Source organism: Peromyscus maniculatus, chromosome 10 (assembly GCF_049852395.1).
Source record: "Peromyscus maniculatus bairdii isolate BWxNUB_F1_BW_parent chromosome 10, HU_Pman_BW_mat_3.1, whole genome shotgun sequence".
Lineage (NCBI taxonomy): Eukaryota > Metazoa > Chordata > Mammalia > Rodentia > Cricetidae > Peromyscus > Peromyscus maniculatus.
Window position 1 is genome coordinate 66740938 of NC_134861.1, and position 116372 is coordinate 66857309.

Genomic DNA, 116372 nt, shown 5'->3' on the forward strand with positions numbered 1-116372 from the left:
TAAACAAGTGTAAAAGCCATCCTGAAAATCAGATAATGAAAAACAAACAGGCTAAGGAACTAAAAGAGAGAAAGTGAGGCCAAAACACAGGTAGCAGGGGTTTTTTGTTTGTTTTCTTGAGATGGGGTCTCTCTGTGTAGTCCTGGCTATCCTAGAACTCACTATGTAGACCAGACTCACCTCAAACTCTGAGATCCACCTGCCTCTGCCTCCTGAGTGCTTGGATTAAAGATGTTGCCACCACCACCCATCGAGTAGCAATATTTAACAGATCTATTCTGAAAACATGACGTGTATAGTGATATTGTGTTCCCCAATATATTGTGCACCTTAATAAACTTATCTGGGGTCAGAGAACAGAACAGCCACTAGATACGGAGGCCACAAAACGGCGGCACACACACCTTTAATCCTAGCATTCCAAACAAAGGCAATGATGCATCCAGATCTCTGAGTTCAAAGCCACACTGGAAACAGCCAGGCAAGATGACTCATGCCTTTAATCCCAGGAAGTGATGGCAGAAAGAAAGGTATATAAAACATGAGGACAAGGAACTAGAGCTTGGTTTAGGTTTTTGAGCAACAAACAGTTCAGCTGAGATTCATTCTGGATGAGGATTCAGCGGCTTCCAGTATGAGGAAACAGGTTTAGCTCAGGAACTGGCAAGGTGAGGTGGCTGTGGCTTGTTCTGCTTCTCCAATATTCCAGCATTCACCCCAATACCTGGCTCCAGGTTTGTTTCTATTAAATAAGACCTTTTAAGATTCGTGCCACACATGTGAGCAAAACCATGAAGTTATGAGGAAGTGATTCATAGAGCATCAAAAGTGTATCCCATGCACAAGAAAGAAACAAAAGCATCTAGATGCAGGTTGTAAAATGCCATGGCAGCTTGGACTTCAGAGACAAATGAGTTCCTGGCTTTACAAGATGAGAGTGACATCCTGACAGTTTTAAGACGATCTTGAGTGCTGAACTGAAAAATGCATCATGGTGAAGGAGGGGTCAGGGTGATGAGCTGAAAAGCAAGGAGACTAATGAGAAAGTTTTGATATCAATGCCAGTGAAAGTACGGTGGTACAGACCAGGGTGGGAATGAGGAAGGACAGGTGAAATTAGCCAGCTTCTGACAAAAGAATATTATCTGGTTTCAACTAAATAAATTTCTATGGTGTGTATTTATGAATGCCTACTGAAGACAGGTACCTAGAATAAGTCAGTAAATCAGAAGAACTTGTGCTTCTAAAATCTTACTTTTCAAATATATGGTATCCACACTCCCCAGTATCTATATCCACCGCTAGTGCATTACTTCCAGGAACTAAATGATAGTTTTTGATGACTTGTTAGTACTTTTGAATGAATTTTATTTCTTTTGTTATGCTATTTTTAATTAACAGAACATTTCCATGACAAGTTTGTTTTGAGACAATTCTGCATTATGATATCTGAGATAATTACTTATCCTTCCACTCTTTTGGGGTAACTCTGCCAACAGGAGACAGGTTCCATTCTACGCCCATCTGTGTCATATAAATCATATATCCAAGTAAACAGAAAGTGGCTCCACTAATTAGCATCATATTGCCATATTTGTCATGAAAATCCGATGAGGGCTTTTGGTGGCCCTGTCTTGCCACAACTTGTCGAATGCTTTGAGTCTTGAGACGGTTTAGTGCGTATCGGGCCAAGGGAAACATCACCACGTGTGAAACGATTACTTCTGATCGCAGCAATGGTCTATTTCCAGAGACCTGGAAGACAAAACATAACATGGCAATGACATTTGATCCGTATTCAGTTCCTCCTTCATTTCAATGCTTCATCTGGGCCCCTAGATCCCTTAAACAGCCGTCAAGGACTGTGAAGGTTCCAAATTTCCAGTGCAACCCTCTACCTTTTTCCAATTAATTTTTGAGACAAAGGTTTCTCACTGCATCTTCTCATGGGTTCAGGATCTCCCGACTTTTTCCCATTGCTGGGATTAGATATGTACACAGCCACATACGGTATTTCCATAACTGCTAGGGATATGAACTCAGGTCCTCATGGTTATGCAGTGAACATTCTACCCAACAAGCTGTCTCTCCAAACCCAAGAATGTGACTTTCATGTTATGATGTCTGGATTCTAATTTCAGCTAAGCGGTTGGATGACTGCATAAATTTGAGCAGTTACTAAAAATCCCTGTGCTTCATCATCAGTGTCAAGCTGAGATAACAATATTGTGAAGACTGCATATAATATAACCCAAAGACCAACAAAGTAGAGAGTGTTAGATTTTTTCTTACTCATCAAAAGCGAGCAAAGGTGTCTTCTCCACAGGCAGAATCCAGACTTATCAACATGTCCAAGACAGCTACACAGGATCATTCCCCACACATCACACTAGTTGAATATCCTATCTAAAATCTACTATACATTCTAGGTTTCCATCAGAATTACAGACAATCACAGCATCATCTCTTCCTCCTGTTCTTTTGTTTTTTCCTCTTTGGCCATTAGGAAAGAGCAGAATCAGAGTAACTTAAGATAACTAGGTCTTTGTCTCATGCCTTCTGCTTTATAACAGACTTCATTATTCCCCACATTGAGAAGCTGCAACCCACAAACTTTGCTCCATGACACTGGTTGCACACATTATATTATATATCATCCTTTAGTTATTCTTATATCTATGAAGCTCTTTCATCTACCTTGAGTTTTCTTATAATTAAGTTGGCTTCTGTGGTTAAGTATTTCCATTTAGAAATTCCTCTTTAGTTACATCCTATAAAAATAATGCCGTAATATTTGAATATAAGACATCCTTCATGGTCTCATATATTTGATCCCATGATCCCTAGTCTATTGGGACAGTTTGGAAAGTTGTGGAACCTTTAAGAGGTGGAGCCTAGCTGGAAAAAGTAAATTTCTAGAGTATAGACTTTGAAATTTATAGCAAAATTTGGCTTTCTAGCTCATGTTCTTGTCTTATCTTCTGGACATTCTTATGTCCCATATCAAATGTAAGACAGTAGCTGGGGAACTGCTTAGGACTCTGCATTTCTGAAGTAAGTTCCATAAGCATGTACCATTAGACAAACACAAAGTAACATCAGCTCTAGAGTGCATCCAGCTCTAGATGCTCTTGGACTTTCCAAGGAGAGAATCATTTTAAGAAGAGTTCTGCAGTAACTAAGCCCAGCATTGTGGTGAACTAATCTGAGTGCCCTACAAGTTATACACACATCTTGGTATGAAGTTAGCCCACAGAAACAGTTGGCAGTATTTAAAGTCATTAAGAGTACTACCAATGCTGATGTTCTGCTGTATAATAAGTGCCATATTTTTTAAAGCTGAACTCTTGGACAACATTATTCAACTGTAGCGCCTTCATTTCCACCTGCTTTTATTTCTAGTGTTCTTTTCCACAGCTTCAGAATATGAATGCAAAATAAGAAACAATAAAAAGGCAATCTTCTTTAAATGAAAATGTACATAACCTGTGGTGTCTTTAGTTCGTTTATATATGTCAGAGGATGCAAGGAGGGATTAAGTGTACACTGTGCAAAGTGTCTCCCATCATTACTACTTAAGCTTTCAGGCTTTTCATAACAAGAAATACGAGAACCCTGCAAAAAGAAAAGGTACTGGTACAAATGTTGAAAAATGGCTATATTTTACAAGTAATGGCATCATATCCTGACTCACTGAATTGATGCATTTGCTTAAGGCTAAATTTTATGTCACTTTATTATGTCTAAAATGTTACATAAATGAATGCTACCTGAATAAAGAGAAAGGCAGATTATCACACTAAATTGATATTCCAGGAAGAAAGGACAACAGCCAGCACAAAGAACTTCTGATTTGATGTTCTCTGAGGCAAATGTTGCCTAATGGTGATGGTTATTAAGATATGCCAACTCCTGCATGTTTTCTCTCCCACCACCCCCTTCTTTTATTTTATATTGAATGTCAATCAGGTCTAGTATTTCCTCAAAGAGCATACTATTTGTTTGTTTGATACCATGTTCTAAAGATTCTAAATGGGTGATCCTGTTGTTAAGTAACTGAAGCCACTCATAGAACATAAAATTTCCAGTAAGAAAGAGCAAGGGCATGAATATACAGTCTATCAACAGAGGTCTCAAATGTGCTAGTCCCTTATTGCAGCTAGCCATCTTGTTTCTTCGTCCAGTCCTCAGCTTTGCATAGCAAGGCCAGAGTTCTCTTGCATACATGTGAAAATTACAATCATCTCAGGATCCACTTCTTGCCGAGGAAACTCTCAAAATTTAAGTAACTAGATGGAACGCAGTGGTGATTACACTAACTTTTAACTACATTCTAGTAACTGGAATGAATAATCAAACTCTAGTTTTACTAATTTGACACTGATTAGAATCAGAAAGCATCCTTTTTTCAGTACTTTTCCATAGCATATACCTATTTCACTTTTCTGTTAGATATGGGTAAGGAGAGCTACTTGAAAATAGGACTACAAGGTCATCCACATTTGGGAAAATATAAAGGCACCAGACAGTTTGAAAGACTTCTATGGTCCTTAATGTACTGCAATGATTCCTTAACAAGGATGGCATGTGGCACTTTCTAAACTTAGCTGAGGATACCATGCTTTTTCTGCCTAGAGTATATCTATATTAAGATTTTTCTAGAATAGCTCAGGGGAACACCAAAAGATGGCTCTACTTTCCCAATCCTATTACATCACTGTATCCTTTCCTATGGCTTAATAGGCACTTCATGAACCACATAGTTTAACACATGACTCAAGGGGTACAGGTGGCATGGTAAATCAAGTGTCTTAACATCCATAGAAGAGAATATGTGTAGTATTCATTATATGATTGAGATTCATAAAGTTTGAGTACTTGTGCAGATGTTTATCTTGTCTCCATATCCACTTTTAAAAAATAAATATCTTGTGAATAAACTGAAAACATGACACTGAAGAGGCCAGTGGAATTATATTAATAACCTCTTTGAAATGAAATTTAGAATTTCCATATTTATATCAGTGATATACTTAGCTAAAAGTGAGCATTAAAACATTGAACTACTAAAAAACAACAGCATTTTAATTTTAAAAGAGCACTTACTAGTCTCCATTTTAAATTATAATTATTTTAATTGCTAACTAGAACTCAGGGCAGTAAGGGTGCAATCTAAATATCAATTTTAATGAAATGTCAAATTCAGATTATGACTACTGTTTTCTAAAATTTCCAGAATTTTTTCAGCTTACAGTATCTTTGCTCTCCCAAATTTACTTCAGATTTCCTTATAAATTATATCTCTTTGCATAAGACTCTTCATGTTGCTGACATCACCTGACCAAGTGAGAGGGCATTTGCAGAGAAATTTCCCTTGACAAAATGAGCTCGTCATGAGCCTGAGGCAGCAGTGAACAGAGCTATGCAGGGGCTTTACCAGGCCATGCTTTCCCAATTCCTTTACCCGAATTCCCTTCCCTCCTTCAACTCTCCTAACAGTCGGTCAGTGAACTTCTAGAAAACTCTTCACAGATGTAAGCAATTGACCTTTTTTCCCTTCTCCCACTTTGGATTCATTACTTGAGAACAAGGAAGATTAGCTGGAGGGTCCAACTTGGGCAGACACTTCCGGAGAAACAGTTCAACAGGATGAATTCTTGTGGCGGGATGTTCACTTTTGTGAACTGATACGTCTAAGTTTATATTTTAAGTTCCCGAGGGAGAGATGCTGAAGGAAAGAGCAAGCCTTAAAGAGTCTAGATGCATGAAACAAAAATACAGAGCACAGACTCTTATTTTAAAATAAAAATTCATAAGAGAATTCTAGTTTGAGAAAGATTTCTAGGCTTCGGGGTTCCCTTTCATTAATCCAACAGATGTCAGAATTTCATTGGCCCAAAGGGTATTAGATTAACATTGTTTTTAGTAAGTAATCCCAGCACTTGGTAGAAGAGCTAGGTAGATCTCTGTGTGTTCAGGGATACAGCCAGCATTGGAGACATATGCCTTTAAGACTTGGGGGGCTGTACATACAGACAGTGACGAGGCAGTCACGTGTTTGGGTTTACAACCAATGAGAAGGCAGAACAAGTAAGTCTGCTATGTAAATAGGTTATAATTTTATCATAATCAAAGATGATATAGCTTAAACCACTTGATGCTGATAGAGTATTGGCTTCTTGCATACAAAATCTATTGTAGTATGTTCAGGTCATTCAAACTGTCAGATTTGAAAAAATCTAGAAATTACTTTAAATTGCCCTTTGCCGCACTTATCTTTGGGGGGTGTTACTGACTAATCATAGCTTGATGAAATAAATACTCATTGAGAAACAAAGTAGATAAAGGAGGCTGGATTTTATACAGACCTATTCCTTTTTCCTTTCTTTTTCTTTTTTTTTTTGTGTGTGTGTTTCTGTTTTTAGATATAGGGTGTGTGTGTGTCTGTTTTAAGATATGGTCTCACTATATAGACTAATCTAGCTTCAAAGTCATGATACTCCCATTTGTGTCAGCATGCTTGGCTCAGGTCTGACATTTCACTAACAAGAGAATCAGAGAGCTTAACTTACATACCTAAGAAAAAAAGAGGAACAAATATGAAAGTAGAGAACAAGTAAGGCACATTAATACCCTGACCAGCTCTCAAACAACAACACAACACTGAATGGAAGATGGGAGAATTCTTTTCTCAATGGAATTTTTTTATTCATTTTACATATCAATCACAGACCTCCCTCTCCTCCTTCTTCCTGCCTTCCCTCCAAACTACCCCCTAATCCCTCTTCCAACAAGGCCAAGTCTCCCATGGGGAGTTTGCAGAGCCTGGTTCATTTGGTAGAGGCAGACAAATGTGTAGCCTGAACTGCTTAAGGGGCCCCCTGGCAGTAGGATCAGGATCTATCCCTGGTGCATGAGCTGGCTTTTTGAGAGAATTCTTAAGAATTAAGGACGTTAATCTCTGACACAGATAAAATGGATAATGAATGCCATCCCCCAAATAAACAACTATGTAAATAATATATCTATAGGTAGTTTGAGAGGAAGTATAAAACCTCTTTAGGTAACAAGGACCAATGAACTAAATTCTTCCGTCTATAATATTCCATTTCTAAAGTTTCAAGTAAATATCTTTTATCATTAAAGAGAGAGAAACATGTTAGGGGTAATGGTAACTATGTAGGGATGAATACATGCTCACCTCTGTGGTGGTATTCTAATTGTACTGAAATGTGATTTTGATTGTATGTTAATAAATAAAGTTGCCCAGGGGTCAGAGCTATTAGAGCCATAGCAAGTATGGCAGTGGTGGCACACGCCTTTAATCCCAGCACTTGGTAGAAGAGCTAGGTAGATCTCTGTGTGTTCAGGGATACAGCCAGCATTGGAGACATATGCCTTTAAGACTTGGGGGGCTGTACATACAGACAGTGACGAGGCAGTCACGTGTTTGGGTTTACAACCAATGAGAAGGCAGAACAAAAAGACTATGAAAAGACGTACACACAGGAAGTAGCTTTTTTTCGGAGAGCTAGGACCACCGCAGAAGGAAGGGTGAGATTTTAGCTCTGAGCTCTGACCTCTCGGCTTTCTCTTTTATATTGGTTCTGTGTTTCTTATTTAATAAGATGGTTGGTTACATCTACACACCTCTTTTGTACATTTAAACTTTTCATGTGTGTATGCATGTGTAAGAGTTTGCATGTAGTTTATGAGCATGTATGTGTGTGCAGGTGCACAAGTATAACATGGGACACCTAAGGATAATGCCTGGTGTTGGTTCTATTGCTTTCTACTTTATTCCCTTGAGACAGGGTCCCTCACTGAATCTGGAGCTAGGCTGGTGGACAGCAAGCTTTAACAATCTCCTGTGTACATCTCCTATAAGATGGGGTTACAGGCATGTCCCTGGACTATATGTGGCTTTTAATGTGAGTCTTGGGGATCTGAACTAAGGTCATCATGCTTCCCAGCATGTTTTTACCTGTTAAGCCATCTCACTAGTCCTTAACTCCACCCCTTTCCTGCAACTGCATTTTTCTAGAACTAAAAGTTTCTCTTCAAGGCTTCACTATGAAAATATTAGAAACCCCTAGCTAACTAGCATTGTGATTATGTAGTTGCTTAAACATAAAAATATGCCCCTGCCACATAATAGAGCCTACTAAATAAATACCAGTGTCAAGAAAACTGAGAAAAAAATCACTCTTTCCAGGAATCCTCAATTAGAAGAAAAGATGGACAGGTAACCATAAAGTATCTGAATATGGTCAGGATGTTAGATCATCAAAAATAAAAGGCTTCACACCAGCCCAAAGATCCCAGGAAAAAGGAACTTTTGCCTAAACTACATTCTAGAGTAGATTCAGTCAGACTAAAATAAAAATGGAAAATAGAAGCTTGTTATTCAAGGCTTTTTCACAATTATCAAGGGTAAAACTTGGCTTTCAAATACTTTCTCTTTAAAAATGACCTTCAAATTCCATCATATGTAAACTGGGATCATCACCTTTACTGTCACATTCATAGCAAGAGCACATGTAATGAAACTACACAAGCACCAAAGTGAAGTACAAATTCCGTAGCTTTTTGTCAATTATATAATAATACATTTAATTTTTTTACATTTATTAATCTGTATATGTATGTAGGAAGGTATGTACAGGACCCAGCATATGTGTAGAGGTCTGAGTACAACTTGTAACAGTCAGTTCTCTCCTACCTTTCAGTAGGTCTTGGGTGATCAAACTCAGACCATTAGGATCGGTGGCAAAAATCTTTACTCACTGAACCATCTAGCCAGCCCTACAACTAGTCCTTGACTGGAGGTAAGGTTCTTTCTTCCTCTTTCCTGTTCTCCATTCCAATCTTTCCAGATGTAACCCTAGTTCTGCTGCAGCCTGCTATCTGAACCCCTGCTCCCTGCCCACCTTAATTCCCTTAGGACTGGGTCTCTTGGAATTGAGAGACAGAGGGTTAACCAAGGAATAAATAATACAGAACAGATAGCTACAGGGGCAGGGGGAAGAAACCATACCACCACAACAAAAGATAATAAGAATTCAGCCCTCATCAAAACCTCCAAATATTAATGGTCTAAATTCCCCCATTAAAAGGACAGGGTCTAAAAAATAGAAAACAAGATCCATCTTTCTGAAGCTTCTAAGAAATATACCTCACCACCATCAACAAACATCATTTTAGAGGAAAAGATATTCTAAGCAAATACAACCAAGAAGTAAGCAAATATAGCTATTATAACACTTGACAGAACACAGATCAAATCAAAACTAATCAGAAGAGAAGACACTACATACTCATTAAAGGAAAAATCCATCAAGAGGGCATTACAATTCTCAATATTTATGCACCAAAAACAAGGACATCAAAGTTCATAAAAGAAACACTACTACAGAAAAAATTATATATCAACTGTAACACAGTGATACTGGATGACTTCAAGACCTCACTCTCTCCAGCAGACAGGTCATCCAGACAAAAGTAAACAGAAAATACTGGCGTTAAATGGAGTCATAAATCAAACGGACTACAGACATCTACAAAGTATGCCACCTAAAGACTAGAGAATATACTTTCTTCTAAGTAGCTTCCACCAAAAGCTGAAAATTGATTTATCAGCTATATAATTCTTTTATAGATTCTCAAAGGACTATTTGTAAACTTTTTTCACCGGTATGTGGCAGTGATTGTGAGGCATATCTTACTACAGAGAAACTTAATCATCAATGTTCATTGCTGCTCTACTCATAGCAAGAAACTAGGAAAGGCCTAGATATCCTCATGAATGAATAATGAAAATGTCACAAATTTATACAATGAAATTTTATTCAGCTGTTAATAATTATCTTTAGTAAGGTAACCCACACATAAAAAAGACAAATATATGCATATTTTCTTTTATAGGTAAATGTTAGACATTTGTGTTTCAATCTGAACAAAGAAGTTAGATGGTTAGTAAGGTAGTAAGTAAGAGGAAGGAATCTTCCAAGAAAAAAAGGAATAGAATATAGTGTCATAAAGACATAAAGGTTAACGACAATAGCAGGATTAAAGGGGGGGGGGCTGGGAGGCCAGGGTAAAAGAGGGAATGCAGGGAAGGAAAACTAATCCTAAGGGTTTTTATAAAGCTGAATGGAAATCAATTACTGAAAAAACTCCCTAAAATATATACATATATGTAAAGTATTTAAATGGCATCAGCATATACCGGGAAAGATAATGCTCCAACTAGACATCTTATTTGGCCAAGTAAAACCTCTACCAGGAATGGGCTACAATTTCTTTAACTGTTGCCACAAAGCATCCATGCAAACCCCCTAAACATCAAGAGGAGATTGTCAAGGCATTAGTTATTTGCCATAATCTGATGGTAAAGCCCTATCGTTGATCACACAATTTACTTATGCCTTCAGGCATGAAGAAATTAGGCAGGTACCCAACTAGAAGTTTCACTCCTACTGACTACTATTCAGAATGCTGGATGGTACTTTGTATGGCACAAGGGGAGAAAAATTAATGCACAATAAATATAGTGTCACCAAGCTACAGACTTTGCAACCTACGAAAGAAAAGAGGTTTGCTTGCAAGATATCCTGGTGCAATAGTGCCACAAATATTACAGGAGTAACCAACTATTTTCTGATTGGATTTAAGGCCCATTGCATGAGATGCTAATCTATACCTGAAACTGCTAAAGTGGCCACATACCAAGGAATAGACAGGTCGTGAGCCTAGGGAAAATCTTACTACTATTACTCTACTAAAGGAGCATGGAAATAAAATGACTCCAAATGACATACACTTACAGCCACAGAGCAGAGCACCATTCACCCTTCACCAGAAAAGCGATTGGTCATTAACAAAAACATCCACACTGGACAACATACAGAGACTGAGAGACTTTGGAGCATTCAGCACTAAATGAATTATTTTTAATCAAACCTCTCCCTTCGAGAATTGGAGATCTACATTAAAAAGCCAGGTGTGGTGGAAGGAAACAGTTTCTTCCAGATATAACAAAACTGACTCAGATATGAACTCCCAGAGACTGTGGTAGCATGCACAAGACCTTCATGATTTCAAACCAGATAAAATGCTAGCACTGAAAAGACGAAATAGACACAGTTTCAGAACTAACCAAGGAGCTATTTGCAATTGATACCTGCTGGGAAAGGAAATAATCAGTTTTCTCCAATGGAATGTCACTGGGTATATAAACAACACTCCAGGGCAGCCCTACTCCCACCCTCCAGGAATAGTTGGTCAACACAAGTGACTCCATGAAATGTTTTAGTATGTGTGCACAGTTTTTGTTTTCATTTGTTTTATTGCTTTTTTTTTCTAGTTTGTTTTTATTTTCATTTTTCCTTTGTTTTTTCTGTTTTTTTTTTTTTTTTTTTTTTTTTTTTTTAATGAAACAGAGATCATGAAATTGTTTGGGTATAGAGAACGGGAGGACCTAGAAGTTGAAGGAGGGGAATGAATAAGTTCAAAATATATTGCATAAAATATTTTAAATTGCAAAACTGAAAAAGTTCTAGAATGAACCTCAAATTTTAATTAGCATTATTGTTTTTAATATTATAAAATTATGGGAGATAAGCTTCAGAGACTTCTTTAAGAAGAAATAAAATTGATAAAACTGACTAGACAAAGAATAGTAAGCAGAGTTAAGATCATTTGAATTTAATTGTATTTAGAATTAACATTATCCACCGTGGGGCCATTTGCTTTCGATTTCATGATGCTGGAGGATCATTTGTAATTTTATACACCAGAAAAAATACATTTAAAAACTTGGACAATGATAGACATTATATATGATTATTACAAATTAATACATATATCTTAATAACAGAAACAATACTGAAAAAATCACTTTAAGCCATGATTCACATATTTGATCAAGATTTGGAATTAAACTAGTTAATTAAAATCTTCTTTAATATGCCTCACAATCACTGCCAAATACCGGTGATAAAAGTTTACAAATAGTATCTTCCAAAATATTGGCAATACAAAAAATATTGATGGAGGCATATACCCATATGCTAAGTTGAAGAAACCCTAAATAAAATATCCATTTATTCAACTTTAGGAAATATTTGCAGAACAAAACAACACTTAAGTCAAATAGTGATTTTATATAGTACAAACATATACAATGGGATACCATTACAGAATGGTAAAGGGCAAGGTGGAAGAAGCTTGCTCCGTGGGCATCTATTTAGCTTTAGATAAGTAGTCAAGGAACTCTGCCCATTTCTTATGTACCATCCAGATTCCTGTCAATCATTCTCTATAAAGTGTTAGTGCAAAGAATACTGACATCTCTTGACTACCAAAATGATCACTTAGATCACTTTTTTTTTGCATTTGATTGCAATAATAGTAACTATGCTCCCCTCCTCTGAAAAACCTATTAGCTTCTGTGATCCTCTCTGAGTTTTATTCCCATCTCTATGGCAATTTAAAGATTCACAATCCTTGCTGAGGGTGTGGCATGGTTAGTAAAGTACTTTTTACAAGCATGAGGGTCTGAGTTTGTCTCTCTAGCATCCACACTCTGCTGTGGAGGCAGAGAAAAGTGGACTCCTGGAGCTTGTTGGCTAGTTAGTCTTGCCTAATTGATGACACTTCCAGGTTCACTCAGAGCTCAGAGACTTTGTTTCAAAAAATATGCTTAAGTGATTTAAGAAAATAAACTCAATAAATGCTGGACATGCAAAGCACAGTACACAAACACATACACACTTGCATTCACGTGTGAGAACATTATTTTCTATTAGCTCTTGAACTATAAAAGCTTATCACAAATCTTGCATGTTTACTTCTGGCTGCATAGAATGGCTTATGCTTATAATCCCTGCACCCGGGAGGCTGATTCAGGACTGATCTGAGTTCAAGACCATCTTCAGCTACATAGTGAGTTCAAGGTCATCCTTTGATACTAAGTGAAGCCATATTTTAAAAATGGTTTCTTCGAGCCCGGGCGGTGGTGGCACACACCTTTAATCCCAGCATTCGGAAGGCAGAGGCAGGCGGATCTCTGTGAGTTTGAGGCCAGTCTGGTCTACAAAGCCAGTTCCAGGAAAGGCACAAAGCTACACAGGGAAACCCTGTCTCAAAAAATAAAAAATAAAAATTAAAATAAATAAAAATAAATGGTTTCTTCTATTTAACTTTCTATACTTCTCTTTTTCTAGATACTAACAATCATTATGGTAGATGATTACCAAACTATATCTCCAGATATGAATCTTCAATTCCAGAGAAATACATTAAAATCCCTTTTAAAATCACCCCAACAGCACTCAGGACAGGGAAGAAGGCAGGCTAACTAGCTACCTTCACCTCTTCTGCCTCTCCTTCCAATCCCCCTGACTCACCAGCAGCTCCACAGCCAACCACCTGCTATGGCCTCTCCTTCATCTCTGCCCCATCTACAGCACATCACATAGATCTTATCCTCCAATCTTCCTCTTACTCATCTTTGTCTCAGCCCCCAAATGGAGCAGGCATTGGCTGGGAAAAAACCAGCCAAGGTGGTCAGTGAAGCAAATAGGCCAAATAAGCAGCTAGGCAGGCTAAGTGCAGATCTTCATCTTTCCCTCCATTCCTCAAAATGTAATACTCCATTCTTATCCCCAACTCTGTAACAGATGACCTCTCTTCACTGTGGCCTCTCCTCACTCTCTGCTCCGATTCACTGGAGACTAAACATTGTTCCTAGCAGAACATTCCACTTCTCTCTCTCTTGTGGACAGCCTCACCAAATGGACTCTTGCCAAGAGACATCATCCAGACCAAAAAAAAAAAAAAAAAAAAAAAAGAATAAACAGAGAAATTCTGGGGCTAACTGATGTCATAAACTAAATGGACCTAATGGATACTTACAAACACACAAAAATATATATACCTTCTTCTCAGCAGCTCCTGGAACTTTCTCAAAAAATTGGCTACATACTTGCACACAAATCAAGTCTCAACAGATGTAAGCAACTGAATGACACCCTATGTCCTATCTGACCATCATGGATTACAGCAGATTAAAGCTGGATATCAACAATAACAGAAAACAACAGAAAGCTTACAAACTCATGGAAACTGAAGAAGTCACTAGGAATGAAAAATGGGTCAAGACAGATGGAAATTATGAGAGAAATAAGACTTTCCTAGATTTCAATGAAAATGAATACACAACATACCCAAACTTGTGTGAAACAGTGAAGATAGCAGACTTTAAGGTTCTATAACAAAAAGAAATCACATGCAAAGGAGATGGAAAGAAATAAACTCCAGGCTGAAATCAATAGAATACAAGCAAAAAAAACAACAATGGGAAAAAAATCCTACAATCAATGAAACAAAGAACTGGTTCTTTGAGAAAATCATTCAGACTGACAAACCTTTAGCCAAAGTAAGTGAAAAGTGCAGAGAGCAGCTCCCAATTAACAAAATTCAAGATGAAGAGGGAGGGCCTAACAACAAACACCAAGGAAATTCCGAGAAGCATAAGGACATACATTAAAAAGCTATACTCAACAAAAGTTGGAAAACCTAAAAGAAATGAATAAGATTTTCCAATAAATACCACAGTTAAATCAAAATCTGATAACCAATTTGAACAGACTTATATATTCATATATATTGGTTTTCTATAGGTGAAATAGAAGCAGTAATCAAAAAGTCTACCAACAAAAAACAGCCCAGGGCTAGATAGTTATAGTGTAAAATGCTACTAGACTTTTAAAGAAGAGTTAATGCCCAAACTCTAAAAATTCCACAAAACAGAAACAAAATATTGCCCAACTCATTTTGTGAGGCCATGGTTACCCTGACAGCTAAACCAAAGACCCAATAAAGAAAAAGAATTATGGACCAATTTCCCATATGAATACAGATGCGAAATATTCCAATAAAATATCTGAAAACACATCAAAAAGATTATTAAATATGATCAAGTAAGTAGTCTTCATCCCAGAGTTTCAGGGATAGTTCAATATATGAAAATCAATAAATATAATCCACCATATAAACAAACTGTAAGACAAGAGCCACATGATAATCTCATTAGATGCCTGCTGGAAAGGCTTTTGACAAAATCCAAGATCTCATCATGATAAAAGTCCTGGAGAGCTTAGGGACACAAAGGATATTATCTCAAAATAATAAAGGCAGTTTACAGAAACCCCATACCAAACATTAACTTAAATGGAGAGAAACTCAAAGCAATTCCACTAAAATCAGGAACAAGACAAGGCTTTCTATTCTTGCCACCCTACTCAATATAGTACTTTTAAGTCTTAACTAAAGCAATTGAACAACTAGAGGAGAACAGAAGATACATTTTGTAAAAGAAGTCAAAATATCTTTATCTGCAGATGTTGATAGTATACACAAGTGACTCTAAAAATTCCACCAAGGAACTCCTACAGCTGATGAACACTTTCAGCAAAGTAGCTTGGTACAAAATTACCTCACACAAGTCAGTAGCCTTCCTATAGTAGAAATTAGTGAAACAACACCCTTCATGAAATAGCACTTAAATAAATATCTTCTCTCCCTCCCTCCCTCCCTCCCTCCCTATTCTGATGTTTGTTTTTGTTCAATCTTATTATAGTTTATTTCATTATCACCCCTTAAATGCCTGTCGTTTTCTAAGGAGAAACAGAAAAGGCAGTGGATCTGTTAATGAGGGAAGGTGGGGAGAAACTTGAAAGAGTAGAAGAAAGGGAAATCATAATCAGAATATAGTGCGTGAATTTTGTTTCCTTTTTTATTGAAAATAGATTCTTCTCCCATACATCCTGATCACAGTTTCCCCTCCCTCCACTCCTCCCATTCCCCATGTCCCCTCTCCCCCAGATCCACTCCCCCTCCATTTCATCTAAGAGAGGACAGTTAACCAGAACAAAACAAGATACAACAAGACAAGGCAACCCAAAAGGAGGAAAAGAGTCTCAAGAGCAGGCAAAGGAGTCAGAGATATCCCCACTCCCACTGTTAGGAGTGCAACAACACCACCAAACTAACAACTATATGAAACATATATGCAAAGGACCTGATGCAGACCCATGCAGGCCCCTTGCTTGCTGCTACGATCTCTGTGAGCCCTGCTTTGTGGATTTGGTGAGCCATATTCTCCTGGTGTCCTCTATCCCCTCTGACTCCTATAATCTTTCTTTCCTCTCTTCTGTGGGATTCCCCATCTCCAAGGGGAGGGACCCAATGGAGACCTCCAAATTAGATTCTCTGCATATGTCTGGCTATGGGTCTCTGCACCTGCTTCCATATGTAGCTAGAGAAAGTTTCTCTGACAATGACTGGAGAAGGCAACAATCTATAGGTATAGCAGAATATCATTAGGCATCAATTCATTGATTTTGTGGTTTCTGGGCTATTCATTCTCCAGTTCCTGGATATCCAGGCAGTGTGGGGCATGGCTCCCTCTCATGGTGTGGGCCTCAAATAAACCAAACATTGGTTTGGCTATTCTCACAAATTCCATGCCACCATTGCCCCCGCACATCTTGCATGGGGGGTGGGAGGGAGGAGAAAGAAAATAAAACACCCTAACAAAGCTCAAATGTATCATCAAAATCAACAGACTTAAATTTACAGTCATGCTTTTCTCAAATTGATCCTAAAGATATTCCTTTATCTCAGTAATATTACTTCTGCCCATATAGTTTGAACAATTTAAGAAACTATTCTTGACATTTCAATTCCTTTACCTTGTCAATTACACTATTAGATTCTTTTAATTCTGAATCTTTACAAAAGCTCAGATCTGCTCAATTCCTATATCTGTTGCTATGACAGATGAAATTTTCTTCATTTACTCTCCTCAACCACCCCATAATATTTCTCTTCAGCTGCTGGTAGCAAAGAGATCTCTTGAGAGCACAAGTAAAACTGTACCATAACAGAATACTCTCAGTTACATTACGTTTGCTGGTTCACAGGTTCTCATGTAAATAGTGTGGCACACAGGTGGATATTTACCAGAGTCAGGATTGGCTATAGCTGCAACTATAATCCCATTACTCAAGTTCTAAGAAGAAGGCTCTAAATTTCTAAGGTAGAAATTTAACAATAATCCAGTGTGACCAGGCCATCCAGAGCTAGAAAGGGGCTGATATCCGATAGGACAGGAAATTTCAGCAGGAGCCAGTAGTGTAAAAACTAACAGACCTCAAACGGTATTTATATTTACTTGTTAACAAAAGGCTTTATTAAAACCATTTAATCTACAAACATTTCTTATAATGCTGTTTTGTTAAAAGTGGGGTGATATTTATTGAACCAGGACTCATTGAACATTTATTCATGGCTACTACACTAATGTATTTCATACAACTGTTTTCTAATGTTCTACTGAGAGGTATGGAAAAGAAAGCCAGTAGGGCATGGTGGCTATGACCTCTGGTGAGAAACTTTATAGAATATTTAATAGGAACTAACAATTTCAAAAACCTTAATTAAAATAAAAAATAACAAAGACTAGTTTAATGGTCAATTAACTGAAGCTAAAGAAAAAATAAGTGAATAAGAAAGTAAGTTTAAGGAAAATAGAATTCAGCAAAGAAACAAAAAACATTTAAAAGGCCATCTATATGAACAAATGCCTAGATAGAAACTCAGACACATTATTGACTTTGCATGAAGCCAAATTATAGTAAAATCATGACTTCCAAATTGGTTTCTTGAAGACTTCTCCATTTCTTTTTTTTCTTTCTTTTCTTTTTCCTGTTTTCTTTTCTTTTTTTTTGGGGGGGTGGGGGGTGCTGATATAAATCTCATGGCCTTTTAACTGTTCAGTCACTTGAGCTCTCTGCAAATGAAACAAACAAACAAACAAAAAACAAACTTGGAAGGTGGATGAGTTATTTATTTGGTAAGCCAAATGCTCTCTCTAGCAGTGCCTCAGCTCTTCCTTAATCAGAACATTTTTAAGAAAGTAGAAAACCCTTTTAGAAAATTCTTATGCCTGTAAAAGCCAGGCCTCCCCTCCTTGAAAAATAATCCCTGTTCTCTCTGCACAACCCGCTTGTCAGCAAAACCAATAGCAGGGTCCACATAAATGTAGCATCTCAAGTGCAATATAGTCTCCTGCTGTTTTCTTGCAGCCAAGGTATCCATTAAAGAGCTGGCACAGCTTCCCAGGGCACATTAGAAATGGCCGTTACTAAATACACAGCCTCTTCTTCCTTCCTCATACAGATGATATTGCTTTAATTGATCAATCACCCCTACTGTGTTCTGCTGGTGCCAGGGCAACTGGAAGGGATGAACTACTGCTGTACAAGTTATTGTAGTCTCTCTTGATGAGGAAATACAACATAGACTTTGAGGCTGAAAATGCATTTTCCAGGTTATTACTTCCTTTCACTATTTTATGCCTAAAGTGGGAAAGTTTGGACTCAATACCCCAAGCTGTCTGAAACTCAAAGGTTCACTGCTTTGCTCTAGGGAAATATAGATCTCGGCTGGCCAACATGATGAATTGCTTTTGTTATGCCCTTCTCAGACCTTTGAAAGTACTGTAGATTAAAATCAAGAGAGCCCAGGAGAAATCAGAAATTCTAACAACAGGTCAGAAGTTGTTGAGTTGAGTGAATTATAAAAGATATGAAGGTTCCACTACCAATTTAGTTGCCTCACTAATTTCTATCACAATCCCCCTCTATGTATCTTACTGCCTTTTTAATTTTGATCATGTGGTAAGACTGCAAATAAACATATGGATGATATGATCCTGAGTGCAAGACCTAGAAAATTATATTCAAAGTTGTGTAACTTAAATAACTACTTGATCTTGGACAGAGTAGAACTTTTTCTTGCCTTATTTTCTTCATATGCATACAAATAACATATCATCTATTTTAATTTGAAAACAAATGGCTCATGAAACACTTAATGAACAGGTATAGGCAACAATGGGATGTAGTGCCCAGTAGAGAGAAGAGGGGTTCTTAGCTATCTTATATCACAAACCACACTCTAATTGATAAAACTTATCATATTTTTCTTTTTAATAAGCAATTAAATGAGAATAAAGACTTTTTCTCATATTGGTATTCTCAAGTTCTCAATGCATGTTTGAGAGAACAAATGATGGTTATGTCAAACATAGTCAAGGTCAGCTGGACTGTAATTTGATGAAGATTATATGGGATTATATAAAGACTATGCCAGGGAGTCTGAATTGAACGGGATGAAATGAATGAAGGCTCTAATGGATAGTTCAAAATGCAAAGTAACACAGAAAGCCCTAATTCAACTCTGGTGTATCTAACATAAAACCAAAGTCATAAATATAGAAAAGAGATCTTTACAGAAGAAAGAAGGTGAGCAAGGCTTGGAAGAAATAATGAAAGTCAGAGACTAGTAAACAGAATGCATTATGTACGGGTATGAAGTTGTCATAGAACAAAATTAATAGACAACAAAAATATATAAGTTAATATCTCGAACATCGATAGAAATATCTTCATCAAAATACTAGCAACTAAATTCATCAGCATGTTAAAAGGTTTATGTACCATGATTAAGAGAGTTTACCACCTAAAAGCAAATATGACTTAACATATGCAAATCAATAATATATAATGCATCACATTAAAAGTAAAGGTTTAGGGGCTGGAGAGATGGCTCAGAGGTTAAGAGCACTGACTGCTCTTTCCAGAGGTCCTGAGTTCAATTCCCAGCAACCACATGGTGGCTCACAACCATCTGTAATGAGATCTGGTGCCCTCTTCTGGTCGGCAGTCACATATGCTGTATACATAATAAATAAATAAATCTTTAAAAAAAAAAAAAAAAAAAAAAAAAAAAAAAAAAAAGTAAAGGTTTAGAATCATATGATAATCTGAACTCACAGAGGCTTCCAGAGTACTGGAATTAAAGGCATGTGCCACCATCACCACCAGGTGATCATCTTAATAAAAGAAAAACAAATAGACAAAATTCAATGTCCTGTTGCAATAACACTTTTGGATTAAATTAGGCATGACAGGATTGTTGCTGTTCAACAATATAAAGTTCTCATAAGAGTAAATTCATGGGTAACCACTCAATGATAAAGAGTTATAAGCCTTCCCCTAAGAACAAGAAGAAGAAAAGTGGACCAACAATTCCAATCACACACTAAAATTAGTACTGAAAGCTGTGGCCAGACAATTAGGCATGATAAAGGAATTAAACACATACAGATCAAAAAGAGATAAATCTTTTGGCTTGAAGATGACACAATTTATTACACACAAAAACATATGGAAAAAATAAATTCATCAAAGTTGCAAGATAAAAAATTAATACATAAAGAAAAATCAGTTGTTTCTACCTATTGTAAGAATGAACTGTGAAGAAAAACTATTTAAATATACCATCATTTTTAACAGTATCAAAAAAAAAACCCACAGCACTCGGGAGGCAGAGGCAGGCGGATCTTTGTGAGTTCGAGGCCAGCCTGGGCTACCAAGTGAGCTCCAGGAAAGGCGCAAAGCTACACAGAGAAACCCTGTCTCGAAAAAACCAAAAAAAAAAAAAAAAAAAAAAAACCCACTTAGAAATACACTTGAGCAAGTAGGTGAAAGATTTGTATAATATCAATAAAGCATCAATGAAAGGTAGTTATGAGTACAAACATGTATGGAAAATATAGAAACATCTTGTGTTTACGAAGATACATGCTGTACACTTAAAAGTAACAAGTAGACCCAGTGCTAAGATTCAAATGGTGGGTTTTATAGCAACAGAAAGTGGTAAAAGGATTTACATAAAACTAAAAGGGATCCAGGATTTTCACATCAATTTTGGATAAAAATGAAGCTGGAGTCATACTAGTTTACCTGATACTAAATATACCATAAAAACTTAGGGATTCAAACAGCATGGCATTTATATAAAACCACCTTACAGACTAGGAGAACACAAAACAGAATCCAGAAATAAATCTACCTATTTACAGTGAATTACCTTTAACAAGCAATGAGGGGGAAAAAAAAAAAGCTGTGCATGATGCTATGAACATTCAATCCCAGCACTTAGCCCAAAGCAGGAAGATGTTCCCAAGTTCGAGACCACACTGGCCTACATAGATCCTGGAAAGCCAGGGTCACATAGAGAGACCTTGTCTTCAATAAAATGCCCAAATCACAAAACATGGAAAGAATGGGATATTATCTACAATAAATTGTGCTAGGAAAATTGATTATCTTACCGAGAATAATGAAATTTGAGGTCTCCCTTAATTAATATACAAAGTCAATTTAAAATGGATTAAAGACTTTAATATGAAACTTGAGACTACAAGTTGTAGAAGAAAAGTAGTATACAATTCTTAACATTAATCTGGACAATGTTTGTGCATTATCTCAAATGCACAAACTAAAAGAAAAACAGAAGTATACAAAAGACAGACAAAAGAAACTGCATCAAAATAAGAAACCACTTTATAACAAAAAGAAAATTAATTATATGGACAAGCTAATGATAGGAGAAAATATCTCCAAACTATGTATGATATGTATGTGTATAAGGATCTGATACGTAAGCAATAATAATTAATGATGACAATAAATAATAACTACCCAATTAAAGATTAGAAAAGACCTGAAAAATCATGTTTTTTCCCCTAAAGAAGTCAAATAAATAGCCACATTAAATCAGTTTTTCTTCACTGTGACAAAGCACTTGAGAAAGTCAACTTTACAAAGGAAGAAAGGCTTATCGTTTTTGGTGTTAAGTCACCTGTTTCAGTGGTTTAGGCCATGACCAACTGGCTCCATTCTTTTGGGGCATACTGAAATATTATAAAGGGAAGTCTATGATGTAGCAAAGTCACTCACTGATGGCCTATGGAAGAATACGAAATAAGAGGCAGGGCTTTGGTCCCTAAACTCCCCTTTAAGTCCTCCCCTAATAACCTGCCCTCTCTGTTAGAACTCATCTCCTTAAAAATGTTCTAGTATCTTCCAACAGCAGGACAAGCTGACAGCCAAGCATACATGGCACATCCTTTGTACATTCTTCAGATCTACACAATAAATGTCCAAGAAATATATTTTGAAAATGCTCAAAAGCAATAATCATCAGGGGAAATTCCACTCAAAATCACAGCGAGATATTACCACATTCCCATTAGGATGACTATTATCAAAAGGACAAGAGAAAAGGACACATTTGCATACTGTTGGTACAAACGTAAATTGGTGTAGAAAACATTATGAGAGGTTCTGAAATCATTAAGAACAGAACTACCATATGAAACAGCAATTGTACCTCAGCATGGGTATAAAGAAAGTGAAATAAATAACTTGGAGACATGTCTAAACATCTGTAGTCCAACTGCAGCATTTTTCACAATGTCCAGAGTATAACTAACTTATCTGTTTTCAAATTAATACACAAGCATAAAGAATACAGAGTATGCACACATACTACTACTACTACTACTACTACTACTACTACTACTACTACAACTACCACCACCACTACCACCACAATGAAGCATGTTTCTGCCATAAAATATCAAAAATTTGTAACATAAAACTGAAGGGTACTGTAAGGTCAAAAAGCCAAAAACAGGACAAATGAATTTTATAATCTTACTTAAATATGGTATCTAAAATTATAAAAGCTATAGAAACAGAAACTATAACAGTATTTTCCCAGGCCTTAATGTGTGGAAAGGGAACAATGTTGATTTAAGAATACAGTTTTAGTCATAAAGGCTAAGTTCCAGAGTGCAAATGTACAGCATAAGAACTGAGTAATAGGCCTGTACTGTATACAAAGATTTTCTAATTATAGACCTTAAATTTTGTCATCACATGCAAATGAGAATGGTAAAGGCTCTCATGGATATGCTAATTATCTCGACAATGGTAATTATTTTATAATGTGTCTACGTATATACATCAAAACATGATACAGACTTTATGTATAAGTAATTTATATTTGTTAATTATATTTCAATACAGGTGAGAAGGATAAAAAACTGGTTGGGGCACTGAACAGAACAATGAACTGCTCTTGGATTCTTTAGGGTTAAGCTCAAGGTGACCACTCATCTCCAAACCCAGTGGTAAGCCACAAAACAGTCAATTGCTAGTTCCTCCTTCAGTTAGTATTGAAAGCACTCATGTCTTGTAAGAAAACATCTGTAAATCAAATTACAGACTGAATACAGTGAGTTTTTTTTGTTGTTGTTGCTGCTGCTGTGTTTTAAATTTAGAACATAGAATGCAGTCTTAAATGTCAGGAAATAATTAAGTTTAACTAATTACTTCAGTCACAGACATTTTAGGTACTACAGGATGATGCTTTAACATAAATAGCAAGTGTAGATATTTTTCTAGTCACAATCTTTAATATTGCAAACAGAAAAGTATGAATATCACCTCTAGTACATTATAAAAATCATATATTTGAAGTAGTCACACACTGCAAACAGAATCATCTCAGTGCAGTTCAAGCTTCTAGTGCAGATGCAGAGCATCATTTTGCCTCAGGAAGATTCTAAGTCTTTCTCAGTGGAAAAGAGAATGCCTAGTTTTTATTACTTTACATCTCCCTGAAGTATACTGTGCACTACTTCTATTAGCATAATCTTTTACAAATTGGTGATAAATATGCTGTTTAGATGCTTGCATCTAAGTGGGTCATCGTGCAATGAGCAAACCCCAGCACGATGTATAGATGTACGATGTGAAATTTCTGAATAACCTCTTTCCTCTACTTCTTAAGTAAAATATGTAACAACAGCAGGCTATGCTCCAATTCTTTCATTATTTATTGTTTCTCAAAGGACACTAAATGAAGTTCAACCAAGACCAAGTTCAACAGATCTGATCATTTCTCCTTGTTTTAATGATTTATTTAGGTCTGTATTGTGTGCCTTAGGGGGTAAAAAAGAGATTACAGGGATTAAAGGTATCCTATAAAGAAACAGCCTTCCCTGGGAGCTAGTGACATTTCTGTGACCTGTGATCTTCAAAGAAGCCTCAAACTAGAAAACAAATACAAACACTAAGTCCCTGTCAAAAGGTGAGAAACCAATACTTAGGAGAGTCTGTAAACAGAATATTTAACTGATCATTTGTCTAAACATAACACTTAACTTGTACTAGGATCTCTCTGGTAATGTGGAGATGCATGAGGGGACATGACCTACTTCTTGATCCCAAGGAACTTACAGTCCACTGCTAACAACAAACATTAGAGACATGTTGAAACGTCTGTGTCATTGGTTCTAGAAAGCATGAGGCAAAGGGGGTTAGGTAGCAAATAGTAAAAGGCTATTCTTATAGTACCAGCAAGGCAGGAAACTCCCTGCCCACAAAAATCTACCATTAATGAAATTTTCATGTGATATTTCACATAGCAAAATACTTAAGATAAGAAATTCATACTTTTTCAACCTACATTTCATCATAGAGCAATTATAATTGATTCTGATATTTATGAGTGTTCAGTAAAAAATCTTTTAAATATAAAACCATGGTCTTGGTTTGCATACATACACACATATGCAAATAAATATATACACATATACACATGTACATTTATGAATGTACACATACAAACATACATACACTCATTAGGTATACATATATACATATGCGCACACTTGTGCACAAACAGACACACACACACAAATTATATTTGTAAAGAAAATTCTAGGTCTGGGTAACCTCATTCAATATAATCCTTTCTAAAAACATTGATTTATCTGAAAATTTCATGATTTCATTTTTCTTTACAGCAATAGTATTCCATTGTGTATGTGTACCACATGTTCATTATCCATTCATCTGCCGAAGGACATTTAGGTTGTTTCCATTTCCTGGCTATTGTAAATACAGCACCAATGAACATTACTGAAAAAAAAATCTGTGTATTAGTATGACAAATTCTTTGGGCATATACCAAAGAGTGATACAGCTGAATCATCTGCTAGAATTATTTTTAGTTTTTGAGTTTTCTCCAATACTGGTTTCCAGAGGAGGAGGAGGTGTATCAATTTACATTTCCACCAACAGTGAATGAGAGTCCTTCTTTCAGCACAACCTCACCAGCATTTGTTGTCAATTGGTTTATTGATCTTAGACATTATTACCAGAGTAAGATGAAATCTCAAAATTATTTTAATTTGCATTTCCCTATTGGTTAAAGATGGTAAACACTTTTTGAGATGTGTTTTTGCAATTTTTCATTCTTCTATTAAGAATTCTGTTCCCTAGACTATTTTTTTATTACCAAAATAACTCCTATAACAAAATCAGTAAATGCTATAAACACAAACAAAGGTGAATGGGCATGAAGATATTAAGAAGTCTGTATAGTTTGGAATACAGTGTTTAAGAAACACCTCTCTGGGATGTGGAGCAAGGAGAACACTCCTCTACTGTGGGTGGGAGTGCAAACTTGTACAGCCACTTTGGAAATCAGTATGGAGGTTTTTCAGAAAACTGGGCATCAATCTACCTCAAAACCCAATGATACCACTCTTGGGCATAAACCCAAGGAATACTCAATCATACCACAAGGACACATATTCAACTATGTTTATAGCAGCATTATTTTTAATAGCCAGAACCTAGATGCCCCTCAACTGAAGAATAAATAAAGAAAATGTGGTACATATACACAATGGAGTACTACTCAGCAGTTAAAAAAAAAAGACATCATGAAATTTGCAGGCAAATATGAGGTAACCCAAACTCAGATAAACATGGTATGTACTCACTCATAAGTGGATACTAAGTGTAAAGCAAAGGATAACCAGTCTACAACCCACAGTTCCAGAGAAGCTAGCTAACAAGGAGGATCCTATGAGGGACACATGGATTGCCCTGGAAAAGGGATATAGATGAGATCTTCATGAGTAAACAGGGGGTGAGGGAGGGCAATAGAGGGTAGGGGATGGGGGATGAGAACATAAAGGAATGGGATGGTCGAGCTAGAACAAGGATGGAGTGGAGAGCAATAAAGAAATACCATGATAGAGGGAGACATCATGGGGATAGGGAGAAACCAGGTGCTAGGAAAGTTCCCAGGAATCCACAAGGATGACCCCAGCTTAGACTACTAGCAATAGTGGAGAGGGTACCTGAGCTGGCTTACACTGGTAATCAGATTGTAAACTCCCTAACTGTCATAGAGCCTTTGTCCAGTGACTGATGGGGGCAGATGCGGCACCAGGCCAAACTTGGGGAGTCCAGTCCAGGAGAGGGAAGAGAGATTCTACGAACAAGAGGCATCAAGATTATGATGGAGAAACCTACGGAGATAGCTGGGCCAAGCTGGTGAGAACTTATTAACTTTAGATCAACAGTTTGCAGTCTCCATGGGACTGGACTAGGACCTCTGCATAAGCGAGACAGTTGTGTAGCTTAATCTGCTTGAGGGGCCCCCTGACAGTGGGATTAGGATCCATCCCTGGTGCATGAGCTGCCTTTTTGAAGCCGATTATCTATGATGGGATGCCTTGCACAGCCTTGATGCAGGGGGAAGAGCTTGGGCCTGCCTCAACTAAATATATCAGGCTTTGCTGACTCCCCATGGGAGGCCTTGTCTTTTCAGAGGAGTGGATGGGGGTGTGTTGGGGGAGGAAGGCTGAGGGGGCAAGAGGAGGGAGGAGAGGAGGATCTGTGATTGGTGTGTAAAAATGAATAAAAAATTCTTAATGAAAAAAAGTTAAAAAAAAAAGAAAAAGAAAAACCTCTCTGAAAATATGGAATGTATAGGGCATGAGAGAGTCGACCACTTGGCTGTCTGGAGAAAAGGGTTCAAGCAGAATACAAAATGTTTAGAGCAGAGTAGGCTCTATGTATTCCAAAAACAGAGTCCAGTGCAGTTGGAAGAACAGTGAACAAAATATGTAGGTAGAATTTAGAGAAGATAAAGATGAGGTATAAAAGAGAATTAATTGTAATAGAATGATTTTGTTCTAGGTGCCGAAGATGGAATGTGTATGTCCCTCCTCTCAAAAGCTAAGTTGAAACCTCAGCACCCAATATGCTTCTGGGAAAAAAGTGAACAAGGGGCATTATACAAATAAGATTGGTACTCTTACAAAAGGAATCCTACAAGACCTTGGTCCTTCCCTATGTAAAAATAGGGCAAAGAGAGCATATTTTGTTAAAACAGCCAAAATAGACTCTGATGCCCAGTAAGAAATCATTGTTAAGTAATGAGTGGAGATATTGATGACAATTAGAATCTACATTCCACACTGACTGACTGCTCAGTGAAAAAAAGATAAATGTAAAAGCAGAAGGAACTGGGATAAAGACACTGGAACTTGACACTTTATTAGCCAAATCTAGTAAATTCTATGCTCAAACCAGAAACAGAGCAAGAATGCTAGGCATACTACAAGGAAAAGAACTCACAATGCTGTTTCAGGGATACAGTGAGAAAAATAATACAATTTACTTATTTGTATTTAAATTCCCAGGACCAGATGGGTCCATCAAACAAGTCAGTACAGAAAGCAAAATGAAAAAAAAAATTACTGTATCATTCAGTTACTAAAATGATGAGTAAATGAGAACCTGCTGCCAGAGGGATCAGAAGAGGCTATCAGTGAAACAGAAAAATGCATGAAAAAAATCATTGGGGAGACAAAGAAGGGATTGGAAGGAAAAGATAGTCAATAACCAGTTAAGTTGGCCGAAGAACCCACTCCAGTAACAGTAGTACAGAAACCTTTAGAGCTGGACAAGGGACATTTTGCCTGAAGCAGAAGGAGTACAAAAGTTTGAACAGTTTCATAAAAACAAATGGTATGACAGGAGGGAAGAAATGGTGGGAAGAGGGAAAAATAAAGGAGAGGAGAGAAGAGCATGGGAAGTGGGGAGAATGAATCAGAACAAATATGAACCAATCAGTAAAGAGGAATGAGGTCATGTATATTCTCTATGATTTTGGGATTATCCAGTAGGAAAAAAAAATTACCAGTATGAGGCCATTAACTTAACAAAAGTTAAAGTAATCCTAGAAACAAATGTAGGCACTAGTCTCCCAGAGGAATAGGGACTAAACCCAGAAATGCATAAACTTTTACAACCGAAAAGCAGAATACCATGGTAGAGCTACACATTACAAGGTGTAAATAGCCATGTGACTTCAGGCAAATATTAAATTTCTCCATGTTAACATTTCTTCCTTAACAGAGGGACATGACGCCAGAATTTACTTTATAAGGTTGAAAGAAATTAAATGATGTATCTATTTTTGTCCCTCAAATATGTGAGTTCTATGAAAGCATTTCCAGTTTTTTTCTTTTTCCTATACTTATGTTTTGTCTGATATATAATAAGAATTCAGCAAATGTGGAGCTAGAGAGTTGGCTCAGTGATTAAGAGCTCTTGCTGCTCTCCAGAGGACCCAGGTTTGATTCCTAGAGCCAACAGTGTTCACAACCATCTGGAGCTTGAATTCCAGGAGAATCCAATGTCCTCTGGTCTCTGTAAGAGCAAGCACACTTGTGTTCCAATAGTCACACAGGCAGGCAAAGCATGTATACATATAAAATAAAAATAATGAAATTCAAAACAAATAACTTAGTAATTGTGATCTTTTACTACCACCACCCGCTCATTTTTAACACAGCTGTCATTATGGTATAAAATGATCTCTTCCTCCATAAGAACACAGGGGATTTCTCTGTAACTAGGATTGGTAGAGGAGTGAGGGGTATAAAAAAGTACAATATTAAAGTTAAATTTTGTAAGTTACTTCAAAAATGTCAGGATTCCTTCTAAAGGCTATATGATCACAGCAGTAATATTTCACACCAACGTTTCAGTTCACATTTCTTCTAAAAGGAGAAATACTATACAAATATCTCACTACAGTCATTAATTTGCCTTTCTCAAAATACAGTAATAATATGCACTGTAAAAACCAGTTTATGTTGCAAATTTTTGTTATCAGTATTTTCTCCCAGCAATGATGCATTGCACATAAATTTATGCAGATTTTCAATTTCATTATTTTTTACAACCATTCAACCAAGATGTTCCTAGAACAAGAAAAATAAACACTGTATATCAAATTCAATTATGAGTGACCTACTTAAATGTTTTCTCCATGTTACTCTCAAATTAAAAAATAAGCATTTAATGCTAATGCATGAGATGAAGCATATAGAAGCAGTAGACATTTTTAAATATAGCTTATGCCTTGCATATTTAATCACATCAGCTGATGATCCACTGAATAATTTGATATATCAATTAGTGCTATCAGCATTAAAGTATCTGCTAGTATTTTTAGCATCTGTTATTGCACCTAATAGAATAACCAATGAGGCAAAATCTTCACCTTAGGAATTCAGTGGAGGACTCTTGTCAGAAGACAGCCTTCTACTCTGTAAGCACTGTTCAGATACAATAAGGAAGCTTTCAGAATTCCATAAAAACAAAATTTCTTTATCTCTTCATCCAGACACTTAGATGGTTTCCTTATCCTGGTTATTGCAAAGAATGCTGTGATGCATAGGGAAGGGGGCAGATATTTTTAGTAAGGTGGTGATTTTTGTTTCCCTTGAGTAGATGGCCAGAAAAGAAATTGCTGGGTCATATGGAAATTCTATTTTTAAATTCTCTAGGTACCCCCATGCTGTTTTCTACAACTGTTGTATCAATCTACAGTTCGCCATCAGTATACCAGAGTTCCTCTTTTTCTGTACTCCCACCAACAACTTTTACCAATTCTTCCTTTTGATAATAGCAATTTCAAGAGAAATGATGTGTGAAATGTAAATAACACTCAAATACACGGAGTAGGGAGCAGACAGTTCAGTTATCACAGGACGGGGTGGGAGAGCTGTTACTACAGCTTCAGAGCACTTCAAAGTCTCACTCTGTCACCTAAGGAAGGAGTGGGAAAGTAATGAGGAATTTCTTGGCATCACTGGAGAATGCGGTTTAATAGCTCCAACTGGATTCACTTAGAGTATGACTAATAGTGTTTTCATACTTCATTTGTATACTTGAAGACATTAACTGTAACTCAACATGTCATAAGGACATCTATTATATGCTTTATCTATAAGTATATTTCTAGGTTAAGTAAAATACTTGGCTTATGGTGAACACTTAGCATTGGCTGAATTTAATTTGAAATTAAAAGTGCAATTTAAGTACTGCAAACAAAAACGTACTGAAAAACACTGTATGTAGGTTGTGGGATGCAGGAGAGACTTTACTGGGGAGAAAATATTTGAGATGGGAATTCCAAAAGGTGAGTCTGACAGTGTCTTGATACACAAACATCTCAGCACCTGCTCAACCTGACCTTATAAAACTCTAGGCCAACTGGATATGTATTCCCCCTACAATGATCATACTTTACATGTTTTTGGCTATTTCCTCTAATCTATGCAAACTTTCAAGGCTTTTATTTATCTACTTCCTGATCATCTATGTTATTCCACCATCTAAAGTGTGTATTTTCTCCCTCATTCAGTTTCTTTCAGATGACTGGTTCCCATCCCTGCTTACTCTGGAAATAATTGTCTCTTTTGTATAATTTTTGTATACACACACACACACACACACACACACACACACGCACACACACACACACACACACACACACCTCTAGGAATGCTGAGAGTAGAAGTACTTTTCCCAAGGATCAGCCTGAATACTCTGAAAGCATATATATATATATATATATATATATATATATATATATATATATGCAATACTAAGTGGACTAAGTAGGCTGTATTTATATAACTTATTATATATATGTGTGTGTATACATATATAACGAGTATATATTTTCTTTATGTATTATATATATTTATTTGTATATTATACATGAAATATTTTCTTCTAAAATGTTACAAAACTAATTACGATTAAAACAAATGTAATGATAAACTAACATAATTTTCAGTTTAAAATGCTATAGAAAAGTAATACTAAATCATGAATAACAATATTATCATCTCACTGATACAACCAGATCATCAACGATCCATAAAACAAAATTACTTAGAGTCATGAATACAGTGAAACTTGGATGTGGAGACTACGATTTCACATAAGCACTATGCTGACACAGCTGAATTTTCTCCAAGTACCTGCCTGTTCTATTTCCTGATATAACTCCTAAGCTATCGCTGGTATGTTCTTAGTACTTCTTTTTGATTCTTCATAAACTGAGGCCAATTCTTTTATAGCATAACAAAGTGAAGCTGAAGATGTAGAAGAAAAACTTTGTAAGAGTTCATTTCATGATCAGTGAATCCAGTCGGCACTTAAACATTGGGAGGTTTATCAGCTCATGTAAGAATTATCAGTGCTATTTTCTTTTCTCTCTTTTTTTTCTTCTTTGACTACTTAATTGCCTGTAATTCCAACAAATGAAATCAAAATACAGGAAAGCTCAAGATAAAGAAGTAAACAAGATTCGAAATCCCACGAGAACAGATCAATACTGGGCCTCCTTGCCCCTATGCTACTGAAAAATTAAAACAGCCATCAAGAAAGAAAAGAAAGAAAGAGAGAGAGAGAGAGAGAGAGAGAGAGAGAGAGAGAGAGAGAGAGAGAGAGAGAAAGAAAGACAGAAAGAAAGAAAGAAAGAAAGAAAGAAAGAAAGAAAGAAAGAAAGGAGAGAAAGAAAGAAAGAAAGAGTGAGTGAGTGAGTGAGGAAGGGAGGAAGGAAGGAAGAAAGAAAAAAGAAAGAAAGAAAGAAAGAAAGAAAGAAAGAAAGAAAGAAAGAAAGAAAGAAAGAAAGAAAGAAAGAGAGAGAGAGAAAGGGAGAAATAAAGAATTCCAAAGCAAAAGCCACATGTTAAGAAATCCTGTCTACTAATGTTAAAGATATTTGTTTAGTGAATTATTTAGTGAACTCAGAAGTTCTTTTCTGAGTTTTCAAATTCACTGACCTATGACTTCTAGCTACCACAGAACCCTAAAATTTCTGATAGGTCACCACCATTTGTGATATTAGCCATGCCCTGAATCACTGAGGGGGGGGGGGGTGAAATAAGAGGAAACAAGATTATATATTTCAACTGATCCAAAGGGAAAAGAAATGGATTTTTATCCAAATAAACCACTGACGTTTCATTTTTAAGTCTTTAAACTTTGGAATTCAAGCTACCTGAGCAAAGAAGAATGTTCAGGATTGGGGGCTTTTTAAAAAATATTTTATCTTGCCGGGCGGTGGTAGCGCACGCCTTTAATCCCAGCACTCGGGAGGCAGAGCCAGGCGGATCTTTGTGAGTTCGAGGCCAGCCTGGGCTACCAAGTGAGCTCCAGGAAAGGCGCAAAGCTACACAGAGAAACCCTGTCTTGAAAAAAAATATATATATATTTTATCTCTTTCATTTCTAGAAAGCCTAGACCTACTGCTATAAAGTATCAGAGTTATACTTTTAAGGAGAATTGGTTTTATAGATACAATTAAAAGTTTATTCTGCTAGCATTAAGAAATTTCAATGTAGGTGGCACATCTCAGAATTTTAAAATATAATCATGATCTAATATAAATAATGTTTTTAGAAAAAAAATGTATTACTGAAGAGTTAAATCCTAGGCTTATTGCCACATTTCCTACTTCCTCTTTACCCAGTAAATAAATTCCATTGTGAACTTCATCTCATAAAAGTTTTTATGCCTAATTTACGCCTGCAATTGTAATTCTTTGTACCATTTACACAGATTTTTTTTTAACTGGAAGTAGTATCAGAAAAGGCACATGACATGCTATAATTGTAATATAAGTAAATAATGTTATTTTGAAGAAAAATGATTGACTTTATGTAAGTTTTTAGGTGAATCTATACTGGGTTTGGCATTTCTATCTATCTCATTAACATTATATTACAACCAACTTTCTGATAAATAACTTTAGAATTTCCTTGGATCTGCTTTGCATTTACTGAGTTGTGATCCCAAACAAAAGTTGCAGGGAGAACTATAGGATTCCATGACCAAGGGTGGAGAACAGCTAAGTTTTCTGACACTAAGTTCAATATAGCTAGCAGCTAAACCCATACTGTCTTTTTCCGGGCAATACTACTCTTACCTTTGTTCTATTAAGAAAGTAGTATATGCTTAAGGCTTTCTCTGGGAAAACAAACCCATACAGCAAATAGCTGTACTCCCATCCAAACATTTCTTCCCACATAAACCGAAGGAGCAGGAGATTCTGTCACTGCTAGGCCTCTTGCCCAAGTATCCTGGTTTGGATTCAGTGCATCTTTGGCATTTTCTCAAGTCTGCACTTCATGCTACAGGGAAAGATGGAATTTTCTTTTTTATTATATTTATTTATGCACACATGCATGCATTGACACTGCATTGCAGGTGTGTGGAGGTCAGAGGAAAATTTGAAAGAGATAGTTCTCTCCTTCAATCATGTGGATTCTATGGCTGAACTCAGACATCAGGCTTGGGAGACAAGCAACTTGTACTTGCTGACCCAACCCACCAGCCTTCTTTCACTAATTTTTAAATTCTGGTTTAACATATACAACTGAAACAAAGTATAGCTCAAATACATATAGAGCCAAAGAGGATGCTTCATTTTATGTTGATAAGAGATTTGCCCACAAGTATGTGTGTGCACCACATATATTCCTGGTGCCTTCAGAGGTCTTAGGTGGGTAATAGATCCTGTAGAGTTGTAGTTACAGATGGTTGTGAGCTGTTATGTGGGTGCTAGGAATCAAACCCAGGTTTTCTGGAAAAGTAACCAGTGCTCTCAACTGCTGGGTTCATGAACTAACTCTCTCTCTCTCTCTCTCTCTCTCTCTCTCTCTCTCTCTCTCTCTCTCTCTGCGTGTGTGTATGTGTGTGTGTGTGTGTGTATCTGTCTGTCTGCCTGTCTGTCTCTCACTGTGCTGCTACACAGACTCCATTGTTACCAAGTGGGTATCCGCTGACCCACCAAACATAAAACTGGCAGTCACAGAACATTCTGTCATCAAAGTAGTATGCAGGTGATCACAGCTAAAGTAAGCCTTAAAGGCAAAAGTAAGCTCCAGGAAGTAGTGGTCCACACGACTATGGCCTCACCTAATCCACTGCCATCTCTCTCCTGGCCTGCAGAAGACTATGGTTTCATGAGAGATTTGATACAATAAAACTGTCATAAAAGTTTAGGCCTGGAAGTACTAAAAAGTGTCCAAACTTAGTACCTTTTTTTTATTGCCTCTGATCTCCCATACAGCTTTTTAACAGAGTATGGAATATTTTGACAGTGACCAAGAGGCTGATACAAACTTTAACATGTTCTGAATGTGGTCTAAGCATGGTGACGCACACCGGAAATTTCAACAGTTTTGAGGTGGATGTTCAATTAGAAGTTCAAGGCTAGCTTTGGCTACATAAGACCTCATCTCACTTTCTAAAGCAGAAATAACAGTAAGTTCCAGGTACAGTGTTAATAGGGCAAAGACCATCTCTCAATTGACAGATGCCATCCAACCTAACAGTGCCTCTAAAATGCATTTAGATGGGTGGTTTGCATTCTAATCACATTTACACAGGGGGTATAGCTACAAGATTCCAAAAGACTCTCTTGTGAGCTATGTTGTGGTTTAGGATGAATGCATTGGAGGGAGGGAATTTGCAAGACAAAACAAGGAAATCAGGTCAGGTAGGTTCTTGTAACATCTCTTTCAGCACTTTGGGAAGTCTCTCTCAGCTTGGCAAGAACTTTCATGTAGGCAGGTCTATGGTGCCTTTCAGGTAATGTCAATTGAATGTTGGGTAAATTGTGTATGACAAAGAATTTCATGGTATTCTTAACACTGCTCTTCCTGTAGCACACATTTCTAATGTGAAGTCAGATAACCATCCATCAGCTGCACCGTGCTTATTCACTTGACAAAGTAAAAGTGGCAGGTATGTTGCTGAAGTCTATTGAAGGAATTCCTGTTTTGGATTAGTTTTCCAAAGTTTCTGAATACAGCAGAAGCACAAAATCAGGTTCACACATGTGTCCAAGTGTTTTGTGCTTGGGTTATTTACTAAAAAATGTCTGAGGAGGCCATAAGCCACAGCCCCAGATAGTATAACCAGGCTACAATCCACAGCCCTAGAGAAACTAGGTAACAAGGAGGACCCTACAAAGGATATGCATGGACAGTCCTGGGAAAGGGGAATAGATAAGATCTACAGGGTAAAGTGGGGGAAGTGGTTTGGGTAGAGAGGAGGGGATGAGGGATGGGAACATGAGGGATTGGGTTGGTCAAGTTGGGGGAGGGACATAGAGGGAGAGTAATGAAAGAGATACTTTGAAAGAGGGGGGCATTATGGGGTTAGGGCGAAACCTGGCGCCAGGGAAACTCCCAGGAATCCACAAAGATGACCCCAGCTATGATTCCTAGCAATAGTAGAGAGGGTACCTAAACAGGGCCTCCCCTATGATCAAATTGGTGACTACCCTAATTGTCATCATAGAAACTTCATCCAGTGAATAATGGAAGCAGATGCAGAGAGCCACAGCCAAGCACTGGGCTGAGCTCTGGGAGGCCAGTTGAAGAGAAGGAGGAGGGATTATATAAGCAAGGAGGGGTCAAGATCATGACCAGAAAACTCACAGAGCCAGGTGACCCAAGCAAGCTCATGGGAGCTCACAGACTCTAGACTAACAGCTAGGGAGCCTGCATGGAGTTGATCCAGGCCCTCTGCATGGGGGTGACAGTTGTGTAGTTTGGTCTATTTATGAGGCCCTAACAGTGGGACTAGGATCTGTCCCTAGCACATGAGCTGGCTTTTTGGAACCTATTCGCTATAGTGGGATGCCTTGCTCAGCCTTGATGCGGGGGTGGGGGTGGGGGGTGGGGGTGGGGGGGTTGGTCCTGTCTCAACTTAGTAAGCCATGCTTTGTTGTCTCCCATGGGAGGCCTTACTCTTTCTGAGGAGTGGATGAGGAGAGGGTAGAAAAGAGGTGGGGGGAAGGAAAAAGAGGAGAGGAGAGAGGGGAAACTGGTTGGTATGTAAAATAAATAAAAAAAATTAATAAGAAAAAAACAGAAAACAAAAAGTCTGATGAAAGGACAGTGGAAGAGTGTAAGACTTGCTTAAATCATCCCCACAACTCCCCACAGTGATGCTACTGGAAGGCCAGAAATGGATGAGTTGAAGAGCTTCTGCTATGAAACTGTGAGGAAAATTCACTGGCAGACTCCTCACTAAGCTTTTAGGACATGCTTTTTTGAGTTAAAAGGTACCTGACTAAGCCCCACCTTCTCTTCCCACAGGCATAGGATGAATATAATGCAGATGATCTACAGGATATTCCACAAAGTTCCTTAGCAACCAGTATCTATGGCAAACAACTTCATTTTTGCTCTACAGAAGATAAATCCTCGTTTTACTCTTAGAGGAATTTTCCAATAGCCATACAGAAGCTTACATTTGATGGATTCTGATATTCTAACAGTCTTGGCAAAGCTTCTAAATTAAAGTCTCAATAATTTGAAGCTTTTTTTTATTTAATTTCTTCATTCTCTATCCCTTACCAGCACAAGGTAGAAAAACGTAATTACACTTTAGAAAACACGAAAAATATAATCATGTTACATTCTAGAGCATGGTTGCCAGTAAAAATAGTTACATTTACAGTAAAAACTGTATTCATTATTGTTGAAATGCTGGCTTCTTTTCACTAGCCCAGTTACTATGCTACGGTTGCCATGCTACACACTTTCTCACCAAATAGCCCAATTCATTTTTCAAAGATTCTCATCAGTCCAAAGCAATCATATCTTTATATTGTCTCCTATTTTCTCTCTAAAATTGTTTACTACTTATCAAAGTTTAGCACATAAATCTCATTTAGTCACTTTCATAATTGTTTCTGCTTACTGGCCACAATTACTCCTGATTTTTTCCACTTGTTTTTTCTACCTTCCAAATGATACTGTTTTTCACAGAGAAAGGTAAGGATAAAATTAAGTCTTACCCTAGTGCCATTGTCATTGCTAAATCATGCCCTTGTGCTATTTATGAGCTTTGGGCTAATAAAACATCAGCAATCTACCCTAATCAAGGACTAGGATCTACATAGTAAGTGAATGTATGTGTAAATACATAAGAATACTGAAGAATATCACATATCAAAGAATCTAGGATACAGTTTAGTGCAAACTTTTTCATATCTATTATTCATCTGCATTACAATCCTACTAGGTATCTCTATCTACCATTCATATTTAATTTTGCTGATGGGACTGCTAATGTTAACATTGGAGGAAGACAAAGACATAAGAAATTGCAAATACAAGAGCTATACCCATTTGAAAAAAATGTTGCTTAGCTGATATTTTGATATAACTTTTGTTTTCCTCTTCTTTATATTGTTAGGGTCTACATTCAGCTTCACATAATGCCCCGTTGGCCACAACACTTCACTGATTTTTACCAAGTCTGTACATTCTATGATCCCTAATCTACTAATACACCTTTGTACTTCTATTAGATGGTGCTTTAAAAACTCAACAAAATAAAAGAAATATGCTTAGATATTTCAAGTAAAGACTAAATATTTAAAGAGATTGGAAGGCACAAACTATCTGTCATAAAACATCTTGAATGCTCTTATAACATGATCATCTCATCTTGGGTCTAACCCTCTTTGTTTATATCTTACTCCTTATTTACAGTCAAGATCTCCACATTTCTCTTGTATTTACCCTTTTGATTTTTTTATTTTTTTTATCATTTTGTCATTTTGTTTGAAATGTAGCTGACTATTGTTTATTGTTTTGTGGGTCAGCATGTCATTGACGTGATCACTTTGTCACACATTGAATTTACTGTTTATAACCACTCCTGTTGTAACAAATAACTGGCAAATGCACACTCAAGAAGAAAATAAAATAAAAACATTTAGTAAGCAAACAGTAATCTATATAACATTATTAGCTAAATCTTAATATTGAGGTCAATATTGATTGACCTGCAAATAATGGAGAAGTGTTCCATAACATACCTCTTTAAGTGTATCTTTAATGTAATTATTTTCTACTAAAAAATATTATATGTACATTGAATCAACAGCACTTAGTCATATCTGGTATTATGCCCCTTAATGTAACAATTAATAATCCTACTTGTTAATAATTACATTGTCTTTTCTATTTTTAATTATTTTTATTTAGCTTATGTGGGTAAGTGTTTTGCCTGCATGTATATTTAGGAACTACTTGCATGCCTGGTGCCCACAGATGGCAGAAAATAGTGATGGATCCTATGGAACTGGATTTATAGTTGATTGGGAGCCTCCATGGGAATCAAACACAGATAACCAGTGTTATTAACCATTGAGTCATCTTTGCAGGATGGTATTGTTTGAGTAGAGGGTTCTTAACAGGGCTGCAGAAAATGCTGTAATGCACTGTGAACATCTGGTGTCTTTAATGTCTAAAGAGTATATAATAGAGTAGTTGTTTTAGCAGGTAACACATTGCTTGGCTAGTAAAAATATCATTGTATTTATATTTCTATTTTGGAAAGGTATAAAACAAATACTTTAAGAGATTTATCAAACCAGAAGAGGATATTCCTTTTCTCGTTTATTCATAGACAGAAAGTGAGATTTGTTGCTGTTGAGACTTTCTATGTGAATTCAGACTCTGAGTCTACCTTACTGAAAATAACTTACTGACAATGAGTGAAGTGATTTTGTCTATGTCCTCCACCCATCTTCATCCAATCCATCACAGTAAAATAAATATACAAATACATATACCAAGTGTATGATTTAATTACCTAATACAAACATGATATCCTGAAAATGTTATAATCCTGAATATATATGAATAAAATAAAATATATTATGGCATCCAGTATCTATAATGGTATTATCCCCATTGGCTTACCAAGTTGGACTTTAGTGGACAGTTACTTTGCTCTGTCTTCAGTGACTTTTCTGGATTGAACAGGCATGTGTTCACATATCCCCCATTAAAGGTCTCATGATAAAATAACATGTTACTGATTGTAACCTGGGCTGTAATTGGACTAGAACTTGTCCTATATAATTAGATAGTGAAGTTCTAAGTAGGAACTGTAGTGCCATGATAATTAACTGAAATTCTACTTTTGAGCCCAGAAAATGATTTGTGGGTATTCATGTAAGATATTTTTTGGAGGAAGGGGTATATAAAATTCCCCCATCATGCACTTTAATTTTAGCATATGAGGAGAAAGTACTGTTCAGGCCTCTCTCAATGCTTTGATTAGGCTGCTCAGCCTAGAGTGTGCTGTGGGATGTTAATGTATGTCCTGTGGGAGCCCTTCTTGGGTTCCTTGTGGCGTTACCCAGCAGGTTTGCATTTAGGATGATTAGGACCATGGGCCTGAGTGCAGGTGTCTGAGATGGTCTGCACTTGGCTGTATTGGGGGATGGTCTGTATGTCAACTTGCTCTGATTGGTCAATAAATAAAACCTGATTGGTCGTGGCTAGGCAGGAGGTATGGGCGGGACTAACAGAGAGGAGAGATAAAAGAGCAGGAAGGCAGAAGGAGATGCTGCCAGCCGCCGCCAGCCAGCGGCCAGCCACCGCCAGGACAAGCAGTGTGTGAAGATGCTGGTAAGCCACGAGCCGCGTGGCAAGGTATAGATTTGTAGAAATGCGTTACTTTAAGATATAGGAACAGTTAACAGGAGGCCTGCCACGGCCATACAGTTTGTAAGCAATATAAGTCTCTGTGTTTGCTTGGTTGGGTCTGAGCGGCTGTGGGACTGGCGGGTGACAGAGATTTGTCCTGACTGTGGGCAAGGCAGGAAAACTCTAGCTACAAGAGTGGGAAACTTACATGGAAGATAAAGAAAAAGAAAAGCAACAGAAATATAATGGAAGAGAAGAAAGTAAAATTCACACTTCAATTATGTAAATTCAGTGCCTTATTGATGATGTTACTGCTCTTCATGAGAGCCTGCCTCATGTGACCTGTGCATGGATGGAAAATGAGAATTAGAAAGAAGTTACACTCACTAAATATTCACCAACAGTCTGTTCTAATCTTGAATAAGGTATCTGCATAATTAATTGTATTCTGTTTTGACAATAATTTTCAAAGTAGAAACATTTATTAACATCACTGTTAATAAGGAAGTGAAATTTGGACATCTGTGTGCAGTTAATAGTCAACGGCCATACCAGGGATCACATGCCAGCCTACCAGTCCTCCATGACCTCCCCATTGGAACACTAGAAGCAAACTCAAGTGTGCACTCAGTATTATTGTATTTCATCTTTCCCCCTTTTCTACTTGAACTCTGACTTTGTTTAGGAAACTTTAATTCATTATCTAACTATGGACTCCAAAAAACACACAGTAAATAGACTGTGCCAAAAAAAAAAAAAAATTATGCTCTTGGAACCCTGCAGAAGGGAAGGCAGAAAGAATATCCTTTGCATATACATTGTGGCTTCCAGATTAGTATTTTCACAAGATTCCAGAGGGTGCAAATGACTGGGTGTAGCACGAATCTTAACAGAGTCTTAATAATAAAATCAAACCCGGGGCCAGTTATTGGGGTGAAATGCTGGATGGTCAGAGAGACAGAACAAGCCACAGCTAACCTCACCTGGCCAACTTCTCAGCTGATCTTGTTTCCTCAGACTGGAAGCCTCTGTGTCCTCATATCCGAATGGTTCTCAGCTGAACTGTGCTGCTCAAAACCTAAAAGCTTAACCAGCCAAATGCTTCTTGTTTCTGGTCTTCATGCCTTATATATCTTTCCTTTCTACCATCACTCCCTGGGATTAAAGGCTCGCTTTCTGGGATTAAAGGCGTGAGTCACCATGCTTGGCTGTATCCTTGAACACATGGATTTCTGCCTCTGGACTGCTAGGATTAAAGGTGTGTGCTACCACTGCCTAACTTCTATGTTTAATATTGTGGCTGTTCTGTCTCTGACCCCAGATAAGTTTATTAGGGTGCACAATATTTTGAGAAATACAATACCAGGGCCTCTAATTCTTGTGCCTTCTCTTGGGCTCTTTTCCTTCTATTTGTTTTGTCCTTCTTCCACTGTATTAATTTTTGTTTTATCCTATTATATTTTATTATTATTCCACAGAAGCCTGTTTGCCTTCTAATGAGAGACAGAGTGGGGTGAAACCGGACGGGAGGTGAGGAGGAGAGTAGAGGTAGGGAAAACTGTAATCAGGATGTATTATGGGGGACAGAGAATCTACTTTCTGTAAAAAGAAAACTTTATCCTCTTGAAGAAATATAATAAAATAACAATAAATACAGGTCAAAGAAGCTTACTCTGACTGTGGAGACAGACATAGAAATCTGAAGAAAACCTGGAGATGGGGTTGAAAACTCAACTTGGGGATGCTAGAAGGACAGATTCTTGCATGTCACTGTAGAGCACAGTCTTTCACTGAGAACAGTAAGCAGTTATGCTACTCAGACCCTTTTCAAGCATAAGTATTGCACAGTTTCAGAACATGCTTTATATATTTAATACTTGAACATTTTTTGAACCGTGACTTTTCTCTGAATAATACAGAAAAGAAACTGATTAGATTAGCAATTTAAATTTCAGAAATATGCAATCTTGCAAAAAAGATTTATTCTCAAAATACTATGCTGGGGCCTCTATTGTGTTCTAGGATGGATGACAAAGGTCAAGTCACTGCATGTGCACTACAGTACAGGGACTGAAAACAACTGAACAAGTTAGAGAAGTAAGTACCATGTGTCAACTTTTTGATTATTCAATATTTCTCTATGCATTCAGTGACCTTTACCCAATCTGCTGTCGTACTTGTCTTTTACACATTTAGTAGAAGGTGGAATGGGTCATTCTACCAAGGTTGTTTATAGGAGGCCACTATTAGAGTTTTGCTGTGAATTCTGTGAAGAATACATGAGCATGGCAGCTCTTCTCCTAGACCCAAAGTATCTTTCAATGTAATAGAATAACAATTAAGTACATAGGAATGTGCTCACTCCTGATCAGTGTCCGTTGGTATGACATACACATAATCATGTGTATGAAATATACCACAAAAAGCACATCAGTCTTTGGTTCCCAACACACAGCTAACACATCAGGCATGGCAGTGCTAGAAACAGCATGCTCTTTGTTTTAATAACTCTTTAGGTGTCTCTTCTTTTCCATGAAGAGTAATAAATTTAATAGGCAATCACAGGGCCAACTGCAGAACACCTAGAAAGATACACAAAAAAGAATTCATTCTCATTAACTACGTGTGTGTGTGTGTGTGTGTGTGTGTGTGTGTGTGTGTGTGTGTACACATTGTTGGACAGCACAGACCATTCCTTTAGACTGAATTCACTATCCCATAAGAGCATGGAACTAAACTTGGCAGAGTAATTTTCAAAGCTTTCTGTGAATCCCCCACACCCAAAAAAAGAAAACGTTAACTATTTTGAATCTGTTTACAATCTAGTCTTAAAGTTATGGTACTGGCACACAATTCAATATTCAATAGAGGGTTTATAAGCAATGAGTTCAGTGACATAAGAACGAAGTTTAGAATATGGTAGAATGTACCATATTCTTTTATGTTAAACAACTCATTGTATTTCTTTGGGCATCACATTTCTTAACATTCAGTACTGTGATTGTAGGAAAGAATCTAAAATAGAACAGAGTGTCAACAATATGATTCTGAAGTGTTACTCAAGTTCACAATAATAATCACTATAACACACACATTGTCAATGTCAAGGACTAAATATTATGATGGACTGTTAACTATATTGTGAAAAAAAAATTCTAGGAGGCCATGCCATGTTAAATACCGCTTACATTTCCAAAAGAACTGCCAAGAGTTTAGTTGTATTTGGGATAGTCAAAACGGAGAGAACACAATGGAAAGAAATTAGAAAACTGCAAAAAGACACAAGAAAACCCCAGGGACAAAAAAAAAAAAGACAAAAAAAAGACAATACAAAAAGTTAAATTGGGGAAATAATGGAACATGAAGCAGAAGGGAGATTTTCATCTGTATATTTTCTCCTTCCTCTATCCTACATGAATATTTGCCCATCACCAGCACAAAAATAACAGTCCAAGTGACAGAGAAACGAAAGGACAGGCTGGATTTTTAGAAGATTGTGACTCCTTAATTAAAATTTTATTTTAAAAAATCTTTAGTCAGGTGGCAGTGGCACAGGCCTTTAATCCCAGCACTTGGGAGGCAGAGCCAGGTGCATCGAGCCCAGCCTGGTCTATAGAATGAGATCCAGGACAGGCACCAAAACTAACTAAACAGAGAAACCCTGTCTCAGAAAAAAAAAAAAAAAAAAAAAAAAAAAAACAAAAAAAAAAAAAAAAAAAACTTTAAAAGATGTACGTGTTTCCCAAGTCTGAAAATTTACAAAGACAATTACCTTACATTAATTTTTACAGAAAAATAACTGATAGCACCCCATTTATTTGGAGGTTCTGTAACCCAAACTTTAAAACATAAGGAAAATATTCGTGGATACAGACCTACATACATTATTACATTACTGAATATATCAATATGTTTAAAAAAAATTCAGAGATGGAAAGACCTAGAAAGAGCCCTTACTTCTATTCTCCATCTAAATAAATGCAGAGGTCTATGAAATTCTGGTAACACTAAAGTGCTTCAGTGATAATGACTGGCAAGTAAGTCCTTGGGCTCCACCTGTCTCCACCCCTGCACAGTGAGGTACAAGTATGTATAACCCACCACACCCGGTTTATATATGGGTGCTGAAGATCTGAACTCAGGGCTTCTTGCTTACACAAAGCACACTTTACCCACTGAGCAACCTCCCTAGTCCAAGATTCAATTCTTTCTGTGAAAAAAAAGTAAATTACCTTATTACCTGTTTGCTTTTATCTTTAGAAAATGGTAAAACGGTATGTATGCCAAGTAAATTGTCTGAAAATAAATTTCTTTATGATTCTACACAGTGTGAACTTGACTGGATTTGAAGTCACACAGAAGACATAGACATGTCTGAGGTTGAACTGAGGTAGGTTTAACACCATTCTATCCCAGACTCAATAAAAAGAAGAGAGCTCTCAGAACACTAGCATTCATCTCACTCTGCTTCCAAATGATAAAATGTCACCATGAGGTCCCAGGCAGTATGGACAATATTCTCAAATTATGAGCTGAAATAAGTCCTTTCTTCTTAAGTTGCTTTTTTGAAAATCAGGTATTCTATCATTGCAACAAAGTATCATTTACTATTAATAAATATTTGATTTGGTTTTCTATACATCCAGGGTTGTATAAAAAACTTTTCGGGCAAAAACAGGTTATAAGTGGAATAAGTTTAAGAAGACCTACTTTACACACATAACAAAAACAAAAACACGTACAAATAAACAGAAAATTAACTATTTAAATAAATCCATCAGAGAATTAAGGTCTGAATACAAACAGAAGTCTAAATCTAGAAAGAAAAAGATGTCTGAAGAGAGAAACTGGACCAAATGTCTTTATCTACTATACATAAAACACTGTATTTCATATAAACTAGAATAAGGCACTATCAGAAATATTTAATAAATTCCTAATGGCTATTGGTGAGTGTGGAAGTGTGATGATGTTTCTGAGGGCCTACCAATAGAGACAGGTAGATTCTACACTTTCATAGCTTTGACTACATGCAAGCTACCAAGTTTCTGATAAAGACAAGAAAAATTTGGAAAGAGCTTCCTCCCTGTTGGTAGCTGGATAAATAACGTCAGGTTAGAAAATTCTTACAGGTCTTATTACCACCACTCTCCCTAGTTCCTCCTATAAAATGGGACTCTGGACTTCCAGAAGGAATGTTAAGCAGTTTCACAGCAGCAAACAAATTATACAGTGAGTGAACTGGAAGAAGCCACCACAGTCAGAGTAAAGATATTTCAACCAAATGCAATCTTCATAAAAAAAAAAAAAAGTATCATGTACTCTCTAAGTAAGTCTGCATTGTAGAGATAAAGTTGACAAAAATCAAAGATCTGGGAATTGAAAAATGGACAAGGATGCTAGGAAAAAGGAACAGAAAAAGAAAACAAACAACTAAAACCTACCTCCATCTCTCTCAAGTGAGGCAAGAACATTTGATATTGCCTGGAGCATCTCTGGATGAAGAAGCAAGTAAGGTTACAAAGGCAACAGCGTGGAAGAACTAAGTTCATTATGCTACTCTAAGACAGGCTTAACCGAAACCTCAGAAAACCTCCAGTTCTCTTAACAATAACCATAATGCTAACAAGGACAAAGTAACCCCAGACTATAGCACAAGTCTGCACCACAAATTTAGAAAAATCAGAGAGTGATGATTTTCAAGCATTTAAAAATCAAAAATTTCAGGTTTTTAATAGTAACGAATTCATGACATGTTCATAACAAACTCATAACACGACAAAGAAAAGAAAAACAAAATCAGAACCAGATTTAGATATGATATAGATGTTGATATTATCAAGTAAGAATGGTATCATAACTGTGGTAAGTAAAAGGTTGTCATAAAAAAATAATGTAAGATCATATGGATATTTGAGTACAAAAATGGAAATCCTAAGTATAAATAAAAAAAGATGATTAACCGCTGAAAGACATCAGGTTCACAGGTCCAAAATAGGGGAGGAAATAATTTTCAGGCAAGAATAGTACATGAAATAACTCCTTCAGAAATAAAGTTGGTGGCACTGGGAAGACAGCTCATTGGGTAAAATACTTACTGTATGATCTTGAAGACTTAAGTTCAGGTTCCTAGAATCCATGTAATAAAAAAATAGCCAAGCGTGGCAAGCAGCATGTGTCTATCTATAATCCTAGTGCCAAGGATGTAGAGACAAGTAACCCCAGGGGCAGGGCTTATTGACCAACCAATATAGTTGGAACTTCAGGGTCAAGAAAAGACCCTCTTTTTATAAGACAGAGCAATAGAGGAAAAAACTATAAATAGGACTCCAGCCTCCACAAGCGCACAAACAGGTTAAGTGTATCACCCCACGTACATGCACAATACACATACACACACACACACACACCCCAAAAAAAAAACTATGGTTTGCTTTACAAAATATTTATTTGTAGTTCATTTACACTACATGAAATGCTAATAGAAGGACTGGGGCACTAATGAAAAATGACACCAAACAGTAGTCTGGATAACCGCAAGAAGGAAGAGTATCAGAAAATGATGGCACAGAACACATTTAATGAACACATAGGTGAGTATTTGTGTGTATATATGCATTTTCCTTTATTTCCTTTATTAGGTTAAGGAAGCCAAGCACGAAGTGATGACTCCATTTATCTGATATTCAAGAAGAAGCAGAAATAATCTTTAGTGACACAAAACAAGCACTAGTCACCCAGGGGTAGTGAGCAAAGGAATAATCAACTGTAAAAGGTCAGAAAGAAAAATTTAGGGGACAAAAAACATTTGTTTTGATTGCATGTATGAGTACACAGTTACATGTATCTGTCAAAATTCATCAAAATATACTTAACATGCTTATATTTAATAAAAAATATTAAATTTATCTCAGAAAAAAATTAAGCAAAAAATTACAAACTTAAAATAAGAAGAAGAGTTTCTTTTCAAGGATCAGTACTCTAAGTTCAGAGAGAGATCAAAAGCAAGAAGGTAGATCTGAAATGTCTCAAACTAACAAGACACTAATCTAGACTAAAGTAAACGTTCCTTAAAACATAAGCAGACAGGAAACTCAACAGAAGACTGCACAAAAGCTGCATATGTGAAAAGGAGTCCCACTCTCACTATTAATGCAAGAAGACTTTGAAATTACTGTTTTTTAAACTGAAAGTCAGAACGTTAGATGAAACTTGTGTTAAAAAATATAATGGTAAAATTAAGCTGAGACTGCTAGAAAATGGATTCAACAATCCTGCAAAACGTACAAAAAGTGCTTAGTAAAACTTTATGTGCATATGGCCTACAAAAGTCTGATAGTACGAGGTGTCAATCATAGGGGATAAGAGGATGTAATAGATGCAGAATATACAATTCATTGCAGGAGTCAAAAGATTAAAATTAAATCCATGTAAGGCAACACTAACAAATCATAAAAATGTTGAACCAGATACTGATTTAAGAGTGACAACTAAATGTGATTTTTATAAAATACAAAAGTTTGAACACACACTAATATACAAAGTAATACTATGTAGTTTTCAAAGATATACTTAACTGTAAGTCTCATCTCTGAGTACTGATAGAGAGGAATAATAGAGATGAGGAATTAATTTGAAAAAAATACAGAAAAGATTAAAGGGGGAGTAGTGTTGCAAAGAGAAACATGATTAGCTCAGCATATAAAATGTAAAAGCATGTGCACTACTATTAACACATGGATAAGCTTGTCAATATCCTATCCATGAGATAGCACTCATTGGAGCCAAGGCCAGAGCAGCAGAATCTCAGCATATGCTTCAGATTGCCATCTCTTGCATATCAAATTAGATTCAGCTTTCCTTGTGGAACTTCAAGTCTCATTGCATCATTTTTCCCCTCCAAAGAGAATTTATTTTTCATGGTAAGTGTCATACTGTCAAGATCCATCTTGTTTTAAATAGAAAAGTGTGTTAAGAATCATGGTTCAGTTCAGCTGAATATAATGAAGAAATAATCTTTCTTATTTCATAACTGTCAGTTGTTGACCATGATGTAATTACAGCATATGCTGGCTCAGAACAGTCTACTTACAAAACTGCTGGAATTCTAATTTCTACTTCAGTTTGCACCCACTTTGACAAAACAAAACTGATAAACTTCTTCCCATGTTCCATTTTTCCATGAAAATACTGACAATACTAATTGTATTTAAAGAGTATCACCATAAAACTATTTGTCTGGCACAAAGATAATACAGTAATGGCTCTACAATGAAGCTAGAAAAGACTATGATGAGAACTAGAGAAGATGAGGCAACCCAGAAAGAAAAACATCAAGAGTTCTCTTCCATTAGAGGCTTGTAGCTCCGTATCTTTAGATGAGCACAGTGTATATGCTGAAATAACTGCGCAAACCAGGAAAGTAAAAAGAGATCATGGCTGGGGGCCTGGAGGCACAAGAAATGGAAACAGCAGGACACACGAGATCTGATGGGGCCGTGGGGTAAATGGGTGTAGGGACTCGAATAAGTGAGGAGGAGAGATAAAGAGGAAAGGGGATAAATAACTGTAAGGATATCTAAAAAGGCCATAAGATATCAAATTATTAACTATTTATCTAAAGTTACCTATAATACACATAAGTCAGTTGTGGTTTGAAAGAAAATGGTCCCTACAGGCCCACTGGGAGTAGCACTATTAGGAGGCATGGCCTTGTTGGAGTAGGTGTAGCCTTGATAGTGTGTCACTGAGGATGGGTTTTGAGGTTATAGAAGCTCAAGCCAGTCCCAGTGGCTCACTTGTGCTGTGGATATTGCTCTATATAAATAAAAAACTGATGGCCAGTGACCAAACAGTAAGGATAGGCTGGACATGGAGAGAGGAGAATTGGGGAAACAGGAAGAAGGCGGGGGAGAGACACTGCAGCCACCGCCAGGACAAGCAGCATGTAAAGATGCCGGTAAGCCACCAGCTATGTGGCAAGGTATAGATTTATAGAAATGGGTTAATTTAAGATATAAGAACAGTTAGTAAGAAGCCTGCCACGGCCATACAGTTTATAAGTAATATAAGTGTCTGAGTGATTATTTTATACGTGGATTGCGGGACTGCGGGGCTTGGTGGAACCTGGAGAGAAGCTCTCCAGCAACACACTTGGCCTTCCTCTTCCCTGCCAATCCAGATGTAGAACTTTCAGCTCCTTCTCCAGCACCATGTCTGCCTGCATTATCACCATGCTTCCCACCATGACAATAATAGACTAAACCTCTAAACCTGTAAGCCAGAACCAATAAAATGTTCTCCTTTATAAGAATTGCCATGGTCATGGTGTCTCTTCACAGCAACAGAAACCCCAACTAAGACAGTCAGTATATAAATAAACATCTACAGCTTAAATGAAATTTTCTCATTTGGGCTGACAATGATCTCTCCAAGAGCCAGACAATCTAACAAAAAACAAAACAAAACAAACAAAAAACCGCTGGGCATGAGAAGCCTTGTTTTGAACTGTTGCTCAGAGTTGTCCAAGAGATTCCCAAAACATTTCAGGCTACTGCTATTGCTCATAGTTGATCCCCAGAGGTACAGGGTTAAGTACCTATTCCTGAAGGCATCATACACTTTAAATATAGGCTCCAGGGCCCCTGAGCTGGAAGTGAAGCAAAAGCATCCTCCTTGAAGACTAGGTTTCATGGTACCAGAAGGTACAGTAACAATCCTACCCAGGTATGGTGCCTATGAACCACAACAATGACCAGCATGACACAATAACTGTGATGGTGTAATCACGGCACAAATAGGTCAGTGGTAACTAACAGCTCTCTAGTTGGACTCAATTTGGCTTTCCCACCTAACTGTATCCTTTTCAGCTATTGGCCAATCAACTTCTTTATTAAACCAATCACAGCAACAAATCTTCACAGTGTACAAAATGATTATTTCACAGCATGTGAGTGTGAAGAAATGGAATTAAATAGGGAGACTGCTAGAATGTATGACACAGACCCTAAAGTAGAACCTACTTTTAACTTGCTAAATGGTCATGCTATCAAACTGTCTTCTGAGTATTTATGTTTATACCCACACTCTCTACTTTCAACCTTGGTCAGAGAAGTTTGTTGCAGTAGGCAGCAATCAATGGACAGATGGATAATTGGTCTAATTGCTGAGAATGAGACCCGGAGTGTTCAAACCTAAACAGGCCATCTATATTAAACTATCCCCACCAAGGCTTGGGAAGCAAACACCACAGAAGAGAGGGAAGAAAGAATGTAGGAGTTAGCAGATGGGAAGAAGTACTATGCAATGCTGTCTTCTGGACACAGCAGAGCTATCACATTCATGAACTCATAAAGCAGATGGGATGGCCTGTGTCCATTTGTTTGTTTTTGCTTTTCATTATAAAAATGGGCAATATGTGTGAAACATATTTAGAAAAAAAATGGAAATATAAATTATCCTAACATGAAAAAGATTCTCAGTGATAGTAAAATAAATCGTGAGTACATATTTTCTAAATAGATTTGAGAATACACTGTAGTGATGAGGATAACACCAAGAAATAGGCATTATTCTTCACTGCTGGTAGAAACAAGATACTATAATCAAAATAAAGAACAATTTGGAAACTTCACCAATATTACAGATACATATAGCTTTTACCGCCAGATATACTTACACTGATGCAAAGTAGTAAGCAAAAAGTTAGATTTATAAATTTGTTTAAAAATTAGTAAATTCAGTATTTTATAGTTTGTAAAGAGCCTATGATGATAATTGCTTCTAAAACCAGCAAAGCAGTCACAATAGCTGTGAGATTTAGCTCAGTGAAAAAGCAGGAACAGGAGCTGAGAGGCTCAGCACTAAAAACATGCACTGTTCTTGCAGAGGACATGAGCTGGACTGCCTAGAACTCCATCTGCAGGGTATCTGATGATCTCTGGCCTCTCGGGTACTGAACACACACAAAACACTCACTCTGTCTGTCTGTTTCTGTCTATATGCCTCCCTCCCCACTCCTTCCCTCCCTCTCTTCCCCTCCCTCACAAACACACATACCACACAAACAAACAAGATAAATCTTAAGAGCAACTCAAGTATCCATCAATAGATTAGTGGATAAAGAAACTTCAGTCACACAAAGAAATGAAGGTGGATGAACTTGAAAACAGTATACAAGTGAAATAAGCTGCATGCAATAATGGTCAATATGATAACAGTTACATGAATTATTGAGAAAAAGAAAAGTCACAGAGACTAAGGTCCATGAGAGAGTCTCATGTTATAGATCAGAAAACAGAGTGCTAGAATATAAAGCAAATTATGTTTCTCTTTGGGATAATGAAAATACAAACAATAAAGATACAATGGTGATGGTTTTAGCCAACATTGTGAGTACTATGAATACCACTGAATTACACCACTTAAAGTCATTTAAATGGATACTGTATACTATCTCATTCTGGTTTGTATTGGTAAGCTTGCAATATGATAAACTGGGTATTTTTTTTAATATAGAGGTTATTTTGGCTCATAGCTCTCATCTATGGTTAAAGGACTATATCTGGTGACAATCTTTTTGCTAGTAGTGTCCCAAGGTGATGTAGAAGTCATATGCTTCTGTTGGGACTCTTTTCCTACACAGCCACCTGTACTGGCAGGCTCCAATCTGACCACCTTGTCTAACCCCCATCACCTCCCAAACCCCCTACCTCTAAAACACCAAACTGAGATTATACTCTTTATTACCCTTAAAGCATAGAAGTTGTAGGTGTTTTACATCAACAGAAGAAATCATGTAGCTGTGGTGATATTTTATCTGTGTCCCCCAATAAAGTTTACCTGAGGATCACAGGAAAAAGACAGTCACTATAATAAACATAGAGGCCAGGCAGTGGTAGCACACACCTTTAATCCTATCACTGGAAAGACAGAGGTCTGGATCTCTGTGAGTTCAAGGCCACACTGGGAACAGAGCCAGGTGTGGTGGTACATACCTTTAATCCCAGCACTAACCATAAGGGTCTGGAGGTCTGTACAGACAGACAGGAAGTGACAGAGCTGGGCAGGAAGAAGAAGTGATGTAGCTGGGCAGAGAGGGGAAACGAGTTGGCAGAACAGAAAGGCATATAGGCACGGGTACAAAGGAAGTAGGTCTCTTTGGAAGCTGCAGAGTTGATAAGGTGAGGTTAGCTATGGCTTTTCCAATTCCTCTGATCTCTCAGGTTTTAACCCTGATATCTGGCTCCAGGTTTTTTATTAATAAGACTGTTTAACATTTCATTCAACATGCAGGCCTCTGCTTCTGCATTCCTATGATGTCTCTTGCTACACTTCAAAATTACCAAAGATACTAAAAAATGAAAAAGGAACACAATAATAAAAGATTGTAAAAACTGATTTCTAAATAATGACAACTTAATTGAAAAGGCCAAGCTTGAAGTAACTAAAATTATCATCAATATTGAAAGCATGGGGGAAAACTTAAAATAGATTTTTACTGAAACTTAAACAAAGTTTAAATCTAAAGATCAGTATTATCTTTGGATATTATTAACACCAATGAATTATATACTTAAATGGTAAAATGAACATTTTATACCACTTAATTCTGATTTCCTTTGACCTTGAAATGGTTGACTATTTGTTTTAGAGTAGACTTTGAAGTGTATAACAGTCACAGCAAATTTGCAATAAATCAAGAGAAAATTCTGGGCTTTGGCTAAATGTTGTTTAGAATTCTTAAGTCTTCGGATAAACTACAGAAAGTAATTTGGGCAGGTATCATTTTTCCTGACACTCCAAGTATAAACAGAAGATGAATGCAAGGAATACATCTCTATGTTTCACAATTCAAACACACTACTCAGTTCAAATATTTTCAAGAAAATATTACAAGAGCTGACACATTTTACAACAGTATCAAATTAAGAAAGAAAATCTAAAAGCATCTTTGTGTCACATCTCTGTTCTATGACATTTGACATTGTGCAAGATGTGCTACTACGGGTCATCAAGGACTGTCTATTATGTTCAAAACCTCTCTCTCTCTTTCTCTCTCTCTCTCAAACACATACAGTATTATAAGTGATTCAGTATCTCTTTATTAGATCATTTAAAATACAATGTGAAAAAATTCATTTCTATTAATATATGTAATCCAAATATAATTTGTATGAAGCTATTTCAGAAAAACCCAGCTAATTTCATCAGATGAAGAAACTATCATCTCTTATTACATAATATAATCATCTACAATATGCTCATAAACCAGAATACTTATTATCCTCTATCCTCTGCATTTTAGTCTCTCTGAATTTTCAGCAAGATTGGTTTTGTGCCACAAACAACTATCAAAGATTCTCTACAAGACCCTTGCACCCATGCATCAAAGCACAATTTAGTCCATTAATCCTAGGTGGCGTCAAAGTCAAAGTATAGACTATGTTGTGATTAATGCATGTTCTCATGCTTTATTGGTATTCACAGCTCCTTCCAATGCAAAGTTTTGATGCATACTGGAGACCTATTATTCAAACCCAAACCACTGGCAACTTTCCTCTTATTCATCTTCTGGTTATACCCAGGATGTCAGAAGAAATGATAATGTGTTCAAATTTCTTTCTGTAGTTTATCACAAGCCCCAACTATAATAAACAGCAGGTAGCCCAACTCCAGAATTTTCTCTTTGTATTGATTTTGCTTTTGCTGGGACTCTTTTGCAGTACAAAGTCTGCACTAAAGCAAACAACCAACAAACAATCTTCTCAAGATTCAGAGCTGAAATCAATGCCAATGTCCCTGGACCTTCTTTTGAATTAGGTTCTTTGAGCACTGAATGTCGTTTTCAGCACACTGACACAATATAATTTTGATGTCTTGAGTTCCTTGTTTCAATTTGGCTCCTTTGAACCTCTTTGGTTTTATAAATAGGGTCCTTATTATGGTCTACATCTGGCTTCCCTCAAAGAGACTTTTCCAAAAGCCCTGGAGTAGAGCAGCCTATTTTTGTGCTCTCTTGAGGAGTCTTGTTCCTGAGTTCTCCCTCTCTGTAGTTTGTTCCGGGCTGTTGGCTGCCTGATGTTTTGATGCCTCTGTCCATTAACTAACTCTTCCCTTTCAACAACTGAGCTTCAGTGTCTTGTGTACTGCTTCCTTCCTCACAGCTTTTGGCTTACTGCTTCAGTCTGTGTGTCAAAAGACTCCCTGGCAACTTCCTGTGTCAGCTTCTGCCCCTTCTGCAGATTGCTCTCACCAATTTGGCTTTCCAAAGGCAGCCTGTCAGTAGTTCCAAGTGGGGACTTTATCTTTAGTTTCCTAGTCTGTGCTCATTTTCATGATTATGAAGAGGCAGCAAGACTGACAACTATAGATGAGTGATTACCTACACAGTCACCCATAGTTCAAGAAAGAGGTTCTGCTCTTGAAGGCTAATATCTCACAGGATAGACTCATTTCCAGGTTTTACAACTGCACTCTTTTTAAGGGATTTCCTGGCCAAATGGATATATTCTTGTCTGTTTATCTTTAGGTTACCTCCATGTGCATAATGTGAGGCTATCACACATGGCATTGCATATTGTAATTCATTATATCTTTTTAGGGCCTCATAAGAGCAAAAGGCATTTGCATAGTGATGTTTAAATCTTACTGTCTAAAACAAGTACAGTGAAGCAATAGGACCTAACATATGGTTTGTGAATTAAAAAATACAAAATATATAGAGAGCAATTAAAAACCATTACTATTAAGTTATCAATTAGGAGACTATGAAATAGAAAACCCTAAAAATAGTGGTTCAAACCCAACACAATAATTTTTTACAATAATTTTTTTTCCAAGGAAAAGCATTTACTGGTTTTAGTCTACAAGTTACAGAATGCCAGTGTTCAGTCTGAACAAACCCTGGCCTTTCTTTCCCTCAAAGTTATAGGACTGCTGTTCTAGTTTGTCATCACGTGTACTTTCTAGGAATGAAGGACTAAGAGGGCAGAATAAGAACAAGGTAAAAGGTTACACAAACAAACCATGATCTTAGAAAGCTCATCACATTTCAAATTATGTCACAGAACAGAAATGATAGACTGTCTCTCACAGTAATAGAGGATGAGAAAATGAGTTTGTGAGTTTGTTTGTTTGTCTGTGGCATACAGCACTAAGAGCTAACTGTAACTGGAAGAGTTGATACAAATGCAGCAGAGTACATGAAGCCAACTGATGGCTGCTTAGGTCTCCTGCTGTAAGAGTGAGCATGAGCAGGCCTTTTAATCTAAGAGCTATGATCCTGATTGATGTGTGGGTTTCATGAGGATCCTAACATAACACCTCTCTAATTTTTATTATTTTTTTTCTTAGACTTCACAAATACTGTTTTTTCCTGAACACTTTATACATTATCCCTAGCCTTGCAAGTTACATGCTGTGTCCTGGTTAGAGTAACTACTGCTGTGATAAAATGCCACGATGAAAAGCTGGGGAAGAAAGGGTTGATTTGGTTTACACTTCCGTATCACCGCTCATCAGTAAAGGAAGTCAGGACAGGAACAGGGCAAGAACCTGGAGGTAAGAGCTATTACAGAGGCCATGAAAGAGTACCTGCTTACTGACTTACTTCTTATGGCTTGCTCAGCTTGCTTTCTTATAGAACCCATGACCACCTGCCCAGGGTGGCCCCAATACAATAGGTAGACCCTCCCATATCAATCAATAATTAAGATAATACCCTATAAGCTTGCATACAGCAAAGTCTTATAGAGGCATTTTTTCAACTGAGGTTCCCTTCTGTTAGTGACTGACAGAAAACTAGCCAGCACACTCTGCAAACCGAAATTATAAAATAAAATAAGGATCTTAGGTGGCCACTAAGAGAGACTGAGCCTGGGCATGTGTTGTGTACTGTTGGACTTCATAGGAGGTGAGAGGGAAAAGGAAACATTCTGGTACTTGTAAAGGTTTCAATGAAAGACAACACAAAGTTCAAGAGCGAAGACAATGGTAATGAGATAAGCTAGGAGCAAAGTAAGTAAGAGCAAAGACAGAAGACACTGACTCATTTTAAATGGTTATTAATTACATACTCGAGGGAAATTAGCCCAGTTCCAGTGAGTATAATTTATTGGTAAGGGGTAAAACTAGAGACAGGGAATTCAGTGAAGGGACTCTGTTCTAATTGTCTAACATAACGGTATAAACCAAAACAGTACCAGAGGATTTGGAAATTCAAAGACTGATCTCACAGACATTAAACAAGTTCAAAATTAAAAAGCTTATTAACCAGGTGCTCTTGGGCAGGGAACAAAGGGAGCCTACCCAGCCGTGGGGCAGAAATGAGGATTAAAATTTAACAGAGCTCCTATTTTGTTTTCATTCACTCATTGATTCACCATGGTGCATATTGGGTAATGTGATACCTTACCCTAACGCTGCATAACATGCATAGTTCATTGCACAATGGCATTTACTCTTCATTTACCAAGGTCCTGAAACAGCCAAAGAGAAGCCAATGACCCAATACACTGCTTTGTCTTTAATGAACATCTGATGTGCACTTATGTGTACTCTACAACTTGCCTATTGTGAACAGTGCCACAATCAACTTGGGTATGCAGGAATATTTTTGTTGTGTAAATTTTCATCCATTGGATATATGCCCCTAAACGAGATACCTGGATGCTAGTGGTAGATCTCAGTATAGACAATGACTTTTTTTTTTAATATGAATACCTAGGCAGAAGAAACAAAAGCAAACAGACAAATGTAATTATAACAAACTACAAGGACTGTCCAGAATGCAGAAAACAATCATCAATGTGCTTTTGAACTGGCATGGAAGAGCCTCTTCCTAGAGCAAATCTACAGGACAAAGGGAAAAATAGGCAGCACTAGAGTCTGTTAAACAAAGAACATACTTGTTCACATCAGTCTCCATGGTGAGCTACTTAGTAACCTTCCAAACTATTATTAATGAAACAATAAAGTCATCATTTTTGTCACTATAGCAATGAAAAAGTAAAATCTGCTGATTAAAAAAAAAAAATCAGGAAAATAACCCTTAACATGACAGGAGCTTTGCAAAGACAATGCAAACATGGGGTTAAATAAAATGGCAACATGTATAAGAACTTTAATTACATTCCAAGTCCAGAGAAAAGTGAAAGAAACAAGCAGCAGTTTAAAATATGCATGTTCTATATCCTGTTTGTCTATTAGCTACAAAAGGGCATCATCCCTTAATGTTGCCCCTGATTTGAGAAAGTTCATTGAAGTTCCCAAAGCAATTCCAGTTTCCCTGTAGAAGCAAACACCTCAGAGGATCCCCTTAGTCTTTCCAAAATCCTGATTTCATCTGTTTGTGTATTATGGGATTACTAGTCCTTAAGGGCAATAATATATTGATATTATATAGTTATGAATATGTACAATCAAATTAATGATTTGATTAATGAGTATTGTGGTTGTATGCCCATTATTAGTTAGGAAGAGTTGAATAGGATCTGGACTTCCTTACCCAGAAGTTCTCTAATACTATCTACTTCAGAGAAGTGCTGTGGAAAGAAATGCTCAGGCCACCTAAGTCTGACATAGAGTGGGTCTGAATTATAAAGTGTATATTAACAATTTCCCAGGAGATATGTTCTGCACTTTTCCTTGAAAGATGAGATAAAGCCTGAGAGTCACTGGTCTGCCCAAACATCATGACTGATTTCTACAGTAAATATGAAAACCAGGATTCAAACAGTAATTCAACGAAACAGGGCTGATGTAAGTACTGTACCTGGATTGTGGCTTCAAAATTAGGAGAAAGGAATCTGCAAAAAAAGATAAAAACAATGACAACTTAATACAGTATCCTAAAATCATCACATTGGAGACACAAAACCTGTAGGAAATTATATAAATAATCAATAACATTTAGTCTAGAAAAGAGAGAATAGGAGAAAGTAACTACCACTGTCAAATTTACAGATATATATTTTAGAATAATAAATGTGATTTAATGTCTCAAGAACTATTTAATTATTTTTAAAAGACAAAAACAATGAGAAGGAAAACTAGCCGTTATAAACAAATACTCTGCTGGTCTTGACTGGGAATATTCAGTTAAGACATGCTTACTGGGTGGCAGGGGAAGCCAAGATCCCTGGACATGATACAGAAATAAAGATTAATGACATTTCAAGTTCAGTGGCTGTAGGGGAACCAGAGGTTTCTAAGGAAATCTCAAGATTTGGTCTTTTTTCACATGATGGATTATTAAAAAAAAAAAAAAACATAATTGAGTTCTCTTGTTTAATTAATAAAGTGTTCATGAATTTACCAAAAAAGAACTGTGCACAGCAATTTACCATAACTAGGTTATTACTAGCAAAAACCATATATACCTCTGTAATAATATCAGTAGTTATAACTGTATAAAATTGCACAATTATTAGATGGCATATTAATATGAAATCAAGAACTTTAGCTATCACATATCCTCATATTCTGCTTTCAAACTGATCCTAGATATGAGCAGGAATGAGCACCAGAAAAACCTCTGTGGAAAGGCACCTACTATATTTATGCTGGTCAACCTAACATAAAAAGAAGACCCATCAATATAAGGAGATCTTTAAAAAAAAAAAAAAAAAAAAAAAAAAAAAAAAAAAAAAAAAAAAACCTTGTAAATGTCACATAAACATATGATTATAAAGTCACACCAGGGGGCGCTCTTAACACTAAAATGATAGGTGGAATATTCTAAAACACTTGGTGGTCTCAGCTGGCCAAAAGGAAGATTTATTTTTCTAAGTATGTTCTACTTGTAACAAATGCTTATCTCTTGAATGTGTTCACTGACAGTACCCACATTTTCTTCTGCATCCTACTGTTTGTATGGTTAACACTATGAAGTTACTCTATCAAGGAAAACATTTTTCTCCTGATAGGAAATGTTTTATTTTGTAAACTTAAATCTCATCTGCCTCTTATTCTTCCTGTAGTTAGACTGATTCCCATTAACATAAAGAGTGGTGATGAGCACATACACTTAAAGTATGGCACCAATGTGAATTTTATTTTTTACCAAACTCCCTATCAGAAGGTTTAATTCCTTCCATCCATCCCCCCAAAAAAGGAAGCATGATTTGGTGTGTATCAGTGTGAATGACTGAGACTGTGTGTGTGTGTGTGAGTGTGTGTGTGTGTGAGTGTGTGTGTGTGAGTGTGTGTGAGTGTGTGTGTGAGTGTGTGTGTGTGTGAGTGTGTGTGTGTGTGAGTGTGTGTGTGTGTGAGTGTGTGTGTGTGAGTGTGTGTGTGAGTGTGTGTGTGAGTGTGTGTGTGTGTGTGAGTGTCTGTGTGTGAGTGTGTGTGTGTGAGTGTGTGTGTGAGTGTGTGTGTGTGAGTGTGTGTGTGTGAGTGTGTGTGTGAGTGTGTGTGTGTGTATGTGTGTGTATGTGAGTGTGTGTGTGTGTGTGTGTGTATTATGCTAAGAAAGCACTGTACAACTGTGCTTTATCTCAACCCATTTTTTTTTTTTTTTTTTTTTACTTTTTATTCTAAGGAAAGGTCTGTGCAAGCAGCTCCAGCAGACTTGAATTCACACTGTAGCCCAGGCAGACCCTGAATTCATACCATGGAGCAGCAGACCCTGAATTCACACGGTAGCTCAGGCAGACCTTGAATTCATACTATGGAGCAGCAGACCTTGAATTCACACTTTAGCGCAGGCAGACATCAAATGTACACAGTATCCCAGGAAGGCCCTGGATTTGTGATCTTCCTACCCAAGTCTTGCCATGTTAGGGTTACAAACCACTGCCAGACCTGGCAGAAACATTCTAAAGTTATTCAAAATGGAAAATTGTAATGGAATTCAAATCTTGGACATTCTAACCCACTCCTCTTATTTTCTCATTACCTCCAGTCACTTGAATGCAACTGCTCTCCTCCAAAATATTTGAGATTTGACTCAGCTTCCTAAAAGCGTAGTAGAAGATGTGAGTTTTCAGAGAAACAGAAAATGATTAAAGGTGGGAAAGGCTGTGTTACCCAAAAAACATCACATACTACTCCACTGGAAGCAAATGTTTACATAGACAGGACATCTAATTAAAAGAAATTTTATGAAAGGACTCAAACGTGAAATGAAAGCAAAGTATGGGAAAAGATGAAATCATACTTGTCTGCCTTTAGTTCTAGGAAAAGTGTTTGCTAGCTTTTCTCAATCCCAGTTGAGTACACTACACTTCATCTATAAGTAACTTCCATGAGTGACATCTACCTGTGGTCAGGCACACATGAAGAATTCTGGCCAAGGACCAACTACTATAGTGATGTAAATTTAGGAAATAGGAGGAGTCTTTTTTTACTGTCTGTCCCTAAAACCAATTCATGAGTAAATTAACACTTCAAAGTAAAATTATGTAAGAAAATTCACACATTTATTTAATATTTTAGACTGAAGTAGAAATGATTCTTATCCCACAAGACAGATTTTAATATGGTTTTGGAGTATGTGTAGAGACAAAAAGAATAAAAAAAATAGAGGACAAACAGGATACAGGCCACAGAGATGAAAACTATAGGAAAGATGTTGGATGAGGAATCAGGAACCAGCCGTTACCTACGTGATGTATTTCTCAATTTTGGAATTAGAGAAGTTTTGAAAGACTCAACCAAGTAGATACAGCCTTGTTTGAAGAAAAGCAGCACTTACCAGAGTATAATCTGACAGAGAAAAGCTATGAGTTTCCATGAAAAGCAAAATCAAAGCAGTGGTCCTGGGGTTCTCTGTGGCCAATCTTAGAAGCAAGTATGGAGTTAGATGAAGGAAAGAAAGAAATCAGTCAGTCCCTATTAGTACTAAAAAGGAGAGTCAAGGGTTAGCTAGTAACTGGAGGTTACATTTCAGTTGATGACAGGCACACAAGCCAAGACATAACAATATGAAGAAGTTTGAAGAAATTATACTTCTGCGGGCACTCAAGATTCCAGGATTTAATTAGAGGGCTAAAGACCCAAAGATGGGAGAGTGACTGCATTCACCCACTCACTGACCTGCTCACTTATTTAATAATATTCAAGGAATACCTACATATGTTGCAGGCACAGACTTACGGACTTATAATAAAAGAAATAACAAGACATAGAACCTTGCATTCATGATATTCACATTCTTACAGGGAACAGGGATCCTCAACAAGAGCTGGCACAGTACCAGCATTGTAAGATGGTTAAGTGTCATGACCAAAAGGAGGAGAGCCAACATTGTGAGGGTGATTTGAAATAAACAACAGGGAAATCAGAATAAGAACACTTTTGTATCTCCTTTACCACACAGACAAAGAGGCCTCAATGAACGGGAAATGACCAGTAAAAGGCCCTAAAAGTGGAAGTGCGCTTCACTATTTAAAGGATAGCAAGCAGGTCAGTGTTGGGAATGGAATACAAAGTTTTCAAGAAGAAAAAAGAATAAAGTATGCAGGTTTTGCTGAGAATAAAACAAGAATTTTGATAGGGAAGAAATACTTTGAAAATAGGTGAGACAAAACTTTCTGATAAGTAAATCTTGCATGTATAAGAACACAGAATATGGGATGATGCACGTGTCTTTGATTTAAGCAGCTAAAAGGAGAGCTGACAATTAGTGGTGCTGAAAAGTCAGGCGATTGGAGAACTGATTTGTGAAACATGAGCTGTCTAGTAGGCCTAATTCTAAAACCATGAGATATGGGAGTGAGTGGCAAGATAAAAGGGTAAGGGAGAACTATCCTTAGACTGTGTAGGCTTCTGGGAGTCCCCCACTCTTCAACTTCTGGTGTGTTCACATCCCTCGTGATTCCCATCGCCTGGAACAAGGGCAAACCTTCTAACTTCTATATAACCCATAGAATGAGAGAAATGACAAAATTTCTCCAAATTACACACTATAATTGCATGACTACATTAATACTATAGCTTTAATCTTGCCTGGGTTTTTCTCTCTGGCCAAATTCTGCAAAGTAAATAGACATCAAGGAACCTGCATAGACAAGAACTAAGGACAGCCTCTAGCTGCCACTTTGCAAAGCTACCAGATTCCACTCAAGCAAAGAGCAAGCCCTTCTTTCCCATAGCCTTCAGGAAATAAATTCTTCCAACAATCTGAGCAAGTGTGGGAATAAATCTGTTATTCAGATAACATCCCAGTTGCAGATGACAGCCTGAGTGCAGTCATAAAAGAGGATTCAGCTGAGTTATGACTAGACTTCTACTCCATAGAAACAGATTATAAAATGGGTGTTATTTTAAAACACCAAGTTTATGGTAATTTGTTATGCACCAGTAGAAAGTAACATAAACCCTGGGCGGCTGCAAAATTTAGAGGCCAGCAAGACATGTAAGGCAAAGAAAATGACGAAGAAAGAAAGGCCAGTGAAGTCAGAGAGAAATCAAGAGAATTTTTTCCAAGAAACAGATTGCTTGTTTTCTCCAAGAGGAAGATACAAAAAGAAAAGGATAAGTTGGGCCTGTGGGCCTGCTAGAAGCTGCTAGGTAATGAGCAATTAAAGGTTCTGTGAGAAACCAGGTCTAGCCACTTACTTCAGGCCTTATAGTCCTTCTCCTTCCTACCTCCTGGGACAAATAGTAAGAGGAGTTGATGGTGTGTAGGGACTGGTAGAAGCCAGAAAGTATTTACATTCTTTCTGCTATAGGTTCTTGTGCACTAATAAACCTAGCTCTTCCACTGAAAACTTTTGCGGCTGATATTGCCAATGATGATTTATCCTGCAAAAGTTTAGGAAGTAGTGGAGCTTTGTGATCTAGTCAGCTGTTAACTGCTAAAGTAAATGACACTCAGTCTTATTAAAAGCCTTGGAAGATCCAATTAGTGCCAAAGCTGTGATACTTCACTGTTTACAAGGCTTTGAAGGTTGGTATTTCAAAACTGGCTAACAACACCAATCACAGTTGGCTCATTTTAATTACTAAGTAGCTAACATATAACCTATTTTTAAACTTTTTATTGTTGTACTACATGCTCAGATTGCTTTTTAATTTATTTTTCCAAAAATATCAATAGAAGTCAATCTAATGAACATGTTTTATATTCAAGGTCCTGAGCTAACTAGGTCTTGTTCAGTGAAAGAGCCCTCTCTCTGTTGCTTTTTGTAACATCTAGACTCTGTATACAAACTTACACTATTTATAAAGTACTGTCACACAAACAAAGACTGCTGTGCTCTAAAGTGATTAGTATTCAGCTTTTATCTAGATTTATCTATGGTGAGCATCCCATTTTCTTATAATGCTTTGAAAGCAATTTCTCCTCCACTCATTCAATGAAGATTTATTGAGGACTTCCTCAGTTACATAAAAGGAAAAGTTGGACAAAAAGCAGAGAAGTATTTAAGGTTGCTGTTTTAAAAGTATATCTCAAATGCAACCTTCTTCTCCTTCTTCACTATCTATATAATTATAAGGAGTATCCATATTTAATATGCATACTTTTAAAAGCATTTTTCATGTGGTAGTAATACAAATATGTCCTTTGCAACATGAGTTATATCCTAGGTCTCACTCTATTGTTTGAGGCCTACAGGGTCAATCAATTCTTGTTTAATTTGGCCCCACTTCATTATCACAATTTTAATTGTAGTTTTAAAATGATCTCATCTGAAACACACCCTGATGTGGAAGAAAAACAGCAAAGAATGTTTTTTTCTTTCACTCATTTCCCCTAATGTTAACATGTTATATAAAGTATAGGATCTTAACAGTAACAGTATTATTAAATAAAATAGTCCTGATTTGATATTTACCAATTTCTCTGTAAATGATCTTCTCCCATCCCAAGATCCTTTCGAGGTCCCCATATTAAAATTATCTGCTAAGTCTCCTCAGCATCCTCTGATTTTAGTAGTCTCTGGGTCTTCACATTTTTTTTCATGACCTAGACATTTTTGTTTGTTTCTTGAGACATGGCTTTAACATGTAGACCAGGCTGGCCTCAAGTTCATCATCCTCCCTTCTTGGCTTCCTGAGTTCTAGAGTTCTAGGAATGTCTACCCTACCTTGCTAGAGATCTTATTTTGGAAAAGTATTGACTAGTTAGTCTGTAGAACATATATATTAACTTTCACCAGAGCTTTTAAATTAGGGTGAACAAACACATATTTCATAAGAATATCACAAAAACAGGGCTGTGAACTTCTGGGGAAATCAAACCAAGAGCATTAATGATAATACTAATGTGTATTGTTGCCAATGATATATATCTTGACCATCTGATTCTGTGGACATTCGATTTTTGCAAAGATTACTGTATTTAGTAGGTATACTAGGAAGACACTTTAGTCCATGTAGATTCTGTTTTTTCTTAATCTTTCTCCCACTAGTTGCAATATACCTGTGAGATTGCCTGCCACGTACACTGCAGCGGTATTTTGCAGAACGCTCTTATTTTTCTACATTTATTAACTATCTTTTCTCTCACATATCTGTTTACTTTTTGATCCCCTAATATCAATAACAACTCAAACTTATTTTATTTCTTTCTCAATGCTATCATCAAATATTACTTTATTTGGTTACTTAATTAGTTCCAAATTTGATTATTAAAGACTTTTTCAGGTTGTCTCTTATACAATTCTAATACATAATTATCCTTTTAGTCTTGCATTTTTTACTTCTGTCATTACAAGATACTGAAAAAATAGTCCAATCTTTTCTTACATTAACCTTGAATTTGACCATTTATCTGAAGATCTCTTTATTTTTCTAATTTTATTTTGATTGGGTAGTACTTTTGGGGGACTAAGATCTGTGTGTTGGCTATCATCACCACAAATCAAGTGCCACTGCCTTCAAGATGCTCAAGGTATAGTTACAATATACATGCCAACAATATACACAGATGCAAACACATTTCCTTTCCATAATTCATTATTGAATTTTGGTATTTATTGACTAAAGTTTACCTGTAAGCTCTATATCAATTGTTAAGGCACTTTTACAGTTATTCAATATATTAAAAAGCAATGCTATGCTATAAGAGTAGAGCAGTGAAAACTCTGAACCATCAAACTTATATCCAGTCTCATACTGTAGACATTGTCTTTTTGGTGGTCTGTGTGCTAGCAAACTTTTAAATATTTTTTTTTTGCTTTTAGTTAAAGATTTTACTGTCTAAATTGCCTAAATATTATGTTAATATTGATTTAGTTTTTCTAAACACAAAGGGCTAATGTGCGCTTTATGGAGGAAAGATAAATTTTATTCAGGAATGAGCTGTACTATTGGCAATAAATTCAATATTTTAAAAGTGTATTTTTAATAAAACACATATAAAATTTTATAAAGTCACTGATAGTTGACTAAAATGTTATAACCAGAAGTACACACACACACACACACACACACACACACACACACACACACACATTAACCCTGTTTACTCTTACAGTAACAATTTAGTATTTGCTAGCTCATGTCTTAATGGACCAATCTGCATGTTTTAAAAGCAATGAAAAATCACTGATACATCTAATTCTAGTCAAAGTAATATTGTAAGATCTTCTTTATATTGCTCCTTATTTATATTTCTTTCTAAAATCAGAGAATCTCAGTTCTACTTATTTAAAATTGATTTGTTCAGTGCATTAAAAATCTAGAAAATATGTGTATGTAAGATGTACACCTGGCTAGCCCACTCTTGTTAGAAATAGTTTTTCAAATTAAGATTATAGCAGCTATTTTACTTTTCTTTACAGCTGAATAAAATTTCACTGTGCATATGCACCACATCTTCATTAAGTATTCATCCAAATATAGGCATCTAGGCTGGCTCCATTTCCTCACTATTGTGAATAAAGCCACAATAAACATGGATGTGCAGTATCTTTGTTGCACGGTACAATGTCTGTTGGGTATATGTCAAGAAGTAGTAGTGCTGAGTCGTCCAGCAGTTCCTTTTTTAGCTTTCTGAGGAATCTCCACACTGATTTCCAAAGCTACTGCATCAGTTTAGACTCCTACCAACAATGGATAAGGAACCCCTTCAGCATTTGTCCCATTTTGTTTATAATAGCTATTCTGATGAGATGCAATCTCAAAATGGTTTAATTTTATTTCTCTGATGGCTGAAAATGTTGAACACCATTTATTAGCAATTTGTGTTTCTTCTTTTGAAAAAAAATCTACTTAGCTCCACAGATCATTTTTTAAATTTATTTTTTAGTTTGTAGCTTGTTTGGCTCTTTTTATATTCTATATACTACTTCTGTCAGATGCATAGCTAGGAAAGGTTTTATTCCATTTTTGTCTCTTAACTCAGTAATAGTTACCTTTACAGTATAAAAGCTTTTTAATTTTGTACAGTCCATTTGTCAATTTATGGCCATATTTCCTGAACAACTGGAATCCTCTTCATAAAGTTGTTACCTATGCCTGTATCTTCAAGTGTATACCTTGTTTAGAGAAGGATACAGAATCAGATTTGAAAGTGAAGGGTAGGGATACTGAAGTTAGGAATTTGCTCTTATGCCAGTACAGTGATGTTATTATAAATGTAGCCCTGTAGTATGGCTTCAAATCAGAATGGTGATATCTCTATTAATTCTTTTAATTATCATAACTATTTTCTTCATCTTATTTTTTTTTGGGGGGGTACATTTTTTTAAATGAAATTTAAGATTACTTTTTCAATTTCTTTGAAGAATTGAGTGGAACCGTGATGGGAATAGTGCTGAATATGTAGACTGCATTTAGTAAAATGGCCATTTTCACAATAGTAATTCTATCAATTGTTGAGCATGGGAGATCTTCCATCTTCTACTGTCTTTAGTTTATTTCTTCAAATCTTATAGTTTTTATTAAATAACTTAATTCCTTGGATTTATTCTGAAATATATTTAGGCTATTGTGTCCCTGATTATTTTTAATGTTTGTTATTTGTTTATAGCAAGATTACTGATTTTTTTTTCTCTGTGTGAAGAACTTTATTACTACTGGCTAGCATTTATAATGCTGGAAGATACTAAGGTACTAAGGAAAAAATAAACCTCAATATTACCCAGCTATGCCCCTGGTAAGCTACACCAAAATTTGGCCTGGCAAGATATTACCCACTGGTGTTACAGTGGCATGAATGTTATAGGAGTAACCAACCATATTCTGATTGGATCTCAGGCCCATTCTATCAGATGGATCAGGTACTGTTAAAAGGACCAAAAATCTTTTACTAGATAGGTCATAGGCTCTAGAGTTCAGGGGTCTCTGCATCTTCCACAGACACCAGAGTAATGATCCACAGGAGGCAAAAAGGCAGTTCTGTTCAACACAACTAAGCAACCAATGTTGGTTCAAACTCAGGAGTCTGATCCCATGTAGTAGTTAATTTTGGGCATATTCAAGCACAGCACAATTTGGTGAAACCTTTCCTGGTGATAATTAACTCAATCTTGTATGCATAATAACATACAAAGTAACCTTAAAAAGATTGAGTGTGACAACATCATAACTCTTTGTTAAGTACATGTGACACCTTCCAGAAAGATAGGCTCTGTAGTTTTAAGTTTCCCTGTGTCCTGCCTGGCCTGCAGTTGGGAAATCTCTCACCCACAGTCCCACAGCCTTTTGTAAAAATAATCACACAGAGGCTTAATATTATTTACAACTGCTTGGCCATTATCTCAGGTTTATTACTGACTAGCTCTTACACTTAAATTAACCCATAATTCTTATCTATATTTACCCACATGGCTTGGTAACTTTTCTCAGTTCTGCCTTGTCATCTTGCCTCCCCTGTGTCTGGTTGGCAACTCCTGACTCAGCCTTCCTCTTCCCAGCATTCCTTTAGTTTGCTCGCCCACCTATACTTCCTGCCTGGCTACTGGACAATCACTGTTTTATTAAACCAGTGTACAAAATCATTATCCCACAGCAGGGATCTGTATATTGAATAATAAAAACAAGCTCACAATAAGAGTCTAGGGGAGGATCCGGTATGGTCTTGGTCACACAGGTATCTCAAATTCACCATGTCCACTCCCAGGCTTCTGGGCAGACAACAGGTTATGCATCCCTTCCTTTGAAGGGACAACCCTGTGTTTAGCATTTAGGTTCCCTAGTGATTACCTATGAGCACTAAGATCCCCATACCTCCTACACTAGAGAGGAAACCAATAATATTTTTCTTAAATGGAAATAGTTTTAAATGACTCCTAATGACTTACTGATATTCCCATCAATCAGAGCATCTCTCACGCTCATCAACAAACTTCTCTTTCTTCTCAGTAGATGGCAATTAACAAAAATCTTCATGTGGTCAACATTCAGAGAACAAAAAACCTTGCAGCAAGTAAGCCCTAAGTAGGCTTGCCATTCATATCACACTCCTCCCTCCAGGGTTCAGGGATCTCTACAGAAGAGGCAGAAAGACTGTAGGAGCCAAAGGTGGTTGAAAAAAATCAAAGAAAAAGTGTTTTCTAGACACACAGCATAGCTGTACGTATGACCTCATGGCAATTGTGTCAGCATGCACAAGACCTTACCTTCACAAGTTCATCTAGACAAATGCTAAAATAGAGGGAAGGTAGACATGAAATCCCACCATGAACTGAAGAGCTACTGACATTTGGTATCTTCTGGGAGAGGAAGAGTTAGTTTTCTTTAAACACTGATTGGCTGACCACACATCAGGGCAGCCCATGCACCTATGATTAGCAAGGCAATACAAACTAGACTTAATGACATTGTGGAGAAAGAAAAAGTCAGAAGCACTCTAATATTTTGCAGGAAGTGACAAGATATATGCCTCTCCCAGAAGCTATGCATTATAAATAAAAACCCCAGCACTAGTTATAAGATAACCTTCTTGAGAGTTCCTTTTCAGTAAGGCTCCAGAGACGCACCTCCCTAAAACAACATAGGCATTATGATTGTTCTTTCTTGTCTACTAGAATTTAATGGTAAGATCCTGCTGCTGAAGCCACAGCACACTAGTAATGAAACAGGGAAATCAAGCTGGAACGGAGCTAGTTTTATCCCTGCTGTTTAGCTTTCATGGTGCTAGAAGGTACTGGGGAGAAAGTGATCAAGGGTCTTATTGAAGTGTGAACTCTGTGAGCTAAGGACCTTCCAGGTAAGGTGTACCCTCTAGCACAATAGTGGAGTGAATGTTCAGTTCATAACTAACCACTTCCTGATTTGATTAGAGGCCTGCTGAAATTCACTTTGCAATATGGTCATGTCAAATTACTTTCTAAATATTCATTTTTATATTTATAGAACAGTGCTGCAGCTCAGTCATCATAAAAGCTTATTGCAGTGGGCAGTGGTTAATGCAAAAGCCTATATGCTTGTAATGATTATCTAAATTATTCTATTAATAAAAAAGTCAGGAGTCATGTATGAGGTTAAAATCTGATTGATCAGAGAAGCAGTGGAGGGGTGAGCACTGACCTCCTCTCTATCCTTCCTCGATCCAAAACGGCCACGAATCTTTCTAACCACTCCCTACTACTTCCTGTGTCTCTCTGTATGTCCTGGGTCCTCCAAAATCTCTATGGCTGATACTGGTCAGCTAGTAGCCAGCTCTGATTCATGGTAAACTTTACTGTCAGTCTCAGGAGTGTCAGAGTATGATCTAAATATCCCATAACACATGACAAAAAACTGAGAGTAAGTAATGCTGATATGCTTGGTCCTAAATGCAGTATCTCTATCACTTCCTCCAAAGTTCAAGGAAGACCACAGAAGAGGTTCAGAAAGAATGCAAAAGTCAGTGAATGGGACCATATGTACAACATAATGCCTTCTGGACATGACAAAGCTGTTCTACCCTCTCTCACAGCAGCTGTACTTACCTGTTCAAGACTTGTACAAGACTGGGACCTTCAATATTTCATTATGGGTAGAGAAAAAGTCCATGAAGCCCTATCTTTCCTTAAAGAGTTTATCAGGATTTCATTTTCTTTGGTGATGTAGCCAATAATAACTTATCTCTACTCCAATAAATAACCTTCTACCCATGCTCAAGAAAGCATCTCTAATTAAGCTCAGTGTGATACTCACAAAAGAACAGGAGAAAGGGGTGTTTCAGCAGGGAAGGGAGGTGCAAGGAGATGAGAGATGAAAATAACTAAAATCCATTTTACACACACACACACACACACACACACACACACACTCACACGTATGCGCTCAAAGAACTGACAAAAATAATATACTGTGAAATGTTTTAAAGGTTGTAAAAATAATGCACAACTTACTGCTTTAAGCAATACTGGATGCAGTGAAGATACTACTTCCCACAATAATTTTGTTTCTTCAACATGTCTACGTTACTCTTTAATGATATTAAGTGCTTTCTTATGTGTGTGTGTGCGTGCGTGTGTATGTGTGTGTGTGTATGTGCCATTTATTGTCACTTTCTCTGAAATCAGTGTTTTTTTATTTTTGTGATCTGTAAATGGTCTATAATATTAACAGTTAAATTTATACATTTGATACATTTTCATTCATCCCATTGTACATCATCTACAAATTTTAAATTAATTTTTTTCCTTCCGTTTTCTAGAATCTAGGTTTGTCACATGCAGCTGTATGCAAGTATGTTTCAAGCAGGTAGCAGGATAACATTTAAAAACAAGAGTTTTACCTTTAATAATAATAGCATACAAACTCATACTGCATAAACAGTTATCAAAATGGAGTTTTTTTATTAACTTTGAGTAACTATGACTACATAGTACAATGAGTATAAAAATGGAATTACATATCCCTACATCTGTAGCTCAAGGAATACCCTGGAAGATAGCATGCAAAGATTACAAGATCCAGAATACCAAGATGTCTGCTATGAAACAGTCTCTCCTGCATATGAAACAGTCTCTCCTTGTTTATGGTTGCATAAACAAGACTGAACAAAAACAGTATCAAATGTATATATTAATATAGAAGGATAACTTCATGAGCTACAGGCAACTATTGACTGCTTGGAGAAGGAAATTTAGCCTTTCCCAGGAATGAACTCCCTTACTGGTTTATAGAGCAACACATTAAGAGATGTCTATCATATTTTTTTTAGGCACTGTGAAGAAATCCAATAAAATTCGATTATTAAAATAAGGTCTTAAAATTCATAAGGAATCATACTATTTACTATGTGTCTAAAATAACCTATATCATGCATAATTCTGTGTACAAATGCACAAATATAGTTAAAATGAACTTTTCTCATAAGAGCTGGCAGTGTACCCTCCAAGAGCCAAAGACCACCTAACAAAACCCCCAATACTAGACATGAGAAGTCCTTTTTTGAGCTGTTGATCAGAGCTGTCCAAGAGACTCCCAAATAATATAGGCTATTGCTATTGCTATTGCTCTTGGCTTCCACCCAGTGGTGGAAGATAAGTCCCTATTACTAAAGACACAGGGCCCAGAGGCCTATGAAGTGGAACTAATCTGAATGCCTCCTTCCTGAGGACTAGCTTTCCTGATACCAGAAGTTGCCATGCAAGCCTCCAAAGGAGAGAACAAATCACCAGTCCTACCCAGATATGTACCTATAAATGACATATTCAATCAGCATACACAATATCCCTAGCGGTCTAGTTATGGCATGCATTGTTTAGTGGTAACAAAGCTCTCTAATTGTACTTTAGACCTACTCAACAAGAGGGAATCCATGCCAGGATACTAGACACCTAGCCAACTACTCAATGCTAGTGAAACCATGGATATTGGAAGAGAACCTACAACCACCACTTTTTTAAATCAGCATAAACCCTAATAACAATTTAAGTACCGTCCTTATTTCACAGGTAATTCCAGTCCTCATCTCTCATTAAGGAACCTCTCTTTGAAACAGACAGAAAAAAAACAATAAAGAAAACCTCAACCAATCAAAATGCAAAGTTGTAAGAACCTGGTACAAATGGATGCATCTACAAAACATTCCTGTACCCAAGGCTCAAAGAACACTGCAGGAGAGGAATAAGGAACCTAGTAATAATTATTATCAAAAGATGAACTATTACAAGATTTTTATAATACACTGGGAAGAACTTGTAGGTACATCTGTGGTGGTATTGTGTTCCCCAAAATATTGTGTGACCCTAATAAACTTACCTGGGGTCAGAGAACAGAACAGCCAATAGATACAGAGGCTAGAAAATGGTGGCACTCACACCTTTAATCCTAGCCTTCTGGAGGCATAGATCTCTGTGAGTTCAAGACCACACTGGAAATAGCCAGGCTTGGTGACTCATGCCTTTAATCCCAGGAAGTGAGCCTTTAATCCCAGGGAGTGATGGCAGAAAGCAGAAAGATATATAAGGTATGAAGACCAGAAACTAGAAGCATTTGGTTGGTTAAGCTTTTAGGCTTTTGAGCAACAGTTCAGCTGAGATTCATTCTGGATGAGGACTCAGAAGCTTCCAGTGTGAGGAAACAGGATTAGCTGAGGAATTGGCAAGATGAGGTGGCTGTGGCTTGTTCTGCTTCTCTGATCTTCCAGCATTCACCCCAATAACTGGCCTCAGGTTTGATTTTATTAGTAAGAACTTTTAAGATTCATGCAACATATATCCAATGAAATATATATATATGTTTAGAATACTGTACTTTCATGTCAAAGGCCTATTTATAAAAAAAAGTAATGGTATGAAGTGAAAATCATTCTCAAATTAATTTAGTTTTATGTCATTTTTATGCAAATAGGTATTTAAGTAGTTAAATATATAAAACCAGAGAAATTGATAATTAGCTGTTTATAATGAGGTAAAATAATTTACATTTTTTTCACAATTCCAAAAATAGTCAAGTTAAATATGACTGGCTTTCTTTTAGAACCTGTAAACAAACAGTTACATAAAACGTTAAGCTAAAAATAGAATATTTAAGATCTGGATTATCTGCTTTTGCCAAGTTCCTACAAATCAGTGTGTATTAAGACCCAGGACCAGGGTGCCCATGATTTTCCCTCAAATCCCTGTCTAAAACCACCTGGATCTGCCATGCTTGACTTCACACCTCAGCTCAGTTCTGAAAGCCTAGGACATTAATCTTTAGTGCTCAGGATTACGCTACACTGACTTAAGTATTTGGTATAGCATTTCTAAGTTCTCCTTCCCAACTGTAAGTCAAGTTCCTCCTATTTTTTCTCTTCCTTCCACTGTTTCTCCTTCCAAGGACAGATTTTGCAGATGAAATTATATTACATATTTGAATAAAAATGCCACAATAAAACTACATTTATTACTTTATCACCCTTTTCGCTTAAAGGATGAAATGAATAGTTTTGAGCAAAAATTATTCTTAGAAGGAAAAAAAAACATGTCTTAAAGCTATTAAGAAAAAATTACATTCATCCAAAGTCATCAAAAGCTAAAGTTTTTTGTTTGTTCTGAGAAGCACACATTGGTAAGATACTTTTTCACTACAAGAAAGTCACAACTATAGTTAAGTTCAGAATTTCAGTTAGGTATAATAGTCAACAGACACGGAAATAGTTGGAACAACAGAAATATACTACAATAGAAATGAATAAGAAAGAATAATTTAAGATTAAAAGTTAAACCTTCATGAATCACAGGTACAAAAGCAAAAACACTGTCCACATTATACAGTTATTATAAATGGGTATGACACATGCATTAGACAATAAAGAACATATCAGATGATGACAAGTCAGTCTCTAGTGATTAAGATCACAAAACTGGAGCCTGATAGCAAGATTTAAAATGTACATCAAGAGTTGTGGTGTTATACTGTGTACCCCAATATATTGTGTACCCTAATAAATTTATCCGAGGATCGAAGACAGAGCCAGCCACTATATTAGACATAGAGGCCAGACAGTGGTGGCACACACCCTCAGTCCTATCACTCAGGAGGCAGAGATCTGTCTGGATCTCTGTGAGTTCAAGGTCACACTGGAAGCAGAACCAGGCAGTGGTGGCACACACCTTTAATCCCAGGATTTGAGATCTCATGTCTTTGCTTGGAAACGACACACACGTTTAATCCCAGGAAGTGATGTTAGGAAGTAGGAAGGTATATAAGGAGTGAAGACCAGGAACTAGAAGCTTTTTAGCAGTAGCTTAGTGGAGACACTTTTCGGTGAGGACTCAGAGGCTTTCAGTTTGAGGAAACAGGGTCAGCTGAGGAATTGGCTAGGTGAGTTGGCTGTGGCTTGTTCTATCTCTCTGATCTTTCTGATTTCACCCTAATACTTGGCTCTGGGTTTTTTCTATTAATAAGATCTTTTGAGAGACATATTACTAGAATTCCATAATTCCTGACAAGTTCCTTCACTTCCCTGTTACTAAAATGTCACTATTATAATTGAAAAATAGTAATTACAGTTACCACATATGGTTTTTGTGAGAATAAAATTAAGGCACACAATAAGTTAATAACACATACTAGTTCGTTTGGATTTTTAAGTGGAAAACATAATTATTTCATTGGAATCCATTTTAGTTACTTTACCAAAACCATTAAAATAGTCATAGTTAAGTATAACTATTTAAAATGTGAGCATGAATTTGAATTAGAACCATCAGGCCTAAGTTCTAGTTGGAGGGCTATAATTTTCATTTCTAGACATCAGTGGTGTCTGAGGAGGTGTGCTGGACACTCCCTTGATGCTTTCAAATTCTGATGATCTAGAGAGCTTGTGGAGGGAGTGGTTTAATACTGCTTCTTACAAAACATTTTCACAGTAGAAACTGAAAAAGTGGAATATTTCAACATATTTATGTAACAGCTGAATTAAAAAGTGAGTAGAATTTCCCAATGGGAAAGCTACGGAAGTAAAACTGATCAAAACAAAGAGTCTAAAGGATATACTCCGCACCAAGATTTCAGTGAATGGAAGGAAACGCTTCAAAAAGCAAATGGTGTGTTAGCAAGAGTCAAAGCAGTACACAAGACTCTTGCCCTTCTGCGCATGTCTCTGCTGTAGTGGAAATGGTAATCTCCTGAGGACTTCCTACCTGCACTTCCTAGCAGCTTTATAGTATCATCTTTAATACTTACTTCAGAGCGCCTTACACATGATGCAGGATAAAAGTCTATTAACATATGTATGAATATATTTTGATAAAACATAAGACACACAGAGTTAAGTACAATCTTAGAACAGTATTGATTCAAATAGGACGTGAACTGTTAGCTTTAGGAATTGTAAACACAAGTTACACATACAGGAAGAGTAAAAAGGGTGAAGGGGAAAAATGAGCCAAAGTGAGGCATGCCTGGAACTGTTGTCCGTTCCCTACACGCACACTGCTGTGAGTACAGGCCCACAGTTGCTCTATCTAACCTTACAACCGTAAAGGAGCATATTCATGTATCATTTCTATGTTTAAATGTTGGAACATCATTCAAACCAAATAGACATATCTCTGGAGCATGTGTGGTTTATAGGTTGACAGTGGAACAGTAAACCTCTGGGTCATTATAAGCTATAGAAAAATATTTGCTGACAATAAAATTTTGAATACTTAAGATGAAATAGCATTTTCCTCATAAAAACTGAATTACTATGTAACTCATAATTTTATAGGTAAACCAAGTGTCAGGGGAGCTGAATGTCTGTACTCAGAATCACTGAGATTTCATTTCTAAGCCGGGTTTGTTCAGCTCCAGCACTTTCTCACACATGAACTGAGGAAGATGAATGGAGAGAATGGACTTCATACTAGACCTGCAAGGTCAGAAGGATTTTAAGAAATGTGAGAAAACGAGCCAGAAGCAATCAGCATGTTATTTTTAGAGAATACCTTGAAAACTGTCCTGATGACAGTGGCTATTTCACACTGGAAATAACATAAAACACTGCAATAACACTCAATTTAACATTCACCACACAACAAATATTAAAACCTAATAACTTCATAAATTGCCACTATCCATTTATTTTCATTTCCAGTGTCAATTAATTACTAGCTGAATCCTTTATTGTCTTTACAACTTGCCTAAAAGACACAAAGTTTAATTGATGAGAATTAGATGAAGATCACACATGCATACAGGGAATGTTGTCAAAGCATCTGCTCCTAATTCAGACAGCAAAAATCAACACCCAGAATTAGCTCATCATTTTTAACAACCCTTAGTGACATTGAAGCGGAACTGTTTATAAAAGCACATTGCTTAATTTCAACTGAAGATTGCCATGGTGTTGTGAAATGTCTTCCTCAGTCACCCTCCAGAAGAGTATATGCCTCTTAAGGCAACAAAAAGCAAACCCACTGCTGAACCACTGTTAAGAGACTACTCCAGTAACTGAAAGAAGCAGATGCAGAGATCCACAGCCAAGCACTGGGCTGAGCTCCAGAAGTCAAGTTGAAGAGAGAGAGGAGGAGATTATATGAGCAAGGAGGGGGTCAAGATTATGATGGGAAAACCCACAGAGACAGGTGACCTGCGTTCCTGGGAGCTCAAAGACACTATACCAATAGCTAGGGAGACTGCATTGGACTGACTTAGGCCCTCTGTATGTGGGTGACAGTTGTATAATTTGGTCTGTTTGTGGGACCCCTAAGAGTGGGACCAGGGTCTATCCCTGGCACACAAGCTGGCTTTTTGAAACCTACTCCCTATAGTGGGATGCCTTGCTCAGCTTTGATGCAGGGAGGAGGAGCTTAGTCCTGTCTCAACTTGGTATGCCATGCTTTGTTGACTCCTTACCCTTTCTGAGGAGTAGATGAGGGGCAGGTAGAACGGAGGTGGTCACGGTGGGGAACTGTGGATGGTATGTAAAATAAATAAAAAATTTAATTAATTTTAAAAAATTGGAAAAAAAAAAGAAACTAGTCTGGGGCTCAGCAGGTAAAACTCTTTCTGCCAAATGTGATGACCTAAGTTCAATCCACAGGCCAACACAATGAACTGAGATAGTTGAATCCTGCAAGTTGTCCTCCGACTTTCTACATGTGTTGTGGTACATGCTTGTGCACACACACAGACTTTTTTTTTTTAAATTAAAGCAATTGATTTACACAGCTAAACAAATAGTTGTTTGGATGCCAATTCATGTTAAACACTGCCTTCTTTAAACTTCAAATCTTTAAACTTCAAATCTATTATCAACATTAAGAGTCTTCTTATGGAGAAAATAAATCATACAAATCTACATTTAATTACCATGAAACTATCCTGTGGTGATACTGTGTTCCCCAAAATATTGTGCACCCTAATAAACTTATTTGGGGTCAGAGAACAGAACAGCCACTAGATATAGAGGAGAGTAAATGATGATACACACACCTTTAATCCTAGCATTCCAAAGGCAGAGATCCATCTGGATCTCTGTGAGTTCAAGGCCACACTAGAAACAGCCAAGCATGGTGACACATGCCTTTAATCCCAGGAAGTGATGGCAGAAAGCAGAAAGGTATTTAAGGCCTGAGGACCAGGAACTAGAGCCTGGTTTAAGCTTTCAGGCTTGCGAGAAGCAGTTCAGCTGAGATCCATTCAGACGAGGACACAGATGCTTTCAGTCTGAGGAAACAGGATCTGCTGGGGAATTGGCGAGGTGAGGAAGCTGTGGCTTGTTCTGTTTCTCTGATCATTCAGCGTTCACCCTAATACCTGGCTCTGAGTTTGTTTTTATTAATAAGAACTTTTAAGATTCATGCTACACTATATCCTTAAAAGCTGAATTATTAAAATTTCTTAGATTTTTCCTAAAAAAAAAACTAGAAAGCATTTTTTTTTTAAATTTTGCAGTGTTCATTTTAATGGTAAAATACCACATAAGGAAGGACTGGGCCAGGAATGCCTTCAATATATAGAGTCTAGTAAAAGACAGGAAAGTCACTTATGACTGAAATACTGGAGTATTAAAGTTGCAACTCGTTACACAAAAACAAAGGATTAGTAGATTCGTCTCTTCCACATAAGAAAGGAATGCTTCATAAGACAAGAGATCTGCACAGAGAAGAAAATGGAAGGTTAGGGTTTGCCCATCGAACAAAAGTGAAGCAGAGAACTGTATCAAAGAGAGGGAATGATTGACACATAAATACAGAGGAAAGACGCATAAAAACAGCATGTTAGAAACAGAACTCACATCTTAACTTCTTCACCTCACTGACCTCCCAACAAAATGAATAGTACTACGTTATCACTTCTAGTTTAAAATCCTTTGTCTAACATGCTAAGGTACCATGTGTGTTTCAACCACTGCTTCATGAAGAGATAGGATCAATATTTAGTACATTTTAAACATGAAAAAGGATAAAAAACACACACATGGTTTTAGAACTTTAAATTGATGTATCTCAGAGTTAGACCAAATGTACTTATTTTGTTTGGTATAAGATAGAACATCCTAGTAGAATAATCAAGCATTTTCTATGAACAAGAGGCTTTTATAAAAATATAGCTCTATCCCTATCCCCAATTGCTGAAAATTCTGATAATTCCATGTGCATGTGGTATAAGCATATGTACATGTTCACATGTTTGGGTTACAGGTTTGCAAGAATTAAAAATCAGAGCCCTAGCATACAAGAATTGACATAAAGGTGTCATACTCCTTTGAGATATAAGGCAGAGTTAGAAATCAAGGCATATGTTCATAGCAATCTATCATTTGGACAAAAATGATAGGCCACTTCACAAACATGAAGTAGAGTTTCATTTTTACTGCTGTGATGAAAACACCTGTAACAAAACAAAAACAAAAAAATTTAGGATCAGAGTTTATTTTAGCCCACAAGTTCAGGTTATAGTCTATCACAACAGGGATGTCAAAGTAGAAACCTAAAACTGGTCATACCACATCTACAGTCAGAGTCAGACAGTGAATGCAACTCAGCTCATTTTCTCCACTCTTACACAATCCAGGGCCTAAATTAAACCCAGGGAATGATGTTCCTAACAGGCTTTGTCCTCCCATACCTTTAATCAGGACAATTCCTGCAGACTCAGCAATAGGCCGATCTGATCTAGCTAATCCCTATTTGAGACTGTCTTCCCAGGTGAATCTAGACAGTGTCAAGTAAAGGAAAGTAACCATCACCTAAGTCTCACCACAGTCTTGTGACATAAATGCTGCTTACTTCTCAAAAAGAAAATGTCACATTCCTGTTTATTCCTCTGGGAACTGGAAGACCCAGAACCTCAAATTTAGAATCATTGGCTTAGATGCAAAACATACTCTTTCTTGAACAGTGTATTATCCTGACTGCAAGTGTCTAAGTGTGATAAAGCATTCACGATTAGGTAAATAATCATCTACCCATGGGTGTTATTAACAGTGTGAGATTGGAGAACACTTCTGTGTTTCACGTGGTATGTGATTATCTCTTGCCACTGTTTCCTTTCCACGTAAACCTGTGGACCCCTACCCTACCAACCTTCTTCCTTTCCCCTATTGCCTTAACCCCAAGCATAACCACTTTATTTTCCTAATCTTGATTCAAGCACTCCATCATGTGTGCATGCACATGGAGGCTGGAGAACAACACTGGGTGTCTTTCTCCATGGCTATCCACCTCAGCTGAGACAGGGTCTGGTCCTGAACCCAGAGCTCACTGGTGCCACTTGACTGGCTGGCCAAGAAGCCCAAGTATCCTCCTGTCTCCTCCTCCTCAGCACCGGGATTACAGATGCACACTCATCTCTTAGATGGGTGCTGGGGATCTAAACTCTGGTCCTCGGGTTTGTTAAGCAGGCATTTTAGCAAGCTAGCTGGTTCTCTGGCCCCTGATCTCTTTATCTGACTCAAAAATTCTTACCAAAAGGGTCACAGATGTTAGGAGTCAGTGATCTGTATTCAAACTATGAATTTGGCATTTATGAGCTCTTTGATCTCAAAAAAGACATTTCAGATCTTAGAGCTCTACTTTCCTTGTCTGAAAATGGTACTAAAAAAGAACAATGGATGAACTCTCAATTAAGCAGGAAAAAGGTCCTGTCTGGTTCTATTCTATTCATGAATTTAATTACAATTTTAGCACTATATACTTTTATCTAGTTTCCAGGAATATGTAACTTTGACTTTTAGTTCTATAATCAGAAGGAACTTATTCAAAAATGTCACTAACGCCATTTTACAGCAGAGAGTTAAGGGACTGAATTCGGAAGTCAGGATGTTAGAATCCAGGTTTATGTCATCATCACATCCTCGTTGTGTACCTTGGAAAATTTACAGATCCTTATTTCTCATGTCTGTAAAATATGAATATCAATGAGCCCTCAACTTACAAGGTTTTGTGTTAGTGAAGTAGAAAAAAAAACAGAAATACTAAGAATATGGTAATAGTTTAATGGATTCTATTATTACTTTAGTAAATGCATTATTTTGTCCTGTATTTAATTTATCTAAATTCTATTAATCAAGTTATTATAATATTCAATTTGCTATCCAGTGGGTAAATAAATGGTCTAGAACAGGATAGCTGCCAAAGACAAAACTATATTTGCTTCCAGATTACATACTATTTTATGCACTGGTTCAAATGAAAGAATATACAAATATCCACCTCATTTTGTATTAAAAGCTTATGTATTTGGTTCAAATTCTTTTAAAAAATCTATTTAAATGGATAATTTAAGACATAAAGCCAAAATCTACTACATATTTTATTTTTCTGAATAAAAGAAACATAACTAGGGGGAGGAAAAAAAATCAAGATTTGCTTCTTTGTCATATTTTCAAGTTCCACAAAATATGTCTCAGGCAAAGCTGAGGTGTTTCCACTGTCATGAAGAAAAAGATCTCAAAAGAAAAAATAATGAGAAGATTTTCACCCAGGAAAACTTCACTAGGACTAAATTTTTCAGTTGTAACATTTACTGCAATAAAACTAAAAAGAAAAACAAAAAAATGAGATCTGTGTGCTTTTCAATTTATATTCTGTCTTACGTTACTTTTCTCTTGCTGAGAAGAGATACCAACCAAGGCTATCTATAAAAAGAAGAGGCTTTTTAAAAATTGGAGGCTTGCTTACAGTTTCAGGTTAGTCCACTTCCACCATGGTGGGGAGCATGGCAGCAGACAAGCAGGCCTGGTGCTAGAGCAGTAGCTGAGAGCTTACATCTTATCCACAAGATGGAGACAGGGAGACAGAAAGACTAGGCCTGGAGTGGGCTTCTTAAACCTCAAAGCTCACCCCTGGTTACACACCTCTTCCAACAAAGCCACACCTCCTAAACCTTCCTAAGCAGTCCACCAAATGGGAACCAAATATTCAATTATACAAGCCTAGCCTGTGGGGAACATTCTCATTCAAACCAGCACATATTTCATTGCTGTAACAACCAAATACTATATGGTCAGTTCTTTTGATTCTCTTGTGATGTCTTATTGATGTTTCTCCCAAAGCAGAAGGCATTCTCAGCTACATTCATCACATTGAAAATCAACTTCATGTGTGATTAGCTATGCTTTATATAGTCTCTGATAAATTTTGAAAGCACACAGTATTATATTATTGGTTAATGAAGGGTACATATTAATAAGTAAGAGACTGAGGCTGCCCACACAGACTTTGGTCACACTATCTAGAGCACTGGTTCTCAACCTCCCTAATGCTGAGACCCTTTAATACAATTCCTCAACTGAGGCAGGTAAGGCAGAAAGCACTGAGGCACGCCTTAAGCAAAGAGCTATGACATGCATAGTAGCATCCTGACCCAGAGGAGCCTGAAACCAGACTCCCAAAATGACAACTGCCAACATAAGAACCAGTGCCAAACCAAGAAATGCCATGGTGGCTGGAAGCAAAGCCCACCAAACAGCATAAATACCTCAGCCCTTTTTTAGTAAACAAGATTGCTTGTATTTCTCCTAGAGCCTATGTCCTTGGTTCTGTGTCTGCCTACCCCCTGCCCCTGGGATCAGAGACAGCAGGATCCCAACTGCAGAACCAGCAATACCCAACCATAAAATTATTTCACTGCTACTTCATAACTGTATTTTTATTACTGTTATGAATTGCAATGTAAATATACAATATGTAGGATATCTGATATACAACCCCCAAGGAGGTCATGACCCACAGGTTAGAACCACTAATCTAAATCATATGACTGAACTGCTTCCATACTCCAACAACGAGATATTGTTGGGTGAAGACTGACCATTGTTTACATATGGTAGACTCATTTTGTCCTCCTTAATCAGAAGACTCATTGAAAAAATACTACAATAATATGGGAATATTTAATTTTTCAGATACATTTCACTACACACACATAATTTCTCATATACACTTAATAAATATATTTCACTTAAACAATTTCAAAGTATTTTATTTTATATATAAAGTAAGCTCTATTTTTCCTTACTGTTGATAATTAGAAATACCATAATTTTAAACATTTGATTAAAAAATCAGGCAAATGTATGGAAATGCACATTCTTCAGTCTAACAAGAAACAAAAAGCATAAAAATCTGGGACCAGCAACTAAGCACATCTTTAACATGGATTCTACTTCTCTTATATATTATATTTCTCTCCCGTTCTAATTCCAGGCAAATTATTGACCAAATATTGGGAAGAGGAGGCTGATGCAAAAGATCATAGGCAGAATTTATTTTACTTAAAAGTTTGAATATTAGATACAGTTATCTGACATAACAAGAATATCATTTTGAGAGCTAAAATTACACTACTTTCTGTTTAGAAGTATCACTTACATGGCAGTTGAAATGTTATCTTAAATTCTTTGCAAAAGGAAAAAAGAGGGCAATTAGCTTACTTAGCTTTTTATTCACCGTGTACTCCTGCCACATCTCAAAAACAAGAGACAAAGGATGACAAAGGTTGATTTATTTTCTCAACTCGACCTATAAAATGTCTAAATGACACTACTACAAACTGTGCCAGTAGACATATAAACCTGACAAATTACCCTGAAACACAAACTAAGTTCAGGGATTCAACTGAATCTATACTGTAAATGAACTTTTGGTTTGGGTAAACATTTACATTAATCTATCAAAAAAATGATCTGATAAAAGGTGTCTACAGTTTTAACATTCTCTAATTTGATAGTATGGCTTAAACAAGAGTTCTCTGCGTTTTTCCCCAGTATAATATAGTTCTGCAAAAGTCCAAATAATATTACATACAGCTAAAAAGAACCCACTATTAATGTTATACAAAACAGGGTCCTGCATAGTACATAGGAACACAGAAGCAGACAGACTCTTGTCATTTTCCTGAACACTACATGAAGTTATGATTAGCCCTTTTTCTACTGATATCAAATCAGTATTACTGTACTATTCTCTCATTACCTGTGAAGAACAGAAAAATGAAAAATGATTTCACTTCTGACACATTTAAAACAAGCTTCTCTATGGCAGCTGATTTTAAGGCTCCAGTTTTATATAAAAATAAAGTTAGTTCAATTACTTCTTACTGTTGCTAAAAAGTAAATATATCAATATTAAAAATCTCAAGTGAAAGCATCAAAGTCAATTTCATACCAAAGACCGAATTCTAGGTAAGAGCAGTAGTAACTGAGAAGAATTAAATTGATCTTCTATCTTAGTAGTGTTTTTTTTTATTCTAGAAAGACATATTCAACAATGAGGAGATCATCAATTGCTTTCAATGATTTTGTCAACTATTATTATTATTATTTACTTCATGTTTTCCCCCAAACTACATTTTAGTTTTGATATTTTACTTTATATGTTGATCATGTCTTAATTTACCTAAATAACATCTCTAATTTGCAATTTTTAGCACTCTCTACCTTTTCTCATTAAACTAATGTTTCCTATTATATTAATTTATACCTAGCTACATGTTTGTAAAGATGTGTGTATGTATACACACACACACACACACACACACACACATATATATATACACACAATTACTTTGTTTAAATTCTAATTCTTCACAGTGCCCTATCTGAGAATTTCAATGTGTTTTCAGAAAGAAACAGCAGCATTACTATGTCTGTCCTCTCCATGTCACTCTGGAAAAACTACTACAACTAGTTCTGTGACAAACACTGACACTCAATTTATAAGATATTTTATTCTTGTTGGACGTCAGAACATACTACAGAACCCAATCTAGTCAGTGTACCTTGAATCTAGATATGGCCTTGCTATTGCACTTTCTCAGATATAATGAATGGCACATGCCAGGCAATTGTGCTTAAATTGGTCTGGCCTGAGAAAATTGGGTCAGGGCTGCTCTGTTAATATTTGTAGGTGCTTACTGACATTTATTTACATGTTTTTCTGATCATGTTTATCTGAACTCAAACTACCTTCTTTGGATCATTGTTTTCTTTGTTCTATTTATGTATAAAAGCCCACTGAACCTGCAATAAGTTGTCTGCAGCATTAGACTATAGTCTGCCCCATTCTTCTAGGTCCTGAGATGCCAGGGCCAGCAGACAAGATCTGCAAAGGACAGCTGAAAAGTTACAAATTTTCTAACACATAATTATGTACATATCTATATTTAGGTTCAAAAAGTTCAAAGAGTTTAGGTTAATGAAAAAGAACCAGAAAAAAAAAAGAACTTGTTGTTGAATAACAGCCATGACAAATAAATTAAAATGTCATAAAATATGTTCAAACAAAAACTTACAGAAAGAGAAAGTAATTATAGATGGAATTATTTCTCAAGCAGAAGCAGAGAGAAACCTGCAATCTACTTCCAGCCATTCAGACAGTAAAATGAGAAACCAGAAATTCAGTGTAAGGAAAAGCTGCATATAGACCAGTAACAGTTGGTTAAAGGAACAAGAAAACCCCTCTGTACAAGGAGTGGACCTATAAAATGAACTGCTAATTGTGGAAAAAGTTCACAGATGTGTATTTTATATTCCAGGAAGAAGTCTTCCCAACAACACCATAATGTCTCCTTTTGTTTTTCAATTAGCATATAATTCGAATAAAAGCAAGTACCCTTATATGTGTTTGACACCAAGAAGTGCTTAATAATACATACATACATACATATATACATACATAAAAGTGGAAAAAAGAAAGGAAAGAATGTAGAAATTGAGGGGAGAAGAGAATTGATTCCATGGCCTCTTCACTAATCTACTTGATTGCTTGGCTTTCTGGGAAGGATTTTAGGCCATGCAATTTTTATGTGCATTTTTCACTTGTGTCCTCCTAGCCTAACGGCAAACAGAAAAAACAAATGAATGCAGACTTAAGGAGCAGAACTTTGTTCTCGTCCCAGTGGATTTGTATCTATAAGAAAGCAGGAAAAGGTTGCCTCATATCCTTTATATGAACTCTGCCTACTAACCAACATTTGAGTTTTATAAGGTTCCTCCAATATCACGTACAAAGAAGTACTTAAAAAAATGCCTCATGTTGGTATGTGACAATCAAGTCAGACTGGTTAACCCAAACACAAGACACAAAATGTTTATACCAGACTCTTCCTTAGTTCTCTCATGCCATTAGTTAGCCACTGTATGCCACATGCAAACAAGCAGAAGAATGAAATCAAAGGGGAGAGATGGTTTGGCCAACGAGTCTTGTCATCTTCCAGAAATGCCTCATTCCTATTTGGAGCCATTAATCAGGGAAAAGACCAGTAGGCTGACAGCCCCTGCTGAAGATGTAGATGCACCAAATGGCTTGCATGCTTGCTGTGCTGATACTACTTTTAATGACTCAAACATCTGGAAAACAGCATTTCACAGTGACAATCTTGACTTTACTGATAAGCAATAACTCCCATGCTGTGTACTATGCATTAGAAGCACAATAGGAATAGCAAAGTGGTGCCCCTTAGTATGCGCCCTGAGAGCTCAGTTGATTTCCATTGAGACAAAGACTTTTGTATCTTGACAGGGCCCCTACATTCTACTAAGACTTCAGTGAATTCTGAAGGAAAATAAGTCACATTTAAATGTTGGCCTTCTGAATTTTCTACTTCTAGTGTGTTCATGCCAGCTTAAAATTTGGATGTTCTAGCCGGGCGGTGGTGGCGCACGCCTTTAATCCCAGCACTCGGGAGGCAGAGCCAGGCGGATCTCTGTGAGTTCGAGGCCAGCCTGGACTACCAAGTGAGTTCCAGGAAAGGCGCAAAGCTACACAGAGAAACCCTGTCTCGAAAAAACCAAAAAAAAAAAAAAAAAAAAAAAAAAAAAAAAAATTTGGATGTTCTTTACATGTAGTATTTCTTTTCTAATCACTGACATATACAGTTTAGATAAAAGTGATAAATGGGGAGATAGATAAAATTTTTCTTAAGAATGTTATATTACATTGATACTGCTTCTTTGGTTGTCTCTTTTTTATATTTCATCCACTTCCAAATATCCCTCTCCCTAATCCCCCCCACCTTTATCACCTCACCAAATACCATAAGTACCAAAGGATACTCCAAGATAATCATAGCAGCAACTGGGCATAATGGTACACACCTTTAATCCCTGTGCTTGGGAAGCCTTTGTGAGCTCAACAACTTGGTCTCACTGTAAGAAGCCAAAGCTACACAATAGAAACAAACAAACAACAACAAAAAAAACAGAAAAAGAGAGAAAAGAAAGATAAGCAGAGCAACAACCTCTGTACTTTCTGTTGTTCCTATAATGATCATGTTCCATTAAATAAACCAAGGAAGAAAGATCCATGGGTACTGCTAGTGAGAGTATCCTTACAAACCTCCACATTTCCTTTTTATTACTAGGCATATAAGACATTCCCTCTAAACGGGACTTTGAACATCTCCCTTAGATCTTCATATATGGTTTTATTGTGTTTTATCAGTTTCCTTAAGGCTTAGGCTTTGTCACAAGCAGTGCTAGAAATGAACTCTCCCTCTGACTACTAAACCTGGTACCACAGTATTACTTATTCTAGGGTTCTGGAAGTTCAGGATACTCCACTTTTTTCAACTCTTGACCTAACTCATTAAAATCCATTTTGCCACTGTCCTGTCTCACTAGCATACCTGTAAACTGGAAAACAAGGTATAAAAGACCCCTGAGCCATTATTTCACAAACATTACTGAATGGCTAGAAAGTATGAAAAGAAGACATCTGCCGTGTACATCAAGTACCCTGTAATGGCAATGTGGATAAAATGCATTGCAATTTACCATAAAAGCAATGGAGAGTAACTCATGTGATGAGAAAGTTAAATTCCTTCAGCTATTTCAAGCTTATTTAAGCTAAAAACAAAGAGCTCTAAAAACAAATAGTGTCCATAACTGTAGAAGGCACAAGGTTCTTGTGCTCACAGATACACACTAGGAAAACAAGGAATGCTAACATACAGGGCTGTCTCTTCAATGTTTTCTACCCAGAAGGCTTGGAGTGTATGTAGTTAAGAGCCTACTGACCTGGGCTATCTGTAGGTTTAGGCTACATCTCCATCTCTCTGTATCTGTATCTCTCTCTCTCTCTCTCTCTCTCTCTCTCTCTCTCTCTCTCTCTCTCTCTCTCTCTCTGTGTGTGTGTGTGTGTGTCAGAGTCTCTAGACTTTTATCATGAGCATTGTTTCTCAGTCATTAGAACCTGTCCTTAGGGGAGATGTTCCATGTTCTTTATAGCTTAGTTACCTCTATGCTATCTGTATGACCGAGACAACACCAGATCCTCCCTTAGACCCTTAAGCTATAGAACCCATCTTTATGGAAGAGGTCACATGTACTATGCAAAAGAGTTTTGATGCAGTCATGAATTAAGCTCTATTGTGCACAGGGGAATGAGATAACTGTGACCAGGAAATTTTTTCCAAAATTGTACTGTATTTAAATATGCCTAAAATAAACTGCCCGGTGTCAGACTCTTGAAGTTTGAACCAAAACCAGGTACTGAGTCATGCTGAACCAGATTTCATCTTGCCTCATGTGGATCATTACTCTGTAAGCCCTGGTGTTTGCAGAGACCTCCACAACTGTTATCTTATTTCAACCACATTGTCATGTAAATACACACCCTAAAACTAAAATGTATAAGATACATAGAAAAATGTTAACAATGGTCATTTCTTTAGAATACTTTATGTTTTCTATAATTATTACTCAGTATTTCCTGATTAATTTGCCCTGTATTACTTTTATAAAGAAAATGATTTTTGCAAAGGACAAAATGCCAAAACCAGTCAGTCGAGAAGTTCCCTAAGTACCCACACCTCACAGCCAGTGAATCCAGCTACACGAGTAACAGAATCAGACATAATCCCTCAGAAAGTAGAATCTGTAGTAAGTATTGAAGATTTATGTCACTGCAGTACATTTGAGCAGAACACTAAGTGCAGGCCATCCTCAGTACTTGCCATATTTTCATAATCCCAAACTTCTGGCTTCTGTTCTACCAGAGATTAGCTGCTAAATGCTAGATCTGGCCAATTGGCTGACAATTATAATAGATGTGACTATGGTCATACTTCTATTGCCTAGTACAACAGAAAAGATGATGCACTAAGCAACTGGAGCCTCGAGAATATTACTGATGCTTTGTTCATGGATTTCTTAACTATTGCAGCATGCCTATGTGTACGATTCCTAGGCCAGGCTACTTTAGATTTTGATCATACGAAAAGAAGACGATCTGGCAATGCCTTTTCTCATAGGTCCTAGATATTAGATATAGACAACAGATTGTAGCGTGAATCTTAAAAGTTCTTATTGATAAAATCAAACCAAGGCCAGTTATTGGGGTGAATACTGGAAGGTCAGAGAGACAGAACAAGCCACAGCTATCTCACCTCACCAGTTCCTCAGCTGGTCCTATTTCCTCAGACTGGAAGCTTCTGTGTCCTCATCCCAATGGCTCTCAGCTGAACTGCTGCTCGATATCCTGAATGCTTAACCAGCCAAATGCTTAACCAGGCTAAATGCTTCTAGTTTCTGGTCCTCACGCCTTATATACCTTTCTGCTTTCTACCATTACTCCCTAGGATTAAAGGCTCGCTTTCTGGGATTAAAGGCGTGAGTCACCATGCCTGGCTGTTTCCAATGTGGCCTTGAACTCAGAGATCCCAGATGGATTTCTGCCTCTGGAATGCTAGGATTAAAGGCGTGTGCTATCACTGCCTAACTAGTGGCTTTTCTGTTCTCTGACTCCAGATAAGTTTATTAAGGTACACAATATTTTGGGGAACACAATATCACCACAACAGATAAAGATACAGAGAAAAACAAGATGAATGCTATTTTCTCAGGACAGTCTGTGAAGCGTGACAAGCTTATGCTCAAACAAAGAGATCACATTGTAAACAGAGGAGTGGTCAGGTTGCAGAGGAATTTCTAAAGTTGTGAACAAACAATTTTGCATATGTGGGGTGTGAGACCATGAATGACAATGTGTGTCATGCCATTTATTTATTTTAATTTGGGCAACTAAATGTTAGGAGTTATTACAATAAAGCACTGTAGGGAAGCATTTAGTAGGAATAACCAAGAACTTGAGTTTAAATGTAGGTTGACAACTAGAAATGAGTCTGAAGATCAAGAGAAAGATTCTGGAAAGGTTTCAGCATGTAGACAGTCACAAAACAATCACAAGGTGAGTTTAGTAGAAAGAATAGAAGAGGTCAAAGGATGGTTCTCAGATCTCCACAGTTTTTAGTTTAAAAGATGATCCAGTAGACAGGACTAAAAAGGAGGAGCACAGAGACAAATGGGAAACTAGGGGAAGACACGAAGTCACCTGAATAAACTGTACTTTTAATAATAAATAATAAACTGAATAAATACACTTTTATATCACATGTCTAAAGTCATTATGTCCTAGCTGACTTCAGACCCTGGCCAAAGGATACAATCTTAAATTCAATTTACTAACCCTTTGAAATATGGAGCTGACATAGAATGCAATGTAATGTTATTATTGGTTAGTCTGCTTAGCCTTTAACCCAGTCTTGTTTCTTTAACTTTTCCTTCAGTCAGTAGCACTGATGAATGACAGATATTCAGCACAGGCTGAAACGCGCACGCGCGCGCGCACACACACACACACACACACACACACACACACACACACTTTTCAGGGTTGCAGCTCTGCCGAGCTGAGCTTCATTGTAAACAATGTATAACAAAATCAAATTGCAAGCATGCTATTGTGATGCAGTGAAGAAAAAAAAATGAATCTTGTGGTGGTAATCTAATTATACTGAAATATGATTTTGATTGTATGTTAATAAATAAAGTTGTCCGGGGGTCAGAGCTATTAGAGCCATAGCAAGAGTGTGGCGGTGGTGGCACACGCCTTTAATCCCAGAAAGCCAGCCTTTAATCCCAGGGAGTGGTGGTAGAAAGCAAAAAGATATATAAGGCATGAGGACCAGAAACTAGAAGCATTTGGCTGGTTAAGCTTTCAGGCTTTGGAGCAACACAGTTCAGCTGAGAGCTATTGGGATGAGGACACAGAAGCTTCCAGTCTGAGGAAACAAGACCACCTGAGGAACTGGTGAGGTGAGATAGCTGTGGCTTGTTCTGTCTCTTTAAATAGACTAACAGACAGGAAAAGGAGCTCTCATTCGGGAAGCTGGGACACCGCAGGCGGAAGGGTGAGATTTTGGCTCTGAGCTCTGACCTCTCGGCTTTCTCTTTTGCATTATTTCTGTGTTTCTTATTTAATAAAACAGTTGGTTACATCTATAGAATCTCTTACATAAGTATGGTTCTTTTGTTACTGTTCTGTATAAAGGACATGTTCTATATGTTCATTTCCTTATTCTTTTACCCTTTTCAGTTAAAAGTATTTTTAGCCATCATTAAGTGCCTTTTGGGGGAAAAGTACATGATCAAGTAAAATCCACAAGTTCTAATAAACAGCTACTCAGCATACCAGTACCAAAGGGAGAAATCATCTTTCCCCAGAGAAGCCAAGTGTAACAGCCTGTACATCTTCTTGACTCTGATAATAACTACATGTCTGTAACAGATTTAACAAAGAGGTGTCTATTGCCTTGGCTACAAAACAGAAACTGAAGCCCATGTAGACATGCATTATTGCCTGCTGTGGGGAAACTGCCATCAGCTTTGGGTATTTGGAAAGGTGATTTATAAATATTTGCCTCTTTAATCCCAAACTAGTTTTTCACTTCACATCAGTGTCAATCAATAGAAGGGAAACAAAAAAGATTCCTTATACAGAGATTAAGTTAAAGTAACCTTATATGGAAAATCAAGTTTGTAATAGGTCATTATAACAAACCAATTATTGGAGTATTTGTTGTAAAAATCATTTTAGGTCACAAATAAATCTAGGTGACATCTATATAGTTTAATAGTTTTCTTGGGGAAACGTAATCTTAGATACTTAACTTGGTAAGAGCACAGAGATATTTCATGCTTATTGACTATAAAATCCTTTTATAGAATGATTGTTTCTTGGAAAATATTTTGAAAAAAATAAGTAATCTCCATTATTCTGGCAAGCTGAATTATCTCTACTCTTTTGTTTATACTTTGCTGTAGAACTTTATTATAAACTATTTATTTCTTCTAGTCTATGAACTCTTAAAAACAAAAATTTCTCCTTTAAATTTCTTTATTCTTCACCTGGATCCAGGTACAGGACCAAGAAAAAAAAATGGGATAAATGCATTAAAGCCTGAGTGATGAATCGATTAAATAAACAAATGTTTTGTTAATATGGCTCATCATTTTCAGGATGGTAAGAGTTTGGCCAAGCAAGACTGGCTTATGGGGCAGGCAGCTCCAGCTGTGGATGATGGAGTGAAATAAAATCGCAGAATGCTGAAGTCTGCTTGAGTTTACATGTGGACAGGAAAGAATCTGAGCAAGAACTTCTGAATAAAGTCAAAGATGTAGAATTTCAAAAAAAAATGATGACAAAGAAGAAGGGTATACATACAACTTAACAAAAATGCTAACTATGCTTTTCAATGTACAAATTAAGCCAAGCAAGCCTAGTAAGTAACATGTGTCTATAATCCTGGCATGTTGAAGATAGTGGCAGAAGGGTTACAAATAACAGGCACAACTGGACTACAGAACAAAATAAAAATACAAATTATAGAGCGAAAGCATCAAGTAGTATTTAGTTAAAAATATGGAATATAAGTTGTTGGCTAAGAGAGGGTTGAAGCAACTCCTCTCAAACTATAGACTATGCGAAAACTATCTATTACCCTCCAGAATTTGACAATGAGAACCTATTATTGAAGACACCAGATACTTATGTCACAGAACATGGAAAAAATCTAGCTGCTATTCAACTGAAATCTTTATTTCTACAGGCTAGGCTTCATAAGGTGCTATACATGGTAACCGAGGAGAAAAATCATCAGTCTCACCCAGCTATAAGCACTGCAAGGTGCATGAACAGCCTACCTAGCAAGATATGCCTGCTGGTGCAATGATGCTATAGTGGTATGAATGTTATGGGAATAACAAACATTTTTTTTTTAAATTTAAGGCCAATTTAAGGCTGGCTTCATGAGATGGAACCCATACTTAACACTGTCAATGAGGCCAAGAACTTGAGGTTATGTCATGGGCCCTAAGAGAAAGCATACTATTATTACTCTGCTAAAAGAACAAAGTAATAGAATGACACATAATGACATATTGCTATACCCATACATCAATGCACTGTTCAACTCTCATCAGAAAAGCTTCTTTTAGTACATGGCAGTTAATACAGAATCCTACAATTAATCAACATGCAGAGAATTAGAGACTTTGGGATATTCAGGCTTAAATGGAAATCTCTTTATCACAACACTCCCCTCAAGACTCATTCATACACACACACACACACACACACACACACACATAGAAGAGAGCACGAAAAGATTTTAAGAGCAAGAGCAGTGGATGACTTCAAGGAAACAGCATTTCCCTGACACAACAAATGCACATAGGAAAGCCCAGAGGCTGTGACAACATGTACATGACCTGCGAAACTCAAGCCAGTCAAAGTCCTACGATAGGGGAGGGAAGGTAGCTACAAAGTGCCATCACTAGACAAGGATCTACTGCCATTAGATTGCTGTTGGATTAGGGACAATCAGTTTTCTTCAGTAAAATGACACTAGGTATATATGGACTACAGACAATACAGAGCAGGCCCCACACCCAGGAGTATATGAACAAGACAAATTAGACTCCTTGTTTTTGTTTGTTGGAGAGAAAGAACATGAAATTAAGTGAGCATTAAGGTGGTGAAATGTATGGAAGGAGTTGAGGGAAGGGAATAAGTCAGATCAAAATGTTGTATGAGATTTTAAAAATGTAAAGAAAAAATTTAGAAGTATTAATGTTTCTGCATTTAACTGTATTTGTCATTTTAACACATATCTATATTCACTGTAAGTCTATGAAAGTATATATATAAATATTTGTATTAATTATTTTAAGGTTCTTCAAATTGTATAAGCTTCAGGCTGCATGAAATGCGGATCTCAATGAAGGAAACACTATTAATTAAAATTCACTTAACTAGAAAATAATTATATTTCAACTTGAAATAGAGTTGACTGTTCTCAAAGCATTCTTCCCCAACATCACCATCATTACCAATTAAAACTCAGTGACAATTAATTTCATCTCCTAAGAGTAAATTTAGAGGAAAAAGATAAAATACAATAAGGCCTCTAGAGAAAGCAATAATCTAAGTATGCCAAAAAGCAGCTAGACTCATCTAAAAATAAAATATTCAAACTTCTCATTTTGCTTAGACTTGTGCCACTGACTTCCTATTATGGGTTTAACAAAAAGACTTATTTATTAAATCCCTATGAATATGAAAATTTTACCTTATCCTTATCTTTTCCTTTCTCTAAATTTGACCATGGTTTCCCAACTGCAATGGTTATGAGACACTCTTAGGAGAAAAAGAAAATTCTAGTATATACTGTGTTGTTTATAGAACTATCTCCAAGACACCAATCTACTTTTATTTTTAAATGCTTTCTGAGGTGGTTGTACTATGAGTAAACATACTCAGTGGTCATTTCATGGCTACCATACTAGATAGATACATAAATAATTAAAGCTACAGTTTTGCATTCTAATAAGTCTATTGGACTATTTCCTAAAGTGATTAACAGTAATGTAGAATGGCTACAGCAGGCAGATAAGCAAGCCAATCACACATGAGATGATTTTTTGGAAGATTCACAGTTGCTCAGCTATTAAACCTAGTGGGAGAACCTTCTTCTAAAGGCTGTTTTCCTGGTTCATTTTGTACCATATAGCACTCAAAAACATAAATTAATTAAAGGGAATAGAAAAACAATGCAAGAAGAAAGAAAGCTTAAGGCACAGAATTGCACGAGAGGAGTAAACCTCCACACACTTCATACAATTTGGCACAACCAAATGTTGCAATATTTGCCATGACTAGCAACAGGCACCCTTTGCTATTATTAATGCAGTTCAGCTGATATGAACAGACAAAATTGAAAAAGGAGGAGAATGTCCTTTATCATCTGTAGCAGAATTTCAATTTTCTCTTTCAAGTACAGTTGAATGCATTTTCTTTGCAAGCCAAAGACAGAAGATCTTGATTACTGTTGCAAGAATAATCTTAGTCTTTGTGTGAAGAAGATAGGGAAAATAGTTTTTCTGGATGATGTGGCAGCTTGTGAACTTACAAAACAAGATATATTCTTGGAGGTAAGGAAATTAAATTAGGGTAAATGGTAGACCCATTAAAATGACAATTGAAGGCTTATTTTGTAGTCCATGGCTGGCTTCCCAATTGTCCTCTATTTTTGCTTCACCTCAGGGGCACAGACAACTGAACCAGAAACAAACAGGGTCAAGACGGGGCAACTGTCTGGGAATACAGGTCACCCAGGCTGTAGGCCTTGTCATGAATTGTTAGCTGTGTTGCAAAATTAAGATTCTGAATTCATTCTCTCCAGCTACCACCCTTGTTTCAGATCTTTACACACATGAAGAGACAAACACACATACACACACACACACACACACACACACACACACACACACACACACACACACAAAGTGGGGAAGGAAGGAGGGAGAGGAACAGAGAGAGGGAGGGAGAGAGAGAGTATGTGTGTAACATCATGTCTCCACATATTTTCTCACTTTTATCAACATTAAAAAGAACAATCCGGCCGGGCGGTGGTGGCGCACGCCTTTAATCCCAGCACTCGGGAGGCAGAGCCAGGTGGATCTCTGTGAGTTCGAGGCCAGCCTGGGCTACCAAGTGAGCTCCAGGAAAGGCGCAAAGCTACACAGAGAAACCCTGTCTCGAAAAACCAAAAAAAAAAAAAAAAAAAAAAGAACAATCCTGTATCATTCGCTCAGCTGTACTCTTTCTCTGTAACAGAATACTCATATGGGCTTTTGAGTATTACTTTTTTGAGTCACCTTAATTTACTCCCATTCAAAAGAATTAAAAAAAAATGGCAGATCACTCTACCTAGCAGAGTCAGGAGACACAACAAGGACATACACCCATCCCACATACTCTCATGTATCCCTCAAATAATCCCTATGAATACCAACTCAACACAGCTCTCTCATCATCACCTCTCATGCTTAAATTAAGTGGCTCAGTCCCAAAGTATCTCACAAAAAAATGTGTAAAATGTGACCATGTTAAAAGTGTGTATTTGCATCAACAATAGGCTCAAGTTATCTCCAAAACACACTCACCTCACTCTGGGAACACTATTAACCAGATTAATAGAGATTTTCTAGACTTCATTTTCTTTCAACTCACATAAAAAATTAATACTGTTAAGCACATTAATTTTACAACACTATTTCTTCAGCTTCCTTAACTGTGCTCCCAAGTTCTTTCCACCTTGTTTCTCTTAACACTGTATGGTCTTTCTCAAAACTCTGTCCTCTCTGGCCATACAACTTAAAGACCACCCTTACTACCATGACTATTGAATTGGTGAACTCTAAAACTTGACCTTATGACCCACATTGCAGTACCTTAGGCTCACTAGCTAGAAGAATCTTTGTCCCAAATATATTCATTGGCCTATAGCCAAATAAACAAAGATTAATTTTTCCATTTCCTTTCCAAATTTGTATTGTTTTCTCTAATCAATAAGTTATTTCTAGATTACCTTATTCCCTCTACTCATAAACTCTCTATAAAAATTTGTATTCCTTTGAATTCTCTGCTCTAAAAGCCAAAATTACATTAGATGTTTTTATCATTTCTTGTTTGTATTATTCCAGTATTTCTCTAATTGGTCTTCCTGACTGTTATCTCTCCATATTCAATTTACCATTGACTTATTTTCCTAAAGTATTTTTTTTAATCCTTTTACTTTCCTGTTTAAAAACTGTTCTAATCTCACATTGCCAACAGCAACAAGTTTAAATTTTCTGGTCTAACCTGATACATTCATTCCTCCAGCTTATACATCCTGTGTTCCCTGCTTATAGATTTAATCATTGAACCAGTGTATCATACACTTAGGCTACTCAAACTCAGATGCTTTTCATTGTATTACCCCATGTACATCTACAGATGGGAAAAGTTAACTAGGACATGTTCAAGAAATGGAGCATCAAATCAGGTATTTATCAAAAGGGGACTATTCAAATATACCAAGACATACTCGCATAACAAATTATTATTATATAACTATAAAAAAGCATGGGACAATCTCTATAAAAACATGAATATATTTTCACAATATGGAGTTAACTTTTTTAAAAAGGGCACAGATAATTCTTTATGCAAAAAGAAGAACTAGGAATATATGCCCATATTTGTATATGTTTATGTTTAAAAACATGAACAAAAGAGAAATAAAAACCTCCTGGGCACTTGACCTATATAGTTCTGACTCAGGAGGCCAGACTGCTTTGGTCTGTTTCTGTCACTCGAAAATTAAACTTTAAGCCTGTACTTAAAATAACCGTAAGAATTCTTACTGCAGAAGGTTGAAGTGTTATAATGGGTTAACACTGACCAAATGGAATGTATATATAGTAGCACTAGGCATTCAATTGTTATATGTTTCCTTTTAACAATTTCTTATTGGAGGGATGCTAAGTAAAGGTTGCAGGGGCTTGTAGAGACACCAAGAGAGACTTACCAAGATGGACACTTTTAGATCACTTTAGAGTTTGAAACACTTGGATTCGTATTTCAAGACCAATAAAGAATACATAAAATTAGAACTCTCTACCAATGGAATTATATAAGATACTCCTCAATCCTAAAACAGTATTCTATAAATATTAGAAACCAAAGATAAATGGTGACTATAGAAAAAGGACATGGAAGTACTTTTATTCTGAGTGCACCAGGATGCAAGTCCGTTTATACATGCATCATCCAATCCAGGGCACGCCTAACCATGTGCTAATTTTCCTGTTATGTTTTCATGACATCTAAGAAGAAATGGAATCAGCATACTGTGATCAGTATGGATAGAATCTGAGCTATGCTTGTCTTTCAGAAAAGTTTAAAAGTTTATCAACAAATCACCAGATTTAAGTAAAAGTACATTTTTGTCCTTAAAATTCATTTTAAATTCTCTTCATTTCCTCCCAGTTTCTGGTATTGTTTGGGTGCTACTGGCAGTAGACTTTCCCTTAAACAAAACAGCCAGTCTCCAGTAGACAGGCCTATCTACCCTGTACAGTAGTGATGCTTTCCTCTGATTAGAGAATCCCCTACAGTGGTGAAGTCTGCCTTTTAGGGAAGGCCTTAGTTTCCTGCAAATCCTGTGAACAGATTCCTGAACTCAACTCAAGCAGCAATTGACGCTGCTGAAGCTTGTTCCCCTAGGTTTCCTTTGAGAATGAACTCCTCTTTCGCTCCTTCCTCAGGTACTGTCATTCATCACTGAATTGCTACACTTGGAACACCATTCTTTACTACTACATTTTTTTTAACAAGCCAGGACTGTGTAATTTTCATTTTGTTCTATCCTTCACCTACCCTTCTTGGTTTGTTTAATGACTTAATATTTAAGAAGCTGAGTACTATTAATGTGGTACTCAGTAGCAGGGCTTTTGCCTAGCAAGCCCGAGGCCCTGGGTTTGTTATATATTGCTGCCATTTTCAACTGCTTAGCTTATTAATTTCCTCTCTTCCCCATCACACAACCAATTAATGCTGCTTTGTTGGAAGTGAATACTTGCTTTCTGTGCCTTTTTTAAAAACTAGACCTTGTTTAGTAACATCTAGTTTGCTCCACTATTAACAATAAAACAGCTTAATTTTGAGTCTACTACAAGTAATATTCAAATACCCCCTACTGGAATGGATAATTACAAGATTCTCATGCTAGATGACTAGCCTATTCAACATTTAACTTGTACTACAGCCTGGCCTCTTATAAAACCAGCTCATCTAGCTAAGTCTCATCTGGACTCCTATGAAAACATTTTATCAAAATAGAAAATACATTTATATTCAAACTCCACAGTAACAACATATCTTGAAAATCACCTAATACTTTGTGTACTCACAATTCTACCTAGTCTTTCCTTTTGTACTTTTAGCTTTCTATTAGCTTACAAAGGTAAGGGTTTTTTTATGGCTTTTAAATACAAACTTGAGTTTTAGTTGATGTTACCCACTGCATCCCCCATTTCTGTCCCCTTCCCACTTGTGTACCCTTCACCCCCCCCAGTATCCCAGTCCCCCTTCCACTTTCATTTCTCATGTTTTCTTACTCCTCTTGCCCCCTCTCTTAAAGCCTTTTTAAAGTAACAATCTCATAGGCCTCTTCCTAGTTTCCTAGCCTTTACCACATTTACTCCTGTGGTTGTCTGAATAAGAATGGCCCCCACAGGCTCATATATTTGAATGCTTAAGTCACCAGGGAGTGGCACCACTTGAGAAAGATTAGAAGCAATGGCCATGTTGGGGTAGGTGTGGCCTTTTTGGAGGAAGTGTGTTACTGGGTGTGGGCTATAAGGCTTCAAAAGTCCATGCTAGGCCCAGTCTCTCATTCTTCTGCCTGTGGATCAAGATGCAACTCTCAACTACTTTTCCAGCATGATGCCTGCCTGCATGTTGCCATGTTCCCTGCCAGGATGACAATGGACTAAACCTCAAAAACTGTAAGTAAGCCCCCAATTAAATGCTTTCTCTTATATGATCGTGTTATTTCTTCACAACAATAGAACAGTGACTAAGACAACGCCCACCTAGACACACATACTTAACAATTAGGAGGTAGGATCTGCATGTGAGAGAGAACATGCAGTATTTGTCTTTCTGAGCCTGGGTTCTCTCATTTAATATAATGTCTTACAATTTAATCCACTTTCCTGCAAATTCCGTAGTTTTATTTTCTGTTATGGTTGAATAAGTCTATTGTTTGTATGTCCTGTGTTTTCATTATCCATTGATCCCTTGATAGACATCAAAGCTGAGTATACTCCCACTGTATTATAAAAAGAACAGCAATAAACATGGATATCAAAGTATTTTTTATATTTGTTTAGGTATATGCCTAAAAGAAGTTAGCTGGGTCACACGGAGTTTCATTTTGACCTTTTTGAGGAGCTTCCACACTAATTTAGATAGTGGCTGTACTAGTTTATATTCTCAGCATAGTGACTAGGATTCCTCAGAAAAATATGAACTGCACTGAGATTCCATCCAACTAGTTGGAATGGCTGTCATCAAGAAAACAAATGACAACAGAATCTGGGGAGGGTGGGGACAAGAGGAACTTTTATTATGCACTCCTTAAGAGGTAACTCTGATTGCTTCTAACTTCAGCTCCTACCTGTGACCTCTTATGGCCATTCTGATTTTTACAGGAATTTTTTTTAAATTTCACCAGCATATCCCAATCATTTTACAATGATTTTTTTTCATTTTACAATGAAGACTTTTGTTTTTAAAAATCAAAAATATTCATAAAGTATATGGAAGCATTATTATTGTTTCCTTAGAAGGCTTTCTGAAATTTCTTTTACATTAAATACCTCCAAGAGGGATGATTTGGGATCAGTCTTCTGTTTCAACCGAATGGCCACTGAGCACCACCCCTTTCCAAACACTGTTGCACAGCCTTTGGGTCCCTCTTGAAGCCATTTCCCTCCTCAAGATGTCTACAGCAGATCTCATTCTTAGGTCAGATCTCATTTTTAGGTCATTTCTATTAAAACTTTGATTTTCTTGCATATGTTCTTCCATTGCTGCATATTAACACTGAAGAACACATTTTAAACTATTTTAGTATACCCAATTCCAATGAAAAAACCAGTATTTAGAACCATTCAAATCATTTTGGTTTTTCAAGACAAGGTTTCTCTGTGTCGTTTTGGTGCCTGTCCTGGATCTCCCTTTGTAGACCAGGCTGGCCTGGAGATCTGCCCGGCTCTGCCTCCTGAGTACTGGGATCAAAGGCGTGTGCCACCACCACCTGGCTTCAAATCACTTTTTACTTGCTTGCATAGTCACAGATTTTATAATAATTTTAACGAGCTGTTTCTCATCATCAATTTGTTAAGGTATATTATATTCTTTTTACATGAATGGTCCTTATCCCTTATAAAACTGACATCAGCTTAATTTGATATCTTTATGCCGCTCCGGTGGTAGAGTAAGTTTGGATTTCAGGAATCTAAATTAATGTCAGAGTACACAGAATTATCCACTACAAAACTAATTTAAGGTTAAGAGCTTGGGGCAACTTTAAAACCTACATACAAGTCCTATATAACCAAGGTTTGCCCTACTGTAATTCTCTCTCTTGGCTGAATAACAGACAAAAGAATAGAACCGTCAGGCAGAGTTTGTGCAGCGTGAATCCTAATTGGTCTTAATGAAAACCCAGGGTCAGATACCGGATAAATGCTGAAGGATCAGAGAACTAAAGCAGCCAGCCACTAGAGAGAGACTTCTTACCTCTCTACCAAGTCTTCAGACAGGAAGGGACCGAGCTCCTGCATCCACCCCATCTTATCATTTCCTTTCTCACCCAGCCATATCACTTCCTGTCTGTTGTCTACGCAGACCTGACCTCCGGACCTCCATGGTTAACTAATGGCTAGCTCCACCCCACCCCACCCCCACCCCCGAGCTTCAGGCAAACTTTGTTAGAGCGCAAATGAGTCTACTCTCTCAGCCATCTGCTTATGCTATACTCCTGATGCAGCAAAACAAAAAGCAAAAACAATAAAACTTAGCGTTCCAAAAGGCTTCCATAAAATAAATAAATAAATAAATAAATAAATAAATAAATAAATAAATAAATAAATAAATAAATAAATCCAACATCATGTCTTTGTCTCACACAAAGTTACTTTAAAAAAAATAATCGCTCCCGATTTCCAGGTTCCTCCAGGTTCGGAACAAGTTGGAGACCCACTTAATAACTTGTTGTCTTCTGCCCCTAAGCCGGCTGTGCTTGCTGCGCCTCTGAAAGCTCAGTAGAATCTTTTTACAGACCAAGGCGCCCATACTTGTCTGTATAGATGACAGCAGGAACTTCGATCAAACAGTCGCTCTGCGGTGGCGGAAGCACGCAGTGCAGAAAACAATCCCTAAGCGGGTGGCTCGCCCACCACTTCCCGCTCAAACTGCGGCCGGGGCGTGGCGGGGCCAGCCTCTACCACCATGTTCAGCAGCCACTCTTCGAGGTCGAAGCCAGCCTGGGCTATCCATAAAAGGGACAGACCGACCGTCTCCACACACGAAATGAAACGGCCGTCACGACTCTGCAGCGGAGAATTTTCCTCCCATTCTCCCTCGACGTCCTCAAGACGTTGGACTGGAAAAGAAATCTAACTCAAGGGGGCTTTTCCCTATGGGGGGAAAAAAATAACCAAGCAGTTCACCAAGAAGGGCCCCAGAAATGGTCTGCAGTCAGTGACTAACAATTAGAGAGGACCTCTGCGACCTACAGATAAAACTGAATCCCCAAACCGGACTTACCAGCTACGCCACAGAAACAAGCCAGAGGAAAATGGCGCGGAGGCAGAGGCGAATCCGGTACCTGTCAATCTTGCCTTCCAGGCCGAGGCACTTCCTGTGGCAGCTCCGCCCTAGAGCAAAGGAAGGGGCAGGCCACCTGAAGATGGCGCCTTCCAAACTGACCAATCAAATGACTTTATTTCCTCCGCCTGAAGCGCCAAGGAGGCAGGCTGGCCTGTGGGAGTGTTGCAATGTATCATCTGATGAAGGAAACAAAACCCCAGACTTGAAGATACACATCCCAACATCCTAGCACATTGCATCTCTTCTTGGCACTCTTCCCTTCCAAGCCGTGGTTCTCTATAGCAAATCCAGGAACTGTCTTTCAATTATATTTTTATGTCAATGAGTTATGAGGGAACTTTGAGATTTTTCTCAAAACCCCAAATGGAGGTCCAAGTTCCTTATAGCTTTCTAGCCTCACCTATTTCAAGATTTTTATAATGGTGACAAAATAATCTTATCACCAAGATGGGACGTTAGAAAGGCAAAGTGGCAATATCATTATTTAAAATTCTAGCAGTTTAAGATTTAAGCATGTGACTTTGATGAACCAATTAAGAGTATAACTAACTCAAAGGTGATTTTGCAAACAAATTATTTCTAAAGACTAAAATACTATAATGGTGTATTATTTGTATTAAAGAAAAAATCTTTAAATTTCTATGTTCATAATATAAATTTAAAATAACATTAACAATTATTGGCATCTATTGATGTGTTTTAACTAATATATAGCTTTAAAGTCTTTAATATTGAGCCAGGCAGTGGCGGCACACTTGGGAGGCAGAGATTGGTGGATCTCTTTGAGTTTGAGGTCAGCTTGGTTTACAGAGGGAGTTCCAGGACAGGATCCAGAAGCTACAGAGAAACGCTGTCTGAAAAAAAGGAAGAGAGAGAGAGAGAGAGAGAGAGAGAGAGAGAGAGAGAGAGAGAGAGAGAGAGAGAGAGAGAAAGAGAGGAAGAAAGAAAGGTCTATAATATTGTCATTAGTACTTTCTGGAGAGCATATTTTGATACTGTATTATGATTTTTAAATTCTTAAAATTACCTCTTGTGATAGTTTGGATGAGAATGGTCCCCATAGGCTAATAGATTTGAAGACTTGGTCCTTTGTAGAACTTTTGTAAAGCCTTAGGAGGTGTGGCCGTGTTGGAGGAGGTGTGGCCGTGTTGGAGGAGGTGTGGCCTGGTTGGAGGAGGTGTGGCCGTGTTGGAGGAGGTGTGGCCTGGTTGGAGGAGGTGTGGCCTGGTTGGAGGAGGTGTGACCAGAGGAGTTTTAAGGTTTCAAACCCCACCTGATTCTGTTCATTCCCTGCCTCCTACTTGCAGATCAAGATGTAAGCTCTCAGCTACTGCTCCAGCACCATTCCTGTCTGCTGTTGTGATCCCTGCCATGATAAACTGTAAGTCTCAAATTAAAGGTTTTCTTTTATAAGTTGTAGTGGTCATGGTGTTTTATCACAGTAATAGAAAAATAAATGAGACACCTTCAACCTTCTTAAATTGCTATGGGTCTGAGTCATTATAACATATAACTTATTCAAATTTTAATTTTAGTAAAATAGAGGCTGTTTATTTTTTTTTAAATGGCAAGGATGAAACCAGAGAGTTTTCTAGGTAAGGTCTCAACTATTGTTAGTCCAAGAATTTTAAATGCAAAACCCAGAAGATTACATGGATTTTGTCTATGTGTAGGCAAGGTCTAATTTTATTGTACGTGTCTTGTAGTTGTCCTAGTCATCTTTTTAAGTAAGCAAGTTTGATTACAAAAGCAGAAATAGCACTTAGTCTTATGACCTATTACCTTGCTAGAATAGCAAAATTTTACAAGATTAATCAATTTAAGAACAGTCTTCAAAGTCTGGAACAAAGGGAAGCGGGCTGCTAGGGTTCAGCCTGTACTAGTTAGTAGCTCACATACTGGAGACTTTTTTTTTTTTTTTGCTTTATGGTCTCTCAAGCATAGTAAGTCTAAACTTTAAGTGTAATATTAACTATCACAAAATGTGTATTTTATGGTTGATATATATGAACTTATATACATTATCAATTCATTTTCATTATAATGACATTTTACTCTTTAAAATATGTAATTTTAGCCCATTTATCCTCATAATTGTATCTCTATTCAGAGTACTTATCTTCAGACATACTTAAAGCTTCTATTATTTACAATTCATTTGAAGATATTATTCAGTTCTCTTCCTGTAAATTGAAAAAATCACATGGTAAACCATTAATATTCATAGATTCATAGTTTTTTGTGTATTAGTTTAGCAAGAAAAGAATGAGAAGGAGGACACTCACAGTTGCTAGCAACACAAAAAGCAAGATTGAGGTCTTACAACATCTATCCAGATGTTGAAGGTTAGGACATAGGTGAAGACTAGATTGCTTGCCTACTGTTATAACTCACTGGGTTTAATTCCCAGTACAACATAATCACATACAGTTCTGAGGAAGTAGTGGCTCATAACTGTTATCCCAGTACTCAGGGGGCTGAGGCAGAAAGGTTACCCCCAAGTTCTCACAAACCTGAGCTATGTAGTGAGATTCAGATGAGCCTGAGCTGGAATACAGAATGAGACTCTGAGCTTGGAAAGGAGGGAAAAGAAAAATAAATGAACTCATGAAATACCTAGAAGAAAATGGCATTGAGAAATCTATATGGTCTTCCAGGGATAGTGGCACACACCTATAATAACAACACTCAAAGGGACATGGAAAATATTGCAGTGACTTTTACTACTCCCTGGATCCACATACCAAGAGGCTAGCCAGAGTTACATGGTGATGCTCTGCCTCAAAATCACACAGGAATAGAAGAAAAATAAAATATATGTAGACTCTAGTTTGAAGGGGAAAAAAAAGTCTTGAATTAAAAGTATCTTTCATTCCATTTTGCTAGTTTCTTTTTTTTTTTTTGTCTTCTAGTAAATCTTCCAAAACAACAACAACAAAAAACAAAATCAAGAAATTCAACTCTTACAACTTAAGTTAACCCATATTTATTCAATGTACTACCATATAGCTTGGTATCTTTTTTCAGCAAGGTAAGTTCATCCTGCTTCTCCTTGAAACTCCACCTTGCTTTATCCCAGAGAGCTCTCTCTGTCTACAAGTCCCACCTAACCTCTTTCTGTCTAGATAGTCACCATTTAGCTCTTTATTAAAGCAATGAGAGCAACATGTCTTCACAGGGTACAAAACAAATTCCACACCAAAGAGCCTTAGTATTAAGATCATTTGTTTAACCTTTGAGAGCTCATTGCTACTGAAAAGATTCCTTGAAAAATTAAAAGAAGTTTTACTAAACTAGTTGCAGTTATTCAGCTAGTGACAGGTTCATGTATCAAGGACATTCAAACTACAGTGTGTGGTTGTGAAAGCAGCTTCAATCAGCCTCAACTTCCCAGAAAGATTTCATGTGATTTAAATTTATTGAGTTCCACCAAACCCACCTATTACCATCTTGGGCCTCAATGGACCCTGTATTTCAATGGTCTGCACATTGACCTGGCCAGGATTAAATGTTACCCTAGGTGGAAGTGTTCGTGCTGTGATATTTTGACCACACTGTAGCTCTATAATTATAACTAGACACAAAAAAAGAACAATAAATGTCATTTGGGGAATATTTTGATAACATAATATCTTGGCCAAGGAGAAGTTAAAATATAAAATAATTATGTAGGTAGTCTTACATTTGTAAAATTCATTTGCCAAGGACACTACTTTCCCTTAGAGCTTGACCATCCCTGCACTTTGTAAGACACTACTTTTGTTTCTTGTTAAGTGTTCCCTTTTAAAACAAATGGTTCACATTTTTTCACATGTATGAATCCCTTTTATTCAGAACATCCTTTATTATAAACTAAATTTGTGAGGTCCTGTCTACATAATTCTTTTAAACTTTGCTGTTTCTTGTTTTTATTGAAGCTAGATCCTTCTCTCACACAATCCATCCCAACCACAATTCCCCCTCCCTCCACTCCTCCTAGATCTCCTCCGCCTCCCCTCTCCCCTGGACCACTCCTCCTTGGAGCAGGCCTCCAAGAGACAACAGATGAGAAGGAAAAAACAAGATGCAACCAGATAAGACAACAACTCAATATCAGGTAAAAGAGTGAGAGATACACCAGTTCCCACTGCTAGGAGTCCCATAAAAACACTAAGCTAACAGCCATAACATAGGCACAGAAGACCTGGTCCAGACCCATGCAGGCCCCATGCTTGCAGCTTCAGTCTTTGTGAGCCCATGTGAGCCTTTCTTAGTTGATTCAGTGGGTCATGTTCTCCAGGTGTCCTCCATCCCCACTGATTCCTACAGTCCTCCCCTTCTTCCACAGGGTTCCTCAATCTCTGAGGTGAGGGACCTGATGAACACTTCTCATTGAGACTCTTTCTCTGCATGAAGTCTGGCTGTGGATCTCTGTCCAGGTTCCCCTCTGCTGCCTGAGGAAGCCTCTCTGATGATGACTGGAAAAGGCACTGATCAATGAGTAATAGCAGAATATTATTAGGAATTATTTCATGGCTCAGCTGTTAAAGGCTAGGCTTACAACCAAAAATATTTGCCATGTTTCAAATCTCACTGTAAACCTCCTCACTTGCCCACCTACCTCAAAGTCTAGAGTTATTTAGCTAAGCAAAGGACATAAAAGGAAACTTTCCTATCAGCCAAAAAGGTGTCATAACCGAGTGTTGCTGCCCCTACAGCTCAGGAGCCAGTTGATCTTTCCTGTGCTATTGCTGTTGATTGATTAAGGTTCAGTGAAGAAGGCCTTCCATTCAGGTTTTCAGTTTGCTTGTTTGTTTGTTTTTGTTTCTCCAGACAGGGTTTCTTTGCATAACAACCCTCCCTGCCCTGGAACTCACTCTGTAGACCAGGCATGCCTTGAACTCACAGACATCTGCCTGCCTTTGCCTCTCAGGTGCTGGGATTAAAGGTGTGTGCCACCATGGCCCTACTATGCTCAGGTTTTTACTGGAACCAGAATAACTTGAATTTTAACAGCTTACTTAGAGAGATATCTATAGAATGAATCTCTTGAAGTTTTGCTTCTCATGTTACAACTGTGGAGACATGTATCTCCTTTTAGTTTGTTGAAACTTGAGTGGATCTTCTATATCTACTCATTTATGGAATTTTGAATACTTATTGCCAGTCCACAATGTATACACCAAACAAAAAGAAACAATAACCTGTGATATGTTTCTGAGGCTTTAATTCTGTACTGAAGTTAATTATTCAAAGACCACTTTTAATACCTCAAAGTAAAATACAGGGTAATAGAACCTAAACTCAATAGAAATATTTCAACTGTCCAAAAGATGTGAAAATACAGCATTCACTATATAGACTGCCGAATGTTGCAGTATATGATGATGAAAGATGTCCATAATCCTTTGATTTTCATTCCACTGAGGTGAGATCTGTATCTTTCTTTGAATGACTTTCACCAAGAAAATAGCAGAAGTTAGTGCCCATTTATGTGCTAGTCACTGAATTCTTGTTATTTCTATTGCCTCTCTCTCTCTCAAAAAAAAAAAAAAAAAAAAAAAAAAGGTTACCCTGACCAGGATGGGGGGTGGGTGGGGAGCAGCTACCAAGGAAGAAGACTGATTTCTGAAACTGCCATACCATGCCATGAGAAGAGCAGACTCTAAATAAGAACCTTCTAGATGAACCCATAGACCAATGATGAAAACACCATCAAATTGTTCAACATGTTAATTGCAGGGAAGTTTATTAAACTGCAAACACTTACCCAGAATAATGGTCAACGTTTGCTGAGCACACCTTTGTGCACATCCTTTTAAAAGCAAACTCCTAGAGAGTTTCACAGTAAACATCAAAATCACTTGAGATAGTGATGATCATTATTTTCATTTATGAGAAGATCAAGCAGGGGAAAGATTAAAGGATATACTGAAAGCCACACAATGACTAGTATTATGAATCTCAAGCTGTGGATTAGCACTGCAACAACCTACCTCTTTTTTGTAACTAAGGCACTATATTGCTATCTTCCAAAGTCAAGTGATAATACTCGTAGCATTTTGTTTCTTTCTGAAAATGTTTTCCTAATAATTTCTGCTAGTATTGAGTTAACTCATCTTTATCATATCAGATAATATATGTATGTATGTATGTATGTATGTATGTAATATGAGTACACCATAAATATCTGAAAGTAAAACTGGCATTATTTATATAAAAACCACCTGATATGAAATTATATGACTATATATCAGAAATATTCAAGTGCAATTAAGTGCAAATAGTAATATGTAATATTGACATCGCATGTATATGATCAGTTGTTTACACAGCTCAGACTTGCCACTTCTGTCAAAAGAAAAACTCAAAATCTGATTGAAATGAGTCACATGTCTATTACTGCATCTCCATACAATACTATAAACAGATGATAGTGTCTGAAACCACAATGTTGTGTAACTGAAATTAAAATAAAATACAAAATTTACATTTAGTCTGTTCTTGAAATGCTCATGATCAAGAGGTGGGAGGAAATCATCCAAAGGAAGGCATGCTAATACAAGGAATGCAATAAATCATTATTTTAAATTGAAATGTTAATTTTGCTTTTATATGCCTTATGACCTCAGAGTGATTTTATTTTTATTATTTTATACACATTTCATTTTTGTCTTTTAAGTTCTTCTTATACAATAGTAAAAAGCTCCATTTGTATTCTCAGGAAGGCACTTCTTACCAATCAGATATTAAGTAGGTTAAGTGAATAATTGAGTTTTACATTTATGCTTATGAATCTAACACCAAATAAAAGTATCTCAATCAACAATAATTGAATAGTGTCCCCAGGAGCACCATAATAAATATCTATACATGTAACTACCTCAAAATTTATTTCAAAATTGATTTATATTATCCAAGTACAGAATGCTTATAAGTCAATGAATGATTATTCTTACAGGTTTACAAATTTATCAGCACACTTAAGTGACAAATGTAAATTTTTTCATGGTATTAAGGACCAGTGACTTCTCCAAGATGCTAGTATGAAATGAATTATTTTATTTTGTGAATCCTCACTGAGTGACAGGTGAATGAAACAGTTAAAAAGGGCAAATGTATAATATTTCTCTTCTCAAAACTATAATGCTTAAATCAATTTTTATTTATGTACATTTCACTATCTGCCAAATTTCCAATAAATGCTATAACTAGGATTATAGATACATTTTAAAACTTTTAAAGCAAACCATACAAATTATTGATTAGTCATAACATACAGTTTCAAATTGAAACTATATAAATAATTAGTTTTTTGTTTCTTTTATATAATCAAGTATAATCATTAAAGTGTATCTATGAAATGAATGATAATGTTCACATAACATAGGTCAGTTTTAGAATTTATCAGAAATTTCATCAAAATTTTACTGTTAAAACATGCTGGATAATATTGATGAATCCATTAATTTAAATGTTTTAATTAAAATACTTTGGTTATGAACTCTGACAAAAAAATAAAATGTTTGTGATTTGATTTTTTTGAAGTCATTTGTCCCCTTTATCAATTAACTCACCTTGAATCCAAATTATTCAGTTCAAATTGTTACTATACCAGAATCTTGCTTGTCATCAGACACATTGTTATATTGACATTAATCTTGTTAAATCTATGAGATAAAGATGTGAACTTGTGATTGAAGAAAATGTGTACTCATCATTCATTGAAATATAGAACTTTATAAATATCAAAGTATAGTAATGAATAATCATGAAAGGTCACACAAAATATATGACAGGAAAAAATGTCAAAATTAATTGCCCTAGATATAATCACACATATTTTCAGCAAATGGAGATGCTACAGATATCTAAGAAGCTTCCAGCAACACTAGAGCAGGAGAAAGGCAATCTAGGCAAAAGATTTTGCTTGACAAGTCACTAAGGTAAGGTCACACAGGTTATATTCAGGGAAATTCCATGTAGCCTAAATGGGTAAATCATTGAACAGATGAAGTGAAAGCTCAAAGATGATCTCGGGATGGATTATGTTGTCCCTGAATGTCACAGTGAGTGATTCATATTTTATCTCATTTGATGGGGGAGCTGCCAGCAATTCTCAGGCAAGTGTGAAATGAAAAGAAATGTTCTTTAAATATAATCTGACATCATTCTGTAGAATGGGTAAGTTGAGAACGATGAGATCAAGAAGCCTGTAAGAAGGTCAGCTCTTGAGCAGAAATGCAAGAAGCAATTGTCTAATGGAAAATGGATTACATATCACTCAACCTTTATGACGAACGCTAGCATTTTAGGTCTGTTCTTTGAAGGAGGTATTTGAATAATTCAGTTAGCACAGTCCCCAAAGGGCATTTTCAATTCTATGTATAGTTTATTCTTAGAGTGGCCAGGAGGCATAATTCTATTCACAATTCAATCTTTTCCAAAATAAAGAGCAATAGCTTTTCCCCCTCACATTTGCTTTGGGGGGGAGGGCTGGAAGAAATATTAGGCCTATTTTTATTTATGAGTGAAGAGTACATTGTTCTCGTTTATGGAGAAGCATTATCTATTATACAATGTAGTGAGTGGTTTAAAAGGTACACACTTGAAAATAAACAAAAATAGAATGTATTCACCTTTTCCATTTTACAAGCAGAAGAAACACAGATTTTTTTTCCTCTGTGACAGTAAAACCGCAGACTATGATGAAAATAATTTTAATGCCATAAAATCTTTGTTTACACTAAGGGGGCAGAGGGCAAAAACAGAGAACTTAAAGAAAAAAATGTTTTCAAAATATTGATGTAACATGCCAACAGATACATTCTTTTCTTAAAATTATGCATGTGTCAGTCTGTTTGGTTTTCAACTGAAATGTGCTTGTGGTACTTTTGACAATATTACTATTAGGTTAAAAACTCCCACAAGACTTGCTTAGTAAAGGGTACATCTGATTAGCTTTTATCTTAACACTAATGATACAAATTCATAAATAGGTTTGCCTAGATGCCAAAGTGAGTGAAATTTATCCCATTATTAAATGGATGATATTATTTTACATTCAATAGAATAAAATAAAAGAGATAGCATCTAAGAATTCACAAGGTGGGATGTCTATTTGACATCAGCAAATTATGCCAGAATTTAATATCAAGAAGTTAGTGTAATTTTTCTTCTGAGATAGATTGGTGTTAAGAAATTTAAAGGAAAACAATGAGGATTACATACATTGTAAATACATTCATAATTACCAAACCACCCAGGGCTTACATTCATAACCAAGAGACAGGCAATGAGTTTCAGCATCCAAGTAGTTTGTAAGAAGATTGACCTTTGACAGTTATATTGCTCTAAGCATGAGTTGTGCAGAAACTATTCTACACAGCTATGAAACTATGGAAGATTGAAACAAATGCATGTAGTGTAGTTTAAGCAATGGAAAGGCCATTATTCCATCATGTCTTCTATGAGATTTTTTTCTCACATTTCTATTTGTGCTTGAACATGTGGATGGGGTGGATTGCAAATTTTTGGTTTCCAAATTCTGTATTTTCATTTACTTACTTATTTATATCCATTTGTGTGTGTGTGTGTGTGTGTGTGTGTGTATGTTTAAGTGTAAGTATGCACTTGTGCATGTAGATGCCCACAAAAGCCATAAGAAGGCATCAGATACCCTAGAGAAGTAGTTCTCATTCTCAACCTTCCTAATGCTGTTACCCTTTAATACAGTTGTAGTGATCCCTATCATAAAGTTATTTCATTGCTACTTCACAATTGTAATTCTACTACTGTTATGAATTGTAATATAAGTATCTGGTGTGCAAGATGTCAGATATGTGACCCTCAAAGGCTTTGTGACCCACAAATTGAGAGCCACTGCCATAGAAATAGAGATACAGGATGTTGTGAGCTGTCCCAAACCATACTGTTGCTAAAAACTGAACTCTGACTGGGTAGAAGTGGCGCACAACTTTAATCCCAGTACTCGGGAGCCAGAAGCAGGTAGATCTCTGTGAGTCTGAGGCCAGCCTGGTATACAAATAGAGAAACCCTATTTCAAAAAAAAAAAAAAAAAAACAAAACAAACAAACTAACAAAAACTGAACTTGGGTCCTCTGCAAGACCAACAAACTCTCCTAAACAAGAACCTGTGCGCCAGTGATTACCTATACATTTCTACTATAAACACCAAGAATAAGAAACAGGCATTTTCTAAGGAATATTTAAGTCATTTGGAAATAGTGTTTTATAATCAATATTCCTTCAGAAATTAGATACTTGTAAAAGTATTAATCATATAATAAAATGGATGTACATTTTAAGTTTTAAAGCTTTAATTGAAATTATCTTAACAGAATAGAATACCATACATGACTACTTAATACAATGAATATAGAAGGATTTGTATATTGTCATGCAGATGAACAAAATAAGGATGATTATGATGATGATGTGAGCATATGCTTTATTAATTTCTATTCATACATAGAGAAATGTATATATGTATATATATATATGTGTATTATAGACAGCCTATGGTAAATATTCTTCCTCCCAGTCACATTCTCTTGTTTAAAATGTAAAATAAAAAAATACCTGAGTGTTTTTTTCTCCAGGAAATAATTGTGTCAACACATTGCATCCAAAACATTTATGTACCATTATGAGATATAAAAACCAACAAAGACATGTTGCTCAAAGTGCTTCACTTCATCCAAATAATTATTGATAAATATTAAAAATCATAATCTCATGTAACTATAAAATTAATATTATTCAAGTATGAAAATTAACTGTGTTCTTCAGAGTTAAATTTAAACCATAGACCATAGATTGATCAGTTTACTTTAGTCACTTTGAATCTTTCCCTTGGTTTAAGCCAGTCGACAATAATCACACACACACACACACACACACACACACACATACACACACACACAAAGAAAGTGGGGAGAGAAAGAGATAAAGAAAGAGAGAGAGAGAGAGAGAGCACATATCACAATAGTAATCAAAACCACAAAATGAGAAATTGTTGACTTCTTTATTTTGTAGTAGCTATAATAGATGCTTTAATTCTTCCTTCTTGTCACATATTCCAACAATTAAAACTTGCCAGAGTTAAAATCTACTAGATATTATTGGTTGTACAGCCAATTACAGGCCAGTGAAAATCAGAGCTGTAAGAATGGCAGAGATTCGGCCGGGCGGTGGTGGCGCACGCCTTTAATCCCAGCACTCGGGAGGCAGAGGCAGGCGGATCTCTGTGAGTTCAAGGCCAGCCTGGGCTACCAAGTGAGTTCCAGGAAAGGCGCAAAGCTACACAGAGAAACCCTGTCTCGAAAAACCAAAAAAAAAAAAAAAAAAAAAAAAAGAATGGCAGAGATTCAAATGTGAAATATTATATCAGCCATAACACTGTGACCAATTTAGTAGAAGGAAATTGTTATCCATAATACACTGGAAAGATAAAAAAAAATCCCCAAAACATATGTTTAATATTTTAAATTAAATAGAAAAATGATTTAGAATATAATGTTTTATATTTAATTATTTTGGAGTTTTATGTCCACACATTTATCTTAAAATATAAGTACCTGTGATTACATTTTATTGAATTTATATTCTTAGTATTACTTTAGAATAACATTTTCAGTGAGCTATGGAGCCCTGAGTTATTTGTACAGAAAGTAGCCTTTACTTTCCATGTTCCCCATGGTTTTGTCATCAAACTCATTATCAGGACATCTCTGCCATTCAGAGCATATCAGTAAGTGTAAATTTTGTTTTAAGATGCAAAAGAGATTTTCATAGTAAATAAGTTTATCTTTGAGAAATACGTTTGCTTAAAGATATGACATATAAAAAGCCATTTCTAAATCAAACATTCAAAACATTAATTAACACATGATGATATCCCTTCTCCCATAAGAAACTTGCACAAACAAAATATTTGTACTGCATTGCACTACAGAAAACCACAGCAACACTTGTACCAAGAACACCACTGTTTTGAAGGGTAACATAAGATGACTCAAAGTTTAATTGCATGTTTATAGGGAAGTGGCATTCTCTGTAAAATCCAAACACCTAGAATCACAAATTGAACTGTTACAAAGATCACAGTTTATACTTCTTATTCTCATAGCAAAACAATAATAAAACTTGAAAAATAATAAACTTCATTTTTATGCTATACTATCATATACACTATAATCTTTCTTCAATATAAAAATACTCTCAACTGTGAAATTAAACAATTAAAAAATTATACTGACAGAGGTAAAAGAGAATTACATTTCATTCCTTGCTTTTTGCCATAGAGCAACTGAAAAAAACAACAACAACAACAAAAAAAAACTTTACTTTTCCATGTTCCCTACATTATTAGTGCATCTTGATAATTGGAGTAATACAGTGGGAAATTCATTCCCTGGTGTTGGGAGCCATATGGCCAAGTTTTGGATTAGCATATGATGCTTGTCCATCAGGTCTCCATGAGGCAAGACCCTTTTAGATGGTCTCTCACTTGGCAAGAACCAGTGGATTTCAGGACAGTGAGGAATACTGCTGAGACCACACATCCTGCATGCTCTCTTTTCTCTCATTATATTGATAATTCTCTTAGCCTTATTTTCTTTTCACTTTGTCAGTCACACATGGGACAGATGTAATTATTCCCAGAAACCCCAATTTTTTCCACCAATATTTTACCCTAAAATTCTTTGAGAACTGATGCTTCTCAGGTTTCTTATATGGAAATACCAGTTGTAACCTTTCTGGGAACTTTTCTGATTCAATGATGACAGGATCAGAGGGAATAAAAGTTAATGGGCACATATAAGGAAGCAACTCAGGGGACATTAACTACATCTCCTAATTCTGGGGGGAAAAATTAAGATGGAAAAAGAGTGCCTCCTCAAAGTTTGCCCTTTATGGAGAGGCTTAGACTGCAAGACCCTTTTGCAGGACAAGGGAACAGTTGGAAAAATCCAAACTAACTGTATGCATGCACTTTACGGCAAGTCACCCCTATTTCTGTAAATATGCTTTATTAAGTTTTCAATGACATTGCTGTTCTTGAAAATGTGTGCCTATGTCTATGATCTTTTAGCATTGGAAGGACAGATGTGCCTGGCTCGATATTTAGCCAAGCTAACAAAATGCTGAGCATTGATTTTGGTTTAAAAGTTGTTTTGATGTAAAAGTTGGGGGAAAAAACCCAAAACATTTGGTTTTATTTCCAGAGATGAATCCTGGAGGGTGGGGAAAACATGCTTGTTTTTGAAGTATAATAAAGATGGCTTGAGTTGTTTGGGGCTGGCCACTTGTGTGAACCTCATCTGGTGGTTGGGTACTTCCTTCTTCATGCAGATGCCCCTTCCCTGTCTCAGGACCTAAACCCAGCTGTGGCAGGACCATGGCACCCTGTTTCATATTCTATCCACTCCATGTCATATTGCACAAATATGGCTTTACATGAAAACTGAATTCTTATTCATTATACAATGCAAAGCGTCATAAAAAATAACAATGCCTTACCTTATCGATCAATAACAATGTTTCTGTCTTTTGATAAATGAGAGCTCCGCCTACTGCATAGTACTGTATACTGCATACTGCACAAGGAAACAATATAAATGATCATTGAAAGTGACAATCTAACACTTTATCAGCAATATTGGCAAAGACAGAATACAGACTACAGTTATCAAACAACATCTGAAAAAGATTATGTTGACCAAAGATTAAGTGCATTAGTATACACCTATGGAAAAACTGAGAAAAAAAAAATAAGAAAATTACTACCATCAAACAGATTACAAGGACATACATTGAAAACTTTCTAACTGTACTTTACATTCTAATATTCATATATGAAAATATCTACTGCATAAGAGTGAAAATTTTATGAGTAAAAATTTACATCGTTTCTTGATGCTACCTAGAATTTTACTGACATATGTTTATTGTTTGCAGGATGTCTGGTGCTCTGTTTTATCACTGTCTGCCTTCTTCTCTTGAGACAGGATCTCCCAATAAAACTGGAATGAGGCTGGAGCCATCAAGCTCCAGTGATCCTCCTGGCTCCACTACTACCAGTGCTTGTGTTATGAGCACACGTAAGACCAAGTCTGGCTTTTTATGTGAATGTTGGGATCTGAATTCTGTTCATCACCATTCCATGCAAATTCTCTTACCCACTGAGCCATCTTCTCGGCTCCTCCTCTATATTTTAAATGAATCTGGTGACAGAAAAAGTATACTATAAAGAAAGTGCAAATATTTCTAAATCTCCATTAAATTGGTAATTTTCAAGAAAACATGAAAAGTTGTTTGTCCTGTTGGCTAAGAGAATTGTCATTCCAGTAATCATTTGATGAATTGGAGAACAGTAAAATATAATCAATGAACAGAAACTAGCACAAAATACAATCAGAACGCTGAAAAGTGAAGCCTAAGAATGAAAGATTTAAAAAGAAACAAGAGAGAAGAGGTCTCTTTAGAATGGGATTCTCCAAAGGAAGCTAAAGATGCCTGCTGAAGTTTCCTGGGAAAACATGGTTTCTATGATGCCTGTTCTTTCTGTCAGTTCCTAGTCCTTTCCAGTATTTGTGGGAGCTGTGTGATTTAACACAGATGCAATTTAAGTTTAACATCCAGCTGCAGTGGTACCTGATAATTGGAAGGCAGGAATCATCAGGCTCTGGTTACCATAGCAATGAAGTGTACCGAGTTCAGTCCCTGGTCTAGTGGAAAGCTACACCATAGAAGGTAAGTCTATTAAAGATGATGCAATAATAAACATGTTTGAATCCATCTCCCCCATAGCAAACTCTAAAAAAACATAGATATTGAAAATTAGAGGAAAACTCAAACCATATCCTTAATTAATTAGTAAATAATTGATAACACACTATGACGAGTGTCCTTCCAATAGGGAGAAA

General features: G+C 36.8%; 1 protein-coding gene across 4 annotated transcripts; it reads right to left on the bottom strand.

The window, feature by feature from the left end:
* Positions 1–1344: 1344 nt before the first annotated feature.
* On the bottom strand, positions 1345–101508 carry Cox7b2 (cytochrome c oxidase subunit 7B2). 4 transcript variants are annotated; one of them, XM_076546419.1, is made up of 4 exons: positions 101380–101508; positions 57396–57429; positions 21778–21829; positions 1345–1755 (listed from the first exon to the last, which is right to left on the bottom strand). In XM_076546419.1, exons 3-4 carry the CDS (start codon positions 21826–21828, stop codon positions 1459–1461), a joined length of 348 nt encoding a protein of 115 aa, XP_076402534.1. In that variant the 5' UTR covers position 21829; positions 57396–57429; positions 101380–101508; the 3' UTR covers positions 1345–1458. The 4 variants fall into 4 exon arrangements, with proteins under 4 accessions (XP_076402534.1, XP_006979735.1, XP_076402535.1 ...); XM_006979673.4 differs by lacking the exon at positions 21778–21829; XM_076546420.1 differs by lacking the exons at positions 21778–21829; positions 101380–101508 and adding an exon at positions 85971–85995.
* Between the last annotated feature and the right edge of the window lie 14864 nt (positions 101509–116372).

Excerpts from the sequence above, each read along its gene's own strand:
- Cox7b2 (XM_076546419.1), bottom strand. The coding sequence starts at position 21,828 with ATGCCCCAAAAGAATGGAGCCAGTTGGTCATGGCCTAAACCACTGAAA. Across the intron at positions 1,756-21,777 it reads GGCCTAAACCACTGAAACAG|GTCTCTGGAAATAGACCATT; the intron begins GTGACTTAACAC and ends TTTGTCTTCCAG.